This window comes from Podarcis raffonei, chromosome 6, assembly GCF_027172205.1.
Source record: "Podarcis raffonei isolate rPodRaf1 chromosome 6, rPodRaf1.pri, whole genome shotgun sequence".
In the NCBI taxonomy this organism is placed as follows: domain Eukaryota; kingdom Metazoa; phylum Chordata; class Lepidosauria; order Squamata; family Lacertidae; genus Podarcis; species Podarcis raffonei.
In genome coordinates, this window is record NC_070607.1 from 74,717,166 (window position 1) to 74,861,344 (window position 144,179).

Genomic DNA, 144,179 nt, shown 5'->3' on the forward strand with positions numbered 1-144,179 from the left:
CTCGTTTGCCAGCAATCACTGCTCTGTGAGATGGCTAAAAATAAGCAGATAGGCCTGTGTATGCAATGCAGACTCTGTGGTTGCAGAGCAAAGGTCTCAGGGTCCTGCAAAGAGCAGTGATACTGTCAGATCACGCTCACCCAAGCTGTCGAAGACAGCCCCTAATGGTATTGGAAGTGCTTCACCACCAGCTTCTTTTCTGTCCACCATGGACAGCAAAGGAAGATCTTTCTAAGATCTCCACAAACACAAGATCATCCCCAAGCATCCTGCTGGAGCTGCCCCGAAACCTCTAAGTATAGGGCGGTATTTCAAGAAACAATAAAAAAATAAAACAAGAAACAATAAAAAATAATGTTTATAGCAATGACCCACCCACCAACAGCATCCTGGTACACAAGGAGAAGCTAAAGTCAATTCCTAGTTCCTTCTCAGGAGTTCCTCCTATATTCATTCACAGAGGCAGTTTTAAAATAGATTTATTCCATCAATAAATGAATGAATGTAACTTGGGTTTGAATGGTGGACCACCATAAAGCAGAGGCCCAGAGCACCAGTAATTGTAGCCCGTCAGCTGCTATTGATTGATGCCCCATCCAGAAGTCAACTTGTGTGCAGCATACATCCATGTGATGCGCCGGTCCCTATCAGCCAGACTGGAAACTAGAACAGACAATATACTTCAGAAATAAATAAATAAAATTGACAATCTTGCACGCAAAAAGAATTAAGGCAAAGCAAAGTTGTAGAGCATTTGCTTTGCATGCAAAAGGCCCCCAGATCAATCCCTATTTTCTCCTGGCAGAGCTGGAAGAGAACCCTGGAGAACCCAGCTGTTGGTCAGTGTTGGGCAGGTGTGGGGAACCTTTGCCCCTCCGAAGGGCTATGCTTGCTAGGACTGATGGGAGTTGTAGTTCAGCAAAGGTTCTCCTCTGCTGGACTGAGCTAGATGGACAAATGGCCTGACTACTGTATGAAGTAGCCTCCTGTTTCTAAAGCTGGGGGAAGTAAATCAGAACCTCCAGATTAAAACACACAAATACATAATAACCATCACATCTTGAAAAGGATAGGGGGTAGGGTTGTGGCACCTTAAAGATATATTGTGGCATAATGCCACAAAAGTAAGTCCTGCTACCTTCAGAGGTCTTTAAAAGGTAAAGGTACCCCTGACCATTAGGTCCAGTCGTGACCAACTCTGGGGTTGCGGCGCTCATCTCACTTTATTGGCCAAGGGAGCCGGTGTACAGCTTCCAGGTCATGTGGCCAGCATGACTAAGCCGCTTCTGGCGAACCAGAGCAGCGCACGGAAACGCCGTTTACCTTCCCGCTGGAGCGGTACCTATTTATCTACTTCCACTTTGATGTGCTTTCAAACTGCTAGGTTGGCAGGAGCAGGGACGGAGCAACGGGAGCTCTTTAGTCCCTGGTAAATTCATTGCCGGCCAAGGTAGGAATCCTACACATACTTACCAGGCGGTAAACCACACTGAAGGCAGGGGGGCTTACTTGTGAGTAAACATATACAGGATTGCGCTGTAATATGTTCGTCTCCAAGTTGTCCAAAACCTCTTTCAGTGTGAATTTGCCGCAGCCCTGACCCTACTTACCTGGGAGTAAACCCCATAGAATTAAACAGGGCTTAGGTCAAAGTAAACATCGGCTGCAACTCGGCTGGCGGTCTACTTGCTTTGCCGATAGAGAAAAGCGCTCAAGCAAGGACGCAGCCTCAAAGCTTGAGATTATTATTATTATTATCAGCCTCCATCTCCGGCGGGATCCAGGTGACGCCGCAGTTTGCCTTATACCTACCTGATCGAAGTGCAGGAGCGGTTACCCGTCTGAGCTCAGTTCCCACCGCGCCCAAGCTCCGGGCGAAATGAATGGATACATGTTGCGCCTAAGAACTTACGGGAGGCAGAAACTGCTACAGCCGCCGAAATCCTCCCCCTCTTCGCCATGCGATTGGCGAAAGGTCTTCAAACGCAGCCAACCAGAGACTCGCTTTCGCACCTGCAGCCAATAGCAGAGGCGCGGGGACGAGTTTAGTTTCAAACTCCGTATAAAAGGCGCCGTCGTGTTTTGCATCCACTTAGTCCCCCGGGAGCGCGTCGTGGTTTTTGTTTAAAGAGGCACCGGCTGCCCGCATGGCGAACCAGTCGCAGTGCCTGGACGATGCGCCCTTTCGGGGCTTCCGCTCCCTGTGGGACCCCAGCCCGCCGCAGGTCTACAGCGAGGCGCAGCGCCTAGCGCTGGAGGAGCTCATCGCCGCTGGCCGGCCGGCCTTCCACGCCTTCCTGCGCCGGGAGAAGCTGCGCGCGTTCCTCTCCGAGCCCGAGATCCGAGCGGTGCTGCGCGCCGCCGTGCCTCCGCCGGGCGCGGACGAGAGTTCGGATCAGTCCCCCAACTCCTCTCTGGATTGCTCGTCTCTCACTTACTTCCCGGTGCAGTCCGACGTGGAGCCGCCTGTGCTGGAGCTGGGCTGGCCGGCCTTCGTCGGCGGCTCTTTCCGGGGGCTCACCCGGGTAGAGGCGCACTTCCAGCCCAGCTTTGGCGAGACCATTTACCCCTGCAAGGAGGTGGTGCGCAGGCAGATCCGGTCGGCCAGGGAGGTGAGTCAGAGCCGTCCAGGGGAAGCAGCGGCAGCTCCGTTTCGAGGCTTGACTGGATTAGCCGCGGCTGCATGGGAATCCAGTTTTTTATCTGATTCCCGAGGAACGACCTATTGCCCCCGATCCTATTCCCTCGGAGATTCTCCAACATTTCCCAGCTGTTCCTTAGACCATGTCAGGGCGCCGGAATGTGGATATGAAGCCTTCGCGCGGTATCTGGAAGCTTTAATCAGCCTTTCATCCAAGGAGCTCAGGCCTGACAAATCTGAGTTTCTTCCTTCCCATTCAGTTCTCACAACAGCCTTTTGAAGTAGGTTAGACTGAGAGACAAGGCCTGCCTGAGTGGGGATTTGAACTTGGATCTCTCGAGCGATAGAGCAGCGCTTTTAACCATTATACCACAGTGAGGCTCTCTATAACAGGGGACCCTTGCTTATGGTCCAACCAGTGGGTTTCTCCCATTCAGGCTAGGGGCTGCCACATAAATGTCTCCCTGTGGAACTGTTTGTTCCCCCACAGTGGCATCTATTTTGAGTATTTAACGTTTTGTTACATTGGATTGCATATTTATTGAGCGAAGTAAGTTTGTTTGGTTTCTATTTGGTTGCTTGATCTTTTGGGCTGAGGGGGGGTCTGTGATAACACAAAGACCCCTGCCCCAATGGATGGACCCAATGCCCTAGAATGGTGGTTCTCAGTCTTCATTTGCTCTTGTCTATATATATATATATATATATATATATATATATATATATATATATGCTGTGTAGCCTGCATAAGAGATGGTCAGCAGCGTAGTTTGAATAGAACAGGTGTCTTGGAATGGTCCTTTTATGCAGCATGGGCAGGGGTAGTAGCTCTTGAGTCATGAAATGATTATATGTCACCTTTTTAGTTGAGACTGCCATAGATGAATGAGTACCATAGAACTGCTGCATAACTGACAGTTGAAGGTGCCCATGCCGGCCGTTGGAACTGGATGACTCTGATGCACTTGGATTTTTTTCACACTTTGTTCTAGTTTTAGTAATGCACATTAAAAATAAATAAATTACCAGCATGAGCTGTACCGCCAGAGAAAAGCTATGACAGAATGATGTTGCACGACCTTAATACCACCTCAGACTAGGTGTAACCATTATGCAGTGTTCTCTTTCATTCCTCATCCATGTGCATTTCAGTATTGCAGCTGAATTTAGGAGGAATAAGTTAGAAATCCAACAAAATTATTTGTAAAATACATGCTTTGGGATATATGTGATCAAGTCAATCATTATATATCTCACATCCATTTTGTAAAGTGGAATGAGGTGGAGTATTTGGCCAATACCAGTTAGTGTACTGCGCTAGATGGAAGGCAAAGATGGAAGAGAGAAGTTATTTGGAATTGATGTATGACGTCCAGTCTTCCTTGGAGTTCTTGGTGTTTTTCTGTCCATGCATGCACAGCACTTCAGATGCATTGATATTTATTACCTTGACTACAACCCAGTAAACTAGTCCAGTTATGAGCTGAGGTTGCTTGCCTTAAGGTGAGAGCTTATGCTTGAGCTGAGGCTTTAAGCTGGAAATTGGGAAGGCCTGCTTCAACTGCTCCTTTATAACAGAGGTGTGGAACCTCTGACCTGCAGGCCATTCGTGGGGCACAATGCCATCAGCTGAAATCACTAGGTGATGGATGCAACTCAGTCCTGCTGGGATCTGCTTTGCTACCACATTTCCTGTGGGGACCATGTTGTCGATGCAGACCCCTGCAACCAGCAGAATTCAACCCTCCACTCACCAGCTGGTTCAGTCCTGCTCAGTTTGCTCTTTACACTTATTCCCCTCCAGAGAACAAACACATGCAGCCAAAGCACAGTGTGGGGCTATTTGAAAGCCCTTTTGCAAACAACCCTGTGCTGTTCTTTAAACTTTTTTTCAGAAAAAGGTTTGAAGAGCAGTGTGGAGTCTGTTTGCAAAAGGGCTTTCAAGCACCCCCACCTTGTGCTTTAAAGCTCTTACCGTTGGAACTTCAAAGCTCAGCATCACATGATTGACAGTAGTTGGCTCTGCCCACCAGTTGAATTTGGCCCTACAGGGTGAGGAAACAAGGATCTTGCCTACTGGTTTCCCATCCCTCCCTCTTGTGATTCCCAGCAACTGGTATTACTACCTCCAACAGTGGAATTAAGAACATGGACATTTGGTTAGTTGTCATTGAGATTCTTATCTTCCATTAATTTCTCTGATCTTTTTACAGTCATCCAAGCTGGTGGCCATCAGTGCACTTTGTGGGAGCAAGCTACATAGTTTGACTATGGAAGAAGTACTTTCTTTTTTCTGTTCTGAATCATCCAATATTCAGCTTCATTTAATGTCCTTGAGAGCTAGTACTACGAAAGAGGGAGAAATCAGTCTCTCTATCAAGTCTCTCCACCTTGTGCATAATTGTATACACTTCTATCAGGTCCCCTCTTGACTTTAAAAAATCTCAGTTGCTGTAATCTTTCCTTAAGAGAGGAGTTGCTCCAACTCCTCATAGCAACTACTCTGGCTTTCCCCCCCTTCATCATCCCGTGACTTCCCTTTCATGACAATAGCTTTGTGATTTGAAGGGGAGTCTTTTGTTGTTGTTTAGTTGTGTCCGACTCTTTGTGACCCCATGGATCAAAGCATGCCAGACACTCCTGTCTTCCACTGCCTCCTGCAGTTTGGTCAAACTCATGCTGGTAGCTTCAAGAACACTGTCCAACCATTTCGTCCTCTGCCGTCCCCTTCTCCTTGTGCCCTCAACCTTTCCCAACAGCAGGGAGTCTTTTAACCTATATTAAAACAGGGTTCTGGATCAAGACTCTTTGCAAATAAGCGACACCTGGCAATGTTGTCCTGCATCATACAGCAAGGCTATATTTGACATGGGAGAGGTCTAGTGATCTAATTTTGAAGTACTGGGTGGCAATCCGAGCTAAGAATACTGAAGCAGAGGTACCTGTAGTATTGTGTAGAGCCAATAATTAGCAGTGAATTTTCTCATGTTGGGTATGTTCCCATGATTTATGACTGCAGTGTGATGCAAACCAGCGAGCTGTTAGGTGGATGATTGCTTCTTTTCCTGCACACTGCTGACATACCTACTCTGAGAAAGAGCCATATAGTAGGTGAGCAGAAACGGGGAAAGAGTGGTGGGACGAGCAGATGTTTTGAATATGTACTTACACTCTTGGAGACTGACAAAGTCTGTATAAAAGGAGGATAAGCAAAAGTGAAGGGGTCTGAAGCCACTATGGAAGACGCCATCACCTAGTTCCATCTTTGTACATGACCATTTTTTATAAAGGGTAGATATAGTGTAATTCAAATGCCATGGATATTTGCATGATTATAATTGTGGCAATTTGTAGCGGCAATAACTCACAACATTCTTGTAATCAGATTGACTAGATTTTCATTCCCCATGACACATTGTGTCATCTTCCTTATTGATTCCACCTGGTGGCATATGCCATGGAAGCCTACCTGGCCACACTGTGTTTCCATCTAGCTACCATTGCTCAGTCTTGGGGCACTGCTAGACTGTCACTATTTTGCAGGTAGGATTCAGTTGCATACTGGCCAGCTCCAGTTGTGCAATTAAAGTTAGAGGGTTTTTTGAGCTCTTGTGCAAAGAAGCAACTTTCCACCCTACAAAAAAGGCACTGGGAAGTGTGGAATAACATTTGCTTGACCCAGCATGGGACAACCTCCCTGCAAATAAATTGGAAAGAATGTTCAGTAAATAACAGATGTAGTCTAACCTCCCTGCTAGGGGTGGGCAATATTAAGTTTTCAACATTGCGATAGATCGCCAGCAAAACATTGCAGTTTGGCAATAAACCGCTATGTTGAAACAAGCTACATTGGTCCCAGCTGGCGAGGCGTTGGGAGAAACTGCCTCAGCTCTAACGGTGGGAGCCGAGGTGCTGCTCAGCTGTGGGGAGGAAAGACTCCTGCAACCAACTGAGCGAGCCCTGATTCCCCGCTTCTTAGCTGAGAGATGTCGGAACCATGGGATAGAAAGCCAGCTGGCTTGGCCCAGCCGGAGCGGCTCCCTTCTCACCCTTGCTGCTGCAGAGATCCATCAGTCATCCTCCTCTGACGGTCGTCTGCAACTCAAGCTGCTGTGCATGCAAGAGCACACATTACTCAGCAGAGTAAACACACAACAGATCAGGCTTGAGGCATGGATACTATACTAAACTACACATTTATTATACATAAATCAGGACAAAGAAAAACATGGATTCTCTCCTTGTCATTCTTCTCAGAGAGAGAGCGAACAAAAGCAATACAGAGTGGATGTTCCGCTCATGGGACTCCAGAAATCTGTGCTGGAATGTAAACAGACATGTGACATGTAACAATCCCACATATCTGCAGCAAGGGTGGAATGGAATTCCCAACATCAGATCCTTGACCCTGCTCTTGCTTGCACACAAGTCTGAGCGGGATGGCTGCTCAGCTGGGGAGTGCAAGCCCCTCCTCTCCAGCTGGGAGAGCCAGGACCTCGCTCCTGTTTGCATGGAGCTGGATTGGGGCTGCTCAGCTGGGGATGTGTAGGCTCCATCACACTTTTCCATTGAGGGGTTCGGGGCTGCGCTCCCCTCAAGGGAGAAGTTCAAAGGAGCCTCCTGCACCCCCTGAAGGCAGCCAGGTGGAAACTGGGGACAGGGAAGGTGGAAGCAGCCTGGCAGCTGCATCTGAGACCCCTGCACTGCCTCTGAGGCATCTGGTGGGCTCTCTCTGCCTTACCAGGCGGTGCTCTGGCCTGGCTATCAGTTGTCTGCCAGTTAAGTTTGCTAACTTGTGTAGCATGTTCTTCCCATTGCTGTGGCCTTCTGCAACATTGATGGCGGCTCCACCTAGAAATGGGTGGATTGAAATTGGTACATACCAGGATGTGCACACTTCACTAGTATTTCCAGCTGCTGGGCTCTGTGACATCATTGCCTTAAAACTGACGGCCTGCCACTTTGAGAGGTACGCTAGCACTACAGATTTCAAGGCTCTAGTTGCTTTGCTAATTCTGTTCAGAATGAATCATTCAGAGAGGGTGACTACTAAATTGCTTCTCACCAGGGTGTTCAGCTAAGATTGTTCCTTGTATAAGAAGCCTGAATAGGTGCTTGATGACATTTATAAGTTGTCCAATACTAGGTTTAGAAGAAATTAATTTTCTCGGTCAAGTCCAGCCACTGGAGATATCTTTGGCATTGTAAGATAAGGCTTCTAAGCTTCGCTTGAAACTTCTTTGGCTGTGATACGTGTGATTCTACATCAATTACAGGTGACTGCTAAGAGGTTTCTGCTTTTTGTGTGCAATTAAATATCCATAATACACAACTTGGTTTGTGGAAATGTATCCATTGTAACTGATAGTTATAGTATCTTGTGCAAGGCTATTTGGCCCTTAGGGGTTCTGAGAAAAAATTGGTTTAACCTCTGCTCTGCTAGCCTCTTAAATATGGTGGATTACACAGAATATGACCCAGGTTTCTAGAATCTCTGCCCATAAAGAGGGTGCTGTGGCAATGACAACTTGTGAAGGCACGTGACATGGTTTAGCCATGAGAGAAGCAACACCCACTAATTTGCCGTGTAATGCACACTGTACTTTGGGAAATCAAATCCAAACTCTTCAAACTTTGTCCTAAATTGATCAGAAGCAGCACCCCACTGTTTAAAAGTAGAAATAGTCTCTGTACTGCTTGATCATTTGATCTCCTGTGTTCCTCTTGGTAAAGCCACAAAGTAGCATCACTTCCCCCTCTCTTGTAACTAGAACAGGCCTTCCCAGTCTTGGGTTTCCAGCTGTTTTCTTTAGACTACAATTCTCATCATCCCTGCCCACTGATCCTGCTAACTAGGGATGATAAGAGTTGTAGTCCAAAACCAGCTGGAGACCTAAGTTTGGGAAACCCTGCTGTAGAACATTTCGGAACCTACGACCCTCCAGATGTGGCTGACCTATAAATCCCATCAGCCCTAACAAGCATGACCAACGACAACTTTTGGAGGGCCAGAGGTTCCTCACACCTGCTCTAGAACTTCGGCTCATCCAAAGAAACTGAATGGCAAGGAATTGGGAATTGACCAAAGGAAGTACAACTAGTGCATAGTTTAACTACAGCATTCGCTACCACAAGATGGTGATGGCTGCCAACTTGGGTGTCTTTAAAGAGGGACTTGACAAGTCAATGCAGGATAAGGCTGTTGATCACAATAGTGATATGCTGGCTCTGCAATTGGAGGCAGCGTGCCCCTGAATTCCAGTCGCTAGCGAACAATGGTGACAGGGTGGTTCTTGCACTTGTCTCCTGCTTGTGGACTTCCTGTAGGTGTTTCACTTGTCACTGTGGGAAACAGGGTACTAGGCTAGAGAGGTCTCCGGTATGAACAAGTGGGGCTGTTCTGTTAATTTCGCTGCTTGCAGTTGCATGGCTTGGAGGGTGGCCAGAGAATTAGGTGTTAAACACGTTTTTCCTGGAAAACCTCTGCTTTGTTCAAAACCCGATATACCTACAGCTAGGCAGAATGGCACCCCCATGCATGTACAAGAAGGTGGTATCAGCAGACTTTTGGGAATATTGGCAGAATCACGAAAACCTTAAGGAGACCCCCCACCCACCCAATAAGGACTAAACATGCTTAGCGGTCTTGCAGTGCTAAGTGATTTTTTTTTGGGGGGGGAGGGGTTGGAGGTGGGGTGGAGAACCTGGCCCTGTCTAACTGGAATTCTGAATAGCAGCATTCCATGCTGCAACTTTTAGTTGCATTCTACATTTGTGCACTGTTAAATATGAAATATGTGGCTGCAGCTATCATACACTGAAGAGGCACAGTATAAACTGCTCTAGGGTTTTTTAATTCTTTTAAAATGTAAAATAAATGTCTAGTTCAGATGCTGGCTCCATGCCTGTTCTGCAGTGCCTCCAGGTGACCTTTTTAATCCAGCTGTCTTTAAACAGGATCAGATGCTGATCTTGTTTTCCTTTTTTCCTTTGCCATGAGAAGAGTGCAATGATTTTTCAAAAGGGTGATGCACCCTCAGATAAAGAGAAATAAACAAGTGATTAAAGTTCCTGAAATGCCAGGCAAGAAAGAGCTATTAAGTGACACTCTTGTGATGCATACACAGGAGATGGGAGGAAACTATAATTGCCATTTGATTTCTGTGTGTGCTCTCTCAGCCTTTTTTGGGGGGTGGGACATGTTGTCTACACAGAGTGGATGTGTGTTGAAGGATGGGATTATGCCTTTGAAATGCAGTAAATAAAGTACTTACCAAAATGCTATATAAATGAGTCAGAGAAATTGATTATCCATGTAATTCAATTATACTTGATCCCTATGGTTAATACATACAGTGGTACCTCGGGTTAAGACCTTAATTCGTTCTGGAGGTCAGTTCTTAACTTGAAACTGTTCTTAACCTGAAGTACCACTTTAGCTAATGGGGCCTCCCCCTGCCGCCGTGTGATTTCTGTTCTCGTCCTGAAGCAAAGTTCTTAACCCGAAGTACTATTTCTGGGTTAGTGGAGTCTGTAACCTGAAGCATCTGTAATCCAAGGTACCACTGTAATTGGCTTTGGGGTATTGCCAGCTCAAAGATCACATGACTAAATCCCAAATCCAGTCCTACATTATTAACTCAGTGCAGAGTGACTGAAACCTTTGAGTGGAGGGAGATCAGAATGGATTAGCTGGAAGAGGAAGACAGAGAAACAGATATGTTAGGAGAACTGCAAGTTGAACGGATGGTGTGCACAGCCATTGACCATTGTGCACATTCACCAGGCATCATGGAGAATGTGCACATCATCCATCCATGAAGAAGGAAGTATGCACATTCTCTGGCCATGATGCACAATTGCCAAACCGGCCTTGCAGAATGATGCATATCTCAACGGCATTTTGTACATACTCCAGGCAATATACACATTATCTGATCAGTATTCATAGCCTCCCAGAAACGTGTATTCCCCCGCTGCGGTTCAGACATGTGCAATCTGCATCCCTGCGAGCTGCTTCTAGCACATTGCCTAATGTTATGTGGCCCACAACATTTCCCCCTATTGATCAGCAGAGCAATGGGAAGAAGGGATGGGGCTCCAGGAAAAAAAATGGTATCTTAGTCAGCTGAGCAACACAATGGGTATCACTGGATGAGTAAATATTTAAATCTTCCCCCCTTCTCTCACCATCCTAATGGAAATTCCACACACACTCTTTCTGCTATTAAGCTTAGAAAAAGCTCAATAGCAGCATGAGGCTTATCATAATTGAAATTACAGGGTTGGGAAGAGTTAACCAGCCGAGGAAGAGAAAACAGGAGAAAGAGCCCTGAGACTGAGGAGAGAGTGTTCGTGAAGGTCATATTTTTTCTGGACCTCCACTGCTTCTTCCCATTGTTCAGGTGATCAGTGAAGCTCCATCCCAAATTTGGCCTGGCACGTGTCTCAATGACACCAGGTGATTGACAGGTGAGTTGCCCCACCTGCTTGCCAAAATTGGCCCGTAGGGTGAGGACAGAGGATGATCTGGTCCACTGGGCCCAAACGATTCTCCACCCCTGCTGTAGAATGTTGGTATTTGATGCTTTGATTAGAACCTGACATGTAGTGGAGTGAAACTTGAGGTATTGAGAGTAGATTGAGCCACCTATTTTGTGTATCTTATTAACCACTCCATTAACACGTGTCCTCATGGTGGGTCTTACAAAAATTCAAAGAAAGTAAAAAATTAGAATTATCTTGTTCCAAGTACTAAAGCATGGTTCTAAAAGGCACGAGAAATGAAAAAGTTATTCCCCTCGTTCTGAAAATGTCTTATGTACAGTAAATACCACGTGAGCCTCTTGGAGGAGGGCATTCCATAATAGGGGTGCCACCACCAAAAAGGCATCTCTTTAGGCAGGGGCACCTCAAGAAGAGCTTTTGACAAAGACCTTATGGTCCAGGCAGATGTAAGTGGGAGGAGGTGAACTTTCAAGTAGCTTGGTCACAAGTGTTTCAGATAGTAGGTGGGAGATAGCATTCCTGAATGTTTCCGGCACTTAAAACTAAACACGAATGAATCGATTTATTTCAGTCACTGACTAGAGTGGAAAACTAAACAACATTTCCCTGCAAGTAGAACACTTGCAGAACAGAAGATCAGCAGAACAAAAGATCCCTTCAACCTTTCAGCAGGGAGTTCTGTTTTTATTGTGGGATATTTTTTTTAAAAAGGTTCTTCTGTTTGCAGTCTGCTTGTCTATCACCTCTGGACTTCATTCTTCTGTCTGTGCAGATCAGACATTTTTCTTTCTAGTACCTAACAGTGGAAAGTGGGCAGCCTTTTTCCTTTTAGAGCTCTGAATCCGGAATAACTCATTCCCATAAACGGAGACTCGATATCCTTTCCTCAAGAAATGGGACAGCTTGTGGGTTTCCCCCCATAGTCCTGAAGTTGAGTTTTGTGGAAAATGACATGGCGAGGAGCAGTTTGGGGAGGATGAAACTGTGTGGTTTCGGTGACTGGAGGAGGGTGTGAGGTCTTTGCTGATCAAGAACACGTTACAGGTCAGGCAACTAGTATGGCGGAAACTCTATAGAAGCTTCTGTTTGATGACATTAATTGAAAGGAGTGAGGTGTGTGGAATAGAGGACCATGCAATCTTAACTCATGTAGAGAGGCTTTTATCTTGAGGTCATTCACGGTCCAACCAGAGGGAAGGGTTTAAAGTAATCAAATGAAATATAATTAAAGAGTGAGGGAGATGACACTAATTAAATAGAAACAGTTTTATATTGCTTGGTGACAGGTGAGTCAACATTTGCGCTTTTGATTTAGCCTTGGGACTTCCATTCAGTGACTGCGCTGTCAGAAACACCCCAAAGCCACAAATTTCCTCCTGTCTTGGCAATGGACTTAGCTGCCACTAGTTCTTGAGTCAATGTGAACAGGAGATGGCTGTACAGTATGTACATTCCTGAGTAAGGCAAGAAGACAAGACTCCTGTGTCTTTTAATAGCTGCATAGATCTTGCCCCCCAAATAAAGTTTTCTGGTGTTGGGCATTTAAGGAAATGGAGGCAATAGTCAGACAGAATATTGTGCCATCCTTGCAACTGCAATTGTTGAACCTGTGGTCAGATGGCAACAAAGTTTTGAAAAATAAAGAATTAATCAGTCTTTTGCTGACAGCTGCAAGGCTCTGGAAAGATTTGTGTGAGGCTAACGCAGAATATCAACATCATGTGGTCTGAGAAATAGCACTCCTAGGAAATACAAAATCAGAGTCACAAGAGGTCACAGTAAAAGAAATGTTAGTTGCAGTGTGGTTTGGTTCCATAGATTATACCAACAAGACGGAACATGGGCAAGCGCCACCAGTAGCATTCAAGAGGATTTGGTTATGATACTAGGTTTTCTCATATGTTGTAATAGCTTTCTCTAGGAAGAGACAGATCCTTTCTCAACTCTGCAAGCACATAGATTATTAAATGCTTTGTCCCTTGGCTTTTTTTTACTTGGTAACATCTTAAAGGTGTGGCATTGTATTAAGTTTCCCCTCACTGATAGTTTTGTTATAACCTGCATATTTTGTTTTTATATTGGGTTCATTTGTTTAGTTATTTTCTTTGTGTTGTGACTTGTACATGTTTTGGTATGTATGAGTTTAAACTTACGTGAAAATAAAAAAGTCAACTAACCAAAAATATGGCACATAAGTCTTGTTTCATGCCCAAAGGCTAACACTGAAAAACTGTCCTCTGATCATTCACCTGTGTTTGACCCTGAAGAGGCAGAACATCTAGAATTCATTAACTAATTTTGCCTATTTTTGTCTAGTAACCCAAAGAGTAAGGTCTTGTCTCACTGGCAAATTTGTCATATGGTTCCATAGATAAAGAAGCTTAATGAAGATGATCTTATTACAGTTTTTAGACTGAATGTGTGATTACTCGAAATCACACATGATTGTTTTCTAACAGCCAGTCATATTTCAAAGCTAAACCCACACATTCATAGGAATCCTAGTTATCTCCATGTGTCATCAAATACTACTGTTTCTTTGTGAAAAAAACAAGCAATGTGAAAAATATATATACATTAGTTTGTGAGATGTATATACATTAGTTTGTGAGATGTATACGTATTTCATAATTCATATCCATTATCCTTGAGCCATTTGGTGCCAGTGTTCAAAAATTGCCAGGTGTCGGGCACATTTTGCTCCTGGGTTATTAGGCACTTGTAACCAATGAAGATGCCTGGGGGACAGGGCATTCTTTGTGGTGGCCCCTAAGCTACTCCCTCCCTACAGAGGTATGTCTGGCACCATCACTGTACAGCTTCTGGTAAATGCTGAATATGCACCTCTTACCCTGGCTTTTGACACAGGTGTACATTTTTTACTTTCCTTATTTCTGTGACTGTAGATTGTTTTAAACTGTGCTTAACATTGTGCTTTGATGTTGTAACCCAGGCATAGGCAAACTTGGCCCTCCAGATGTTTTGGGACTACAACTCCCATCATCCCTGACCACTGGTCCTGTTAGCTAGGGATGTTGGGAGTTGTAGTCCCGAGTTTGCCTATGCCTGTTGTAACCCACCCTGAGACTTTGGGGTGAAGGGCGGGTTAATACAAAATAATGACAATAGTTATTTTGGTAGGGCTAGCATTGCGGGCTACAATTTAATAGGTTTCAATTAGAACTTTGAAAGTGTTGCCTCTTTGTCCTTGCAACACCCCTATAGGCAAGTCCTGATTTCTGTTTTACAAGTGGGCTCTCCAGTTCAAGAGGAAGAATGTTATTTTTCTTCCTTCCTAACGCAGTGCTTGAAAAATCTCTGGCACACTTCACTGTTTCCTCCCAGCACCTGACAATACCTGAGATTCCTATGCAATGCTAACACAAGGTTTTGCCTGTTTTTGGCCCTTCCTCAACGCTTATGAAGCGTTTAGAGAGAAAAAAAACATGGTAGAAGTCACGTGTACCTTGTAGACTTGGCTTTGCTATCTGAAACGCCAAATCCTTTTAATAAGCTGTGTTGGCCTTCCTAACAAACACCTGCAGCAAGCCAGTACATGGCCCAGCCTCTGCCTGGGAGGAAGGGAGGGGAGGAAAATGTTGACTGATAGTTGACTCTGCCACAGTTTCTCTTCAGGCCATGGCATGAGATTAACAGCAGAACGCCTTGATTCAGGGGAAACCACAGAAATGCAGGCTCCTCAGTAGACGTGATGGTGGTGCTGGTGATAGAGGGATCATTGTATACCCCCTGGGTTATGAGAACAGATACCTATGCCAGGAGTGGTGCCCCTCCAGATGTTGCTTATTTCATGCCCCCCATTTGTTATATTTCCATGCAGATTTTCACTCACACAAGTCACAAAGCAGCTTAAGTATCTCTAAAACCCTGATCCCGCCCCACCCCACCGTGACATATAATTCTTATTATTCAAAAAGTGAACTCCTATTCACGTGGAGGAAGCCTAAAAGGCCATTCGCTGCTAATAACTCATTCTCAAATTGCCCACCTTAAAAATCAAATTGCCCCACATTGGGAACCACAGATATAAAATAATTAACAAATCCTCAGTAAAAGAATTACAAATCACCAGTAAAACAACCACCTTCTATAAAACACTATTAACAAAAAAACTAAAAGGAAAAAAGCTAAACAACAGAACCACAACGGAAGTCCTATTCTAAGATTCACAAAGCGTTATAGCACCCGTGATGCACAAAATAACATTAACAAACCAAAAACCAACTAAGCATGGTTGAATTCGTAGAAACACTCCCCCCACCCCCATGACTCATAGTCTTCCACTCAGTTGATCAAAAGACACATGAACATAAGGCCCGTGGCAGCAACTCCATTCTGAAGGCTTCTAAGGCTGGATGGTGGGGCAAGGCAGGTGGAAAAAAACCATTGCATGATGAGACAAGGTCTCATTTCCCTATAGCTCCTATGATGTCTGACATTGGCTAGAGCCAATGGGAGTTGGAATAGGAAAACACTGGGGGTGGGGTCACAGGTTTCCCACCCTTGTTCTAACGCTATGCAAGAAAATTTAAATGTAGCAAGTTGCTAGGTCTGCCTGGCATGCACCGGGGTGCCCTCCAGATGCTGTTAGACAACAACGCCCATCGACAGACCATTGGCCACACTAGTTGGGGCTGATGGGAGTTGGAGTCCAACAACATCCCCTCCCTTGACCAAAAGCGTGCTACAAGATAAGTTTCTGTACATAACTTCTTATAATTCATTTTTTCTTACTTCAAAATATTCCAGGTTATCGCTATAGTTATGGACTCCTTCACAGACATGGACATATTCAGTGATCTCCGGGAAGCCTGTAGAAAGAGGCTAGTTCCTGTCTACATCCTCCTGGATCAGGCCTGCCTTTGTCATTTTATGGAGATGTGCAAAAACCTGGATTTTTCTCCTGAACAGGAGCCTGTAAGTTGTGGGGCGCTTCTGATTTTACAAGTGGAAAACAGATTGATCTTGGATTTACCTCAGCCCATTATTCAAGAGAGGGGGAAAGTCTCACGCTCAAAGCTGCTTTTCCCTTTCCTTGTCTAATACATTTGGATGCTAAACCCTTTACCCAGAAGTGAGGTTCCCTTGATACATCCCAGTTAAGAGACCAATCCAAACTGTGGCTGGAGACCTTGTGCCAGCCAGGATGGGAACTATGCATGGGGTGGTGGTAAATCTCAACTAGTTTGCTGCAGCAGCTCTATCAGGCCCATCACTGGGATACAGTTCTGGCTTGAAGGGAGCTTGGCATTTTGGCCTAAACTGTGTGCCATTTTTTAACAGCTGATGAGAGTCCGAACTATTACTGGAAACACTTATTATGCAAGATCAGGAGCCAAGATAATTGGGAGTGTCCATGAGAAGTTCATGTTGGTTGATGGTGTAAGAGTGACTACAGGCTCTTACAGGTAAGCTACCTGATACCTTTTGTATTTCTTTAACAAACCCGAGAGTCTTCTGTAGAGTGTAGTCTGATGGGAAGTCTGCGATAGCCTCAACAGACAAATACCCATCGCCTGTGCTTGAAGCATCATTTCCCTGGTACAAACATGCCCCCTTGACTAGCAGACCCTTTAAGAAACTGACAAAGGCTTTATCTCATTTGAAGCGGGGCAGAAGGAAGGGCCAGGGGGAGATTGATTAGTCTTCTTGAGCTGCTTTTAGTTCCTTTCACTCCTGATTTGTATCTATATGCAGACACGGCAGTATAGAATGTAGTGTATGTATATTCATTATGCAGAAGTGACATATGGCCTTTCAGACTGTCCAAGCAGCAGCTGTTGAATTTCTGCTAGACAAGCTGTAAAAAGGCACTGAAGTTCTACTGAGGGGATGGGGGTTGTGGAGAAAAAGAAGAAGTAGCAAATGTGTATTTAAATGGGAATGAATTCTTGTTCTGTCTCACAAGGGGGAGCAGTTCGGTCTTACCTACTTCATACCAACAAGAAGAGGCCATGAAAAAATGTTTTAAATAATATTTTCAGTGCTTTTTTCCTGGGGGGATGCAGGGGTATGCATACCCCTAAACATTTTGTGAATCTAGGTCTGGCCTAGTTGAGTATTTCTATATGAGTAGGAAAATGAGAGTACCGCTGAACATTTTTTTAAGAAAAAAGCACTGAATATTTTTATTGGGATTTTATCAGAGAAAACCCAGAAACATGTAAATGCTACAGAATGTAAATAAATAAAAAGGTTGAAACAAACATAGAACATGTGTCCCATGTTGAAAGAACAAGCCCTCCCACAGGCAAAAACACATGTACATTGCAAAAGGCTGGACTCAGAAGTAATCGCTAAGTAGGGACTGAGTACCAGAACAGATACCACAACCAGATTGATGCTGTGAGAGAATGTGAGGGGTAGGTGGTCTAGTTTCCCCTGAGTTGGAGTTAATGAAGAAAAGAAAAGGTAACCAGTCATCAGAGAACTTCACATTGGATTCCAACCCCCCAGTCAAGTTGCATTGCTATGTCCATTTATCAGCCATAAAACATTTTTTTTAAAGGAATGGTTATGCATAGCATAATACTCTTCTTCTCTTCCTCCTCCCCCAACCCCTGGTAGCTTCACGTGGACTGATGGGAAACTAAACAGCAGCAATGTATTGCTACTCTCTGGCCAAGTGGTTGAACACTTTGATCTGGAGTTCCGCATCTTGTACGCACGATCAAAACCTCTTGACCCGAAGCAGCCATCCAGCTACAGGAACAGCGATGCCTCTGAGCACATGAACAGTAAAGCAACACCGTGCAAAGACTTCACTGTGCATAACCTCCTGAGAGCGGAGTTTGCCAGGCTCTCAAGCAGCCCAAAGAAGCTTGAGAGAGAACTGGAGCTGGCGAGGGAACTCCAAAGTGGAAGGGTGACTGCGAAGCGCCCTCACCTGAGTGGCGATGAGTGGCACAATGGCCCAGAGGTCCTAGCGAACCCTAAGGGGACAAATAGCCAGTCAACTCAGACCGAGCCATTGGAAGAGAAGCCCACCACCACCCTCTTTAACTGTGCCACACAAACCAGCATTTCAGTGGCAACAGCCACCACCCAGACCACTACTCGATCCAGGATGGTGGGCACTCAGACGACCGTTTTGTACAAGACCGCCACAACGCAGACCGAGCAGAGGGAGGCTGCAGAAGTGGTCCAGAATCAAAGGGTGCCTGATCAAAGGCTGCCCGAACAGAGAGTGGTCTTCAAAGAAGCATCTCCTGATCAGAGGGTGCCATCTAAAGAAGTATCTCCCATTACTAGGAAGGCCACTTCAACTTCATCCAGCGCTCGGTCGCTTTCTTCGCTTTCTTCCCAGTGCTCTCGGGCAAGCTCTACGGGCTCGCTGACATCCCTGAGGTCCATAGACTATGCCGCCAACCACAGGGCCGACTATTTCCGCAAGCTGAACAAGGAGAGGGAATTCCACTACTCCGTCATCCGGTCCAAGCTGAATCACATGGTTTCTATGCTGTCTAGGAGGGGCAACGTGGCAGAAAACTACATAGGCTGCCGCCCAATGAGGTGCAACTTAAAGCCTAGGCAGCGAATCAGCACGAGCCTCATAAACCTCAGAGACTTTGCACTGTATTCATCAAATGACTGCTTCTGAGAAATGGGATTGTGAGAGCTGGCACACATAATTGCCATACAGGGCATGCTGCTGGGTTGGTTGTTGTTGTTTTAACTTGGCTGCCCAGCCATCTTTGTGATACTGCAAGCCTTTTTCAGGCTTTGCCGTGCCGTGGAGAAAAACGGTTTGGAACGCCAAGCCAAAATGCACATTATACCTTGCGGCACAAAGGTAGCAATCACATGGAAACTACTTCACGTTGCTCTTTGTGGCTTACTTGTAAGTGCTCCAGCCTTCACACTTGGTCAATTCTGTATTGCCGTTAGAAATGTTGCTTTCTAGTGCTTTTTTTGGTCTAAGAAATCATAGGGTAACTTTGTTTTATCAAGGGACAAAAATATTAGCTGTTTTGATTGTTTAAAAACCATAGTAGTGCCTTTTTTTTGTCCCAGTATAGGAGCATGTAAAAATATTTTAAGTGTATGACCCTGTAGTTGATGGCCTGATGGCTAACAAAAGACAATGTTCAGTGACTCATAACTTTTCCAACAACTGTGGCCATATCTTAGGGCAAATTTCCCAGTTGTTGTTCGTTATTTTCATTGTCTTCTACTTTTATGTATATAACTCTTATTTGACTCTGAAAAATAAAACATTTCCAAAAAAGAAAACACATCTTTCCCAAGTTAGAGGATTTTTTAAAGGTAATACAGTGTCAAACCAAACATGAGTTTATATTCTACTTGAACGTAAGTGTGCTTAAGGATTGCAACTTTGACTCCAAAATGTCTTCATGTTTCATTTCCCCCCTAACAACCATTTGAGGTGGGTCGATTCAGGACCAAGTGACTTGAACAACTTAAATGCAGATCCAAGCTTATTATTCAGTCCACAAGGGTAATTAATTCAGAATAAAGAAGAAAGCAAAGTCTGATGTGGCTCAATTTAATATTACTTTGTGCAGATTTTACTTTGTTCAAAAATGCACTGAACAAGGCCATCCAGATAATGCAAAGAGACAACTTTGAAATCCGTATGTCCTTTGTTTCTAAGGGGATCTGCTCACATCTGTATGTATTTCCAGTACATCCAGCTTCTTTGATGAGTAAGTATAACATCTATTCTGCACTTGTCAGAAATCGATCTTTTTGTGTGGCAGCACCTGCACTTTGGAAGAGAACAGCTACGGGTAGTAGAGGCTTGAAAGCTATCTCTGGTGAAAGCAGCTTTTGGGTCTCTGACAGTTTTGCCTTCCTTACAATATAGGACACAATAGGGACTGTTTACACTCTATATTTCCAAAAGAATAAGGCTGCAATCCTAAACTTGCTTACCTGGTGGTAAGTTCCACTGCATTCAGTAAGATTTCCTTCTGTGTAAACATGATTGGGATTGCAGACTCAGTCACCAAAATAACCCCCAACATAATCTCTGCCAAGAGACTACAAATTCTCAGCTCAGAATTTAGTGTTACTTTTATTTAAAGTACGCCAATTGACACATTTTCTTACTGTGTTTTCTCACATGCTGGCCTGAGCTTCTTTGGAGAAAGGGTGGGATATATGTTTTATTAATAATAACAATAAATTGGGCACTGCTTGTTAAGGAGAAGACCTTAAACTCTCATGGGACACTGATCCCCTGGAAATCTTATTCTATAATAATAAGAGTAATAATAATAATAATAATAATAATAATTAATTAATTTATTATTTATTACTTATACTCCGCCCATCTGGCCGGGCCTTCCCAGCCACCCTGGGCGGCTTCCAACAGGATATTAAAAACACAATAAAACTTCAAACATTAAAAACTTCCCTAAACAGGGCTGCCTCCAGATGTCTTCTGAAAGCCAGATAGTTGTTTATTTCCTTGACATCTGATGGGAGGGCGTTCCACAGTGCAGGCACCACTACCGAAAAGGCCCTGTGCCTGGTTTTTTAGTTTAAGCCTGTAGTTTGAGATCTCAGCAGGCAGTGTACACATGCTGCAAACATATTTCTACATGCACAAGGGCTAGAAGCTTGCAATTCTCAACAAGGTGAATTATCCACTGCCCCCAACACATTTTGCAGGATTCTGTACTGCTGTGGTACTGCAGCACACAGAATGCAGTTTCTCTCTCAAAAGTGGTGCTTATTCTACCGCATCAGTATTCCTCCACTGGATCTAGGGCCATTTTTCCCAGCTCTTACAAGCAACGCATAACAAACAGAAAATTAAGACTGCTGGATAGTACTGTGTGGTAACTAGTTCTGAGAGACATGATACATCTTGTTTGCCTTTCAAATGCCAATAACTTAGAACATTCTTTTCCATTAGCCTTCGGCTGTAATCCTATTCATGCCTGCAATCCTATACATACATAAACGCTTGAGACGAAGTCTCATTGACCTAGTATGACTTCTGAGTCACGAGCATAGGATCGCACTGTTTTATTTCTTGTCTATAAGTGAACACTATTGATTGATGACAGTGCATTTCCTAAATGGAGCCTAGTGCAATTGACTGAATGAAAAACCAGCTGAACATTGCAACACATTTATTTGACTGGAATGGAATGCAGAGGGTTTGGCAGCAAAATTCTAGCTTTTAGATAATAAATAAGGAAAAATGAATTGCATTTTTAGTAACAGGAGTTGTTGCAAACTAAGCACATTCTGGTTTATTATTAGTGTGAAGTGTTGCTTGGGAATTCTAAGAAAGCAAAAAAACAGTTCATGTTTGAAAGGTTGTCTGCTATCTTGATTCAAAATGGCATTCAACTGTATCTAAACATAGATAAATCTCCTTGATCTCAGGAAGCATTATGCAAAATTTGGCTATGATATATTGAGGTGAACAAATTCTTAGAGAACAGGCAACCCCAAAATATAGTAAGTGATGAATGGAGGCTACTTCCAAATCTGCATGTCATATTCCGGTTGCTCTTTCTACCTGCTCTTCTCAAATGAAATTTCAGTGTTGAAAGCTGCAGAGCTGAGTGGATGTTGGTCAATGCCCTTTTTAACTACCCTTTCATTTTGCAGTGAGTTTATGCCTGATTCACAGCGGAAGTAACCAGAGGTGTGGGAAACTGTTTGAAACCACTCCCCCATATACATAGTTGGAGCAATCCTGTTGCACTTTATTTTTTTATGAAGCCCTACTTTAGTTTGGTGATAACAGAATGCTGAATTTAATGGCCCTTTGGCCTGATGCAGTAAGGCTCTTATGTTATTAAGCTTAGATATTATGGTGAACTGTTAAGTTGTGGGTGAACATATCAGACGACACAGCGATTCTTCAAACAGCTCTTGTTTATTCACAGGCCAGGACAGAACTGAACTGAAGGGTTCAGTCAGCCTGCTTATATAGAGCTCCAGTACCACTTTCTAAAACTATCCAATCACTGAACGTCACTTTCGAGCCTTCATTTGCATAACTATCTACAGTATCCATCCAATCACTGAACGTCACTTTCAATCCTTCATTTGCATAACTATCTACAGTATCCCCCTGCTGGCCCAGGGTGAGAACTTCAGTACATAACATGAACAATTCTAGAGAGGCCTCTGCTATGTTTGCTTGCTTTACACATGCTGGGAGATGTTCTCTTATGAGAAAAGTACAGTTATCCCCTTTGTGTTGTCTAAACAGCTGCATCCAGGAACAAGTTGCACCCAGTGGTTTTTTTTTCTAGAAAAAGAGGTGCTGGAGCTCACTGTGAACTTGGTGCTGGAGCTGAGCTCCAGCTGAAAAAAAGAAGCCCTGATTGAACGTCACCTTGTGCGAACTTGGCCACACAGGCCCAGTTGTAGCGGCACCATTTCTGATTCCCACAACTGCAAGAAGGACCTCTTATTGAGCGCATCTGCCTGGGGGAAGGGCCATACTGCAGTAGCATCCACCATTCCTGCAGAAAGCCCCAGGTTCGAATCTTTGCATCTTCTGGTAGGACAAGACATGTCCCTGGCTGAAACCCTAGAGTAAGGTTACCAGACGTCCCTATTTCCCAGGGACAGTCCCCGGATTTACACATCAGTCCCCATACAAAATCCACTGAAGTTGAAAAGTGTCCCTGGATTCATTGAAAAAAATCTGGTAACCTTAGCCTAGAGGGCTGCTGCCAGCCAGGGTTGGTGATACTAATCTTGATGGATCAATGGACTTGACTGCAGATAAAGTGCTTTCCCTGAACAGTGAGCTTGTGTTGCCCAACCCCTCTGTCTTGTCCAGTGTCAGATTTACATATAAGCTAAACAAGCTGTAGCTTAGGGCCCCACCCTCTTGCCCCCCAAAAAATTTATAAAGGAATAAAATACTGGATGTACATTTCCAAGATGTAAGATAAAAAGCAAACTTTGATAAAATACATACTTTGTTACATGCAAATGGCTTTAGATACCTATTAGGTCCATAAATTACCATGTAGCATATATTCAACACAAAAAACAGCAACAATTTGTTGTTGACAAAGGACAGCTGGACATACAAAGCGCCCCATTACCTTTAGTAGCTTAGGGCCTCATCAAACCTAAATCCTGCCCTGGTCTTGTCTGAAGCTGGTGGCGTGGCTCGGCCAGCACAGCCTGACTCAGTTCCTCTCCACCTCCGGGTGCCAGCGAGGGAAGGCGCCTCGGGCTGCGACCCAAGGGACCTGTCAAACGGGACGCAGCTTCCAGTTCAGACGTGCCGGATGAGGAGAGACTTGAACTCAGCGCTCCCAGATTGATGCAGAGGACGCCCGTCCATCCCTCCATCCTTAGCCAACGTGGGAAACTTGGGAGAAGCCTCTAGCGAGGGAAGCGGGTTCAGGGCTCTAAAAATTCCCTGTTTAGGGCAGTTTTTAATGTTTGATCGTGCTTTGAATATTCTGTTGGGAGCCGCCCAGAGTGGCTGGGGAAACCCAGCCAGATGGGCGGGGTATAAATAATAAAATTATTATTATAATTATAAATAAGAAGGGCAAGCTTCTTGGGTGCCTCGCTCATGGCGTGCCAGTCTCACTGCCTGCCACGGGACTCCTGCGCTGCAAATGGTGCTGAAAAGGACAAAATAAAGCGGCTCCTGCTCCTTATGGGATGCAGAGAGCCCGTTTGGAATTCGCCAGGTTTCCCAACGGAGTAAAAGACAGAATGCAACCAAAGCAATGTGAAGCAAAGCGGCAGAGACGCCTGAGCCATTATTTTGGATACAGAACTGCACAACAGGAGAGGGCTTTTATTAGGAGCGACTGCAAATAGCACGCAAGGCTTTGCATTTGTTCATGAGGCAGCACCGTACAAAAAAAGCAAAGCTCCCGCTCTTCCCCTCGCAGCCAGCCTAGCTGGGAAGGAGGCAGCGGTGGCTGGAGCCTGAGAGTTAAAGCAACCATGGCAACCCCGCACCCAATAGCAAAGCCCTCCCCGGCCACGTGACGCGCACTCCGGGGCCGCGCTGTTGCGGAGCGGGCTCCTTCGCTTCCTTTTGACCTTTCACCCCAAGATGGCGGCGCCCGTCGGTCCGCTGAAGTTTTGGAAGCCGGGTAAGGGCTGAACCTCTTGGGGAAGGGGGGTGGGAGTGCAAGAAGCTGAGGTGGGGGGGGGGTGCCGGGGGAAGCTTTGGCGGAAGCGCCTCTTCGCGCGGCTGAAGGGCTCGAAGGGACGGTGGGCGGGGTCCGGGATGCTGCGAGGCGCTTTCCTTGCGGAGGACGGAGAGGAGAAGAAGCCTGTTTCTCTTTCTCCTGGCGCTGCAAAGGCTGCATTGTCTGGGGGGTGGATAACCATCTCCCCACCCCAGGCCGTGTATTCGTGGAACAAACCAAAATAAAAACTGCAGGCGTGTGAGGCTCCTTGGACTTAACGGTCCTTCCTCGGGAACGTGGCGGCGTGAGAGGGGGTACTCTGCACGTGCTCGAGAGCACCTTCACCCACGCCATCCTTACGCTGTTGCTGCTGGTTTGAAAAAACGGGTGGTCGAGTGAGCTCTGCTGTAACGGAGCTTATAGCGCTACTCCCAGCTTCCTGGTGGGATATAGATAGATATAGGTGATAGACAGACAGACAGATAGATAGATAGATAGAGTGCTTTTTTCTAGGGGGACGCATACCCCTAAACATTTTGTGAATCTAAGTTTGGCCTCATTGAGGGGCATTATTTCAATATGAGTAAGAAAAGAAAAGGACGCGGGTGGCGCTGTGGGTAAAACCTCAGCACCTAGGACTTGCCGATCGCATGGTCGGCGGTTCGAATCCCCACAGCGGGGTGCGCTCCTGTCGTTCGGTCCCAGCGCCTGCCAACCTAGCAGTTCAAAAGCACCTCCGGGTGTAAGTAGATAAATAGGGACCGCTTACCAGCGGGAAGGTAAATGGCGTTCCGTGTGCTGCGCTGGCTCGCCAGATGCAGCTTGTCACGCTGGCCACATGACCTGGAAGTGTCTGCGGACAGCGCTGGCTCCCGACCTATAGAGTGAGATGAGCCCACAACCCTAGAGTCTGGCAAGACTGGCCTGAACGGGCAGGGGTACCTTTACCTTTTAAGAAAATGAGAGTATCCCTAAACATTTCTTTTAGAAAAAAACAAAAAGCACTGGATAGATAACTAGATAGGTATAGTATATTGCAGTGAGGGGGAGGGTCTGTGTTGGAGTCCTCTTTCAGTTTCCCTGCTTCCTGTTAATAGGTACTCAAAACCGCTTTGAACCCCCCCCCCCAATCGTATGGTATATAAGGCAAAAACATTCCTCTTCTCCTATGCTAAATAAACAATCTATGGCCTTTTAAACTCTGTGGGGGTGGATATCGTGTTTATTACTATGTAGTATATTTTTGTGTTAACTGCCCTGTGATCCTCAGATGAAGCATGGTATAGAAATTTAATATGAATGAATGAATGAAGCATAATGAGCCTACACTCAGCTTAATAGGCAAAGAACCTCATTCTGGGTTCCCATTCCGAACCAGGCTCATTAGGCACTCTGTTCCGCTCAGTGGAATTTACTAGGGTTAAATGTACATATGGCAAGACTGCGATCCTTATATTTAATTGTCATACTTCTACCCTGCCACTTGGAAGAAAGCTGTATTATAAACCATGGGACTTTTTCAGTTTAAACCTAGCAGTGATCGGATTTGCATCTTTTCTGCCTGCAGTTTATCAAACGAAAGAATGCTTGTTTCAACAGATGTTAACGCAATGGTTCAAACAAATGGGAGAAGTTTAAACCATATATGTAATTTGTTGCACAGAGCTGTAATAATAATATAGAATGTTTCCATATTGATCTCTGCACAATATTAAAAAGGCAAAATTTGAAAACAAGGGACATCTGTGAACTATTAGGAAAAGCTTGTGTGTGACTGAAAAAGCAACAAGGTCAACATTTTCATCTGGTGAAATTAGATCCTGTCCTCATTGGCTCATGGCTTATGAAACAATACAAACTTAGCAGTAAAGGGTTTCTGCAGTGCTAAGCAATCTGCATGCTACCTCTTTGATATATGCATGATGCTCTTGAGATGATTGCCCTGGCGTGAAGGATAATTAGCAGACAGTGTTTCACTGCGTGGATGAAATTTTATAGGCCTATTAATATTTATTTAAATTAGAGTATTGCTCACTTTGGGGTCTGGAGCTAACCTGCCTAAAAATTCAAGAACAGTGTTTGTAGTAATAGTTTCTTTTAGTGTATATTTCTTTGTGCCTAGTCAGAAGTTAGTACACGTTTTTGTTTGCACTGTTTCTATCATAAAGAAAGTGCTGCACAGGAGTGTAAGTAATTGGGAGAGTTATGCTTCCACTTTGGTAGAACAAATATAAATAATAGCCTTTAGGCTGCAATCCTATACACACTTACATGGGAGTAAGGCCAACTGAACACATTTAAATTTACTGCTGAGTAAAAATGCATATGATTGATTGCACTGTTATTGTTATGTAAATGTTTGTTTTGGGTATATGTGAAATTGTTGAAGTCATTGCAATCTTATTTATACTCACCTGAGAGGGAGCTCAATTGAACTTAGTGGGTCTCTTTTCTGAATCAACATGCAGAGGATCAGTGGTGGACTTTGGGCTCTCAAATTTCAGTGGCGTCCTCTGTGATGCTAAAATTTAGTGCCTTCACTTGCGCTCAGTTCTACAGCATTGTTGTGGCGCCGCACCCTAAAACTGCCTCCGATAGGATTGATCTTCGAGCTAGGCTAGGAAACTTAATCAGGCAACTACTGTCCTATGACTGTCCTAAATCAACATTCAGCTTCATTGGATGTCCCCAAATTCTAGTATTATGGAAGAGGCAGAAAACCTTCACCAGACCTTGCCTAATTTTATCATGACCTTTACTCACCTTCTGTCTAACCTTAAAAAAAAATCTGTCTTTATCCGGGAGTTGTTCCAGCACTGTTTTTTTTTACTCTTTTCAGCACCCTTTTCTGTTTAATATCCTTTTTTTGGCATAGCAACCGGAAATGTGAATACAGTGGTACCTCGGGTTACAGACGCTTCAGGTTACAGACTCCGCTAACCCAGAAATAGTACCTTGGGTTAAGAACTTTGCTTCAGGATAAGAAAAGAAATTGTGTGTCGGCGGCGCAGCTGCTGTGGGAGGCCCCATTAGCTAAAGTGGTGCTTCAGGTTAAGAACAGTTTCAGGTTAAGAACGGACCTCCGGAATGAATTAAGTTCTTAACCCGAGGTACCACTGTAATATTTCTAGGGCAGTCAACCATATATCTGTATGAAGGCATTATGATACTAACAGATTTATTTTCAGTTCCTTTCCTAAAGATCCCTAGCATGAGAATTGGATGTTTGTTCCTATTCTTGTTTTCTGTTCTCTAACCTGTTGCTGATTCATAAAGCGGATTTCTTGCCTCATATTACATGATTGCAAATTTATTCAGGAGTCATTGGTGAGGGACTTCATCAAAAGTTTTTTGAAAGTTGAAGTACACAATGTTTTTCCAGATTTTCCCCTATCTACATGCTCACTGACACACTCAAAAAGGTTAGTCAGATGCTAGTCAGTCTTGCTCCAGCAAGACCTGCTCTTCGATATGCTTGGTAATTTTATCTACACATATTGATTGGCATTGAGGAAATTATTGCTGCTTTTTGAAACTGGTTCTTTTGAGCATACTGGATGGTAAATTTAATCTGAAACTATTTTTTGTTAAGTATTATACTGCCGTTTATTTACCACAGGCAATGTTGCAAATTAAACCTTCCAACTCTTATGACCTTGACTGCCATAGAAACTATAATTTGATTGGATTTTAGGTTCTACCAATTCTTTTGTTAGCTTCTGACAAGAACATTGCATTTGCAGAAGTGATGTACATGATTCATGCCATATATATTTATGATACATCTTTGGACATTGTGTTGCTTCTATTGATCACCAGCATGAGCCAAGTTTTAACAAAGATTGTGCTTGAACTCTCAGATATTTTTAATTGGAACTGACGAGAAACAGGCTGGGAAGTAATGGCTCTTATTGCCTCTGCAGGAATAATTTGGAAGTGACCAATTACTTCATTATTGCCTGAATTCATTTTTTGTGCACCTGTAGAATATGGTGGCAGATGTATAATGAATGTGAAACATTAGCTATCAATTATGAGTTGTATACAATTAAGCCCTCCTCAGCGACCCATTGAAATTGATAAAACCAAAGGTAGTCACGTTTATTAACTTCAATGGGTCTGTTAGCAGGACAAGTATTGAATTCTGCATTATGCCTGTATTGTCCCCATGCTGATACCTTTCCCAAGTAAGATCTAGTTTGTTTGAGGCGTGCTGGTTTCTTTGGGACCATTTAGTGCTGCACAGTTGCATCAACAACAAGTCATGGCAATGATTTGTCCTTGAATAAGAAATCACCCAGAGATGATCTCCAGTTTGTCCAATATCAAGAAGAACATCCAATTGAAGCATATTGGCTACCAAATGTGTTGGGATGCTGATGCATAGTGAGGAAAGTTTCATGCTTGTCATTATGGCTATGCAGTTCTGAACTACTTTTGACAAATCGACGAAATCTTTGAAGTTTCCTAGAACTAAAAGTCACCATCACATCTGAGCTTAATGAAGTAGAAGGTTGGGCTGTAAACTAACCAACTACTGAGAAGCTCGTGAATGATAAACAGTGCTACTCTACAAAATAACAACTTGACCATCATGACATATATAACCAGACATACATGTTTATACTAACAGAAAACACACTGTTAAGTTTTACTCAGAGAAGACCCATTGAAATTAATTGACCTAATTTAGTCATGTTCTGCGGGAGGCAGTGGAAGACAGGAGTGCCTGGTGTGCTCTGGTCCATGGGGTCACGAAGAGTCAGACACGACTAAACAACTAAACGACAACAAGTCATGTTCATTAATTCAGTAGGAGTACTATGAATAAACCAAATACCACCCCATGCATATGGACAAATATGTAAATGTGTCAGGAAAACCAAGTTTTGGAAAAACTGGGTGCATGGGGATCTTCAAAATTGTGATTGCAAGGATATATACACACACATGCTACTTGAGTGCTGCTCATACTCTCCTGGAAATGTATCCTGACTGGGCCTAAGTCAGCCTGGCATAATTAGAGGTTTTCATTTATTGTGTTCTGCAACCATATGGCATAGCTCCTACAAACTGAAGGGCATCTCAATGAACTTGCGTAGGGAAAACTGCAAATTATGCATATCCATAATGATGGGGGTGTTGTTGTTTTCTCCTTGGAACATCAGTTGCATGATTCAGCACTTACAGCTGTCAGTAGCTCTTTAGTAATCTGCAGCAAATCCACAAGGATTAATGATATGGTTTTGAAAGGTAAATTTATTTCTGACTAAATGTTTGCTTGTAGTTTGTTTGTAGTTGTTGCGGGCATTATTAAGTGAGCCTTCGAAAAGATAAAACATCTTGAAACATGCATCCTATATGCGTGATAAGTCCTTCTGAGTTGAGCAGGCTCTGTCATCATCGGCACACTTCTTATGGAGCTAAGCCATACTGGATTCAGTGAAATTATTTCTTAATAAATGTACATAGAATTGCTGTCTTCAGGTCCCTATTCAATGAATGCATTTAGGATTGGGCCTTGCAGTTGGCTTCTGTGCATGCCTACTCAAAAGTAATCATTAGTGATATCAGTAGGGCATACTCATAAATAAATGCATAATTTGTTAGAGTGTGGTGAACTGCATTCCATCATTAATAAAGAGAAATGAGGGAGTGGGGAAGTTCTGTGTCTTGTAGTTAGAAAATGGCATGTGCTAAATATGCTGAATTTTCTCCTTTTTTATTTTGCAAGCTTTTAAATAAAGGTTTGCCAACTTACCTAGAAAACCCCCAGTCACTCCTGCTTCTGAGATTTTAACAGCCATAGAAATTAGCTGGGTTGATTGTACACTATGAGAACCAGCATGACCCCCTGCTAATGTCACTGAATACACTAGTTGTTACAGACAAACAGTGGCAGCCCCATTAAAGACACGGGAGCATGATTAGGAAAATGTAGGAACACGTTTTTCTAACCTTATTTCAATTATTAAATTGGTCCCAATAGGCAATCCTGCTGTTCTAAATGGTGTCTCGCTTCTTTTTAATGTGTCCAGCGAAGTTTTCTACAGAAAATAAATTTAAAACTTTATGGAGGATTCTACATTACAAGTACCCAGCTGACAGCCAATACCATCCACATAGAGTGACAGTGTTGGAAGGCTCTATTTAACTCGGTAAAACCTGTTTACATAAAAATGGGGACAAGGTTTTATAGGCCTTGCATTGCCCACACAGACACACACTGGTTATGTATAGATACTCAATCCTCCCCATGGAGGATCAGCTGGGCAGTGGGGAAAGGTGGGTGGGACTTCCTGGGGCTTGGTGTGCTGGCTAAGGGCAAGCTATGTCTAGTGGTTTAAACAAACAAATTTTGAATATCTTAGCATTCACACTGGTTTGTAATTCTCCCTTGCATGATAGCCTTGGATGTTACAAAAGCTACAGAGGTTAATTCTGATAAACTTATCTTTCCACTTTCTTTGCATTTGTCTAAAAGTCTTGTCATCCTATTAGTAGTGACATTTATTTATTTGGTCATACAGGGACAGAAGGGCCTGGTGTCAGCCTTTCAGAGGAGAGACAGAGCGCTGGTGAAAGCTCTAGTGTTTCAGTGATCTATAATCCGTATGTTTCCCTTTCTATTGAACAACAGAGGCAAAAACTACCAGTTTTTAAGGTATCAATTTCTTTAAGTACTTTGCATCATCGTGCACATTATCTTCTGGGTATTTTGCCATTTCTTCTACATTTTCTTTGCAGTATGAAAAATGAGAGTGCATTTGCAACATAGAAAGTGCATTTCTCTGCAAAACAATTTTTTAGAACATTCAGTTATTTTGTACAGTAACTCTGAGTGGATGAAAATGCACACGTCCCGCTATCAGTTTAGGCACATGTTGGATTCAGTGGGCTTTAAGGAGTTTGTGCTAGGTTGTAATCTATGCTGTTTTTGTGCAAACACTTCTCTCAGTTGATGTTTTGAACTTGTTTTCTTCAGCCATTCTAAATCACATTTGAATATCTATTTTTCTTTCAGCTTAGAAATCACATCCTTTATCTGGTAGAAAATTATCAGACATTGGTGATTGTTGGAGAAACAGGATGTGGGAAAAGCACTCAGATTCCTCAAGTGAGTATGAAATGATTCATTTTTCTTCATCTGTAGGAATTTATACTCTTACCCTTCAACCCAGTACAGAGGGTAGTTTGCAAGTACAATAAAAGCCGAAGAATATATAAAAGCAGCATAAATGCAAAGAACAGAGTCCAACATTGTATAAATGGACTTCTGCTCTAACAATGGGACTTCACCTTTCTTTCTCCTGCATGTAGTCCACATTTTCTCTGGAGGGCCCCTTAGCATTAAAGCAGATTTTGAGGGCGTCTAGAAGGCTACAAAGGTGAGATGAAGAAGTTGGAAGTCCTTTTGCATGAGCATCTTAGCATGGACAGCGTTGGGTGCAATACAGCATCTACAAAATGGATCAAATTAAATAAAAAAGTTAAGAGATAATATGACATCTTTGTTAGGTGCCTGAAAAGTCTTTCTGAGGAAGGCATGGGGAACCACCACTGACCGCTCCCTCCCCCTTTAAACCCCTCACAATTCCCCAGATAGTAGGAGAACTTGTGAAACTCTTATGAGGATCACAACAGGAACATGTGGAGACAGATGATCCTTCAGGTACCCTGGCCCCAGGCTGTGAACTTAGATAGATAGGAGAGGCAGGAAGGTTCCTTGTGCTAACAGAAATTGTTGCACTGGCTTCCGCTAGTGCAACTATTTAACTTAGAATTTTTATACCATCTATGTTAATAACTTTGTTTCCTGATTACAGTATCTAACAGAAGCTGGCTGGACTGCCGAAGGGAGAGTGGTGGGAGTAACACAACCCCGGAGAGTTGCTTGTGTTTCAGTGAGTGCCTCCAGTTCAAACTATTTGTCTGCGTATTATTCTTTTGGGGAATGATAATATGTTCTAACCTTTTGTATAGCACTGTTCATATCAACTTTTGATACAACCCAGTGCATAGCTAAGCATTCCTGAATCTCATTAAAATCCATGTAGTAATGGGACCTTAACTGGGCTCCGTAACTGATTGTCTTCTGACACAGAGTCCGACAGATGCTGACTTGCTCAAGGCCCTATGTTTTCAGTGAAAATCTTTGCAATAGGGTGTTAGCCCAGTTTCCCCTCCTCCCTAATGATGTGTGTAGTAAGAACAAAGTAATTTGTTTCTTTCCCCCATCACAATTGAGCATGAATTCTGGTGAAGAATTCCTTCTTGTTTTGACTGAAACATTGAGCAAGTATTGGTGAAAGCATCTTTCTCAGGGTTTGCTGTCCTGCTTCCAGTTTTTTGTCGATGGGTTTAAACTGCCACATCCTGTGGGTCTCTCAATGGAAGCCATTTGCTGGAATAACATCATGGTCAAGCAAAAGATTTTACTTCGAGGAGATGCAGTGCATAGCAGTTTAAAACTCATCAGCTTAAAAGTAGGAACAAAATAAAAAAAAATCCTTCCAGTAGCACCTTAGAGACCAGCTAAGTTTGTTATTGGTATGAGCTGAGTATCTGAAGAAGTGTGCATGCACACAGAAGCTCGTACCAATAACAATCTTAGTTGGTCTCTAAGGTGCTACTGGAAGGAATTTTTAAATTTTGTTTTGACTATGGCAGACCAACACGGCTATCTACCTGTAATTAAAAGTAGGAAGTTAGGGTGGTGAGAACAGCTTTGTACAGGATCCAAAGAAGCATGTAACCATTAAAACATGGTTCATATTTTTTTATTACAAGGGCTTGAAGTAGGGTGCAGAAAATATTTAACATTTTTGCAGCCCTTGTTCATTTATTGTGTGATTGTTCTTTGCCAGAAGGGTAGTTATCATTGTTATTTTACAAAATTTTGAACTAGCAGTTATGATGTGCAGGGCTTACACACACACACACACACATATATATATGCATGCTATATTACAGGCATTCTGTTTAGAGAGAATTTTTGCGTCTTCTAAAATGTGCTCCAGGCTGTGTATTTACACACAATTTGGATTTGCATTTTTATGCTTGTTTTTAGTTTGTTTCAAGGCTGCATAGCTTTACCATATGGCCCATTTTGATGAACAAATGTGAAACGTGCCTGGATATTTAAGCCTTTGGCACAAAAGCCTTTCATGGATCCAGTTTGTGCTTTCATTTGTAGCACTATAACTAATTGAAATTGATTTTTAGAGTGGGCTGCTTATTGCTGATAAGAACATTGTTAGAGAAAGCAGTCTTGAAGAAACATAAGCACGACATGGGGAGGAAGCAGAGGATTCAATTTTCAGTTTCAAGTGGCTACTGCAGATTCAATTTTCAGCCTGCCATCTCCAGTTAAGGGAGTTCAGGTAGCTGAGCTAGGAATTTCCTCAGTAGGAAAGTTGTTGCCAAACAGAGCAGACAGTACTGGGCTAGTGGACAAGTGGTTTGGCTTTGTACAATGCAGTTTTTCTATTCATATGAAGTGTGAGGGGTTTTAAGCTTGTTAGTCTCTGTCTCTTCAGTAAGCTGGAAATATTGGGAGTGCAGGAGATGAAAATATATTGCCTGAAAACATGGAGTCAAGAAGAAAGGGACAATGGGAAGATGATGTACAAAGAAAAGGCTTCAGTGCTTTTGTGCAACTTATGCTTTGGAAATAGCCAAGCATTCTAAAAATAGGTCTGTAGAAGTAGTTATATTAGTCTCCTGTTCCAAAACAGGAAAGTTCTGCAACACTAAAAAAATGGCAGGAATGTATTGTGGCATAAAATTTGGTGGCTAGACCTCACTCTTTTCGGTGCTAGAAACTGGTGGTGTGTTTTAGACCCTTATCCTTGAGCAATGGCCTTCTGGGTTGAAAAACCTAGTTGTTCAGGCGTTTTAATGTTGAGACTTTTGCCATTCAAAATTTTGTCTTTTGAATTAGGAAAGTATGAAAATTGAGAGGGCGGAAAGCTAGCTGTTAATCCATATATCCAGGAATTAAGCTGACTGTATGATTCCACCTTCCTATTTCTAACCATTCATCAATCCTATTTTTTAATTCACATAGGCTGACAGTAAGCCAGCACTGTATAGGTGGTTCCTGAGAGGAGATGTTTTTATCTGTGACCATTTGAGAAGTCTTGCAATGCATGCAAGGCACTGAGGGATTCTATGGAAAGTGTTAATACATCATGAAGCGCCAGCCTAACTGCTAATACAATTGTAGGCCGTTATATCCTGGGGCTACAGCTGGCACAACTAGAATTCATCCAGAGTCAAGTGGTTGATTGTAATTGAGGGAATACATGCATTATAAATAGCCTGCCTGCTGTATAAATGGATTCTAGCTACATTGATGTTCCAGTCTCAGCTTTCTGAGTTTGATGTTTATAAACAATTTTATATAATAATAAGTTTGGTGTTTATAAATAATAATAAAAAAATTATTTGTTTATTATTATTATTGTTTGGGCAATCAAAACCTTGTGTTGAGTGACTAATATGAGTAGAGTTTTCAAATATAGGTTGTGCTAAACCTGTAGGTCGTGCAGTCCCTGTAGAAGCACAGTAATTGCAACTCCACTGATCCTAAAAGATCCCTGTCATACGAGGGATGCTTGTGCAGAAGTTATATAATTGTCCAACAGGATTAGCTCAGTTTAGCCAAATTAGCTGAATTCAATTTCTAACTACGTACACATGTCAATTATTATTAATGGCACCTAGTTCAAGAATTAAGTTTTGTTTGATGTCTACAGTTTTAAACCTCCTCCTCATCTTCCTTCTATTAGATCGCAGGCCGGGTAGCTGAGGAAAGGGGTGCCTTGCTGGGTCATGAAGTTGGGTACTGCATACGATTTGATGATTGTACTGATCCACAAGCTACAAGGATTAAGGTAACATCTTTGAACAAATGCCTGTGACCCATAGGTGCAGAAATTAGTGTCCCTTGCTTTATCTTCCTAATCCAGTGAAATGTATACCCATTTCTTTATTCCATACATAGCACTAAAACACTATTCCATACTCAGCACTATACATAGCACCATACATAGCCAGTAGAGATTCATAGGCTGAGAAAACGCAGTAGACGCAAGAGAAACCTGCAAAAATGTACATGTTGCAGCACCTGTTCAGTATTCCAGACAGGTAGGCGTGCCCTTCTCCAGGGGACTCCATTTCCCCTCACCCCCACCTAGCTTTCTGTTGTTAGATAAAGTTGCTTGTCACTTCTACACAATTTGGAGTTCCCACAATCACGCTGGTACCTTCTTGTATGTCGATATTGCTTTCCTGGCTTCATAAGGATGCATTCTGGGCTCTGAACTTTGGAAATGCAGAGAATTGTGTATCTGTTGCCTAGAGTTTTGTGCTGCTGAAGTTGCTGAACAAGTCGTTGATTGTTCTTGTATCTGTGTTTTAGTTCCTGACTGATGGAATGCTGGTGAGAGAAATGATGGCTGATCCATTGCTAACAAGATACAGGTTAGGCTAACAACCCTTTTAACTGCTGTATACATTAATGATGTAAGGCTTCCCCCACCTTTTCCTTTTGCTCACATTTATCTTTAGTTTGGCAGCAGTGATTAACTTTTCATTTTGCTTATTGTTCTGTAATTTGCCATGGATACTTATGGAACTTAATAAAACAATAAATTCTGAGCACCACCTTCTGTAATTGTGCATCGAGTTAGGAGCAGCGCCAATGAAGTACAGTGCCCTTGATCCCAGAGGAATACCACAATTTGTCAGGGTTGAAGAACCTCTGTCCCAGGGGCTGAATGCAGCTGTCTAGGCTTCTGCATCCAGCTCTTGAGCCTCTTCTCTCAGGCCACACACCCTTGCCCCAGCTGTACCCTTCACCAGTCCTGTTCTGTGCTGTCCTTGACTACATTTGCCAGGCGCAGATGTGTCATTGAACTGTGTTAATGCCTTCTTCTTGTCCGGATGGAAGATGGAGGGGTGTCTGTGTAGAAACCCCTGACTTTTGTGTGGTTGGAATGTACAGTGGTACCTCGGGTTAAGAACTTAATTTGTTCTGGAGGTCCGTTCTTAACCTGAAACTGTTCTTAACCTGAGGTACCACTTTAGCTAATGGGGCACGATTTTTGTTCTGTTCTCAGTAATGCGCTGAACTGAGGAAAGAGTCACATTTGTTGCTCCACCCACTGTTATTACCCAGTACTGTAGTCACACCCAGTTTTACCTCTGTCCCCACCTGTACTGACTGTTGGGATACTGCTGGGAAGACGGGGGCATCAGGCAGTCCCCCAGCTGGCTCCAGCCACCGGCCGGCAGCCGGTCTCCCTTGGAACAGTATCAATTAGCGACACGAGCCTCAGATACGTTTAGAAACCCGTGCATGCTCTATCAGCAGAGTGTGTAAGTCTTTTCACAGCAGAAGAGGTGGACAGAGAAATGTGTAAGCATAATGTACAACATTTTATTAAGCATAGTTCAGGAACAAAGTAAAGCATGTCTGCTTCCCTTCCTCTCCAGCAAAACAGCAGTAATGCAAAAGCTATATACAAACGGAAGTTCCCAGCAAGTGCTGGAAGTAAACAGGCATTCAACATATAATAGTCATGCCTGTTCCCTTTTAAGGAGGAACGGAACTATATCCTAAGACTGACGTGCGGCCTCCCAAAGGTTGCTCATAAGGAAATGTGGCCCTTAAGCTGAAACTGGTTCCCTGTCCCTGGTATAAATGAACTTGCACGCACAATCTTCAGGCCTCACATTTTGTACTTTTACCGTAAGGAGTTATTGGCTTAAGAAAAACTATCCCTAGCGTTTCATTACCCATTCCATTTTCCCCCCACAGTCGTGTTTAATTTATGGTTATTGCAGCTCTGCTGGAGTTTTAAATTCAGCTGAGTCATAAATGTGTGACTTTCAAGATCAGCTTGCATACTACTTCCATAATTATTTGAATTCTGCCTATTATATAATGTGTTACACTTGGTAAATTGGAATTTTTAAGGGGAACGTAATTTCAGCTTTCATATCTCATAATTGGAACTCTGCTCTTTTCTCTTTGATTCAGTGTCATCATGTTGGATGAAGCCCACGAGAGGACCTTATATACAGATATTGCCATTGGCTTATTAAAAAAGGTTAGAGCTCTCTTTGTGCATCCTGCCCCCATTCCCCCACAGTTATTTAATTTCTGAATTGAGCAAAAGGTTATAGTGTTTCTAGAATTATAACCTGCTCAGAGTGTCTATTCAGTTGCCTGTGTTTGTGAGCTGATTACCTATGTCCTACTATCAAAGAGTTTGCTGCTCTGTTAAGCTTGCAATGGTGCTAATTTTGAGTTGATTTTCATAATGGATGCTATTCTAGAAGGAACAGTTCTGATGGAAACAGCAAGATGAATCCTACCATACTTGTTAATAGTTTACAGGGCTTTAAGACATTTTCCTAAGGTTTGTAAGCATGATACACCGGTGGTGGGGATTGTTTTAGTGGTAGCATATTACTTAAGCTCATACACCTACATGATTTTCAAACGTGGGAATATCTGGCTTGGTTTGCAATGCATAGACTCTGAACAGGATAAGTCATTTCCTGAAAAACAGAGATACTTGATTTTGCTATTGTTTTTGTATGCATATGAGACCAATGTCTTTCATAAATTATACAAACAGTTCTGGGGTTCTGTGGTGATTAACCATAATTGAGCATTAAAAAACCCCTGCTGTGTCTCACAGGTTCAGAAGAAACGAGGAGACCTTCGCCTGATTGTTGCATCAGCTACACTGGATGCAGAGGTAGAACTAACATGTTAGATTCAAATAATTTTCCCATTTTATTTTTGATAGAAAATGAAACACTTATCATCTTGTATTTCATTCTGTAGAAGAGTAACGGGGAGCCTGTGGCCCCCCCAGATGTTGACATCTCCCATCATATTGTATCACTGGCTATACTGACTGGGTCTGATGAGAGTTAGAGGTTAACAACATCTGGAGGTTCTCTTCAGTAGAGTATGGGACATGGTAGCCTAATCAACACATTCATGCAGAGGCAGACCAAACCCCATCAGAATAGTTGGCAGTTGAACAAAATCACTGTTAAGTTTTTATGTTAACTCCCTTTAATTTAGCAGGTCTCTCTCCCTACCCCAATTCAGTTTGGGCAGGGGAGCTAATTTCTTAACAATGAAAATTTTGGAGGTGGTGGAAGGGGGAAAGGGTTTTCAGCTTTCATTTTAATCTCACCCAGATAACTTTCACAGCTGAAATGCTTGCCTTTCATTGAGGTGAACATTTATGAAGCCACTAAGATTTGTATTTCCAATCCAAGTAAAATAAAATTTGGATGGTATTGCCTACACTTAATCTGCTGGTACTAATGTGCATAAAGCTTAAGCTTAATTGCTATTAGTTTTGGGTTACACTACATGCTATTTCCCTGAACTCTGTGAAATGAATCGTTTTTAGAAGGTTCTAGAGCAGATAATACCCAATTTGTGAAATTGTGTGGTCAGTTTATTTTAAAAGGGATTAGATTTATTCATATTTATGAAATAGTTATTGCAAAAATTGCAACTTTTGCATTCTTTCTGTTTGATCTGTTTTTTTTCCCTGTTTTTGGTTAAAAATCAAAAGGCTGCACCCTTTACATTGGTAACATGACTTAAAACTTCTGATGTCAGCCATATTTTCTCCAAAATATCTGATATTACTAGATTAAGCAAATTAGGAAGAAATTACAAAACCAAGGATACCTAGACTGGTTGCTACTTTGAAAAACATTTCAGCACTAGTTATGGAGAAATGTACCGTATTTTTCGCCCTATAGGATGCACTTTTCCCCCTCCAAAAATGAAGGGGAAATCTGTGTGTGTCCTATGGGGCGAATACAGGCTTTCGCTGAAGCTTGGAGAGCGAGAGGCGTCGGTGCGCACTTTATCACCGCACTTCACTTTATCAGCACTTTATTCCCGCGGGGCTCCCCAGGCTGCGGATAGCAGCCTGCTGCACGGAGCGCGGGGCGCGCTGAAGCAGAGCACCCCGCGCTTTGGGCAGACATCGGCCAGCCCCACAAGCTTGGGGGACAGTGGGGAGGCGTAGCGCTGCCATCCCACTGTTCCCCGACCTGGTTTGGTTTCCCCGACCTGGTTTTGGGGGGGAAATAAAGGAAATTTCCCCCCCTTTATTCCCCCCCCAAAAAACTAGGTGCGTCCTATGGGACGAAAAATACGGTACTTGTTAATGTTATTAGGTTATATATTGAAGTATGTTTTGTAGCAGCATAAAATATCAGAAGTTCACAGAGATGGATTAAATTATATTGCTCGACCTCCATAGGGCTGGGGTGGCAAATCTGAGCCTGCAAGCTGGGTCAGACCTGCCCAAGTAATTCTAAGTAGCCTAGCAGGAACTAACTTTAATTTACCACCACCAGCAAAATCTGTGTCAGAAGTCGTTTCCCTCTTTGAGCATCCTGTCACCATCTGCTTGCAGGGATACATGAGGGATTATAGGTGTCTTTGCCAGGTTACCTGGGATGTTTTTTCCTCCCAATCACAACACAGCACTAGGAGGAAAAGTTCTTCTAAAATCCCAGGACCTATGTATGCTCTTCCATAGATATGCAGATAAGTAATGAAGTCACCTGGAGCATAAGTTGCTCACAGTAATGTCTTGCTTTCCTGAAAATAACAGGTGATATCCAACTAATCTGTTCTGTCAGTGCAAGGATTTCCACTTAAGCAGCCGAACTCGCCATGTATCTCTTAAATTTGATCTGGGGGTTTCCCCAGTCCTCCCGAGCAGATGTGAGGAGGGCAAGGAACACCCACAGGGAGATGAATGGGGGAAGGTCCATTGCTCAAGCAGAAATCCTTGCCAGTGACAGAATGAGTTAGTTAGGTCCCTCCCTATGCTTATATTTTGAAAGAGAAAAGTAGCAACACCCTACTTTTGGCTCCTGAGTTAGGAACTGGACTCGTTTAAACAACGCACTGATTTTCAAAAAATTGTTTGCTATCTTTGCCCTAGAAATTTAGGGATTTCTTTAACCAAAATGAGACCAGTGACCCAAGCAAAGATACCAGCATGATCCTTACAGTGGAAGGGCGAACATTTCCAGTGGATGTCTTCTACATTCAGAGGTCTGTTCCTGTTTAATACTCGTAAGTGGTGACTAGAGGAGCGTGCATCTTGTGACACCCGCTTGTCGTCCAAAAGTCTGGGCGGGAAAGGGAAGCATTAAACGGACCTTAGGTATTATTTTAAAGAGTTGTCTTTACATGGGTACCGGCACGTTGAGGATGTAAACCTGAAATCTTGCTTTCCAATTGAATGTGTCTTTCTCCTATTTTGTGAGCAACAGGCGCAGACTTCAGTGGAGGAGGGCTTCGGGAACCTTCCCCCGTCCCCTTCTGCACCGGCCAGCTGGAGCAGACTTCAGACGAGTGCTACGGGGACTCGGTGGAATCTTCATGCTTTTCCTCCCCTGGAATCTTAGTCCTTCCCTTCCCCCTCCACAGAAGGGATATGGGCAAACCTGGCAGCACCTTCATGCCCTCTCTCCTCCTCCTCCACAGAAGGAGATGGACAGGTCCGGTGGCAGAAGTGGGCTCGTTTTTTTACCCCTGCACACACAGTGCTTGCTTTTGTGCTTGCGCTGGGCAAGGAAATGTGGGTGTCATAGGCGGATAATCGTGTGCTTTGTGAATCGTGTCCCTTTTATGTTCTTGCGACCTTACTATGTTTGTGTCAGGCATCTTTGAGGAATGTTCGAGTAACAGTGGCAAAGCATTCTGGGAGAGTAGCCATGTTAGTCTAGGGTAGCTGAACCAGCAGACAGTCTTCAGGGTTTATCATTAGATGCATGAAGCAGTGCATATATATGGATGTAGTAATTTAGTCCTTTGTTTTTCATTCCTTAAACACTGTATGAGGTGATGGCGTATTATGCAAATATTAGAGGCTTGAGTTTCCAATCTCTCCAATTTTTATTTTAATATTTTTAAATATACAAATTTCCATTCCTTTCTGAGGAAAACTAGGACAGCTATTTGATTTAAAACAACAACAACATGTGGCTACTTACTAGTGCATATAGGGCTGCCTCATATGTGCATGTACATAACTTGATTCCGATATGCTTGGTCCTACCAGCTGAATGGGTGCACTGATTTCACTGGAAAGCTTTTGTATGATGTGGTATGGAAATTCTGTGGATGGCGTTGTATCTGTGATGACCCTCTTGCATATGCAAGATCACATGATGCAGGCATTGAGTATTAAGCTTCCATGTGTGATCCAGTCCATAGTTAGATGTAAATGTTCATATAGGGCATTGCCATATTGAACGCCTTCTCTGCATGTTAGAGGCTCTTACAAAATTTGCTTGTTGTGTTAAATTGGATATTGCAGGCCCTTATAATAGATGCATAGAATTTATTCAGGTAGTAAGAAGCAATTTTGTGTGTTTTTACAATGCTGAGTGCTTTGTAGGCAAATATAAGTACAACTGAACTGTTTAAAAAAGTAACTTGTTTAGATGTCAAAGCAACATATTGATTGAACTGTTTTTCTGCAATTGTGAAATAAATTCTTGTGCGTGTATGTGATATAGAGATGGAGGACTCTCTAGATACAGATATTCAGGATTTGTGATAATGTCAAAGAAACAAGTGAAGTTATTTTAAGTGACTTGTGAAGAATTCAGAAAGGTCCAGCTAGCGCCAGGATTAATTTTTAGGTCATGTATCAAGCATACTTCAAGTATGTGAGCTGTCTGTATTACTTATGAAAATCTAACTATATATTCCCTTCTTTATCCTGGTGATAAGAGCATGTTTTGCCTTCCTTACTTGAAACTCATGTCTATGCTTTTTCCAACAGTCCTGTTCCAGATTATGTGAAATCAACTGTGGAAACTGTTATGAAAATTCATCAGACAGAAGGTGATGGGGATATACTGGCATTTTTAACTGGCCAGGTAGACACAAAAGAAATGTTTGTCCTGTTGAAATTGTTACTTTGGTATAAGATATGTTCACTTTGTGCTGTGCAATAATTCTGAAAACATTTTTTTTATGCAGAATGTGTGTGAGAGGGAGCAAGGATGTAAAATGATAGTTTCAATAATTCTAGAATTTAGGGTTGCTGCATACACCTGTTTGGGGTTATACTAAACTGTGAAATACCACTGTGGTTCTAATCTGATTTGGGAAGCTTCTAAGTCGCCTGCTTCCACCTGCTTACTATGGTTTTGCTTCATCAGCCATATTTCAGTTCGTTCAATCAGTTGTATTTCAGTACAGCTTGAGCTTCCCACTTACTCCGCCGGGACCATATAACACCGGTCCTGAGAGATCTGCATTGGCTCCCAGTACGTTTCCGAACACAATTCGAAGTGTTGGTGCTGACCTTTAAAGCCCTAAATGGCCTTGGTCCTGTATACCTGAAGGAACGTCTCCACCCCCATCGTTCTATCTGGACATTGAGATCCAGCGCCAAGGGCCTTCTGGCAGTTCCCTCATTGCGAGAAGTTAAGTTACAGGGAACCAGACAAAGAGCCTTCTCGGTAGTGGCACCCGCCCTGTGGAACGCCCTCCCATCAAATGTCAAGGAAATAAGCAGCTATCCTATTTTTAAACGACATCTGAAGGCAGCCTTGTTTAGGGAAGTTTTTACTATTTAATGCTGTATTGTTTTTAACACTTGATTGGGAGCTGCCCAGAGTGGCTGGGGAAACTCAGCCAGATTTGGGGGGGGGGTATAAATAATAAATTATTATTATTACTCCGCAAGCTACTCCTATTGTACAACAATACCATGCAAATTTAGCATTCGTTTCTGTTAAGAGCCTCAGATGTGGTCCTTTCCATTTGCTTTTCCAGCCTAGGACGTGTCTGAACTGGTGCCTGTGTTCTTTGGCTTTAATTGATCATAGCAGCAACTTGTGAAAGTAGTAATGATGATGTACAGGAGAGAACTACACCAGCATTATGCTTCCTCCTCTGCAAACTGTGTCCACGGTTGTAGCACCATGTATATTTCTGTCTCTAACACAGAATGCCTTCCTTGTAGCACACATACAATGTAGGTTGTAGTGACAGGAGATGCAGTGGAGCGCACTTGACTTGGCAAATCCCAAGGGTTAAAAATTCCCTGAAATAATTTTGACAATATAGAAGGAATTTGGCCTGTGTGTTTCAGATGTTTGGAAGCTACAATCTCAAACAGAGATGCCATTAAAACATGTAGATTCTGAAGACTGTCACTTGTACTGCTAGTATGAACTGTTCTACTACCCGGGTAGAAAGAAAATTTATTACAGTACCTCTAAATTAATCAAAACAACTGTATTACCAGTATGGAATAATTATGTTCAAATACCTTTTTGGAGTTCCAGAAATGGAGAAATCATAGCTATTTTGGTCAATTGAAAGGCTGAGCTATTTCTTACAGCGCTTAAACGAAAGTATTTGCAGCTCAGAAGTTCTCTTTCCCTGCTACAGCTTGTAATGTGGAAGGGGGGTTTCCTGGAACTATCCCACTGTGTGGTCCAGCTAGCTGCTGAAGCTTGCAGTTCTCATCACAAGAAAATCTTAGTTCAGTCAAGAGAGAGAGAGAAAGCAGAAATCACTTGTGCATCCTCTTGTCATTGTTTGTTGTATACAAAGCAGACCTCTTGATAGCTTGTGATTCGGAAGTTGTGCAGTATTTAAGCATGAACTGCAAAGTCGGATTCTCATTCTTGTGTGTCTGCTGGAATGGAACGATAAGACACAGTAATTGCAGGGGTCAGCAAACTTTTCCAGCAGGGGGCCGGTTCACTGTCCCTCAGACCTTGTGGGGGGCCGGTCTAGATTTTGAAAAAAACCAATGAACGAATTCCTATGCCCCACAAATAACCTATGCCCCATTTTAAATCCCTATGCCCCATTTTAAATAAAAGCACACATTGTACTCATGTAAAAACACCAGGCAGGCTCCACAAATAACCCAGAGATGCATTTTTAATAAAAGGACACATTCTACTCATGTAAAAACACGCTGATTCCCAGACTGTCCACGGGCTGGATTTACAAGGCGATTGGGCTGGATCCGGTCCCTGGGCCTTAGTTTGCCTACCCATGGAGTATTGGATAAAGATCGCCGGTCATCTGGCAACTTTTAAATAACACGTGAGAAGAAATTCTAGCGAGACACTACAGTATTTTGTTTTTTAAATTCTCTAAATCTGCTTCAGTCTCCGTGATATGATATTGGAGCTTAAATTCATTTTGATCTGCTTATATTGATGTTTTTCTAGGAGGAAGTGGAAACAGTTGTTTCTATGCTGATAGAGCAGGCCCGGGTCCTTGCTCGCTCAGGGATGAAAAGACACCTGCGAGTTCTTCCAATGTATGCAGGATTACCTGCTACTGAGCAGATGAAAGTGTTTGAGAGGGTATCTCCCAACGTTAGAAAGGTAAAGTTGCTTCCATTGTCATAAATGAATAGTGCACTGTGCTTGCGAATTGGTGGCATTGCCCACCATCAATTAATGTTTCGCCACATTGCATTTGGTAACCACATGGTAACAATGCGTTTCCCCACGTTGCATTTGGTAACCAATGCTGTAGGGTTTTCTGTAAGTCTCCCTCTTGGGATCAACTCCATGTACCCTTCTTGCTAAATAAGAATTTTTACTCATTTTTATATTGCTTAGAGCAGCCTTTCTCAACCTTGGGCTCCCTGATGTTGTTGGACTACCACTCTCATCATCTCTGACTGCTGCCCCTGCTAGTTATGGATGATGGGGGTTGTAGTCCAATAGCATATGGTGATCCAAGGTTGAGAAAGGCTGGCTTAGAGGTTAATCATCTCTATGCTTTGCTGCTGCAGTTCATGGTAGCTAGTTTACTTCCCTCAAAATGCTGAATGCAAGACTACAACCCCTGCCCTGCAACAATGCCCACCCAGGTTGTTTGTAATGAATATGTTGCTTTATTTTATCTTATTTAATTCTTTGAAGACTTTGTGCTTTTCTTCTCAGCTGCAGGGTACATATCTGCCCTTATACAAATCAATGGCTCTCTTTTTTGCAGCACCTTCAGAGTTTTGTGTGTGCGTGCTTAGTTCTTTTCTTTAATGCAGCTTTTCAGACAAGCATTATTGCTGCTAGGCTAACCACTCCTAGAAAACTTTCTGAATTAGAGTCCCATTATTGTGATTCCCCCCTTATAGCAAACTTTTTCTGCTTTTATTTTCTTAAACTTAGCAAGTCAGGAATCAGCAAGCATAATAAATCCCAAAGAAACTGGCTTTCTTTATTCTTTCAGGTGATAGTGGCCACTAATATTGCAGAAACGTCCATCACAATCAATGGAATTTCATTTGTGATTGACTGTGGCTTTGTGAAACTCCGTGCGTATAACCCCAAAACAGCTATTGAATGCCTTGTGGTTGTCCCAGTATCAAAGGCCTCTGCCAATCAGAGAGCAGGTCGTGCAGGCCGGAACCGCTCAGGAAAATGCTACAGACTTTACACAGGTGAAGTGTGTGTAACACTTAAAGCTTTGCTCTTTTGTTTGTGGCTTGGGTGGCACTGTACTTAAAAATCTTTCCTCTCCTCTTCAGTGGGGTCCCCTGACCCACCAGCTTGCTGTATTTGGGGTTGGGTGTGGGCACCAGGGATTGCATTTCTCAGTTTACATTTCTCAGAAACATTCACTTTGCAGGCCTTTTTCACCTGATTCAAACCCTTCCATCTCTGATTCTACATGCTTGACATGTTCAGTACTCGCTTTTGCATTTAGATAAAAATTCTCAGGCACCAGATACTGCAAAATTACCTTCTTCAAAAACCTTTTGCCAACATCATCTTGTTTAGTTAAGTTGTCTTGTTTATCTCAATTCCTTACTAAGCATAATGGTTAACATTAGGAATGTCTTGTTTATTCTTGTTTTTTCTTAAGTTCTGGAATGTTGTAGAGGTTTTTGACTTGAAAGATTTGCATTTTGAAACGTGTGCCCTCTTCACAGAGGAAGACTTTGAGAAGTTGCCACAGTCCACCATTCCCGAGATGCAGCGCAGTAACCTGGCACCAGTCATCTTGCAGCTCAAGGCTTTAGGAATTGACAATGTGCTTAGATTTCCTTTCCTCTCAGTAAGTATGGGATTCTTGTTTAATTTTTCCGTGTTCTGTGGTTTGTCAACTTTGTCTACACGGTATAAGCCATTTTACAAGGACTGCAAGGTCTGCTGTCCTGTTGTGTTTATGTGGACCATATGCATATCTTCCTGTTAAATGCCAGATTAAGAAGTATTCCTTCGCTTTTATGTTTGTTTCTGCATGTCTCATGGCTCTTTTGGAATAAAGGTTCTAAATGCCTGCAGGCTATAAGGAGAGAGGTTAAAAAGAGCTTGAAAGTCTCTAATGTTCTCTGAACATTACTAGTAGGTAGCAGACCATCAGAGGTCAATGGTTCATAGCCTTGTAACTATTGCTCTGACACTCAGGCAGTAGGATAGGGTGGACCTAACACCAAGGTCGAGTGTTTGCCTAACTGCTTCTGAAGAGCCCTGTGTTTTTAGTAAAGAAAGCAAGAACCTCGGGAACCTCCACAGAAAAAAAAAAGCATCCATTTTCAGATGGCTTTCCAATCCAGTGCTGCTGTTTTGTTAATTTACGCAGTGGAACTTACCCTACCTTTGCTCTGCCCTGCAGCCCCTCTGGTGAAGACACTGTTGGTGTTATTGGCAATAGACTGCTTGGTGGTTGTGATTTTAATTGTAAACTACTTTGAGATGTTGAATAGCCGAGAAAGTGGTATATAACGATAAATATATAGATCTGTTAACTAGATTTCGCAATCTCTTCCCATGTTTAGCTTGTGATTGAACGTTATTTGCTGAATGGGGACATCTAGGGGTCTTCATGGCTAATAACATGCTGCAGCATGCAGAATATAGAGTAACCTGGGACTGAACAGCTTTTGGTCACAGCAGCACTGGTCAGGTTCCACATGCCCAGAACACCCTGTCTTTGAGCAGCACAGCACCCTGGACTTGTTCTGACCAGGATCCATTGAAATTGCACTGAACAAATATAGTCAGTTCCAACAGAGAGAGTTTTTGGTGATGTAGCATGGAAAGATGTTGCATCAGTCTAGCACACTTGAGTTGTCCATTGTTCCCTTGTGGGCAGCTTTGGCAGATGATTCACTAAAATTTAATTTTACTCTGATTCCGTCTCATACAAGTCCAGTGTCTCTTTGCTTCCTGATTCTTTTCATCCCAGCCTTCAATACCAGTCTCTGGCCAAAATATTGGAGCACATGGTTCTAGGTTTTGCAGTGTTCCCCCTGTCATCCCTTCAACACACTCCAGCTGTCACGAGCAATTTAATAAAACATATATATTAAATGCAAGCATACTTGTACTGTTCAAATAATTTCCCCCACTAGCAGGATTTTGATGTAGCTTTCTAAATCTTTGGATTTATTAGATCCTATATATAACTTCCGTTTCCAGTGCCACCTTACCCTTGCAGTTCTGGAATATTTAAAGTTTCTGGTTTAGTACTTAATATTTGGACTTCAGTGCTTTAGGTGCCTCCACAAGGCAGTTCTGAAACTCTGTTCATGTTAATCAGGGGTCACCAGCTTTTTTTTAATGTAGTGGGCAACGGTCACAAAATGTGGGCATGGCATAACACAAAATGTCTGCCACAATTAAAAGAGCAAAAAAGAAAGAAAAGGGACCACAAAATGGTGCAGCCATTCTTCCTCCTATCAGCTGCCCCATCAATAGTGGGGAAATGAACCCACATCAGAGAGAAGCTGTTTGTATCTTGCATTGAATAAAATGTAGATATGTTTAAGGGAGCTTATTTAATTAAAAGAGGCTGAGGCACTGTGGACAAGAACTAAGCAGGAAAGCCAAACAGTCTATTGTGGATTTTTACTGAGAACGTTTATGGGTGCCATGAAAGGTACTGGCACTTGGCAGGCATTGAGTTGAAGACACCTGAGCTAACCATTTGAGTGCAAGGCTCTAGTTTGCTGAGATGTTATCCAGCATGACTGCTAGAGAAATTTGTCTCAAGTAGCTAGCAAAACCAGAAGATTTCGAAGTCTTGATGTTCACAGCCTGTACAAGGCTATGAAGCAGTGTTGACCTGCATGGCTCACAACTCTTTTCAGGAAATATCTAAAAAAGTTTTCGACTGTGAAATACCTGCAGGCATAAGCGGGACCTGGGTGAGCGATCACATGGGAGCCCTTATTTGTGTCCCTTGAGTTCATTGTAATGTAATAAATGTCCTTACAGTAGGCAGAACAAATGGTATGTATGTGTTTTCCCCCCAGCCTCCACCTGCTCAGTCAATGGTGCAAGCTTTGGAGCTGCTCTATGCATTAGGAGGTAAGGTTCCTCTGCTGATTTCCGTCTAAGGCCCTGCACTTTAGACTTAACTCCAAAATGTTAAAAGGAAAACTGAAATGTAATAGTGGACTTTTATTGTTAGCATCTCATGAGGAGCACGTCAGGCTTTTGAGATGCTGGGAGATAATGTGTTTTCTTTAAACAGGGTATTGTGGTTTCAAGATAGTCATTTATCTCTACAATCACTGTCTGAGTCGGGTTTCCATGCTCAGATTTTCTGCAGTTGCTTTCCCATTGTGTTCCCATAATAATTCTGTTTGGTTTGTATGGAGACGCATGTGCAAGGCAAGCCGCTGATGGATTTTCATGGGTGGTTTGCAAGTACAGACATGTGAACAAGCCTTTCTCATTATATAGTCCGTTGGAGTAATTGAGAATTATAATAAGTAAAGCAGTCCTTCAAGGTGTGGGGTTTTCATTAGAACCCTCTCGCTTTCCTATTCTCAGCCTATATGGATATTGACTATGTAGTTTTTATATAAAAGAAGGCACTAACTTATATAGCCAAGTTTGGGAGTGATAGCTAGGACCCAGTCTCCTAGTAGCAGCTTTGGCTAGATGCTCCAGGAGCCCTCTTTGCCCTCTGTGATAATACCTATAATCTGAGGTTGCTATCAGATCTATTTGCAAAGCACGCATAATTAAATCCTACAGTAAAAGAAGTAAGGGTGTGTTATATATGTGCCGCTACAAGATCAGAGACCATGTGAGGCAGCTACCTTGCGGCAGCTGGGAAGATATGGATCTGGTCAGTAGCTGAATGGGAGACAGCATGGGAGTACCGTGTTTACCACCTTTAGCTCCATGGTAGAAGAAGAGTGGGCTTAAATGTAGTAAAATAAAAATGCATCTGCTTTGCCTCATGGATGAAGTCAGTACAGTGGTACCTTGGGTTAAGTACTTAATTCATTCCGAACCTGAAACTGAATTAAGTACTTAATTCATTCTGAACCTGAAACTGTTCTCAACCTGAAGCACCACTTTAGCTAATGGGGCCTCCTGCTGCCGCTGCACAGATGCTGCACAATTTCTGTTCTCATCCTGAAGAAAAGTTCTTAACCCGAGGTACTATTTCTGGGTTAGCGGAGTTTGTAACCTGAAGTGTACTACAGGTACCACTGTAGTGGTATTCAGGCTGCTTCTTTTGGCTTACTGGTAGAGGTAATAAAGAGCAGCTTGTTTATAATTCGATGGAGTGCCCAAGAAACCCATCTTGCATGCTGCAGAATGGCTTGTCTCTGATTCTCCCAGCAGCTCACAGTTTCTGCTTTTTAGGTGCAGGAATAAATTTTAGCTAGAATTTTAGTTCCTCAGAATAGTACATGCAGTATCACAATACTTCTCTGTGGAGAGAGTCATGCCTATAATTAATTTGTTTTGAAATACTTTATAACCCTGTGTTGAGTCATCAGTATGTATTTGCATTTTATATTGCTGCTGTTTTTCCTGCAGGGCTTGATAAATATTGTCGCCTCACGGAACCTCTTGGAATCAGGATAGCTGAGTTTCCTTTGAACCCGATGTTTGCAAAGATGCTCCTAGAATCAGGTAATGCCAGTGTCATGCAACTGTAAATCAGCTTGTGTATCGTTAGTCCAGCTTAATTAATATGCTGTAGGTCTCCCAGTGACTTCTATGTTGTGGTACGTGGCATACAAGTGCCATAAATAAATCCACCTCTATTGTATTTGTTTTTGTTGCTGTAAACTGATTATTTGTTGTTTGAGCTGGATACCATAATGTGAACAAATGAGTCTTTGAATGCCGGATGCAACAGAGAATAGTGAAGAAAGTAGTTTACATACCTAGGTTTTACATTGAGCTGGAAGCCTTTAATCCACTGCATGGCTCTGGAGATGCAACAGGCAACGCCACAGTAGATGGTATTAGATTGCTGCCAGAATCTCAAGCAATATGGGATTTTAGTTGGATTATCTTCTGTGTGGTTCCTAGTGATGAGCAGACATCCTGCGCTCCCTGCCTCAACTTGCTTGAGAACTAAACATGTGTGTTAAATAAATGTAATCCATCAACAGCTGCTGTTCTGGTATTTGGCCTGCTATCATTATGTTATTGTTATTATTATTTAATTAAATTTATATTTATCCGAAGATCACAGGGCTGTTTACAGCATGTTCTATCCTAGAAAATAGCTGTTTCAACAAGCATTTTGAAATGACATTTAGAGTTTCTGTTCTCCACTACATTGCAGAAGCAAAATATTAGGATTGTATCCAGGGATAGCATCCTGCTAGCGAAAGTTTTTCTGCTTGCACAAAGTGAGGCAACCCATTTCCATCAATCCCTCGAACCCATTGCGGCCCTCTATGCTATATCCCATACAGTTCCAGGGGGTCACCTAGCCTTTAGGGAAGCTTTTTTTTGGTGGGAAGAGGGACTGTATTAAGTTAGAGGGATTGGTGAAAACTGGGTGCCCTGCCCTGCAGAAGCACTTCTCTTAGATGGAGCCACCACTTTATATAACCCATAGTGTTTCCTGTCATATAGTTCTTTGAGAGCTGCTATAGCTATTTTTAATATAGCACGTGTGAGGAATATAAAATTTTCTCAATGTGCTTTGTGTTGTCAGTGTAAAAGTAAAGTTCCTTCTCCCCTAAACTCATTTTGCAGGGAATTTTGGCTGCTCACAGGAGATCCTGAGCATTGCAGCCATGATGCAGATCCAGAATATCTTTATGATTCCTCCAAACCAAAAGACACAAGCTGTAAGTGCCATTTCTGAACTCAGCTCTGTTACACTGGAAAGAGCCACTGGAACTCACTGCCCAGGAAATCTGTTTGCTGTCACTGCTTAACTGGTGTTGCAATGCAAACTGAAAAAATGTTGTTCCAGCAGTTCTGTTGCCTTGGCTCTCATTATTTCTGGCTCTTTCAGTTCTGTTGTTTTCATATGATGCTTCTTGCTTTGCATTTTAATTGTGATTGCTATTTAATCTTTGTTGCTGTTAACCACCTTGGGCATATTTTGCAAGAAGTGGAAAGGTGCAATATAATATTTTTTGAGTGAGCTACTTGCTTTCAGGATGTGGGGAAAGGAATGAAATACTCATTTAAACTTTTTCTGAGAGGTTGGAAAATGAATGATTCCGTAGCTAAAGAGATTATTCCACTAAAAAAATGTTGGACAGACATACAAATTACGTCTAAGTTGAAAACATTGTATTACATTTATTTGTGCATACCTTCTAGTGGCAAATGGTGAGCATGAGAAAATTACAGTATGTTTAACTTTCCCCCAAAGATTTATTAGAAATACATAGTAGTTTTAAATACTGGGTATGTGTACAATTTCCCTTAAAAATGCTTTTAACAAAATAATGTTATTCATAGAAGAAATTGTAAGTACTAAATGCGGAAAGGAATAAGCAGTGACGGTAGATGCACTGAAAATTGTAAAGGTTGAGGATTCTGTTCTCAAATTCGTTCACAAATGGAGTCCTATTGATATTGCTGAATATGGTTCCTGTCTAAAGGGTGTCTGTGGGGTTTTGTTGTTGCTGCTTTACCAAAATGTTCCTCCTTTTCAGATCAGAGAACACAGAAAATTTGCTGTGGAGGAAGGTGACCATCTCACTATGCTTAATGCATATGAAGCCTTTATAAAAGTAAGTAAGCTCAAAAGGAGGTACGAGATTTTTGCCGGCCTTGAATCCAGTTGTTGTGGATGTTAGAAGTTTGGGGACATCCAACATAGCAATTAATAGGATCAGATGTGTGTTGTGAGCGAAGCAAAGTCAGTTCTGGTTTTGATGTAGGCAGGGAGTTGTGCAGAGCCCTAAAGCTCCACTTAGTTTGATCAGAGAATATATTCATCTAAATCAAGCTAGGTTTGTCCTGGGGTGTAAAATCACAGCCCCACTGGTGTGTTTATTGTTAGGTGTATTTAAAGCATTAGAGTACGTTACCAAAAGCCCCATTCAGCCATTCTTGGAATTCAGAGAATGGATATTATGACAATCCATTCTGAAGTTTATTTGGCAGTGAAGACTAGGAACTTGTGTGTATGTTGTGATATTTAAAACAAATGATGAGGCTCTCAAGTTTCACACACACACCAGGTCCTCTGCTAACCCATGACCTTGTAAAATATTTGTTTACCATCATGTTTGCTTACACTTGGAGTGTAAAATAATAATAATAATGCTTTGACTGTAGAATTCCCTCATCTATAATGGCTTTGTCAACTAAAATTTAGATTCAGAATGAAAAGAAATTTGATAGTGGCACACATAATTCCTCACAACATTATTATTCAGTGAAACTGAATATTAGTTAACTTTTGTCTGTCCTGAATCTTCTATGTCTATACAGAACATATTTAAACTCCGGAATTTGCTACCACCAGATATGGTAATGGCCACTAAATTGAATGACTTTGAATGTGGTTAAGACAAATTCACAGAGGACAAGGCTCTCAATGGCTACAAGCCATTATGATGGTGCTGCCTCTGATATTGGACGCAGTTTGCTCCTGAACACCAGTTGTTGCAGATCATAAGTGGGAAAAGTTCTTTTCAGCTCCTATTTCTGGCCTTCCCATAGGCATCTTGTTGGTCACAGTGAGAATAATCTACTGGCCTAGATGTGTCTCTTCTTAACATTCCTAACATGAGATTTTCCCAGGATCAACTGATATGTTTGAAATGCAGGAGTAGCTAAGTACCAGAGTCTCCTTTCCAGATTCCGTCCTTCAGCATGACCTGTTCTTGCCAGGAGAGTTGTAGGATTTTAGACTGATCTGTTGCAAACTGATTTTTGGCTGGTGCATGCATCCCCACTCACATAATATTAGGAAAAGAAACCTGGAGATAAAGTCAGAGCTAAAACACCTTTATAAAGCAAGATTTTTAAGGTCGTTCAGCTGTTCCTTTTTCTTTGCAGCACAACAAGAGTTCCCAGTGGTGTCAAGATCACTTTCTGAATTATAAAGGTCTTGTCCGAGCCACAACTGTGAGAGAGCAGCTGAAAAAACTTCTTGTCAAGTTCAAAGTACCAAAAAAGTCCAGTGAAGGTATGAGCAAGAGAGAAGAGATCTTGGCAATTTCTTATTTATTGCCTATACTCTGTTTAGTACAAAAAAACCCCCAGAATTGCCAACTGTGAGCTGCATGGGAGCTTCACAACATTTGTAGCATTGGTTTCTTTCTATTGTGCGTTAATCCAGTGGTGGCTGTCTGTTGTTGGAAGAGAATGCATTAACAGAATGTGGCAATTTGTGGTGGTCTCCCAATCTTCCTTTAGCCCATTCCCACTCTAAATCTGCTCCAGATAGTTGAGGGACCTTCCAGAGCAGATTTAGTGTGGCATAGGGGACTGCAGTAATGGGTAGGGGTGCCACCAAAAATTACCGCCTCCTGTTTTTCTGAATGAAAGCCTTCCGTCAGTGAACAGTCACCGTTGGATTCCACCGTTGGATTTTTTTAGCATGATCTTTTTTATCCATTTGCTTTACACTGCTTCAGCGATGTATATTGTGTTTTTACTACTGTAAAAGCTTTCTAATGTACTAAGTGTAGAGCACCTATTCCTCACTTTTACATTCATTTCAGTCTTTGTATAACAAGCTTGAATATTTATTTAAACCCATGAGTTCTGGAAACTGGAATAGACTTTATTAGCTTTGCAGACAGCCCTTTTGGCATCTGAAACTTCCCTCTTCCTTGCAAAGTCTGTTTATGTTTGACTAGATTATATGTTGCATTGTCGGCGGGGGGGCGGGGGGAGCCAGGCAACAGTATAGTGTATTGTGGAAACAGAAGTGAACACACCTAACCAGAAAAATTGCTTAAGCAGGAAGGTGCTTATTAAAGAGAACACGATAATCAGAAGCATGCTCGGCATAAGTTAAACGTGTGCATACCTTGGTTCCAGGTGATTGTAAACATAAAGGGCATACATGATAAATGTAATCACAGGGATATTGTTATTAAGATTTATTCTTCACCCTTCAATTAAGTTATCAGGATAGCTAACAAAAACCCAGTTCTGTAGTACAATACTATAAAATATAACCCGCCATAGTACTTGAAGTTCAGTGTATGTTAAAACTACTGAAATTGTAGGTGATATTCAACGTAAGTTTTACTCAGAGGAAACTCATTAAAATTAATTAACATGACTTAGTGTGCTCTGAGTAAAACTTGCATACCGCCCTATGTATGTAAAAACAAAAAACAAACCCCCCCGAAACAGGTCTGGAAGAATGCTTCCCTCCTCCTCTTTTTGTTAAACAGTTGCCACAGTAAGGAAAAGCTTAGGGCAGATGCATGTAGTGATTTTTGTTGTTTTAATGGAAAGCAGATGTCGATTTCAGCAGATGAATTGTGTGTGTGTGCATGCGTGCGCACACACACACACGCACGCACACACACACACACACACACGAAGGGATAGGAGCTTAGCGACTTTTCATCTGGCTCCCCCCCCCCGCCCCTTCACTCCCTCAGCTCCTTTTTCACCTAGGTAGAAAGGATATGTGCCTGTATTATTTCCCTTTGCAAGTGGAAGAGCAGCTGGGGGGGGGGGAGTGGTGTTGAACAGAAAACCAGCAGTAGAGAAAGGTTAAGCATCCCCTACCATTCTATTCTCAAAATGTCAGCCTCCCACAGCTGGTTTTTGTTCAAACTTTTTTTAAAAAAACCCCAGACAATGTGTTACATGTGTTTGCCATGCAAAATTTAGTTTGGTCCTTCCAAAAGATGTCCGAGATCTGTCACATCTCAGAAAGTGATTTCCACAGATAAATGATCAGCTCCACCTATTTTATCTGGTTGTGATAACAATTCAATCATCTATTGAGCTTCAAAAGAGATAAAACAGCTATGTGATGCTTAATATCCCAAATAATGAGCACTAAACTAATTTAAAAATTCCTTCAGAGTTCCACTTTCCCCCCTGCTCGTTTGCGATCATTTGACTAGGCACTTAATTTGCTCTTGACCATTGGCCACACTGGCTGAAGTTGATGTGAGTTGTAGTCCAAAACATTTGAAGCACACAATGTTGGAGAAAGCTGGTGTTATCTGATGAGCTTTGTGGAATGACTGGTCCATTTCCTCCTTTTAGGAGATCCAGACCCTGTTCTAAGGTGTATAGTTTCTGGATTCTTTGCTAATGCAGCCAGATTTCACTCTACCGGAGCATACAGGTAAATGTGAGGTTTGTTGTGATAAGCATCCCAAAATGAAAAAAAACACTGTCCTGGCTTTACTAGTGATAATTACTGTAGTTCAGGCCTCTGAGAGTAAGGGGAAGATAAAAGGGAACATAGTGGGGCCATATAGACCAGAATTGTCTTTAAATCCTTACAAAGGGTTCATTGGAAAGCCAGTAGCCATAAAAAAATAATGATGCTTCCTTGTCAGTACCATCAGCTGGTAATACGTCAGGTTGAAACAAATTAGCATTCTGTCTCCTGGCTTAGTTGAGCTTCAACAGCTTAGAAGAGACTGGAAAAAAACTTGAAGCAGTCCACTAAGTGGACTGAGCAATATTTCAGGCGAATAAGAGGTAAAGAAAGGTATTTCAAAGGCACCAATAAATAAACAAGCTTCCAGGTCAGTTTTCAGCATCCTTTGATAGTTTTGCTTATCTACGATCAGGCTTATAACTGAGGGGGAAAAGGTGTATTTTTAGGCACAGTCCCATTGCTGTGTAATGAATAAATATTATAAGTCTAAAATAATTGTTGTTCTTTCAAGGACTATTCGCGATGACCATGAACTTTATATACACCCCACCTCAGTGCTGTATGCAGAGAAGCCTCCTCGTTGGTACGTTGAAAAGGTTTTCATTAGCGTGCTGGTTGAGCTTAACACTCTACATCGTTGAGAGTTGCTTCTTTCACAGAACACATCCCATCTGGTAGATTGTGGCTTCAGAATACGTGCTGTACTCTTCATTCCACACTATACTTACATCGAGAAAAAGCGATAAAGGTAGATGGAGCACTACCAGCAACAAGTTGTAGAAGTTGTTGCATGACTGGGAAGCCAAGTAGCTGGTTTCCCCCTCCCAAACAGCAGGATCAAGGAGCTTGTGATCTGAGAAGGTGTAAACATTTGCTTCCATGACAGTGGGGAGGTTTGTAATGCCTTTACAAAGGCATGCATGTGAAATTCAGCATATCTTGTGCATATCCTCCAATTTTGAAGGATGATGCAATGAGCAGTAACTGGTAGTGCTGCCTTTGTGTTTTGATTGCGGTATAAAAACGTACACTTGCATTAGATGGTTTTCCAACCATTGGGAATGACATTCCAGGCTCGCTAGTAACCCAATCCACATCAAGTCATAAGGAGAAGGTAGGCAACATAGAGAAGGATCTTTTATATAGGGAATTCAGGTGGGAACATGCATAAAGATGGTGGTATTCATATTTTATACATAGTAAACCCATTGAAATTAATGGACCTGGCTAAGTCAGGTCTGCTCTCAGTGAAACTTAGTTGAATACCACCCAGTGACTTTTGAATTAAGGCTAGGTGTCTAGATCTTGAAACCTTTCCAATGCAATATTAAGTGGGAATGTATCCAAATGTTCTCTTAGTGGATGTGCCTTTTCTTGCTGTATTTTTAGGGTTGTCTACAATGAAGTCATGCAGACCTCAAAGTATTACATGCGAGACGTGACAGCAATTGAATCTGCTTGGCTATTGGAACTGGCCCCTCACTTTTACCAGCAAGGAACGGTACGGACTCGGCATAGCCTCCAAACGGTACCATTGCCGTATTGGCAGCTCTTGTTATTCTTCTATGCTTTTACCTGTGCTTGCAAAATGGGTTTGCATAAGTATATCCCCTCTCCCCACCACCCCAGCTTTTGCTTCTATTTATTTAATTGTTTGAAAGTTACCAATAATTAATAAAACCCTGTTCCAGATAAAGATTACTTTATATCACAATATTATGCAGATAAATTAACTTGAAAAGCACAATATTTCTTCTAGCAGTGCCTCATGGGATAAGTAGTCCAAGTTGTAGTGTAGCTTGTTGCCCAAAGCTCCGACCAGTTTGTACACCACAACTATCGCAACACAGTGCCTCCAACTGGTCTGGAAGAGTTTGATGATCAATTGTATCAAAGGCTTTGAGAGGTCTAGCAGTATGAAAAGGATTGTGCTCCCTCAGTTGAGTTCTCGGTACAAATAATCCACCAGAGCAGTTTCTGTTGAGAACGGTGGTCTGAAAGCTAAGTGATAATGGATCTAGAAAAATCAGTTTCACACGAATATCTGCTCCTTGCATTTTCAATGTTATACGGCACTACAGTAACCATATGCAACCTGGTACACAAAACCTGTATGCTTGGGCAGTGTGTGAACCCATCCTGAAATTATTGATATTGTCTGCTTTGTGTCCTGTAATGCATTCAAATTGATTGTGCTGCAGAACATAAAAAAGTTCTGGAAGTGGTTTTGGCCACTTAGCAAAAGTGTTTCAGGTATGGTTTGAGAAGGAAATGAGCCAACACCACAATTATATTAAATCTTCTAGGAATCCGGTATCTGTAATTAAGTGAGTTGATAGCACTAAAATATTCCAATATTGTGCCTCCCTGTGTCACATATAAAGTGGTTCCTTTAACTACACAGCAGTTATGCAAATCATTATTCCATTACTTAATCAAAAGTAACTGGCAATTGCTATAGTAATTGCTCATAATTATCATAGCTTCATATTATATGACTCCATAGGCATGTTGTACCTCCTTGTATGACTAGAAATTCTGGCAGAGACTTCTCAGTGAAAAGGCTGGCACAATTTAAAAATAATATCAGTTATGTGTGATTGGTCAGAATTACACAAATATAAGGAAATTTGTTAAATTGAGTATTTGTTCAATGTTAGTTATATACAGAGTAGATTCATTTAAGTTAATGGAAATGATTAACCTAAGTCTGTTGTTTTCACTGTGTCTACTCTAAATATCACTTGATGGATGCAACCCAGGGTTTTGGGAGATGGGGGCAATCTATTTTTGACTGCTTTTGTCCAGATTGGAAAATAATAGTCGTATCAGCAGGAAAACTTCTTCTTTTAAAAATGCTTCCATCTTTGGACATAACACAGTCAACAGAAGAAACTAGGAGGCTGTTCTACAATGCAGGAACTAAGGATATCTGGCTCTGTGAACCATTTGATGCAAAGTCTTTAAATTGTGAGACTTAGTGGCATCTCCAGATACGAGAGCTCAGGTAGAAATTGTTGCGTGGAGGTGTTCCCTAAGGTATCCTGAGTTCCTACCATATTGGGATGCAACTTCCTATTTTGAAGCTTGAAAAGTAGAAATGTGAGTAACTCACATACTTACTTTTTACCACTTCTAAGAATGTGCAAAGTGACTTTAAAGCTGTCTTTACCTGTTACCTGCAGCAGTGTGATTGGTGCCACATTGTTGTTGTATCCCACACTACTCTGGTAGTATAAGGGTTTTTTTGCAGAAGTGATTTGGGCACAATATCAAGGCAGTTACTACTGCCATGTTGTGTAAATGCACTCAGATCTGTGTAACAGGCCTGATCCAGCATTTTATACCTTATGGAATAGTGTTGGAGCAGCCATAAGATGGCAGAAGTCACATTTCTCCATGTAAAATTCAAAGTAACCCTAAGGCGTACCTGCTAGTGCTAAATGCTGGAGGTTGGGTAATAGTATGCTTCTGGAGACAAAGAGAGAAGAGAAGGAATAAGACAGGCATAGGCAAACTCGGCCCTCCAGATGTTTGGGGACTACAATTCCCATCATCTCTGACCACTGGTCCTGTTAGCTAGGGATGATGGGAGTTGTAGTCCCAAACATCTGGAGGGCTGAGTTTGCCTATGCCTTGAATAAGAGAACTCCTGTAAATAGCTTGATCCCACACCACAAGCATGCACTGGAAGGCAGAAACCCTCTTCTTGGAAAGACTGGTTGGGTGCCTCTATAATGCTAGAGTTGCTGTTGGTGTGATAACCTGTTGTCTTTGCAATAAATAAAGGCATTACCCAGACAGCATTAATACTGTTATGGTAGATAACAATATAGCAGATGTTTTCCTTAAGACAAAACTCAGCAATATTGCAGGTGAGCAGGGGTGTTTTTGTTTAAGCACCAGGCAGCGAAGTCGTCTATGGCTTTTTAAATAGCACTGATTCCTATACTGGCAATGCTGGCATGCTTGATGTGTTTTCTCAGCTATTGCAAAATGAAATGACATTTTAGTTGGCGTAGAGTTCCTAATGCAGGACGGAATTTGTTGCTAACATGGAGACTGATGTAATTTGGAATAGAAAAGTATATCGCTTGGAGCATTTATGAATTTTATGAAAACCAAAAACGATGCTTTCATTTCGTTGCAGCACCTTTCCCTGAAAGCCAAAAGAACTAAAGTGGACGATCACTGACTCGCCGCGGCTGTCAAACTTTTCAGCGCGTGACGCAGAACCTGCCGCCAATTTGAAACTGTGCTACTGTCCATCCAACAATTAGTTGATTAGCAACCTGACCCCACATCAACTATAACTGTTGAAATGCCTGCCTGCCAGGATCCTGTAGGGATTTTTGCATGACGAATACATTGTAACACTTAAGTAGAGCTTGCATTGTGGATATTTTTTTATCCTACAGTCTTAAATGTGATGACCGCTCCTGTTCCCCAGGGCAATTTTGCTCCTTTTAAACTAGGTAGTTTGAAACTAACAATACAAAAGAAGACATAACAAAATTGTAGGGAATTTCGCAATATGTGGATAGCAACACTTGAACCCCTTGGGAAGGAAGGGGGTGTGTGTGGGGGAAACGACACCCTCAGAATGAGGAGGTGGCGCTCAGGATCCTTTAGACCACTGTGAAAGCTGTTGGTCATCCTAGACCTGCTTGCAAATTGTAGGCAGATTTGGGACCACAAGCAAAGCCTTGAAATACCTTAATGGGTTGCAATGAAAACCTTGAAACTGTGATTGTGCCTAACTGCTGTGATTTTCCTTTTTTTGCTGTCAAGCAATAGGTTTCTAATACTTTATTGACTTTCCCTTCTTTTCTCCTTCACATTTTTTTTCATGACTTGCTTACAAGCCGAACCTGTTTCCATAAACATGATGTGTTAACGTGCACCAAAGTTTCCCACCCACCTCAAAGTTTAAGCACTTTTAGAGAGGAGTTTAATTGGGCAGGATGTACATTACGTTCGCAAGCAAGGTTGGATGCAAGATGCTTGCTTTTTTGTTTCAGAATGAAAAATAACTTGAGGGGCAGCCTCTTGCAGAAATAATCTGATTGTATTACTAACATTTTTTGATCCTGTGGATGTTGAAAAACTGCCGTGCTGGATCCGTGGTATTGCAAAACTTGCTTTGGAGTGAGAGTCAAGATTGCCACCACCAATCAGACAGTTGGCAGTTATATATTTTACAAAAGTATAAACCTCTTTGCAGCCTGGAAGCCATCTAAGTAACATATAACAAGATAAACGGGATGGTGGGTGGGGGAACCTGCAGAAAAAAAATGTTGACTGCACACCACTGAGGAGTGCCATCATTAGATAGACACAGGAGGACCATCTTAGAGGAAGTTCTCCTTTGTTCTCCAGATTGCGGAGGAGGAAGTTGAAGAGGAGCCTTTCATCAGAAAGTCGGACAGAGGCAGGGCCACTTAGACCTTCACTGAGTGTCCTGAAGATACTGTTATTTCCAGACCAAAAAACCACACCATTCCTTATTCTGCTTCTGATGTCACTACAGTATAAGATTGAAAGATGATCTATGAGGAGAAGTTGGGTCTTCTCATCTCCTTATGCTTCTTAATCCCTTTCCTTGTGTGCAAATTTTCCTTGCTTCCATCCTGAATAGAGGTAATATCTGATTAGAACGAGTGCAATAAGTTTTAAGTTCCCAGCTTGCAATTTGTGGAACTGACCCGTTTTCAGGAAAAGTTCCTGTTGCTATGTGAGCTAGTGAAATCTATCTGATGGTGCTGTCAGTGAACGCCATTGTGCTTCCATGAACCCTGGAGAAAAAAATGCGTATAGGATACATGGTGAACTTAGCAGCTGTTATGACTACCTTCCTCAAGGACGAAGCGTGGTCTTTGTAGCATGCACTGGTTAAACTGCAGTTGCTGCCTTTCCACAAAAAAACCCTTTGTTGCATCAGCAATATAGTTTCAGATAAGTAAATATTTATTTTCACATAACATTTATTTTACAGTGATGTGGTTTCAATGTGTGGGTTTGGTTTTAGAACATTGGCTTGTTGTTGTTTTTTGAATGTCTTGTTCCTTCGCCTCTTTTTAAAACATATGTAAATGACAGCATTTTATTTTTTTTACACAGAATAAGGGTCTTCCTTGCCCTGGATGTGCATTAAGAGCCACTTTTTCAGACCTTCCCTCCCCTTCTGCTCCCCACAAACCTGCAAAGAAGCTTGTTCTGTCAGAATGTGGTCCACTCAGTGTCTTTGTGCTGTATATATTAGCTTAACAAAATTTCATTCCCACCCCTGGAATTCTGATGCAACTGGGTTTGTCCCTCTCTTTCTCTCTCTCTCTGTATGTGAACTCTGTAGAGCCGGGGTTGTCTTTTTATTTTTATGTACTGTGTGGTGTCCAGAATATTGTTGACACCCCATTATGGGCATCTGAACTTGTATCTAAAAGGTGTTTTCCCTTTCAAGGAGCTTACAAAGACCCAGATACAAAGTGTGTAAATTTCCATGTTGCTTTGTCCTCTGGTATCATACTTTATAGAGAAAAAATAAAGCTGTGGAATTAAGAAATATTGGATTGTTGTGCCTATTAATGCTTACTAAGTTGTGGAACCTCTTAAGTTAATTATCTGCATCACTTATTAAGACTTTGTTTTATTATGGACCGGTGGGAAGCTGTTTTGGAGAATGAATTTGTTGTAAATACATCCACTGGCATTGTCATGTGTATCCTGCAACTTACCGTATTTTTCGCACCATAGGACGCACTTTTTCCCTCCTAAAAAGCAAGGGAAAATGTGTGTGCGTCCTATGGAGTGAATGCAGGCTTTCGCTGAAGCCTGGAGAGCGAGAGGGGTCGGTGCGCACCGACCCCTCTCGCTCTCCAGGCTTCAGGAAGCTATCCGCTAGCCGTGGGAGACCCAGCTCTCCCACGGCTAGCGGAGTGCTGCATTAATCCCGAAGCTTGGGGCGTGCGGAGCTCAGCGCGCCCCAAGCTTCTGGGTGCCGGCAAGGTCTCCGCTAGCGGAAGCAGAGCGCCCCGCGCGCCAGGCAGACATCAGCCAGCCCCACAAGCTCGGGGGACAGCAGGGAGGCGCAGCTCCACCATCCCGCTGTTCTTGACCTGGTTCGGTTTCCCTGACCTGCTTTTGGGGGGGAAATAAAGGGAAAATTTTATTCCTTTATTTTCCCCCCAAAAAACTATGTGCGTCCTATGGGACGGAGCATCCTATGGTGCGAAAAATACGGTAATCAAAATCTGTCAAGAAAAGCTGTGAAGTAAATACATTTATTTATTAGACTTACTTATTAAACTACTTTAACTTTGCCATTGTGTTGCCCCCCCCACCTATACATGCAGCTGTAATTTCTTTAAAAACAAATTTAAAAACCACACACACATACACAGGCTCTACAAGCAAAAACAAACATACAATTACCAACAGTTCAACAGCCACAAAGTCACTGAGTCACCAAGAGATGAGGCCCAAAGGTTTGTCGAAAGAAGCCAAATATAGTCATACCTCAGGTTACAGCCGCTTCAGGTTGCGTTTTTTCCGGTTATGGACCTCCAAAACCCGGAAGTACCGGAACGGGTTACTTCCGGGTTTCTGCGGTCGTGCATGTGCCGATGCGCCGAATCGCAACCCGCGCATACGCAGACACACTGCTGCGTGTTGCGAGCGTGCATCCCGTACGGATCACATTCGCAACCTGAGCGTCCACTGTACTCGTTGGAAAATGGGTTGGTGAAGGTGCAAAGCAGGATACTTTGTGGACCACGTTTCTTGGTACAAGCCAAGCCTAATAAGATTTGGGGAGATCTTGCTGGTCATTCCACCGCCAGCAAGTTTGTCACTTAATGGGCCTTAACCAGACGTCCCTGTTTCCCGGGGACAGTCCCCGGATTTACACATCAGTCCCCATACAAACGGGACGCGGGTGGCGCTGTGGGTAAAAGCCTCAGCGCCTAGGGCTTGCCGATCGAAAGGTCGGCGGTTCGAATCCCCGTGGCGGGGTGCGCTCCCGCTGCTCGGTCCCAGCGCCTGCCAACCTAGCAGTTCGAAAGCACCCCCGGGTGCAAGTAGATAAATAGGGACCACTTACTGGCGGGAAGGTAAACGGCGTTTCCGTGTGCTGTGCTGGCTCGCCAGATGCAGCTTTGTCACGCTGGCCACGTGACCCGGAAGTGTCTCCGGACAGCGCTGGCCCCCGGCCTCTTGAGTGAGATGGGCGCACAACCCCAGAGTCTGTCAAGACTGGCCCGTACGGGCAGGGGTACCTTTACCTTTACCCCATACAAAATCCATTGAAGTTGAAAAGTGTCCCCGGATTCTTTGAAAAAAATCTGGTAACCTTACCTTAACAGCATGCACTCTCTGGAATGCCTTCCCTCAGGTCGTTCATAAGGTGGAGACAGTTATTCTCTGTAAATGCCTTTTAAAAGCTCTTTCCAGGTCTCTTTTTTTAATTTATACATTGCTCAGTCTCTTTTTTATTTGAGATATGCACTTCTGTTTTCTTTTTATCCAGTTGCTAGATAATTTTTTGAATGTTGGGATTTTTTATTATAAACTGCTTAAGAGGTTTCATTGTTTTAATAATATGTTTATAATTTTTTTTACATTTAAAAAAAGAATTAATGAAGCAGGCTTCCCAAAGGAAACCGTTCCAAATTATGTACTTCCAAGATTTGTACATTTTTCTTTCTTTCCTTTGTGCTATTCTTTCATTCGTAATACAAAGAGGAGAAATAATATGAATCAAATAAATAATAACGCACCCTACAACAGCAATACTCAGGGTGACTATCAAGCCTATCACTTCCCTCTTTTAATAATAGGTGAGATTATTTTTCTAAAGGCTACGTACTCAGAAAGCTGGGTGCTATGCCCATTAGCCGCATTATGTGCTTTTTTTGTACTTAATGTTGAATCATGGGAAGACAATCAATAGTTCTGAATATTGGCTGCTTTGAACTTCCAGGCACTTAAACAGAATTATACAGATAAGCAGAAAGACAAAAGGCTAACAAGTGTGGGGCACTTTCTGAAGTTGGATATATTATTTAACATTGTCGCCTTGTTCTGTACTCTTTGATTAAATTTAAGCTTGCAGAGGGATGAATGGCTTCCTGAATTGGATTACAAGACTGAATACTTCACTGGGAGCAGTGGCGTAGCGTGGGTTGTCAGCACCCGGGGCAACGCAAGTAATTTGCGCCCCCTAACCTGTGGATTTGCGCCCCCTCACCCGTGGATTTGCGCCCCCTAACCCTAACCCCCAGATGTTGCGCCTGGTGCGGCCGGCCCCCCCTGCACCCCCTACGCTACGCCACTGACTGGGAGAATCTTCAGAAGTTGCTAGTTTTGGTTGACATGCCAGTGGAAATACCTGTGGTTATCTTCTAAAAAAACCCCCACTATGTGAAAGGGCCTCTTCTACACTATAACTTCCAAAATCCCATCACAAGCTCCAGCTCTCTGCAGTTCAGACCCAAGCAACAACATTTTACTCAAGAGTAGACCCATTGAAATTAATGAACCTAAGTCATGTTCAGTAATAGAAATGGCTCTGAGCAGGACTAGTGTTTCAGTCTTCAAAGTTTAAAGCAGGGGTCGGCAAGGTTTATCTCGCCTGGGCTGGTTCACTCCCGTGGAGATCGCTTCGTGGGCCGGGTTGCGTCTGTGCAGATGCGGTGTCCAGCGCTGCAGAAGCGAGTCCCTGTTCCGCAATGTGCTGGTTTAGCACAGCGTGCAGGGACTCATCGAGCGGGCGGCTTGGTTTTGGAGCAGCTTGTGGGCCGTTTAAACAATGCCTGTGGGCTGCTTGTGGCCCATGGGCCGCAGGTTGCCAACCTCTGGTTTAAAGCAACTTGTGGTCCTGTTCTATTGCAGCTTAGGTGACAGGTTTATCACTTCAGAAAGCACAAGGCCAAAATGGCCTGTAGTCAACCTCTCCTGCCCCTATATTGACAAACCTGAGGCCAGATGGCACTTCTTGATGTGCTAGAATGGGCCTTGGGGCACCCACATTTCATGAATCCTCTCTTGAATTAGCCGTTCTGTGTAATGCAAAGAATTAATTGGCTCTTCCAAGAGCTGCAGAAACCAGGAGTGTGTACCAAGCACAAGATTCAGTTCAGGCCCTGATTCAGCACGTCAAAAAGCAGCCTGATTGGGTCCAAGGCGCTTCAGAGGCTGCTGATTCAGGTCAGTCCAGAAGTGCATTTTGAAAAAAAATATGAAACTTGGTGTCTCATTTACTATTATGAGGCAATTCTTAAAATGGCTACAGCTTTTTGACAGAAGCAGATGAATTTTGCAGGCATAGTAGGCCCTCCTGAGTGGACATGTCATGCCAAATTACAGACGTATTAAGCCTAGGGTTTTTGTTGTTGTGATGCCGGCCACCTTTTAAAAAAGGAAGGGTTATGCACATTTTTTTGGCAGAACTGAATGAAATTTGCAAGCAAGATGTATCACATTTCACAAGGATAGTTACAGTAGTTTTCATGTAACTGCAGTTTTGCTGTGGGTAAAAATTGGATTTGCTTAATCTCTATTATTTTGTGGACCATTTGTATGAAAATAGCATGATGAGAAGCTAGACAATGATGAGAAGCTAGACTTGTCAGACAAAAAAGAGCTCTCCTCCACCCCCTGGAATTTTCCTTATATGGCAAGGAACATTTCAATTTTTGCAGACATGCTGTTTGTTGTTTCTTAACATCTGATTTGATTTGGAAGTCCCTGCTTCAGTTCAGAGCTCTCAACTTCAACTTTCAACAAGCCCTGCTTTGGTTCTTTGATATGGGATTCATCCAGACCCAACACACACCCCAAACAGAAATGCACACAGGTTGCTGAAGGCCTCTGTCTACTGAGAAGAGCCTCATCATTGTCTCTGGTGATGACAGTACAGTGGAACCTCAGGTGAAGAACTTAATTCGTTCTGGAGGTCCGTTCTTAACCTGAAAGTGTTCTTAACCTGAGGTACCACTTTAGCTAATGGGGCCTCCTGCTGCCGCTGCGCCACTGCCGCACAATTTCTGTTCTCATCCTGAAGCAAAACTCTTAACCCGAGGTACTATTTCTGGGTTAGCAGAATCTGTAACCTGAAGCGTCTGTAACCTGAAGTGTCTATAACCCGAGATACCACTGTATTATTATTTTTTCCCGGGGGGGGGGGGAAATAATTAAAATGAAACATGGCCATACACTTTCAAAGGTAAAGGAGGGAGTCTGGGAAATCAAGTAGGGTGTAGTGGTTAGGGCGTGGGACTAGGACCTGGGAGACCAGGGTTCAAATCCTCACTCAGCCATGAAGCTCAATGAGTGATCCTGGACCAGTCACTCACTCTCAAGCTTAATCTACCTCACAAGGTTGTTGTGGAGATAAAATGGGGAGGGAGAGAACTATGCATGCCACCTTAAGTTCTTTGAGGAAAAGATGGGATATATATGTAAAAACAGGGATGATGAATGGTAACATTCCCCTTTCAGCCACCTGTCCAAATTTAAGAGCCGGAATTTCTTTGGACAGAAAACTTGGCTCCATTCCAAGATCCAATTCAAGTTGCTCATGTTGGTGTTTAAAGCCCTGAATGACTTGGGTTCCAAATAGCTGAAAGACTGCATCCTTCCCTATGAATTCTTTCAGGTGTTAGAAATGAGCACAGGGGACTCTCTTGGTAGTTCCACCACCCTCCAGATCACAGGGAGCAGGTGGCCTGAGATCTCTGGGGCAGCCCCTAAATTTTGGAGTTCGCTCCCTGCAGAGTTGCTGTAAGTTGGAGAGACTGGTCTTTGGCACTTGAGACGTATGTTTTGAGACCCACCCTATTCTTGTGATTGCAATTTATTTTAAACTTTTAAAATGTTTTAATGATGTGTTGCTGTATAAAGTTCTAATGTTGTAGCCAACCTTAGAGTGAAAGGTAGACTGATGGTGGTGATATACTCTGGGATAATTTGGGTTGGGGTGCCAGCTTCTTGTTTTTATATCTTTGGTGGCCTTGTCGGACCATCTCTGAGGATGGCTCCAGCCCTTTGTCTTGCCAAACCAAGTGAGAATCCAGGCTAGCTTGGCGAAAGTGGAAATTGGACGCTGGGATTCTGACGGGAGACAGCCGAGCTTGTAGGCGCTCAAGTAACAAATTGAACAGTGAATATCTTAAGACGGCTCTGGTTTATTGTCCAGATCAGGTCAGCGGAAAAAAATATTGGGAGGCTGAACAAAGAGATGGGCTCCTTTAGCAGATAAATGGGCTGATCATTTCATATTGAGGAACAATCTCTAAAACATAGTTTACTGCGCAGCTGAGGGCTGAAGCATTTGCTGATGCCAAGAGCTCCTGCTCTGACCCTAGGCGCGAGCGGAATTAAATGGTGCGCTGTTTTTTGATGGTTAAACTCCCTGAAGAAGACACACCATTTGTTACCGGGGCTCTGATGAAGTAAAGTGTGGTTTATATGTACAAGGCCGGCCTTCAACTCATCTCAGAATGAATGGAGAGGTAAAATTGAATTTTACACTCCTGCTGCTATGATTAATGTTCGGGCTGTCAGGTGCCGCTTTGGACCACAAGGGGGCGCTGTGGTCTCACGGGCTCGGATCTTTTGCCCACTTATGCAGAGAGACGCCAAATGGAAGGGAGTCTGCATAAATGAATAAAAGGTTGCAAGAATAAACCTGTTACAGCAATAAATTCCCTGCACGCCCACCTCGGTAAAAATCCTTTGATACGAGGCAGTACCTGACAAAGGAATAAACTTGTTAGATGAATAAAAGAGACTGTGTATGTTAAATCACAGCTTTTAACACCACAGCCCACAGCGACAGAGCTGTGGTCCAAAAGCAGAATCTCCACAACAATCACATTGCATCTGGTGAGGGAGGATGAAACCCAATAAAACTGGGCAGGATAAAATATTAAATATTATTAGCCCAGTGTATGTTGCACTGTCTGGTAATTTCACACACAAACGCACATATTCAAATTTATATCACAATATATTAAATCATCCAATTACAACCTATCATAAATATACCCCCGAAAAGAATAATTATAACCATAGTTTGGCTTGAATTAAACCCCTGAGTCCTACAAGATTCCTAATAATTTATTATCTTACCCTACCTCCAAGTACCTCAGGGTGGTATATCTACCTTCCCAGTTCATCCTCACAAGGCTCCTGTGAGGTGTGTTACAGGACGTGGGTGGCGCTGTGGTCTAAACCACTGAGCCTCTTGGGTTTGCTGATTGGAAGGTCATCAGTTTGAATCCCCGCAATGGGGTGAGTTCTCATTGTTCTGCCCCAGCTCCTGCCAACCTAGGAGTTCGAAAGTATGCCAGTGCAAGTAGATAAATAGGTACTGCTGTAGCGGGAAGGTAAACGGTGTTTCTGTTCCATTGCGCCAGAAGCAGTTTGGTCATGCTGGCCACATGACCTGTAAAGCTGTCTGTGGACCAATGCTGGCTCCCTCAGCCTGAAAGCGAGATGAGCATTGCAACCCCGTAGTTGCCTTTGACTAGACTTAACCATCCAGGGGTCCTTTACCTTTATCATTAGAGGGAGAAATCATGACTGGACCATAGTTACTGAGTGAGCTTCATTGTTGAAAGAGGGCAGGGGGGATTTCAATTCAGTTTCTAGCCACTATACCACACTGTGTCTCTTATGTACTCCTTCTTGCATGGTAGCTGAGTAAATTCAGTATTTGCCTACTGGAAGACTTCATCTCTGCACTTGCAATGATTTTGCTATCCGAGTTGAAGGACAGGATGTAGCCCCGCTCCCCAGAAGCTCACTGGGGACAGGGCACGACACCCAAGGTCAATAGGTGGCATAGGGCGAGCTGTGTTTTCTAACACCTTGCCACCATTGTCTGCTCCACCCAAGGCAGCTTCTTCCCTCTGCCTAATAGTAGGGCTTGTTTCATCATAGCTTCGGTTTCTTTCCAACTTGCAGAATAGAACAGAATCATTTGTTTTGGGAGCTGCTACCTTCTGTCAGAGAAGCCCGGGGAAATGCTTGCTGTGCTTCTGGCTAACATAATGGAAGAGCAGGGGTCAGCAACCTAACGTCGATGGGCCACAAGTGGCCCACAGGTCATTTAACCGGCCCCCGAGCCACCCGCTCGGCAAGTCCCCAGGTGCTGTGCTAAACCAGCGCAGCTCGGTGCGGGGACTCGCTTTCGGGGTGTTAGAAATCGCTTCTGCGCATGCGCTAGAAATCGCATCTGCGCAGACGCGTGTGCAATCTGGCCCACAGAGGGATCTCCGCTGGAGTGAACTGGCCCAGGCGAGGTAAACCTTGCCAACCTCTGTGGAAGAGGGTTTGCACATCTCCCCTGGGGCAAGATGTGAGAATCCTTCCCTCATAATTAATTAATTAATTAATTAATTAATTAATGACCCTCCCTTCACCCTCAGGTCCCAGGGCAGGTTACAGCATTAAAAACAACATTACACTGGCTGTATACACAACTATAGCATTAAAGCACATTCGAAGCACACATTTCCCTCAAAGAATTCTGAGCTGTAATGATTCTTTTTAATTTAGTTATATTTTATTGAAAATTTTCTGTGGAGAAAGAAAGCGAAGGAAAGGAAAACAAGGCAAAACAAAAAGAAAAAGGGTGCTTGAAACAGTGATAACAATACGATATATGGGTCTATAAGTAGGTAGTATGATTGTTCCAATAAGTGTAAAATTATTCACAAGTCATTGTTGCTTTTTATACATGCATTCCATTCTGTGCTATAACAATGTTCAGTGTTGAAGATACATTTGAGAAATGTCTGTGCAGCAATAGGGCTGATGGGCTGAGTGGAACTGTAGTCAGAAGCATCTGTAGGGCAGAATTTGGGGGAAGCTAATACAGGGACCCCTGACAATTAAATTAAGTCCAGTCACGAATGACTCTGGGGTTGCAGCGCTCATCTCGCTTTACAGGCCGAGGGAGCTGGCGTTTGTCTGCTTCTGCAGACAGTTTTTCTGGGTCATGTGGCCAGCATGACTAAGTTGCTTCTGGTGAAACCAGAGCAGCGCATGGAGATGCTATTTACCTTCCCGCTGGAGCAGTACCTATTTATCTTCTTGTACTTTTTAGCATGTTTTTGAACTGCTAGGTTGGCAGGAGCTGGGACCGAAAAACGGTAGCTCACTCCGTCACGGGGATTCGAACCATGACTTTTCAATCGGCAAGCCCAAGCGGCACAGTGGTTTAACCCACAGCGCCGCCTGCGTCCCGTTAATATAGGCTACCTTGTTTTATATCACAGATTTGAAGCAAAGATCACAGTGTAGACATTGAAATGCCTGGCTTTTCCTCCTCACTGTATTGTATTGACCTAAATGACTACCCAGTAAGTTCCCAGACAACTAAAGCTGAGTGCAGTACATTTCTAACCCCTTCTGTCCCCAGGGACAACTTTTTTTTTACAAGTTAATAGAATTGTGCATAATTGGATCAAAGAAATGGAAAGATGTAGTCCAGTTTAGGTCACAGGGCTCCTTCCTCTTCATCCAGGCCTATCAAGATCTCTTTGCATCTCTGGCGTTTTTAATCTATATCTCTTTTTCACACTTTGAATAATGATGGTGCGCTACTCCCTCTGCAAAGACAAATGTGTATTTCCAAACCTCTCCATTTAACCCTGCCCCCAGCTTCCCATTTATAAATATTGCATCCAAGGATGAGCTGTATTCTTGTACACAAAGTTTAGTTTGTTAGTTTCTGAGCTGAGTGTGAGCTTTTCTAGGCTCAACCAGTCCATGAAACAGTTTAGCCCTGAGAGGAGGAAGATGTGATCTGAGAAATCAGTAGTTAAGTATGGTGTGGGGAAAGTAGATGGAGAATTTTTGTCTCCTTCTCTTATAACATTGGAACTTGAGACCATACAATGAAGCGGATTGCTGGAGGATTCCAGATAGACAAAAGAAAGTACTCATCCAGCTCATGCCTGATTGGTTTAGAAATTACATTGATTTGGTTCATTTCCAAATTATTTTTTTCTGGGTGGGGGGGGGGCTGGAGAGGCAGAAGGTAAAGCCCACCACCTAAGAAAATAATATTTGGAAGAATATTTCCAGTGGCTTCTGTAGCAACAATTATTATACAAGCCTCAAAAACAACTGGTGGGAGAGAAACAGTGACGTGCTGCTAAATAATCTCTTGCTCCAGTGGTTCTCAGTGGTGGGTCCTGACATGGGCGTAGCCAAGGGGGGCAGCTGTCCCCCATCAAGTAAAACAATAGAAATACTTAACTAACTGACCAATCATGTCAGTTCTGCCCCCCTGTCAAGTTCATGGGTCCTGAATGGATGTGTGGTAAACTAGGAAGTCTTCTGTGACTGAACTGGAGAAGAATTTGGGGGGTTCTAATGCTCTCCTCAAGGGATGTGGGTGGCGCTGTGGGTTAAACCACAGAGCCTAGGACTTGCTGATCAGAAGGTCGGCGGTTCGAATCCCCGCGACGGGGTGAGCTCCCGTTGCTCGGTCCCTGCTCCTGCCAACCTAGCAGTTTGAAACACGTCAAAGTGCAAGTAGATAAACAGGTACCGCTCCAGCGGGAAGGTAAATGGTGTTTCCGTGCGCTGCTCTGGTTCATCAGAAGCGGCTTAGTCATGCTGGCCACATGACCCGGAAGCTGTACGCCGGCTCCCTTGGCCAATGAAGCGAGATGAGCGCCGCAACCCCAGAGTCGGTCATGATTAGACCTAATGGTCAGGGGTCCCTTTACCTTTACCTTTAATGCTCTCCTCTCCATTGGGGCAGGCATGGCCAAGTCCTCAAAGCTAGTTTCTAGGGCTGAACTAGGGAGTTTGTCATCAGTATGCTTACGAAGTAGCAGTATGACCCAACTGTATTCCTCCTGGGGACTTCAAATCCATCAGCAACCCAGTTTATTACCCACTCTGTATCCTAAGGTCCCAGTGTGGGTTACAATAATTAAAACACAGTATTAATATTAATATTTCAATATCACAAATATTTAAAACAGTTTAAAACAACTTAAAATGAAGTCCATTAGCCACTTCCAGCTCCATCAGCCTCCATCAGGAATTACCCAGTAGGCAACAAGTTGGGGAAAGTTGTCCTAGTCAATTTCCCTGAATGACTGATGTGTGTGTCGGTGTGTGCCTGAGCACAACCACACACACAATCTCTTTTTATTCCATGGGTGGCTAATCTGTGAACCTCCTGAAATTGTTGAACTGCAGTTCCCACCATCCCTGCCCATTGCCCATGTTGGATGGAGATGATGGGATTTGACGTTCAACTTCGGGAGAGCCACACAGGTGAGTAGCCCCTGTTTCATTCTGATTTCATCCAATTTATATGATTGTACTTCCCCTGCCCCGTCTCTGCTGCTGTAAGCTCCTTTGAACAAGAGCTGGCAAAGTGGGGCTATATATATTTTGAATAAATATGTCTGAGGATGGGCTCCATCTGCTCTTGCACTCTGGCACAAGGCCCCTTTAATCAAGTGGCTTATCAGGGGATGGAGCAACGAAAATACAGAACAGAAACTTCAATTTACAGTGTTCCTCTCCCTTTTGAAATTGCAGTGATCATCATCATGGGGGCAAAGAGAGAAAGCAAGAATCCCTGTGACAGACAATAAATGGCTGAAGGCTATCAATGAGTCAGTTCCCCTCCAAAAGGAGGAAATTGTTTTTTTGACAATCTGCTGTTGTGGTGGAGGGAGGGGGAGAAAAAAGGATCCCTGCAAGAACAAGGAGTTTGTGTAGAAGGGGATAAGTTAACATTAAATGGGCATCCGGTGACAGGAGAGGAAATGGTGAGACAGTTGGAAATGCAGAAAGAGAGCTGAGAAAATCGATACAAGATAAGCGTTCAAGGGGTAGCGCTGTTCATCAGGTGACAAAGTTAAAGGCAGCAAGACACTAAAAGGGAGAAAATATCACTGACCCCCTGCAATATTGATCAAACAGCTGAGACACCCAAGGCCAAACTCACCAATAAAGTGAGACGTATCAGCAAGAAGGCTATGAGATCAGATTGAGCTGGTTTGCGAAGGTCTTAAAAAATAAGGGGAGGGGGGAAAAAAGGCTTAGCTGTGAGAGTTCTTGTTAACCGTCTCCTTTGTCTTGTGAAGTGCAAGGGCTGGGCAAGGTGGAGGTTTAATCATTCCTTGCACATCAAAACTAAAAGTGAGCAGGTACCTACGTTGAAAAGGAGCCCCATTACCTATTGGAGCTCTTAAGTGGGCAGAGTGGGCATGCAATGCAAGCGTATGGCTTGTGAATTGGGTGAGAGAGTAGCATTTCCCTTTTGTGATCACATCCAGAGAGATGCTCGAGGTGTAAGAAAATTAACAACATAGTTGATGATAGGAAGTGCACAAATTGGATGGAAACAGGTTTCTAGTTCTAATCTCACTAACTAATTTAGGGAAGACAAAGACATGCTTGTACCTTTCCCCCCTCAGAGGATAGACTCAAGGTGACCTCTCGTTTTGAGGTCCAAAAGAGAAGTGTGAGGAGGTTGTAAACAGGATGCAACCTAAGATGTATCAGTCTAAACTTCAAGGGGATAGGGAGGTCAGTAAAGAGGTCAAAGGCACAGGGAATCTGGAGGTTTCTTATTCTATTTGTTTTAACCCCATGCAACCCCCTCTCAGCACCCAAACTTCCAACTATTGTACAGTGGTACCTCTAGTTGTGGACTGATTTCGTTTCGGGGTGCCGTTTGCATGCCGAAAAGTCCGCAACTAGAGTGCCTCTTCTGTGCATGTGAGCGGCGCGATTGAGTGCTTCTGCGTGTGCGTGAAGTGCGCAGATCGCTTCTGCGCATGCGTGGGTGGCAAACCCTTCTGGGTTTGCAGCGTTCGTAAGCTGAAAGTCTGTAACGAGCGGACACGCAACACGACTGTATGACTGTATATGGATGATACTTGCACTAACAACAAAGACTCTAGCAGCATCTTAAATATGAAAATGTTAGTTTCAGTAAATATTTTTGTAGGCTAGAGAGCTCTTGCTCCACTTGCTGTTGACCAGTGCTCTACCCTACTTGTCCCAAGAGGCACCTGCTACCTCTGTTTTGCATGCTGTATCTTCTCCTGAATTTGGTGGTCCAGTTTCCAGCATCTCCCTTTCAAGCCCATTAACTGAAAGCAAGTTGGTCTTATCACTCACGTTTTTTGGGCTGGGCTGCCTTATAGCTGGCCTTTTACATAGTCATTATAAATAGAGGCAAGTGTCTCTGTGTGAGAGCTATTTCTCTCTCTTTATCACAGTTGAGATTGCCTGACTCGACAGACAGGAAGAGTGGAAACACAATCCGCAAGCTCAGGCTTAATCTTCTATTAATAGTGCAATTGTATCCTCTGCCAAAGCTGCTTGAGTGAATAGGATAGAATAGCACTGCATTTAAGTGCCGGTGTACCATTTTGCACTCACACGGTTACACTGGACGCTGCATCCTGCCATTTGTGATGCAGAGAAAGTGCAGTGTAAGTGCAGCTGCGACATGAGCATAGTGGAGAGGATTTATTTATTTATGTATTTATAACCCGCACCTTCAGAAAAATATGCATTCAGGTGGTATGCAACATATCAGAATAAAATCAGCAAAGAAACCCCATAAACACCCTTATTATAAACATCAACAAAACCAATATTGTTTGGTTAAAATGAGAACAATTATATTGCAAAGGCCTGTCTGAACAACATCACTTTCAAAATATGCCTGGGAAAAAAAGGGGGAAATGGAAGGTTCCTTCCAAACCTCTCCTGGCAGGGAGTTCCACAGGAGCCACACCAAACTTCAGGGGCACCAAAAGTGCTCCCTGAGAAGGTGTCAGTATCCTTAAGGTAGTTTGGGCCTGAGGAGTTTCGGGCTTCGGCCTAGTAGCAAATCGGCAACCAACGTACCTCCCTCAGCAGCAGACTATCCTGTGTTTTTATGAAAAGAATTTATATATAGTAAGAGGAATGCTTGATAATTGGTGCTCCTGATGTAAGGTGTGGAGACTAAGAGATGATGACCTGGCCAATGTTGTGTTCAGGAGTCAGAACATGAGGGGATTATAAATAGGATGGCCTTAGCGGGATTGAACCTTTTTGAAGGGTGTTGGTGCTTTGACCTGTGGGGAGGCAATGGTTGCAGAATGAGCAGCTTTAGAGCCTAAGGTAGAGATGGAAATAGTACAACAAGAATCAGTTTATGAGCATGGGGCAGCCTCAAGGTTATGGTAATAGGTTACTGAGGGTGGCGAGAGCTTTTGACCTGCCAGATGTTGCTGAACTACAAATCCCATCAGCCCCAGCAAGCATGACCAATGGCCAGGGATGATGGGAGTTGTAGCTGAGCAGCATTTAGAGGGGGAAAGGTTCTCCACACCTGGGTTACTGCTTGGTCCTGAAGTCTCAGTAGAGAAGACTTACAGGAGAGAAAGAGGGGGAGAGTGTCCTGATACGAAGGAAAATTGTCCCCTCTGTGACATTTGGGTCCCAAGAGCCAATTGCCAAAATGAGGTGATTAAAAACTCTGAACTGCCTCACTTCAGATGGTGGGAGAGAGCAATTCTGACTGCTCCCACATTTTTTAAAAAAATTGACTGCATGTAAAAGTAACATATAAGGCTACTATTTTCTCTCTGTGTATTTGTTTGCTACATGCAGGAAATGGCTCAAGCTTGTTTATGTGGGAGAGCATTAAAAATATGGTCTTCCTACCTGGAGTCTGAAATGGTTTAGTTCAGAATTCTACCTGCACCCCACACCATCCCAATCACAAAATCTACTGCTTCATTTTGTATAAAGTGTACATTGATTCTTACTGATCTGTGTTGGGTTGAATATTGCCTGCATGTTTCCTGTTATATCTCTAAAGACAAACAGGTGTTTTGTTTCAAGATTCAAAAGATGCACAGTGGCGTTGCTGTCTTTTTGCTCACTCATATTATACAGAGCATTCGGATGAGATCATTTCCAAATAGTTGGCTTTCAACTCCTTGTCTTTTCTGTATACCCCTCCTATTTTCCCCCCTTCCCAGATGTAAATTTTTGATCGATTGATTGAGCTCACTTATATACACCTTTTCCACCATGAGTTGTGCTCAAGGCAGCTTACAGCAAACACTCAAAACATCAAAACACAATAAACAAAATACAGAGCTCATCGATAATTTTTTTAAAAAATGATGAATCAACAATTTAACATACACAGAATAAAGTCAATGCTACAAATAACCATCCCATCTACAGGTTTAAGTACATAAATATAAAGCAAAACAAGAGTTAAGTGACAACAAAGTTTATGGTACTAGTCATAGAATCATAGAATCATAGAGTTGGAAGAGACCACAAGGGCCATCGAGTCCAACCCCCTGCCAAGCAGGAAACACCATCAGAGCACTCCTGACATGTGGTTGTCAAGCCTCTGCTTAAAGACCTCCAAAGAAGGAGACTCCACCACACTCCTTGGCAGCAAATTCCACTGTTGAACAGCTCTTACTGTCAGGAAGTTCTTCCTAATGTTTAGGTGGAATCTTCTTTCTTGTAGTTTGGATCCATTCTTCTGGTGTGTCTTAAATACAGTACAGAAGGGGGGGGGGGTGCTCTCACCAGGCTAGATGACATACCGCTGGCTCCCATATCCTTATTGCAGGGGAGGCTTATAAGCAGCAAAAGCCCCCCCCCCGTTTTTGCTCTACATTGTAAGCTGCTTAGTGAACCTTTATCATGAATTGATCTAAACATAACCTATATAAATACTTTTTAAAAAGTATTTTGTTACTATGGCCTGTATCTAACATAGCTCTAAGCTGGTGCAATGGAACCTTCACCATCTTCCCCCCCTCCCGCAATGTCCCCTAAATCTTTTCTGGGATTTTCCCCAAGCCCCTGGAGCAGATTTGGGGCAATGTGATGGGAGCCATGCCATTGCAGAAGCATATATCCTTGCAGTAGCGGAACAAGTGTGTTGGATACCACCCAATCTATTGAACAATTAACTTTTACATCTGACTGCTCTTTAGCTTCTTTGTGTCTACCCTCCCCCCCCCCCATGGACAGTAAGAGGGCATTCTTAACTCAAATCAACTCTTCCCTGCTGCAAATCTCTGAACTAGACAGACCTTGTAGTTGATCCAGGAGGGCTGTTCCTGTGCTGCCGCTGCTACCAACAATATTTATTTATTTAGCACTTAATGAAAAGCAGTAGTTTCCCTTGACTTACACTGAAGGGGCACATAGTCCCGGGCAACGTTTTGTGTTTTTGAGAGGCCAGACCCAAGTTGTCGGATAACGGATGATGTGCCACTGCTTGAGCGCCTCCAAGCACTGTTAGATCAGCACTCTGCCCGCCTGTTGGTATGGTAACGGCCCTTTATTTAGTGGGACACGCCATCCATATCGCTGTCTGGCTATTTGTACTTGTCTAATTATTATTACTCTTTGCATTTTCTTCCAGTGGATGAGTAATGGAGGAGGGTTAGAAGGAAGGGAAGGTGCGGAGGGAAGGGAGCAGTGATTTGTGGAATAGGTATCTTGTCTCTGAGAGGGGAACATTTATCTTGTTGAGCTTCAGCTACGAGCAGAAAGCTGCAGATAGGAATATGTTGTATACACACACACACACACACACACACACACACAGGCTGCATGTGTGTACTGTACTTGCATGCATGCACCTTGCAACTCTATGGTTGACAACCTGTTGGGATTAAGGAATTACTTTTTTCTGATAGTACAGATCATGCTCTGATACAAGTCCTGTTCATTTCAACTGTCTTGTACAAAACAACATCCCAGTTCAAGCTGATAGTTCAAGCTGTAGGTGTGGATCTAAAGAAGACTATGGCTAGTTCAGTTTCAACATGTGCTTTTCAAACAGAAGCCTTCTCCATGTCACATGGAAAGCATCTTTTGAAATTGAGGCTGTGATGTGGTGCATGATCCACTTTATGTTTTGGGAAGTTGCTTGTTCACTATGCATTTGAATACCCAACCAAATTTTGCACTCCTGAATCAAGAGCAGGTTTTTGTCTATGTTCACTTACAATTAGACACCATTTGTCATGGGGCCAGGAGTCAGCTTCGTCTGCTGAACAGCAACCTGAAAGGGGAGAAAGCAGAGTGACTCCACCAGCAGCTGATCAGCCTTCAAGGACACAGAGGAGAAGGCGCTGATGCGAACCAGCTGGCTTCAGCCTTCCTAAGCAGAGATTCCAGAAGCAGTCAGATGTTGGTAACAATGCTTGTCCTTCCTGGTCCTACCTTGCTGCTTTCTGTTTGTCTTGACCGTTGACCCCATGATCATCAGATTCCCTGATCCCTGGACCATCTGACCACACAGATTGCTGTTCTCTTGACCCTAGGACTGGACCTGACTTTGGATACTTACTCTGCCTCCAAGCAAGTATGCCTCAGAGACTCTACTGGTTAGCTGGCCTCCCCTCCACTGAGCTCTTCTCATTGTTGCTCAGCAACGAGACTACAACACCATTTTGATTCAAGATGGCCAACTGAACCTTTCTAAGCTGCATTGGTTTTAATCAACTTTTGTACAATGGTTCCTGAGATCAAGGAGTAAAAAGGTAATGGGACCCCTGACCGTTAGGTCCTGTTGCGGACTACTCTGGGGTTGCGGCAACAGGAATGATATGATAGCCATCTTCAAACATCTTAAGAGCTGTCGCATGGAAGATGCAGCAAGTTTATTTTCTCCTGCTCTGGAGGGTAGGACTTGAAGCAATGGCTTCAAGTTACAAGAAAGGAGATTCTGACTAAACATGAGGAAGAACTTTCTGATGGTAAGAGCTATTTGACAGTAGAACGGACTCGCACAAAAGGTGGTGGACTCTCCTTCGTTGGAGATCTTTAAGCAGAGGTTGGTTGGTCATCTGCCATGGATACTTTAGTTATTATTGTTATTTTATTGCCCACCCTTCAGCAGCAAGTCCTAACAATTGAAAATTCAGAATTACAAACAGTAAAACAGATTACAGTCAAAGGAATAGGGTGGGCCCTATCTCTCTATCTCTGCCCTTTTCCCGAGATCAGTATTTAAGTGTGACAACAGCCATGTGAGGTGGTCAGGCTCGGAGATAAGAGTGATCTTCATTGCAGAGCCAGGGCCAAAACTGTAGTCACTGTCTCACAATGACTCTCCTCAGCTACATAGGTACAGTTTCAGCTTTAAATTGCTGTGGCTGCTTCCAAGCAGTAAAAAAAAAAAATGATTTGACTGGCTGTATTAGTGGAATCCAGAGACTATGGAATTCCTTTCCCATATGGGAGATCTGCTTGCCTCCATTGCTTGCTGCTGATTGCTGGACAGTTAATGACTTGCCAACAAATATAATCCCCAACATATTATTATTATTATTGTTGCTGTTGTTTAGTCATTTAGTCGTGTCCAACACTTCATGACCCCGTGGACCAGAGCATGCCAGGCACTCCTGTCTTCCACTGCCTCCTGCAGTTTGGTCAAACATTATTATTATTAATTAATTAAAATTGGTATACTGTTCTTCATCTGAAGATTGCAGGGTGGTTCAAAACATAAAAATACAAAACGAAAACACGAAATACATCATAAAACAAAAGCTATTTGCTTAATACTCCTGGTGTGTGTGTGTTGGTTATGTGTTGTTAAAAAACAACAATGCTGTTTTTTTATGCTGTTTAATGAATTAAACACATCATCTGCTTTGATTATTCCCAATAGGAAAATGGATAAAAATGCTTTGAAATGAATTAACTAAGCCACACTTCTACAAGTGATGTGGTGACAAAAAGCTCTCCTGTGTGGTGAGCTGCTCCAGATGATTGACTCACCCCATGGAAGCAGCCATCATGGAGAAGGTGGAGAGAGAGAGAGATTGAGATTTAGGAATGACCAGCAGAAGCAGCTCTCCTGAACCAAGGTAGCCATTTCCATAGCCTTCCTGCTAAGTGTCCCATCCACTATGTGCATGTTTCTTTTTGCTTTTTTAAAAAAGATGTTCCAGTAAATATATTTAGAATGAAAATAATACAGATTAGTGGCCTTTGCAAAGCAGCTTTCAGCTAAAATAATTCTGTAGGCTGCATGTTTTGGCACCGAGCAGAGGATGCTTGCCAAGGAAGTGGGAATGGTTTCTGCGAGTTGGCTTTGGTCAAGCTTGTAAGTTCATCTGTTCAGGATGCAGGGGGAGGAATTGCACTGGCCCATCTCTTTCTGCACAAATGAAATGATGGATGATGCATGGCTACTTGACTCTTAGCCTGCTTTTATATGCCTGGAAAAACAGACTGCAGTATGTTTTGCATCTTATTGATTCTGGAGGGCCATTATTTCCTATTATGTAAGTGTGACAATTATTGAGTGAGAGAGAACTGGATGTGTGGAAGAAGGAAGGCTTGTGCTGATGTGTGTGTATTTTCGTCATGCCACAATGACACCAAACAGACCTAGAAGTCAGGGTCTGTCCAATACCAGAAACTGGTATTAGGCACATTACACAGCAGTCGTGGGTGCTGTATATTTGTATGAACTAGTGTAGAATAATGCCGAAAGACTGAGTTGTGATTTAGCACCTCTCTGGTTTGGGTTTGAATAGCACCAGCCAAGTTAATCTCACAAGTTAAAGGCTTTGGCAATCCCACTTGCTATTGAACACATTGTGTTTTGACTATACTCAATTTTAGCTTTAGGTGTGATCCCTGGAATGGTAACCCCTGCACAAGTTGTGGGCTTAGTGTGGACTCAACCACATTACAGGGTGGTCAAAATACAGGGTTATAAATGTGTTATAACAGTGTGACACCAGATGGTGCTGTATAGCTGAAATCACATCTCAATGGTATTTTCAATTGTGAGCTTTACAATGGGGTTTTTTTTGCAGAGCGTATTCAGAGCGGTTTTTTTATAGCCGTGTAGATCTAGCCTGTATATGCAGAAACTGATTGCATGGGTTTAGATAGCAAGATAGCTTTCCAATCATTATCACCTATAGAAGGTTCCATATCAGATACCTTTGTGATCTTTAAACCAGCCATGGTACCTGTTGCGCTCTTAATTAGTTCATCGTATAGTTTAAATTCTAGAGCAGACCCTGTTCAGAGATATTGGTTGCTTGTAACAAATGCATTCATATTTCACTGTATGGATGCCAAGTACTTATTCTGCTATGATAAAGTTCTGCAAGGTCTGCTAGTAAAATGGGACTGGGAGAGATAATTTCCATGGAATTCTGTTTTAAGCCAGTAGTTCCAAGTTCTGAAAGATGTGTACTAATGAGGTGGTGGAAGAGCCTGTTTTAGTGTTTGGTGTGCTTTAGCAAACTCACAATTTACAAAGCTTATCTTGACAATTATCTTGCTTAGGAAGAAATGGGACTGAATATGAAATGAGGTAAGTCACTAAATATCAGGAGAGGGAGCTAGGAGATCAGCTTGATCCAGGTGTTTCCCATTTAGAGCTGGTGAGTCTGCAGTGAAGTTGCCCCATTGCCCTAGTGGACCATGGTTGTAGATGAAGTATCCATAGATATATATTCCACTTCTGAGAATCCCAGCAGCAAAGACAGGTAGTGGGCAAAAGGTTGCAAATCTATATCTAGGCTGTACCACTTGCAGGCAGGTGCTCAAATTTTTAAATATTCCACCACAGGGGGAAAAAATCTCTTCACATACAAAATGAAATCCCAAGGGGAAATATTCCAACATAGCCCTCACACTGACATGCTAATTGTCTATGTGAATGTGTTCTTTATATTGGAAGAATATTCAATCATGTGAGCCTCAACGTTCAGTCTGAAGTGCCATAGTTTAGATTGGCTCTTTCACTGAAAACTAAGCTATTAAGTTGGACTAAAAGACTTCTGTGCTTTTTATTTCTCTAGCTTTTTAATTCTTCAGTCACAGTCCACTCTGACCAAAAGAATTATTTTCTTATTACGAAATCTGTTTTAACAGTACAGTGGTACCTCAGGTTACAGACGCTTCAGGTTACAGACTCCGCTAACCCAGAAATAGTACCTTGGGTTAAGAACTTTGCTTCAGGATGAGAACAGAAATCGCGCTCTGGCAGTGCGACAGCAGTGGGAGGCCCCATTAGCTAAAGTGGTACCTCAGGTTAAGAACAGTTTCAGGTTAAGAACAGACCTCCAGAATGAATTAAGTTCTTAACCCAAGGTACCACTGTATCCAGTCCCTGTGCGAAGAAACCTCTTGTTTTTAGCTGGGCCAGGAGGAATATTCTGTATAGCAAACTGATACTGCTTTTTGCAACAAAAAAATTACCAATGCATTGGATCATCATATATGCTTATACATGTATATCATTTGGTAAATGAATCAGAGTGCACTTGTTGGCTGAGTTAGACAGCAATTGCAACATATGTAACTGTGGGCAGAGAGTGTGGAGTTTTTAGAATGATATAGGATGCATTTAATTTTGCCTCCTCTTTGCCCCTAGCAAACTTCCGAATAGTATGAGGAAGGGTATGTGATGAGGACAAAAGACCTGAAACGAAAAGGCCTTAGTATAAGTTCATTGTAGGGCAAAGTGTGTGAACAGCCAATTATGATGTTATTATGAAAGATGGCATTACAGCACTGAGAATATTGATTGGGCCTATGGCTATGGTGAAGCACTGAAAGAGATAAAGAATGAGGGCGAGATCAATATATGCATCTTTAGACCTATTTATTGCTGGGTGATTTCTCCATTCCCCTTTCCTGTTCAATCTGGCATAATTTACCTTCATAAAGTGTTCAGCGTCAGGGGTCCATTATCAGAGTAATCAGTTTTGATTAGTAGAGAAAAGGGTACAAAATTGTTTAGCCTCTAGATAGAACTGTGAAAAGTGAGTAAACTATGCTTGACAGCACCTAATGCAGTTAGAATGTAGACTTAATTTGATTCCAATTCTTTATGGCTTTCCGTGATTTCAAGCATCTATTGGTTTGTTAGGGGGGAAAATATAATAGGAAATGGGCCATGGCAGGTGGGAGGAGAGAGATAATTTAGATTTGCAGGATGCAATTTTCCTCAATATAAACATTCTAATGCAATTTGATGCCCGCTGTGTTTTGGTGTGCTCGGGCAGGAGCATTTAGCCTTCAGATTTATTTTTAGAGAAGCTGAAATGTGTACACAGGATGACCAAGGAAGCAGTCTTTGGCTCCACATTCTCACACTTCTTGCCAAGCTTTTAGGAATTCTCTTCTTTAAAAACAATATTTATGCACAGATGGAGCCAAAGGGTTCCGAGATCCAATGTGATGTGGCAGAAAGAGAATTGGCTTTGGATGTGGGAAAAAGAGAAGAGGTGGAGGCAGCATCAAAAGGCAAAGCAGAAGAGAAGGCAGAGCCTGGAGAGGGTGCTGAAAAATCCATCTCGGATGTTGCCTTGATAGGAGAACCTCAGTGTTGTTGTGCCCTTGAGGAAGGTAGTTTCAGCACTCCTTGCTGCTGCTTTTGCTTCTGTACAATGTAGGAAACTCAAATTCCCAGCTATAGAAAGGGAGTGGGAATGGCAGACTTGGGTTGCTTTGCATTCTTGTTTGGATATAAAGCTCTTGGGACGCGGGTGGTGCTGTGGTCTAAACCACTGAGCCTCTTGGGCTTGCTGATCAGAAGGTCGGTGGTTCAAATCCCCATGACGGGGTGAGCTTCTGTTGCTCTGTCACAGCTCCTGCCAACCTAGCAGTTTGAAAGCATGCCAGTGCAAGTAGATAAATAGGTACCGTTGTGGCAGGAAGGTAAACAGTGTATTCATGCGCTCTGGTTTCCATCATGGTGTCCTGTTGCAGCAGAAATGGTTTAGTCATGCTGGCCACATGACCTGGAAAGCTGTCTTTGGACAAATGCAGGCTCCCTTGACCTCAAAGCGAGATGAGCACCGCAACCCCATAGTCACCTTTGACTTAACCATCCAGGGGTCCTTTACCTTTACAAAGAGAATTGTGTCTTCTCCATCCTTCTCTTGGTATTGTCCAGTTATGAAGGCCTGTTCCAAATGGCAGCCTCTGAAGCTCTTATAGTCACTGGATTTATGCTTCCGTAATCATTTGCTGGAGGAGACTCTTGAGAGTCCCACGGACTGCAAGAAGACCAAACCTATGCATTCTTAAGAAAATCAGCCCTGAGTGCTCACTGGAAGGACAGATCGTGAAGCTGAGGCTCCAATAATTTGGCCACCTCATGAGAAGAGAAGACTCCCTGGAAAAGACCCTGATGCTGGGAAAGATGGAGGGCACAAGGAGAAGGGGACGACAGAGGACGAGATGGTTGGACAGTGTTCTCAAACCTACCAGCATGAGTTTGACCAAACTGCGGGAGGCAGTGGAAGACAGGAGTGCCTGGCGTGCTCTGGTCCATGGGGTCACGAAGAGTCGGACACGACTAAATGACTAAACAACAACAATCATAATGTGGCTCATATTACTAGAACTTGGGGCCGTCCAATGGAGCTGAAAGTTGGGAGTTTCAGGACAGACAAGTACTTCTACACATGACACATAGAATTCATTCCCATAAGAGCTGGTGATGACTACTAACTTGGTTGCCTTAAAAAGATCAGTCAAATTCATGGAAGGTATCAATGGAAAACAGATATTCTGGACATGTTCCACTTCCTCTGCTGATGATAGGATGCCTCTCAATTCTAGTTGCTGGGAATCACAAGTGGGGAGAGTGCCATACATTTAGGTCCTGCTCCTACAGGAATCTGGATGGTTCTTCTTTTTTATGCTCCTTTACATGATAGCCTTCAGTGCTGATAATTGAGCAGACCCACCAATCCTAGTGATGTCTGTGCAGTGTGATCTGAAGCACATTTAATATGATATATCCCAGAGCAAATATACTTAGGACCTCAGCCATAATGAAGAACTCCCATGATCCAACCCAGAAGTGCTGCACCAATCAATAACCTGACATGAGATAGGGAGTACGTAAGTTATACCAACTTTTCCCGGGGGGGGGGGCGGAACTTGCTGTGATTATGCCACCCACTATGAACCCTTGGGACAGGGTGTGGAGACAACTGAATGCATACACCTCAGCATAAATATTTGGAGTAAGAATTCCTGTAACCTATTCTGAACTTCTCCACTGAGTAAAGCGTATGATCCTCTGTGGTGCTTTTATCCATCTGTAAACTGCTGGGCTACTAAACGGAAGTCAGCAACACAGCTTAAAGTACAGAATTTCAATGTGGGTTATTGGCAGGATAGCGTTTTGGAACAGAGAATTTCTGTACCAACAAACTGCACACCCCTTTGCAAAATTTTCTCTTTATTTTTATGGCCAGCCAATGTTTGCAAGGAATTCCTACTGACTGATCAAATGTATTTATTACACCCTGTCTCTTGAGTCCTCAGAAATCGCCAATTGCATTGGTGTAGTAAAGGCTGATCCAAAGAACTGAGCTGCCTGTTTCTTTGCTTAATTTACAGTGAATGACTGATTTACACATCTGCATATAGAATCTTCCCTGTAACATACTTGACATATGATAAACAGCAAAATGTAATCAGTATAATGGAATGACTAGCCTATAATTGTCAGAGGAAGCTGCAAGATGGGTAGATGGGGACTATTAAAAGAGCTTTCATATTATCAACTGTATTGTGAGTGTGGTGCGGGAAGGTTGGGAGCAGAATCTCCTTTTGGTGTTTTGCCTCTTCTGATACCATCTTCCCCTTAAATAGGAGGAATTTCCAGTGAATGGAATTGGAAGTCAAGAGCTGGTTAGTTGATTGCCTTTGTGTGCAGAATCTTTTCCTTCTGTGGCTTTGGATTCTTGGTACAACTTGATGCAAAGCAGGGCAGTCAGTAACATTTTCTGATAAGGGTGTAATAGCATTGCTAGTTCTTGGGCTGACCATTCCATCTGCTCTAATGCTTAGCTGAGGAGAGGCGCTTTCTTTGCTGAAATTGATAAGACGTGTAGCTATCATTTCAGGATTCAAAGATTAGGTCTATAAAGCTGTACAGAGGCTCAGGAAATCCATACCTTATTAGATGAGTTCCAGCCTCATCCATCCCGTTCCCTCCTTCTTACTGTAATCTGACATGAGGATTTAATTTCAGCCTTGCTTTAGATAAATAATCAATTATGGAGAGAGGTAGCGAGGAACGCCAGAGCAGCTGGCAGGTCAGTTTGAACATGCTTGCTGTGTGAGCAGTGGCAATGTTCTCAGAGGTGTACAGGGTCACCTGCAGCTGTAAAGTTTTATGCCATTATAAAATTGACAGTAAAATCTGGGCACACAGGACTTTCCCTATATTTAATCAAAGCTTTAAAGCTCTGGTTCCTGACACCCACACCCTCTTCCCTTAAAAGCATTCGGTAGCCCAGTGCTAGGGACGAACGCAAGCTGTCAAGGTACAAATGGCAGTTTTAAACATGATCTGTTATTTGGTGCATGGAGCTGAGACACCCAGCTTTGTGGCAGCCGCCATTGAAATATACCACTGCACCCTTCATCTTGGCTCTTGGGTAAATAAACAGCCAAGATAGAGGCATATCAACGGAGCAACCCACTTACTTCTTCTCTATGTGCTCCCCCCCCAAAAATTATCCTTGTAGATGGGGCTAGATGACCATTTGGGTCCCTTCCAACTCTACAATTCTATGATTCTAAGCACAAGTCTGCAGTTTTCAGCCCCCCACCCCACCACTCAAGAAAGGATTGTGTTCAGTGTGGTGATTTGTGACCATCCCGGATTTTTCCTCAGCTGTGCTTTCTAGAGAGAAGCAAGTGCTTCGCTTATGGTAGGCATGCGGCCTCTACACACCACAAACGACATAACAGCTTGTTCACACCTGTTTCGTGTTGTTACAAAGGTTGTCTATATTTCCCAGGGGTTGCCAATGCCTTCTCTGACTGGTGTCAGCACTTGCATCCTTATTAGCAACTTGCCATTAGACATGTAGACATCAGTAGATAATGGTACTTACGTCCCTGCTTTCCCTGCTAATTTCTACAAATCCCCTAGGTCACATCCAAACCATACATTTAAAGCCCTCTTACACTTCTTTAACAGTCATAGAGATTCCTGAGAACTACAATTTCTTCAGGGTGTTGGGAATGGTATGTCTGTGAGGTCAGCACCCTTAACAAACAGCAGTTCATTGGATTCTCCATGACTGTTAACACAATATAAGATTGCTTTAAAGGTGTTGGTGTGGCTGTGACCTTAAGAACCAAAGTAATATGTAATGATTGGCAAGTAGTTGATACTGATAGCTGATACATAAGGGGAAACTGGATCAGGACCCTGGCATGAGGGGAGTAGGGTGTCTCCTTGCCACGGTCCCAATTCAGATCAGTCCTCCCCTCTTGCTATTTGCAACAGGAGGAAACTGGTGTCAATAGGAATTTTCTTTCCTTTGCAAATAGGAGGTGTGTGTGTATAGGGCCACGAGAAGGGAAATGAATTAACGCATCCTTCCCTCATACCGTGGTCCTGAACAGCACTCCATACAATGACTAGTTTTTTAAAAGGTCAGCTTTATGAGTGCAAACAACATGGCAACCATCATGCTTAGTCTGGACCCAAAAGGAACATCTCTGGTCTGTTGGCAATCCTATTATCAATCCATTGATACATTGTGGAAAAAGACAGGGTGGGTACACCCTATGGAGTACACCAGCAGCACTCCATAACTTTAATTTTTGCTGAACCAATGAAAGCAAGCCAAAGAGTCCTGAATAACAAGAGCCTCATAGTTTGCTTCTATTTAATCTCAGAATAAATGACCATGCAAACAACAGTGTTGCTTTTAGTTCAGGAATGAATTGTGTGGGTGCAGGCCAGAAGAAATTGCAAACAGGCATTGATGTGACTTACTGTATTTATTTTTTATGAAATTATACCCCATTTATACTGCACAATGGTGTTGCTCAAAGCAGCTTAGGAACAAAAAGCAAACCTAGGAGAAGCAACACAAGTGCAATACAACAAACTCAAAACAAGAGAAAAAGCAAAAACACAAGTTTTGTTACAGCAGTGCTAACAACCCATATATAGATATCAAGTTCTAATGGTCCAATTGCATCACAGCTTTTAATCAGATGACTTTCCGGTGACCTCATTCCCATTGCTTGCCCCTCCTTCCCCCCAAAATGAGTTATGAGCTCCAACTTTACGCGGATATTACACTCTACACAAAGAGTACAAGCAAGGAAATGTATTTTTTATATAAAAAATAAAGAAATAAAAAATACCAGAAGACCATATGCATCTTTCATTAGTTCATCCAACTTTTATAATAAGACTTGTGGCATTTGGATAATAAATCCATGATCTTAAAGACCTTGTAATCAAGTTCAAGAATTCAAGGGAAAGCACTAATGATGTAAATACAACAACCTTGGGGAAGAAAAACATTTTTCATGCAACATTTTTCATATACAAAAGAGCAGCCATCTGCAAGGGCAAAATGACTTAAAATTAATTACCCTGAGCTCTTCTGGATTGAACAGACATATAAACCCTCCACTAGTTAGAACTCAAAAGAGTTTTTGCTGGAGGCAGCCAATCTTCAGCCTGTGCCTGCCCTGGTTTATGAGTCCAGAGGAACTGAGGTCATTGAATACTGGAGAGGAAGAATGGAGGCTTCATGTGCATGTATGTGCAAGGCGGAGAGGGAATGCAACTTTGAATTCTTCCCCAGGTAAAAACACTGCCTGCAACTAGAAAAGCAACACAGCAGGAAAGAAGGTCCCTGGATAGCTCAATTGGTTAGAGTGTGGTGCTGATAACGCCCAGGTTGCAGGTTTGATCCTTATATGGGACAGCTGGAAATTCTTGTATTACAGGGGGTTGGACTAAATGATTCTCAGGGTCCCTTCCAGCTCTACAGTTCTATATTCTAAGGCAGGCATAGGCAACCTTCGGCCCTCCAGATGTTTTGGACTACAATTCCCATCATCCCTGACAACTGGTCCTGTTAGCTAGGGATCATGGAAGTTGTAGGCCAAAACATCTGGAGGGCCGCAGGTTGCCTATGCCTGTTCTAAGGGCTTGTGTGTTGTTGTTTTTAACACGCAAATGGAGCATTCTCAATAATGGCATTCTCCACCTGCTGGCTAAAATCAACAGTTCTAGCACCTCATTTTCCTACAACACTGTCCCTACATTCTGCAAAATAAATAAAAAAATTAAATAAATGTCCAGTAGCACCTTAAAAGGTAAAGGTAAAGGGACCCCTGACCATTAGGTCCAGTCATGGTCGACTCTGGGGTTGCGGCGCTCATCTCGCTTTATTGGCCGAGGGAGCCGGCGTACAGCTTCTGGGTCATGTGGCCAGCATGACTAAGCTGCTTCTGGCGAACCAGAGCAGCACACGGAAACACCGTTTACCTTCCCACCAGAGCGGTATCTATTTATCTATTTGCACTTTGACATGCTTTCGAACTGCTAGGTTGGCAGGAGCAGGGACCGAGCAACGGGAGCTCACCCCGTCGCGGGGATTCGAACTGCCGACCTTCTGATTGGCAAGTCCTAGGCTCTGTGGTTTAACCCACAGCGCCTTAGAGGCCAACTAAGTTTGTTCTGGGTATAAGCTTTCCAGAAGAAACTTAGTTGGTCTCTAAGGTGCTACTGGACAATTTTTTAAAAAATTATTTTGACTGTGTCAGACCAACACGGCTACCCACCTGAACCTACATTCTGCAGTTGGCAGATACATTTTTTTAAAAAAAATGCCTGGGATAGCTTGACCGTGGTAATGCAGGCACTGGAAGCTTCAATGTTGGATTACTGCAACATTGGGGTCCCCTTGTATTTTGGTCCAGAAGTGCAGAACGCTGCAGGACAATTGAACACCCCTGCTGGGAGATCTTCATTGGCTCCTGATTTGTTACTGGGCCAAATTCAAGGTGTCGTAAGCATTTAAAGGCCTAAACATCTCAGTGCAAGTTTATTCCCAGGATCACCTACCCTGTAAGTGTCCACTTGACTGTTTAAATTTTTTTGGAGCCCTTTGATCTTAGGCAGGCTCCTTCACTGTTTTGTTTTAAGCACCTGCTAAAAGATTTCCCCCCTCTAAGGAACCCTACCTAGGCATGTAAAGTTATTGTGCAATTTTAGCATGTGATTCTAGTTAGTATAATTGTTTTAAAATAACTGATTTCATTCGTATTTTACTTTTCATGTAACTTGTTTTTAATTAGTATTTTTATGAAGGTTTCAGATTGTCTTTTGTAAATGGCTTAGAGGTATCTTTGATATATATTGCTAAATAATACAAAGAATGACACAAATAAATTCTTTGCCTAGTGACAAGAACTAGGGCTACCATATGTCTGGATTTTCCCAGACATTACTGGGATTTCTAAGGCGGAATTGACGTCCCGGGGGGAATTTCCGAAAGGCGGTGCTTTGTCCTGGATCTTAGGCAAGTCAAGCAAAAATTTGCGGGCTTTTTTTTGGGTTTTTGTAAAAAAAAAAAAGGCTCAACAACTTTGGCATTTGTCTTTAAAAAGCTTAACAATTTTGGGGGTTTCCTTAAAAAAGCTGCCAACTTTCAGGGTGTCCTGGTTTCTACTTTTTGAAATATGGCAACCCTACAAGAATGGACCCTGCCAAATCAAAATTCTATCTCAGAGTCCTCTTGGCTTTGCTTGTTTTTCAGCTGCAGGAGTTTTGTGTGTGTGCATGTGTGTTTTTTTCAGGGAAGCATTTTAAAACTCAGCTGCACTCTGATCTACTCTATCATAGAATTGTAGGGTTGGTAGGGATCATCTAAGGGACATGGGTGGTGCTGTGGGTTAAACCACAGAGCCTAGGACTTGCCGATCAGAAGGTCGGCGGTTCGAATCCCCGTGACGGGGTGAGCTCCCGTTGCTCGGTCCCTGCTCCTGCCAACCTAGCAGTTCGAAAGCACGTCAAGTGCAAGTAGATAAATAGGTACCGCTCCAGCAGGAAGGTAAACGGCGTTTCCGTGCCCTGCTCTGGTTCGCCAGAAGCGGCTTAGTTATGCTGGCCACATGACCCGGAAGCTGTACGCCGGCTCCCTCGGCCAATAAAGCGAGATGAGCGCCGCAACCCCAGAGTCGGTCACGACTGGACCTAATGGTCCCTTTACTTAGGGATCATCTAGTAGTCCAACCCCCTGCAATGCAGGAATCACAACCAAGGAATCCCTGATGGATGGCCATCAAACTTCAGAATAAAAACCTGCAACGAAGGAAGGTTCGCTGTCTTTCAGGGGAACCCATTTTGAACTCTTGTCATCTCTTTTCTGCTACATGTACCAGTCCTGCTTGGTTTCACTGCTGCTCCTGGAAGCAGCAGTCCTGCCTGAGGTTGGCCAGGGATTGGAAGGCTGTGACCTGCCAGATTGTACGCAGTGACTCTGAAGGGAACAGGATGCTTCCTTTCCAACTGGAGCATTGCTGGACGGGGCTGGAAGTGAGAGGGCATCCTCTGTTAAGCTCTTTGAGTGAACAGGAAGCACACACAACATATTCTTCCAAAATTGTAAAAGTACTTAAGGTATTTTGGGGGGTGATTGTAAGCAATTAAGATGTCTTTCATCTGATCAGTGATCAGTTGGCATTTCACGCTGCTCCTTTATAGTTCTTACACCATTTTTATGTTGATTTATTGTGTTTTAGTGTTTTATAACTCACGTTGAATGCCCGTCTGAAAGCAGGAGGTATAAACCATGCAAATAAAATTGTAACGCAGAAACTATTTTTTCCTGTATGCTAGGGGAGCTTACTAAAAAAATGTGACATGCAGATTGCCAAATATTGCCAGTTATTATTATTGATAGGGATGGATGACTCGGTCAGTTCTGGTTTCTCTCCATTTGTCTTCCCCCCCAATATTAACTTCATGTTAACCACATTTCTGTATCAGTTTACAATTTAAAAAATAAAATAAAAAAGTCCCTGCTAAAATTTATCAGTATTTAACTGTGCAGTTCTTCTTATATAGATGTGTTTGTCTGCCATTTTGCCTCATATTCACATTTTTGCCAGTAGTTTTCCCAAATATAATGCATTTTTTAATATGTCATTTTCATGAATTGGTGCATATTTGTGCACCTTTTGCCCTAATATGCACATAATTTGCACACGTTATTTGGTTAAATTGATCTGTTAGGCAATTCTTTATCTCAGCAGGCATTGCAGCTGTTACCCTGCTGTGGTTTTTTCTTCTTCTAAGGGTGTGAGTCTTGGCACAGATCCTCTTCTCGAACAGATCCTGGGAGCTGTGATAGTGTTGGCCCTCGGAGTAGCATTGCCCATCTGCTTGGGCGGCAGGAAGAGATATCTGCTTCTTTTCCCCTTCCACTTGACGTTGTATATTGGCATTGCAGTAATTCTCCAGGGCCATCACATGAGAGCGGTGATGACCTGCTCTCTCCGGAAGAGGATCCTATTATCAATACAGCACAAAGGCCTCCTTGCAATGATGAAATTTCAGAGCTGTGGGTAATCCAGGAATGTGCCTTGTTAATTTTGGAATGGAAGGGAATGGCTATTTTCTAATATCTCATTCACTGTTTGCACAGCAGCTGAAAGGCCATTAGCTTCACTTGGCTAAATTTCCTGATGGTAATATGCAGTTTCCTGACTCCTTGTGGACGATAGGAGGCGATGAACTGATAAAATCAAGGGTTTTCCTCTCAAGATTTCAAGACAGGTTTTAATTAGCCATGGGAAGTTAAACCTTATGTGGTAATAATAAACACACTCTGCTTATCATCTCTAGAGTTCAATGCTGCCATGAAGAATAGACTTCTCAGCCCCAAAATATGAGTGTAGGGAGAAGGGAATGAAAGAAGGAACTATAAACTTATGATGGGTGCATTAAATTGGAATTCGGAAACTTATTTAAAGCTGAAATGAGTTTGCTTCCATAATTCTTATTCAAAAGTCTCCTCTGTGACTTTTAAAAAACCATTTTAAGATTTGCAGATATGGTATATGATGATGGCCTCAATTCAGCTAAATTTAATCTTGACAGTCCCATTGAAAGCAACAGCACAGAAAATAATCACAACTAACTTGATCTGTTGGTTTCAATGGATCTTGGTTTCTCAGTGGCCTTCGATCCCATCATTCATTTATTTTATTTGTACGCTGGTTTTCCACAAAAAAACCAACAATTTTTTCCCCAACCAAACGCTACAAAAACACGATGGACCAGACTTGTTTTCTCCTACTCCAGAGAGTAGGACTGGAACCAAGAGCTTCTAACTACAAGAAGGAGATTCCAACTAAATATCAGGAAGAACTTTCTGACTGTAAGTGAAGTGCTCTTTGGCAGTGGAATGGGCTTCCTTGGGAGTAGTGGACTCTCTTTCCTTGGAGGTTTTCAAGCAGAGGTTGGATGGCCATCTGTCATGGATGTTTTGCTGAGATCCCTGCATTGCAGGAGGTTGGACTAGATGACCCTCAGGGTCCCTTCCAACTCTACATTTCTGTGATTCTAGGCAGGAAGTGGAAATGATCCTGCTCCACATCTTCCTCATGTTTCTGGTTTGTGGATGTGGCAAGTAGTTAAAATAGGATTGCTAACTTTTTGTTCCTGTCAAAATTTATTTGCTGTTTACTTTTTGGTGTGCCCAGAAATGCAGCGGGTGAAACTCCACTTGCTATCTCTGTATGGCATTCTTTGGAAAAGCTTCCTGCTAAATTTCTGCCAGTTTTTGCAGAATATTGAAAGGACAGAAGCCCAACCAGAAAAAACCCCAATAACCCTGATAAGGACCCTATGAGTGGGATTCAGCTAACAAACCCCACCAGTCGAAAACCTCCGCTAGGGTTTCTGCTTGCACAGCAGGGCGTCCTCCCTCTCCTCTCCCTCTGTGCCCCCCATGTCCCCAAATGTAATGAACACTGTGAGGGTTTGCAGGGACCAGGCTCTGGCCATGCTTGCCGTGGGGGAATCAGGTGCAGGCCGGCAGGCATACTCAGATGATGTGATGAGCTGCAGCTGGGGGCAAGCTCAGGAGGACTCATATAAGGCCTGCATTTCACCCTTGGTTTTTGTCACAGCAACGTGGCCTTATGCCAAGCTGTAGTCTGCTTCGGGTTCCTGTGTTCCTGCTATCCTGCATCCTGGCCTCCTTCGGTCCCTGACCTCTGTTGGACTTGCGTCTGACTGTGGACCCACCAGTTTGACTGCTACCAGCGCTACTGCTCATACACTGGTTCCGGCGTGCTGGTCCTGGACTCTTGCCACCTATGCCCCAGATCACGACACCAAAATTGTCCCAGGGTGGTCTGGAGAACCCCCAGAATAGCAGATGGAACATTTGTTTGTTTTTTAAAAAAAATTAATTTACTTTTAATTATTAAAATAATTCAACATTAATACATACATATTACAAATATGCAAACAAACATACATTTCATACAATCCTTAAAAATATTCATACATACCCACACTCAATCCTACAGATACTTCCTTTTCCCACCACCATCCCTCACCCCTCACCCCACCCTTGTGTTAGACTTCCAATCTACTCAATTGCAATTTCTTTCCACTTCTATTACTTTCTTTCACACACTTTTAAACCAACTTTTCTACTTCTTTTTCTGTTACACATTGTTATCCATCCTATTTAGTATTTCAGTATTTATAACGGAACTTGTTTATTCTAATAGGAGTTCTGATTTTTCAATATGATTTTGCAAGTGTCATTTAAACACCTTCCAGTCCTTGTCTATCTTTTCTTTTGAGATCCTTCCAATTTTTCCCATTGTTTTGGATATATTGTAATACTCCAATAATTTGGCAAGCCACTCTGTTTTTGTCGATATTACTTACCTGGCAGGGGAGATACCATAATCACAGCAGATGGAACATTTGTAATAGCACAGTGTTTAACTTCACCATATAAGTTCTGCTTAATGTAGGCTAACAGGTCCTTCAAGAAGTCTATAATCAAACTCTTTCTGCATTGATTTGTCTGCTGAGAACTCTGGTGAGAACCCTGGGGACATGTTTCTAGGATGCCTACTCAGCTTACACAGGCCAGTGACCTAGCTTGTTGGGATTGCCTATAGCCCTGTGTGACTTGAGTGTGCAGCCTAAAACAGGTGTCAGCAGACTTCAGGCTTGTGGGATTTTTACTAGAACCTGATGTCAACCAACCAGAGCCAGATGCAAAATGGTGGCTCACAGGGTGGAGTCAATGACCTAACTACACGCCACACACTAGAATGACCTGCATGTACAAGCGCAATTCTACACCTGAGTTATTTTTATGGAGGCTTTTTGTGGAGCTACAAGAAGTCAACCTGCAATCTACCAGTAGATTTTAATCTACCTTCTGTCAACCACTGCCTTGAAACATGCACAACACTCCCCGGCAGCTCCAAAATGCAGAGACAGAGCAGTCCTGGGTAGGCAAACTGTTTTTCAGGAGAGCTTGTCCACCTTTCCGATAAAAGGACTTCTGAGGTGCCCAGAAACAGTGTTTGCAAACTGCTGATTTAGTGTAAAATATGAAGACACCATTACTGGTTCCACTATACTTTGGAACAGTGTGAACACTGCACTGTTCTCTTGCTCTGAAGGAAGTGCATTGCCAGGGAGCAACAAACCTTAAGAAAAGAGGACCTGCAACTTCTCAAGCCGCACTATGCCTCAGCTGAAACGAAGAGGGGGGGGGGAATCGGAATTCTATCCCTGTCTGAAAAGTAAAAGGGACAAATTAGTTTCTTGTCACTGCGCTGCAATAAATACATTGTCATTTTTATACCCCAGTGAATCATATTCTCCATTTCCCCCGTAACTATTATACAGTCTGCTGGCAGTACATCATTTTTTGGTAATTTTATTTTCGCCAATTGTTTTATGAAATTTTTGAGTTTTATGGACACTAAAACAAATCTAGCCTGCAAGTGTTATAGCCCCTTAAATCACCAGCAGGAAATCTCAAGGTTCCTCCAGACTGTGAGGGAAGGAAGCTTTAAGAAAGAAAGATTGCCCCTAGCTTATAAACTGAGCAAAAACCCAGAGATAAGTTTGTAAAAGGGACATACATCACTGGTGGCAAAAAACTGGAACATAAAACAACATCGCTCCACTCAGCTCCCTTAAGAATAAAAATGGATTTTTATTTAGCAGAAGCACTAAAGGAGTTAGGAGAAAGGAACACACAAGCTTCTCCATGCTTTCTTAGCCATAACAATCCTTATTTCCTGCTGAGCAAAATTGTCAGGCAGTATTATGGGGCGACTTTGGAAGGTAATAGCCCCAGCACCAAGAAAATAGACTAGCGGAAAACATTCTTTTGCTCATAAATATAATGGTTCAGCTTGGTTCTTCAGAAAGTGAATTGATGCTACATTCATGAAATGGACAATGTGTGCCCTTATTCCTCAATTCTCCTGGTATGTTTTAAGTTTTAAAAGCAACTTTTAAGATTTCAGGTTATCTTTTTCAACTTACGTACACACTTTCAAGCTCTTGGCTGATCTCTTCTCTTATTTACTAGTTGCTAAGACCTATTGCTATTGGAGTTAATTAGCGGCATTACCTATTAATATGTAGTTTGATAATTATGGTCATGTAACTTAATAGACAGTGCTGCTTTATCAGACATACTTCATTTCCAAAATGATTTTCTGAAACCATGTTTTCTGTAGATTTTGATGGTGAAAACTGATTTAAGAAAGTGTTTTTTTTTTTACTTTCTATGCATTTCCTTCTGTTAGTGGTTTGTTGTAGTGGTTTTTTGTTTGTTTGTTTTTTAAAAATGCCCTTTGATTCCTCTCCAGCTCTTAGTTCTTAGAAGATATTTGGGTATAATTTGCCAGCATTTTTTGCAAACTTTGCACCCAAACTACAGCATCTAAGGTGAGATGGCAAATACTTGGTTATTTGTTTTAAAGTCGAACTTTCCTTATTCTTTTCACATTAAAAATACTTGGAACATCAGCCTGTTTAGAAGCTCTTAGGTATGCATCAGAACGTCATGTATCAAAGGGTTTCCACTTCTTCTCTACCAGGCTCTGCACCCAGAATTCTTAGTGATGTGCAAATATTAGTGCAAGAAATTGTGTTGCATAAAACTGTTAAGCCACACGACCTAATTTCTACAAGAGGAGGACCCAGGGCATAAGTTAAGTATGGGAATCTGGAACATATTCTTGTGAGTTGCGATATAGGGTCACTCATGATAACTGAAAAATTGATTTGTTATATTCAAATAAACCATCACAAATATAGCACTGCAGGTGAAGTTGTCACTCTTTCTTTTTCTTTTTTAGTGGTGTCTTATCTACCCACCAACTAGCCACTGCATATAGGAAAAAACCACCCAAGTGATATACATGGCAAACATGTATGTGTGAGTCATAGCTGGTTATATCCTAGTTAAGGTATGAAACTGGAACCTTGGAATTGGACTGCAAGATTGCATATATCCTCTCATGTGCGAATTCTGCCCCGCTCAGGTAAAAGGTGGACTTTTGCTAACCTAGTATAATGTCCAAGGTATGTTTCCCTAAACTCACTTTGAAAATCTTGATTAAAATTCAACCCTATGCATGGAAATTTGGGTAGGTTCCACATGTACAAATATATTCTCTGTGTGCATGGTGCATTTGCAAGGAAGTAAACTATGTATGCAGAATGCATGTGAGCAAGGCTAGGTGCATGTAGGAACAATTAATGTATAGAAGTTGCTGGCAAGACAGCAGGAATAATCCCACTTCTTCCTCCATGTGTTCATTGTACACACTTTGTGAATGGGTGAAAAAAGCTTGTCTTGCTCGCCATGGAAAAATGTAGAAGGCCCTAGTGGTTCACCTCCAGTACCAAAGAAGTTGGGATGAAGAAGTCTCTCTTCCATATCTAAGTGTGTCTTCTCTTCTTCTCAGAGGTGGGTTTAGGGAGCATGACTAGTTCAGTCATACTGGGCACACAGCCTTGGGGGCACCGCATAGACACCACAACTATGATGTAGACTGGAAGGTGAGAGGTGGGGAAGAGGCACTGAAATTTGAGACCCCAAGGTCTGTCACTGCTCCTCTTCATTCAACTTCCGTGTGACTGTGTTGTATTTTGAGCTATTCTTTTCTAGAACTAGGGATCCAACAGAGACATGTACAACAGTGAGAGGAATACCATGGATGCAAATGTTAGGATTCTCCACTGGGAATGTCTCTTGTACAAGCCCCATAGAAATGAATGGGAGCTGTGCAAGAGCAGTGCCATGCTCTCGTTCAAGTTCTATTTGTTTAAATGTGGCAGAGAATATTTCCACTGAAAAGTAACCATTAATTGTGCCTACCTTAGGCTGTCCCAACCTGGTGCTCTGTAGAACTTCCACCATACCTGACCTTTGGTCAAGCTGGCTGAGGCTGATGGATGTTGCAGTCCAAGCTAATGGGAGGCTCCAGGTTGGGGAGGGATACCTTAGCTTGATCACCACAACATTGAGTACACAAGCCTTTAGAGCTGGGATGGGGAACATGTGAGTCTGCAGATGTTCTTGAACTACAGCTCCTATCATCCATGATCATTGGCCATGCAGGCTGGAGCTGATGGTATCCAACAGTATCTGGTGGGCCACAGTTTATCCATCTCTTCTTTGAAGGATCTTTACACATTGCATTTTCAGATGTACCCCTAAATTACTTTGGTAGTAAAACCAATTTGGGAGACAGATAGACAGCATGCATTATACAGGTGCATTTGTCAGATAGCAGACTGGCGCACCAAGGTTTGTTGTGGAGTCACGTGTAAAACCACCTTTGGGGTCATTTAGCTGAGCCAATCTACTAGCTGCTCTGCAACACAGAACTTATTCAGTTTCAATGCCATTTTTCTTTATTGTAAGCCAATGAAAACTTTTAAAGGGTTTCTGCAAATGCTAATTGCCCATCGTGCTGAAGACCTGGAAGGTTTTATGTCTTCCCAAGCACTATTACGTACATCTTTACTCTTCTTGTCGCCGTTGCCCGCCAGCCCCGTGTAACATTTAATCTCTAACTTGGAGCCCCAGAGCTGGTGTGGTTTTACAACAGTTTTGTCATGTTTGCTGTCACACTCCTGACAGCTTCGTGACAGGTGGCAGATGTGCTGATGATGGATGGTTTCTCCCCTGTGCAAGGACGATGGGATAAAAGGGCAAACAAACTGGGTAATAGATGGGAAAAGCAGAGAGGTGTTGATAAGGCCCGGTCCAGACTCAGTGATGTATGGGAAAGCAAGCTGTGGGCAATTTGTTTTGGTGGAATGAGAGAATTTCAGCTGAAAGAGAGGAAAGGGAAGCAAGCAAAATCAAGAGAGACTGTAAAGGAATTGCACAAGAAAGCAAGACACGGGCCTTCTCAATATATCAGGAGTTGAGCCGCTTCGTGCTGAAATCAAACTCACTGTAAGAGCACCCCAGCTCTTGAACGGGTCTTGTGTCTAGAGCTGAGCGTGTAACTCAACTTCCATGCCCACTGGCTTCATTGGTTACAGACTTTGGGGGCGAAGTCCAGGATTTGGGGGGAAGAGCCAGAGCCCAAAATGATGCTAGAGTGTGTGTGGCAACAAGCTGCGGCATGCACAATGAAGTAAAATACAGTCATACCTCGGAAGTCGAATGGAATCTGTTCTGGGAGTCCATTCGACTTCCAAAATGTTTGGAAACCAAGGTGCGATTTCTGGTTGGCTGCAGGAAGCTCCTGCAGCCAATCAGAAGCCACAGAACCCACGCCAGATGTTCAGGTTCCAAAAGAACATTTGCAAACCGGAACACTCCCGGGTTTGCGGTGTTCAGGAGCCAAAATGTTCAACTCGCAAGGTATTCGACGTTTGAGGTACAACTGTACTGTGCCAGCCAGGCTCCAGCCATCTACCATCTTCATCTCCTGAGAAACACCTTGGGGATTGTGTGGGAAACCAACATGGTGGGTAGTTGGGAGTTTTGGTTCGTTTCGCAAAACATGTCACTTAAGCAAGCAGAGAAGCAGCATTGTCGGAGGCAGGGAGAGCAGCCCAGCTGTGCAAAAAGTTACAAAGTTGAGAACAAAGATTTTAAAAAGAAAAGAAAAAGAAATCTTGGGGCAGTGGTAGGTAGGAGAAGAACAGAACAGCCAGAGCAGTAGGGGCAGGAGAAAATGGGGGCAGTCAGGTTGAATCAGGAGCAGGTAGAAGGGCACAGCTTGGAGCTGGTGGTGGAGGGGCAAAGGTACTTTGCTTGCAGCTCTTGCAAACCTGGTGCGGACCTCTGTCCATGAGAATATACAGAATTTGGCATTATGCTAGTACAGATGCAGTCTATAGCCCTCCTCTGGTAGTCAGTTTGAATGCATGAAGGAGCGAGTGGGAGTGTGTGCAGTGAGCCTGGCCTCCTCGATGACCTTGCACATGCTGAAGCACTCTCTGGTCAGTCTGAATTGATCTGAAGCGGACTGCCTCACTCAATTAAATTCAGGTCGAACTCAAAGGCAAACATACCTAATTTGCACTTTCGAAAACAATATGCTTACTGAAGTTCGAAAACAATATGCTTACTCTTGAAGTTTGCACTTATCTGAATTTTGCAATGCAGTTCTTGTGCCAAATAATGCATACTAGGGTATAATGTGCATATAGTGCATTTTATTGCACACTTCTGTGCACATTTTTGTATCTGATTTTGCCTAATGGACACATTTTTGCAATTTCCCTCAATGCAATACAATTTTGTATGTTATTTTCACTGATGTATGCATTTGATCCGGCCACATGACTCAGAAGCTGTCTGCGGACAAACACTGGTTCCCTCGGCCAATAGAGCGAGATGAGCACCGCAACCCCAGAGTCATCCACGACTGGACCTAACGGTCAGGGTTCACTTTACCTTTTATGAGTGTAGAGAACCTTTGACCAGAGGTTGCTGGACTACCAACTTCCATCATCCCCAGCAAGCATGCCAAATGGCCAGGGATGATGATGATGATGATAAATTATTTATACCCCACCCATCCAGCTGAGTTTCCCCAGCCACTCTTGGTGGCTCCCAACCAAGTGTTAAAACCAATACAGCATTAAATATTAAAAACTTGTTGTAGTTCAGCAACACCTGGAGGCCCAAAGATTCACCACACCTACTCTACTGAGTGCCTTTTTGTACACATTACTTGGCTGCAGAACGGCAATCTGAAGAAATGCGAATTTTGCAAAAGGATAGCTGTATTTCGGGCCGCATGCTGCTTTGGAATGTGCGAATTACGTAGATTCACCTTTAAATGTGCACTGAAGCAAATTACTCCTCCATCTTTATTATGCTGAGATTCTCAGATTTCTTTCCTGGGTGGTGCCAGCCAATTTCAATCACCAATGTAGATGTGACTTTGTGTGTATTTCATCAGGGCCAGAGTGGTTGGTGGGAAGGGAAAGTGTAGAGCTAAAATTACATGCTCTGTCACTTTCCCCTTTAGAAATGCTTCAGCCCTAAGTGGCCATCATTTTGAAATGCAGAAAATGTCTTACAGGTATTGTGGATGGACACCTTGGTGTTCCTCTTATCAACACACAGAGATACATGAGCTCAACCACCCATTTACTGGCATGTAAATTTCCAGGACTTCGTCTTCCTTCCCAGCCTGTTCTGTCGATGTCAGGGACTTATTTAGGCCCATAATAGTGATAATTTATTGCAGCACACTTCCTACTGTGAGTAAATAAGTCTGTCTCCTTTAAATTCCCTGGGCAATTAGAAGAATGAAAGACTGGTGGTGGTGCATATTAGCATTCATTTCCTCCTGGCGTTTTATACAAGGCCATTTTCCCGCTGACAAATTGTGGGGCAAATTGTTCTCGAAAAAGTCTGTCAGATGAAAAGGTGTTATGATTAAACTGCTGGTGTAAATTTGGGCGACAATAAATCCTTTTATTGCATTAGCTGGATTTATTTGCTCGCAACTGCCATTAAGGAGGCAAGGAAATAATAATAAACAGAATGGGGAGGGAGCCATGTGGTGAAATTTGCACCTGCTTAGGGGTAATTAATATGCCTTCTAAAAATAGACGAGCTTTCTTAAAACTAAATCAGCAGTTCAGGAAGCTGGTGATGTAGCAAAAGATTCCAAGGTCTGATTTGCCAATAGTACAACAAACAATTTAATACATTATGAATAAACCTCTGAGCATGGGGACAAATGAATTCAGGGAAGGGAGAGCATCGTGTGCATGTCAATCTCTGGTCTAGGCACTTGAGGCCAGTCCTCAGGTTACCACCCTCGCTGGCCCTGCTTTGCACCCTGAATATTTTTGCCAGGCTGGAATGTATCTATGAGTTCTGATAATGCCTCGTGCTAACCTAGGTGGAGGCTAGAAGTGTGTGTGTGTGGACACTAGTTTACTGTAGAAGGTAAAATTTACATGTGGCTCCACCAATTTCATACTCTCCAACATTTCTCCGACAAAAACAGGGACATCCAATTCCATAATAGCAGTTTTATTATTTATACCCCGCCCAGCTGACTTGGTTGCCCCAGACACTTTGGGCGGCTTCCAACATATATAAAAACATAATAAAACATTAAACATTTAAAAAACTTCCCTATAAAGGGCTGCCTTCAGATATCTTCTAAAGGTTGCACAGTTACTTATCTCCTTGGATCGCTGGTCACATAACTCCATACCCTCCAACATTTCTCTGATGAAAATAGGGATGTCCTAAGGAAAATCAAGACATTCTGGGATCAAATCAGAAACCGGGATGGCTTCTGTAAATCTGGGATTGTCCCTGGAAAACAGGGACACTTGGAGGGTCTGCCAATTTTGGTCTTTGGCCTTGTCTACCACTAACACATGGCCTAGAAGGGGCCCTGGACTGAAAAAGGTTCCCCACCACTGGAACAGTCCATTGATTACAACTAATTAATGATGCAAATATGGTGGGTTTTTTGGGTTCTTTAATTCCTGAATGATCGTGCTTGTTCCTTAGCCCTGCTCAGTCTGTGATCTGCCAAGCCAAACTCTCCACCAATCTTGCTTGCCAATGCAGGTAGCGGCACGTCACAAGAGAATGTGGAGTAGGAATGGGATGCTAGGCCTCTGCAGAGCCTGAGAAGGGTAGTCATGCCTAGAGGGAATGAAGGTTGAGATGGAGCTCTTGTCTGAGCAAGCTGTGGGCTTTCTGGGCTCCGTCTGGTATCCTGAAAGACCTGCCTCTGACTGCCCTTGTTTTCTGGAAGCCTAAGCTTGCTTAAACCCCTCCTGCCTGTTTCCTGCCTGTCCTCTCACTTTATCCCAGATTGTTTGTGGGACCTGCATCATCCCAAGCAATCAATGGATTCACTTTACCAAGACTGGGCAGTATTGCATTCTCCCTGACATTTCTATAATTCTGCATAAAATGTTATTGGCAGCAACCCAACTCTATTAGGCTTAGGGAACATTTGTGCCAAGTATCAGTTAACCACCAAGAGTGTCCAGGTGGCTTCTTAGGGTAGGTTCCAGTTGACGTTTTTGGTTCAGATCCTGGAATTCCTGTCAGTACATGCCCAGCCTTTCAAAAGAGTCCAGCCATTTCTGGCATAACTTCACCTGCTACGAGGGTAAATGAGATGACGCAGTTTGCACTGACATGCTCTATAAACATTATAAATAATCAAAGATGTAACTTTCCATTCATTAAAATAATCCAGCCATGGTTAAGAGCTCTTAAGTCCTGCTGGTGGGAGAAAGTTAAGCATCTGCATAGCCTGATCTCTCCCATTTCAGGGCCCCAACCCCAAACTGGCGTTTCATTCTGGATGGATTTTGCCACATGGACTTGGGATTAGTGGTGGATTTATTCTGCCTTAGTTGATTCTGCCAGGCTGCCCCAATGCTTTCACAATGCTGCTTTTCAGATGGGCTACGGAGCAACAAATATGGGACAAAAAAACGTTTGCAGGATAAGAAGTTACAGGATTTCCACAGGAAGTTGTGGAACAGGCACTGAATGGAAATGAAGCAGTGTGACTGCCCCAATATTTCTGCAGGCACAAACCGCAATAAAAACGAGAATGGTTGGGAGCACAAACATACTGAATATGCAACAGGGGCCCTAAATTTATGGCAGGATTGCTGTGAATTAAGTAATTGGAGGTGGGGGTGGGGAATTCACACAGTGGGATTGCAGAACAGCTGATATTTAAACTCACCACAAAATCTGCTCAATTTGGGGCTTGTGAAGTTAGTTTCTTTTATTAAACACCAGTGAAAATCATTCTGGAAATATCTGGAGTATACACCATTTGCCTTCCTGCCCTCCTCCCTTCTGCTCCCATACACTGACACTGTTTTGATCATATTTTATTTCCTGTCTTCAAATTTTGATGTAAAGTTTGCAAAGCGTGTTCTCCTTCATGGAGAGCACGTGTTGCGGTTAGGGCTGCCAGAACACTCCAAAGTTGTAGGGCGGGCTAATTGATCGTTGGCCACTGATCCGATTGGGCTTCCCTTGTTGTTGGGACGAAGTTAATGTTGCCATTTGTTGATTGACAGCCAGAAATGCTAAAACTCTTTGCACGGGGCTAGGGCTTCCTCTTTTCGCCCGTGCATTGGATTACTCATCCCCCCCTCCCTAGAATTAGGGTTGTTTGCTTGACCTTGCTATGCCTGTCATGGGGTCGTCTGCTCTTGAGGCCTGGTAGGAATTTTGTCCATCTGGCAGATTGGCTGGGCCAGTTGGTTTTTTGCCTACTGCGTAGCAAATCGTCACAACTTGTAAGGTTGCGGTTAGGCATTGGTTTATGGTTTGGTTGGTTGAGGGGCATGGATTGGCTGTGCCTGCCCCTCTAATGCTGCTGCTGCAAGGGATTCCGTTAAAGGAATCGGGGGCTAACTATTGCTTGTCCACCCTGTCAAGGGGGCTCGGGCCACTGCAAGAGCTCCTGGCTGCATTTGGGGAGGGCTGAGGGCAGGTTCCCTGCTCCGTCGCTAGCCCCAAGTGTATTCCCCTTTTCTGACTTTCGTATGCGTGCGGAATGTCAGATTGTCCCCCATGGTGGGGGCAGCTAGTCGCAACCAATGCCTAAGCAACCACTCACATGTTTATATTTTAATAAAGTTGTGGCCAAAATTATGCCAAAACCTTAAACTAAAATTTTGGTGTGATGTGTGAGTTATTTGGGGTTACCCTGGGGACCTCGACATGCAAAGAACTGTGAGCCAGGCAGAGGAGTTTGCGCAGATAGTGTGATGTTGCAGCACATTTAAAAAATGTGGGCCAGAAGTCATTTTCTGAAGACCCGTAATTACTTAACATTGCATCTGTGGAGTCTCATAATATTAGACTGAATCTTGGCGTTTCCCCTGAGCGGATAGCAATGCAATTGACAAGCCCAAACTATAACCAGACGTACATTGCTTAAACATTTATTTTTGCCTGATTAAAAGTCAAAAGTTTTGCATGCACGTTTCCTCCCCATTTCCTTTGATTTATCAGCTTTTTCCTTCCAATGGAAGGGGCACGTTGCGTTTATAACGAAAAAGAACGAAGCAAAAGAGCAATGTGATCTATGGCTGTTTAGAACCAATGCTACATTAAATGGGAAGACCCTCCAGCAATGAGACTATATAGTTCAATGGAACTTGTATATATTTAATTAAGAAACGCCACTCATATAGAACTGAAATGTGCTAACCTAATTTACTGCCATGTCTGTCTCTGTCTAGCCTTTGTCTCTCTTCGCCCTGTATACTGGCCTACCATCCTATTATAACAAGGTAGGTAGATTCTTGCTTGGCTGAGCCGAGATCAAAAAGTAATTTTTCTTTTTGCAACAGCCGATTAGAAATTCATTTATTTTCACATTACAGACATTTGGCAACAAGAACAGCAGCAGCAACAAAAAAACACACCCCCACCCACTCTTTGGCAATTTAGCTCTATTTGTATAGTCTGCATAATGGGAGACAGTATAGTATGGCTGTTGGAGAGAGAGAAAAAACATGGCCTAGGGCAAAAATTAAATGCAGAATCATGTATCAGAAATGAGATGTATTTACTATTGTTTTTGAAAATTAATGGTGCATTTTTAGTTTTTATAATGTAATTTAATGATGCAATTCATCTAATAAAAAAATCATTTTAGCATAGTTATAGAGACCTACTGGGGCAGGGCAAAATGTACCTTTCAGATGTAATACTCTCCCCCCTCCACTTTTCTTTTGCAAAAATAAATAAATAAGTGCTTAGGGCTTTTTTTGTATAAAAATGAGAGAGAGAGAGAGAGAGAGAGAGAGAGAGAGAGAGAGAGAGAGAGGAACTATGCATGCGCCAGCTAACAGCTGGGATATCAGCAGGAGTCCAATAAAAAGGACATTTTTCTTCCTAAATATTGGTGTTTGTGCTGCATACAATAATATTATAAATGCAGTGCTGAGCTTGAAGTAGAACTTTGCCGTTGATTATGGAATGCCATATGGCGGTAACATGTTCAACTGATCAGAAGGAGGAAGGATTGTCACTTCAAATGCAGTGGGTGAGCGGTTTTTGCTTAACTAGTACAAATATACTGTATGGTATAAATGCATTGATTCTGTCAACTCTTTGAAAGGAACTGGTAGCAAAAGCAGGAAGGAGGAGACCACCTCTATTCACAGTGAGTTGCGTAAGAACGTCCCTTTGTTCATAGCAGTTGTGTAGGTGCAGAATTATTGAAAAAGGAACTGGAGAGTCCATGAGTGATATTATTATTATTATTATTATTATTATTATTATTATTATTATTATTATTATTATTATTTTCCTACTCACGCATCACAGGGTGGCTGGTTTTTATGTCTGATGACAGCCCTTTGTAACCTTCTGGAATACTTCTCTGGATGACCCTGATTTTTTGGTGGGTGGGTGGGTGGGGATTTTCTGGGAGTTATGGGGTTATGTCATTTCATAGAATGCCACAAACTTGGGGGAAGGCTGCAGCTCAGCGGTAGAGTGTCTGCTTTGCATGCAGAAGTTCCCAGGTTCTATCCCCAACGTCTCCAGGTAATAATAATAATTTAATAATAATAATTTATTATTTATACCCCGCCCATCTGGCTGGGTTCCCCAGCCACTCTGGGCAGCTCCCAACAGAACATTAAAAACACAATACAAGATCAAACATTAAAAACTTCCCTAAACAGGGCTCCCTTCAGACGTCTTCTAAAAGTCAGATAGTTGTTTATTTCCTTGACATCTGACGGGAGGGCGTTTCACAGGGTGGGTGCCACTACTGAGAAGGCCCTCTGCCTGGTTCCCTGTAGCTTCACTTCTCACAGTGAGAGAATTGCCAGAAGGCCCTCGGAGCTGGACCTCAGTGTCTGAATGACAGAGGTGGAGACGCTCCTTCAGGTATACTGGGCTAAGGCCGTTTAGGGCTTTAAAGGTCAGCACCAACACTTTGAATTGTGCCCAGAAACGTACTGGGAGCCCATGTAGATCGTTCAGGACTGGTCTTATATGGTCTCGGTGGCTACTCCCAGTCACCAGTTTAGCTGCCTCATTCTTGTTTAGTTGTAGTTTCTGGGTCAACTTCAAAGGTAGCCCCATATAGAGCACATTGCAGTAGTCCAAGCGGGAGATAACTAGAGCATACATCACCGGGAGATCACAGTGTCTGAAATTCATGAGAGCTGCTGCCTGTCACTAGGCTACAATCTACATTCTAATCACATTTGTATACCACCCATATATTGTACAGTGTAAATTATAGCGTAGACTAAAGCTTTCCAACCTTTTCGAGTTGATGACACACTTTTTGGACATGCGTCATTTTGTGACACAGTAATTCAGCTTTATTAGCAAACCAGAGGTTAAATCAACCCTTTCCAGCCCCAGGAAGAGTATGGGGAGCGTACATGCGACACACCTACACACTGCAGCCAACACACTACTGTGTTGTGACACACAGTTTGGAAAGTTCTGGTGTAGACAGTGCTCATGTAGATGTACCAATGGTCTGGCTTCCTATTGCATTGGATTTATTAGTCCAAGTGTACAGAGAAATTGGGACATGGGTGGCACTGTGGGTTAAACCACAGAGCCTAGGACTTGCCGATCAGAAGGTTGGTGGTTCGAATCCCCGCAATGGGGTGTGTTCCCATTGCTCGGTCCCAGTTTCTGCCCACCTAGCAGTTCGAAAGCACGTCAAAGTGCAAGTAGATAAATAGGTACCACTCCAGCGGGAAGGTAAACAGCGTTTCCGTGCGCTGCTCTGGTTCGCCAGAAGCGGCTTAGTCCTCCTGGCCACATGACCCGAAAGCTGTACGCCAGCTCCCTTGGTCAATAAAGCGAGATGAGCACCGCAACCCCAGAGCCGGTCACGACTGGACCTAATGGTCAGGGGTCCCTTTACCTTTGCCTTTACAGTGAAATTAAGTAATTTATCTACATACATGAACAAGCTCTAAGACATGACTTGATTTGATTTTGTAGTCTGCTTCATTTATCAATGCACATGGAGCTGAACAAAGATTGACAAAATCTCCTCTTACTTTCTTACCGCTCTCCACTAAATGCAAGCTGAAATAGACCCTTTCCCCAACCTTATGATATCTGTCAGATGTTTAGGACAATCCGTGTGTTATATACCCCTTCAGTTTCTTGCACTTTCAACAGTACAAGTGTGGTTTATGAGCAGTGTAATGTATGGGTGGGGAACTGTCCTCATTCTATAGGTCAACTCTTGCAGAGGCATGTTATTTGAAGTTGATCTGCAGGACTTGAATGGGCCACCTGAATTGTCCTCACTTGCATGGGAGGGAACATGTGTGTGGATCTTATGTATGAACCAGCCTTTCATGTGTTGATCCTCTGGGCAATGGGAAACACTTAGTACAGAGGCTGTGGAACATTCCCTGCTCTTGCTATGCCTTGGTTTGCACCTGGCCCTGGAAATCTACAAAGTGGCACCAATAATGAGGCAATTAGTAACAGGTCAATGGACTGTCTCAGTCACACACATCCAACCCTGGGGAAGATTGTCAGATTCCCTTTCACTCCCATGGATTCCACTTATCAAGCAGTGGCCAGCATTAGAAGGTTACTGAGTGGAAGTGGAGAGACAGCAGCAGTAATGGCAGTAATTCAGGAAGGTTTTAGATTTGAACCAGTAGTGTGGAAGTAGAAAGCTCTGTCTTTTCCTCTCCTCTGAACCATGCAGCCCTCTGCTCCACACTGCAACATATATAAGAAAAGTGGCTTTTGGATCGAAACCCAGTAAATGGCCTGAAGAAATAATTTCTTATAGAACTTCCTATATGTAGTCCTTTATTGCTTATGGTTGTGGCCATATCTAGCTGAAAGTGTCATCTGTCTGGAAATTTTATATAGCCCTTCCTTCCTTCCTTCCTTCCTTCCTTCCTTCCTTCCTTCCTTCCTTCCTTCCTTCCTTCCTTCCTCTCTTTCTTTCTTTCTTTCTTTCTTTCTTTCTTTCTTCTTCTTCCTCTTCCTCTTCCTCTTCCTCTTCTTCTTCTTCCTCTTCTTCTTCTTCTTGCCGCTTCTTATCTATGAAAGGAGCCTGGCAGAACTGGACTAACCAGTATGTTAAGTATGCTGCAGTCACTGGTGGGGAACCTTTGCAGCCTGTGGGTTGCATTCCTTCATGAGCAATCTTCTGTGGGTGCCAGTGGTGGGTGGCGCCGGAGGAAAAAGTGGATGGAGCAATGTACCTGGCTTGTACCTTTGTACATCTCTCCATGTGGGCAAGCAAGGGCCATTATCACAGTTCAAAGACACATTCCAGCCAGGCACTTGAGGAAGATGCAGAGCTGGGATGGTAAGGGATATGGCCTAGTGCTTGAAAAGACAAGACCGAAGTATTCTGTTTTTCGCTGAACCTGTAAAAGGATCCAGCCTGTTTCATAACGCTAGAGGTGGTTCAAGACGGGTGGCTTTTTTGTGTCATGTGTAATTGGTTCCCTGCATGCATGCAAGTTTTGGATGGTCTTAGACTGTGTTTGGGTTCTGAGGGTGAGAGTTGGAAAATGGATGTCACACAGCAGACAAAGCAGATAATATTGGTCCCCAGGCAAATTCCCAGATGGACTTGGAAACCTTTGTGGACATAGTCCCTCTGGAGCCTATATACAGCCCAGTTTAAAATCCTAGCAAGCACTCCAGCCTGCAGTCACAGTAGCTCATTGCATAGAGCCACTGCTCTACGGATCTGCAGGTACCTGGTTCTAAACCCAGCAAATCCAGATGTGGCAAGAAATTAGCCCATGCACTGATATTGTTAAGTGGTAGGCCAGGGGGCTCCAATTCTTTTCTGTTGGGCTCCAGATTTCCTTTTCATCCCTTCCCCCACCCCATAAAACTTTTTAACCCAAACAAACACTTTCCTTATAGGGTGACTGGACACACTGCAAAGTATAGTGCGAATGAGGACTAGCCACCATCTTAATTTTCCCAGAGGCTCATGCAATAGCTGGATGGAGTGGGAAAGGAGATGCATATGTGAAAGGGTGTGTAAGAGCAAAGTCATGTTAGATGTTTGACAAGACCTCTTTTGCGTGTTCAGACCCAGAAACCTCCCCCTAAATAAATTCACACTTGACTCAAATTTAGGTTTTTTGGCAGAATTTAGGCCACAACTTTATTGATTACAGAAAGTGAATGGTTGCATAGGCTCTGGTTTGACTAGCTCCCTGCCATGCAGGTAGCGCTGACCCAGGGTTCCAGCCTAGGTCAGCCGAGGGTGAACACCTGGATAAGTGGAGAGCTGGGAACAGGCTATCTCCGCCACCCAACTGTCCCCCTGGACTCAGGCACGGGCACAACCCCCTCACAAGGGTTGACCAAACCATCAAGGGCATCAAATGGACTCAAGGGCATCCTGATCAAATTTGCAGATGACACCAAACTGGGAGGGGTGGCTAACACCCCAGAGGACAGGATCACACTTCAAAACGACCTTGACAGATTGGAGAACTGAGCCAAAACAAACAAGATGAATTTTAACAGGGAGAAATGTAAAGTATTGCACTTGGGCAAAAAAAATGAGAGGCACAAATACAAGATGGGTGACACCTGGCTTGAAAGCAGTACATGTGAAAAGGATCCAGGAGTCTTGGTTGACCACAAACTAGACATGAGCCAACAGTGTGACGCGGCAGCTAAAAAAGCCAATGCAATTCTGGGCTGCATCAATAGGAGTATAGCATCTAGATCAAGGGAAGTAATAGTGCCACTGTATTCTGCTCTGGTCAGACCTCACCTGGAGTACTGTGTCCAGTTCTGGGCACCACAGTTCAAGAAGGACACTGACAAACTGGAACGTGTCCAGAGGAGGGCAACCAAAATGGTCAAAGGCCTGGAAACGATGCCTTATGAGGAACGGCTAAGGGAGCTGGGCATGTTTAGCCTGAAGAAGAGGAGGTTAAGGGGTGATATGATAGCCATGTTCAAATATATAAAAGGATGTCACATAGAGGGAGAAAGGTTGTTTTCTGCTGCTCCAGAGAAGCAGACACGGAGCAATGGATCCAAACTACAAGAAAGAAGATTCCACCTAAACATTAGGAAGAACTTCCTGACAGTAAGAGCTGTTCGACAGTGGAATTTGCTGCCAAGGAGTGTGGTGGAGTCTCCTTCTTTGGAGGTCTTTAAGCAAAGGCTTGACAACCATATGTCAGGAGTGTTCTGATGGTGTTTCCTGCTTGGCAGGGGGTTGGACTCGATGGCCCTTGTGGTCTCTTCCAACTCTATGATTCTATGATCAAGTCCCTGAATTCCTTTAACGAAATACCCTTCACATAGGGATGACGAGAGCTTTCTCCCATCCCTGTCACCTGAACCAGAGCCTATCCGCAACCAGCCAATCAGCCAAGTGGGGAAAATTCCTGCCGTGCCCCTGTCCCAATGACAGATGACGGCATAGCAAGGTCAAGCACAAAACCCTAAAAGTAGGGAGAGGTGGGCAGGTGTTCCGAATGCACGTACCGAAAGAGGAAGCTCTGGGTCACATGCATTGGTATAAATAGGTCCCTTGAACCGTTTGGACTGCGTCCCATTGGCCAGATTGCACCCAGCTACAAGGGTGCTAATCAGGTGTTGTGGCTGACCAATCGTACCCACCCACAACACAGGGTGTCAGTTTCCAGGTCTCACTGCAATACGTGCCCACTTTAAGGGAGGACCCGATTTAGCTTTAATATTTACATAAGCATGCAGAAGGTCCCCGGTTTGATCCCCAGCATCTCCATGTAGGGCTTCAAATGTCTCCTGCTTGAATCCCCAGAAACCTGCTGCCACTCAGTGTTGATAGTATCAAGCTAGATGGATAGGCAGTATTCTGTGTTCCTGTGTTGGAGTGGAGAGCTTTAATCTACATTTCCTGCACTGGGCTCAGAGAATCCTGTTAGCTCAGAGTAAGCTGTGACATCGAGAGCCAGTGTTTGTTTTGTTCCTCTGAAAGTAGGCCTAAATTGGCATTGATACATGCAAATTAGCAGATGTGGCATTATGCAGAAGATAGTCTCATAGGTTTTTTTTTAAGGTTCCAGCAACACCTCTGAAGTGATGCAACAGAAAATGAGACTCTGCCTAATAGATGCATTGTGTTGTATTGAAAATATATAGCGCAGAGCACCAGTGTGCGATCAATAGATCAATAAATCATCCATTCTTCCTTTAGCCACAATGCATGTTAATTTCTTCTATATACCAAAACTAATGAATCTGAAATCATTTTACGCAGAGCTATGACCAAGTCAAGCCACTGGATTTACTGGTTGGATAAGGATCTTTCTTGTTGTATTATGCTTGATATTATGCTCAATAATGAATTGGGGGAGGCAGGGAAGACATATGCCATTTTTTTTTAAAAAAAATGGTTTCTAGAAACCCCATCCTAAAGGAAGAGAATCAAATTTATTTGCTAACTGGAAAAAAACACACAAAAACCCAGTCCTCCAAGGGAGGTGTACGGAAGGTGGAATTGTTCAAGGCTGCTCCTAAGTGGCTGCTTGTGTAAACACCCATGAGAGAAATTAAGAAGGGATTAAACAGCCTGTAATAGAGAGAAAGTTAGATACAGCAGCTTACCCAGATGTTGAAGCAATAGAATGCCTGTAATGAAACACACGTGTTTCCTAAACTCAAACTGCTGTTGAGGGGGAGGTGAGAGAGAGAGACTGAAAAAAAAATCAAGCACATTTGTTTGGAGCTCGTAGCTAATTTGCTGGAAGTTGGGGGAGTGTTTCCTCTCTTCCTCTCCCTCTCTCTCTCTCTGCGCAAGTGTGCATGTATTGCTGCATATCAATAAGTCAGTTTTGAGTTTCTAAAGAAAGGAAGAAAGAAAGAAAAATCACATAATTTTTCAATGAGAAATCCAGGAGGCTGGGAGATGATGTTATGGTGTGAATTACATTGCAGAATGGCTGTCAGCTGTCCCAGTCAGCACTTTCTCAGATGCCATAATGTGCAGTAAATGCTGGGGCTGCAGCTATTAGGATTATTGTGGTGCTGTGTTTTTTGGGAGGGAGAAAGAGAGCCACAAATTAACAGCCAGTGAAACATGCTTCTCTTTCTTTTTTTAATTGCTCGACTCCCCGAAATGACTCCAGCGCCTCAAGCTTTAATTTCTTTATTCCTTTTCTTTTTTAAAAAAAAAGAGAGAAAGAGAAAGTAGTTTTAGTCTTTACTGTGTGTATTGAAAAAGAACTGTGCTTGGTCATTTATTTGTCTTTTGCTTCTTGTTGCTATTACTTTTAAGGACACTGATCCTAAATAGTATGTCTGGGCACATTAGTGCACTATGAGAAGGGGTGAAATGTGCTTGGAAAACCGCTGTAGGATACATCAACTGCTCTATACCCATCAGAGCAGAAAGGCCTTGCCGAATGGATCCTGCCGGGGTGGTGGAGAAATCTGGTTTAATTGGCATTTTAATGCAAACCTGTATAATTTGGACCTTGCAAAATAATTTGCAGACTGAAGTGCAGATGTCTCTTGAAATCTGTGTTTCTCCGAATTTGGTGATGCAGTTCCCTAATCTCAGATGAATGTGAACATAAAAAGGAAAGTGTGAATAAAAATGTATATGTTAGTGTAAGGTTACCAGACGTCCCCGTTTCCCAGGAACAGTCCCCGGATTTACAAATCAGTCCCCATACAAAACCCATTGAAGTTGAAAAGTGTCCCTGGATTCATTGAAAATTTTTTTGTAAGCTTATATTAGTGAAAATAACATACAAAAGGTACATTATATTAGGGAAATTTGCTTGCAAAAATGTGTATTTTTGAAGGTATGCACACTAAAATTTGAAGATATGCACACTAACTTTTTGGGGGAGGATTTTTTAAATTAAAAAATATATGGAAATATGATGAACCAAGCTTATTTTTGCGTAAATGAGAAATGGAGAGCAGCCCAGTTCCTTTTTTAAATTTTCAATCTTATATTCAGTTCTCCACATTTCCACAACAGTTTGTGATTAAAAAAATAAAATTAAGCTCATCGTGAAAATCCATTAAGATGTTAGTACAATACACATTTTTAAGGCATTTTTGCCCAATTTACACATATTTTTTTTTGCAAAGCAGCTTTTCCACTAGTTTATACATTTCTGCAATATTTTATAACAGTATATGCATTTTTTATTCAATTTTGTTAGTACTCATTGTACTTGGCTGGGGAAGTGCATTCCAAAAGTGTGAATTTTGAGGGATGGCTGTGTTTCAGCTTATTTTGGAAAGCACAAATTAGGTAGGTTCACCTTTAAATGTGAACTGAAACAAAATTCTCCCCCATCCCTAGCCCAGGTTATTGGCAGCAACATCATCCTGTGGAATGAGTAAGGACACACTGGAAACCCCTGACCTGCAAAGGGGAATCCCATAAGCATTGCTGTTGCCCACAAAGCATATGGCTCTTTCTGAAACACCACTGACTCAACTATCCTTCTGAGACTATTTTTTGCCAGACCCTCTTTCCCTGCAAAGAGGATACCTGCCTGTTATTCTGGCAGCTGACTGAGGAACTAAACATTTATCCTTTTCAGTTTAATACTGAGCAATGGCTCCACTTCTTTAACCTTATAAAAATGACACAACCACTCTGTTCCCCTGGTAGCAAAGGTCTGCACTTACATGTCAGCCTGTGGTGCTAACACAGGTGATGAAATAGATAACTTTACTATAGCTGTTAGACTTTATTTTTATTCTTTATTCTTCCAGAGTATGACAGTGCAGGGACTCTGATAGATATCCTTTATTGAAGGATAAGTCCACACTGTCAACATTTGTGTGATTTATTCCATTATATAATGCTATAGAGGTCCATGGCCTCCATCTTGATTTGCACTCTACTCATGGTTTTTAATACAGTAATTGGTACAATACATAATAGCATCAAATCTTCCCATGAGGTTCTTTGGCCACTGCAAATGCAGTCAGGACAATTTGGCGATTTCCTTTCAACTTTCCCCAGGCTGCATGCTATCTAGCTTTAAATTTGCAGAGATCCGGGGGCAGTGATTCTAGACCTCAAAGAGTTTTTATTTATGTATTATTTTTCCACCTCGCCCTTTCCTCCCAAATGAGCCTATGGGGACAAACCCCAAAGTAGGGCGAGAAGAGTCCTGAGGGCCACGTTTGAAAGGTTTGAAGAAGAAGAAGAAGAAGAGTTTGGATTTGATATCCCGCTTTATCACTACCCTAGGGAGTCTCAAAGCGGCTAACATTCTCTTTTCCCTTCCTTCCCCACAACGAACACTCTGTGAGGTGAGTGGGGCTGAGAGACTTCAGAGAAGTGTGACTGGCCCAAGGTCACCCAGCAGCTGCATGCAGAGGAGCGGAGACGCGAACCCGGTTCACCAGATTACGAGACTACCACTCTTAACCACTACACCACACTGGCTCTCAAAAGAGGCTTGAAGAGGCTTGAAGACATTGGCCCCTGAGCCTCAACTCACAGGACAATATAGAATGTTTGTCTGATCCTTTTCTGAGCTCAAACAGCACCCCAAATAGTTCATGTAGTTTGAAAGAAGGATTGCTGTCCATTACAAGTGTTATTGCTAATGTTTTTGTCTGCTTACAGTGATTTCTCAAGTAAATTATAATTTCCCCCCATTCTTTATTAACGTTTTGGTCCTCTTGGTTCCTGAACTTTCCAGTCAGTTTTGCCATTTCAACATAGTCCAACAACTTAGTTTGCCATTCTTCTCTGGTAGGGACTTTGTCTTCTTTCCATCTCTGGGCTAGTAACACCTACACAGCTGTTGTTGCATGCATGAAAAGTCTTTTCTGCTCCTTTGGGATCTTGGTACCTACAATTCCTAATAAAAAAGCTTCTGTTTTTTTTGTTAAAGAATATTTTAAACATTTCATTATATATCATTTCCCAGAATGCTTTTGTTACCTTACACGTCCACCACATATGATAAAAGGCGCCTTCTTTTTCTTTACATTTCCAGCAGATATTTGTACCTGTCGTATACATTTTTGCTAGCTTACTAGGAGTCAAATACCACAGGTACATAATTTACATATACAGTGGTAACTCGGGTTAAGTACTTAATTCGTTCTGGAGGTCCGTTCTTAACCTCAAACTGTTCTTAACCTGAAGCACCACTTTAGCTAATGGGGCCTCCTGCTGCCACCACACCACCAGAGCATGATTTCTGTTCTCATCCCGAAGCAAAGTTCTTAACCTGAGGTACTATTTCTGGGTTAGCGGAGTCTGTAACCTGAAGCGTATGTAACCTGAAGCATATGTAACCCGAGGTACCACTATAATTTTCTTTCAGCATTGCAACATGACAAGAAAATACTATGGACAAAATGGAGAGACATAAAATTTGGATGATGAAATAATATGCAGTTGAAAAGGTTGATAATAGGACCCACAGAGGGGAAAGTGGGAAGTCTAGAGATTCTGAGAAGTCTCTAAATATGGATATGTATTTTGTGTTGTTATAATTCTACACTTGTAAAATCAAATAAAAATTATTTTGGGGGGAAAAAGAAAGAAAGAAGGATTGCTCCACATGGTGTGGCCACTTCCCACTTTTGCCAATGGTCTGGCAGCTTTTGTATTTGCTTCCAAGTCTACCAAGCCTGCTTGTCTCAAGGCAGACATGGGGGAAGGAGGCAGGAGAGAAAGAAACTACACTACATGGACCGAAGCACCACTTTCAGCTCTTTTAGAAATATTGTTTGTCCATCTGTCTCCAGCCTAAAGCAACTCAAGCCATTTCCTACTGAGATGTGCAACTTCCTTTCCACCCTGTAGATGACACTCTTGGACTGCTCTGCAGATTCTTCAGGTCTGTAACAGGCATTCTTTCAGCCCTGTAGTGAACAGAGCACATTTATTCACAGCTTTGGTAGATCTCTCCTATCATTTGAAGAGATCTGGTGAAAATGTTTTATTTGTCCTCCAGGCTCTCTCTCTCTGCCCCCACCCAGTGCTGTATTATTTTAAAGCACATTAATGGAAATAATTAAAAGCATGTGTTTAGTATGTGCACTGGTGGAGAGAGAGAGAGGCATTGTGTGCCCATCTTCTGCCCCCTTCCCCTCCAATTGTTCAGCTCCAGATATGCAAAGAGGCCTTTTGTATGTGTGTAGGCTCTGCCTATGTGAATGGGTTCCTGTAAAAAGCAGCATTCCTAATCAGATGTGCAGAGTTTGTGCATGCAAGTATCCCTGCCCTAACTACTGTGGTTGTTGGGGGGGAAGTCCCTCTTTGCCACCAACGTACATGGGGAGAAAACTATGTTCAAGGGAGAACAGAGCCTCTAAGTGTCCCTATTTTCCAGGGACAGTCCCAGATTTACAGAAGCTGTTCCAGTTTCTAATTTGATCCAGGAATGTCCTGCTTTTCCTTAGGACATCCCTAATTTCATCACAGAAATGTTTGGGGGGGTATGGAGTTAAGTGACCCCCCTCAAGCCAATAAGATAAGTTACTATACAACCTTTAGAATACATCTGAAAGCAGCCCTGTATAGGGAAGCTTTTTAATGTTTAATATGTGGGGTATAAATAAAATAATAATAATAATAATAATAATAATAATAATAATAATAATAATAATAATAATAATAATGTAAGATGTCCCTGTTTTCATTGCAGAAATGTTGGAGGGCATGTGAAAATGGGTACGGGAGGTGGCGGCAGTCACAGGTATTTTTGAACTGCGTCCTAAATTAGTCTGAAAATTCAGACTCCTGAAATTACCACATTAAAAATAAATGGACAGACTTGGAAATGGAATGCTTTATAGGTGCATTGCACAAAAGGCATCACTTTGCCCTACACGTTTAAGGGGGAAGGAGCTGCTTCTCCTTTGTACTGCCCACACAAACCTTGCTTCCCTCTGATGAGATGACTGCTGTCTGCCTTGGGAGTCATATGAGACTGGAAAGGGGCATAAAATATAAGTAATGATACTTTGGCCTACATGCTTGAGCAAAGTGTCTTACCACTGTAGAAGGTCTTCTGGTGTTTGTTTTTGCATCTCACCCCATTTGCTTGGCTCTCAGATGATTCATCATTCTACTTTTTTCCGAAGAAGCATGGAATGTTTTTTTCCCTCCCCATCTGGATGTGTGTGGGAGGAGAAGGAAAGGTAATGGTAGCTGACTTTTTGGAGCCAGAAGCTAATGTTTAGAAGATTATATATATGCTGTAAAACATGTTTCAGAGTGCAGGGAAGTATAGTAAGTGGTTGCCTGCGGATAAATCTTTAACTATGATCTAACATATTTAACTACTAATAGTCTGCTCCGATTTATTACAGATACTTGTCACACTTTGGTATCAGAGATGAGTTCTTTAATGAAACTGAATCAGGAGCTTGGAAACATCACAGACAGGGATGGGCAAGTCTGCCAATTTTGGTTTCTCTCAATTTCTCATCTTTCCAGTCTCAAGTTCAGTTCTTCCCATTTCTACATCAGTTTTCAATATTTTTTAAAAAAGTTTTAATGCAAATTCATCAGCATTTTGGTGCAAATTTCTTTGAATGTAACATGTTTGTTTGCAATTTCACTCAATATACACATTTTTGTAAAGCAATTTCCCCGAATAGAATGCAATTTTGTGTGCTGCTTTCACGAATATATGTATTTTTTTTGCACACACTTTATTTCAACACATGCATTTTTGTACACATTAGAGTGGTACCTCAGGTTAAGTACTTAATTTGTTCTGGAGGTCCGTTCTTAACCTGAAACTGTTCTTAACCTGAAGCACCACTTTAGCTAATGGGGCCTCCAGCTGCTGCCGCGCCGCGGGAGCACGATTTCTGTTCTCATTCTGAAGCAAAGTTCTTAACCCGAGGTACTATTTCTGGGTTAGTGGAGTCTGTAACCTGAAGCGTATGTAACCTGAGGTACCACTGTACTTGACTGGAAAACTGCCTTGAAAAGTTCAGAGTGAATTTCCAAGGATGGCTCTGTTTCAGATCTTGTATTGTTTTGCACACTGTGCATTCTGTAGATTCAGCTTTAAATGCAAACGAAATTGAGCTACTCTCTCATCCCAAATTATGGCAAGTATTTCAGATATTGTAGGGGTGATTGGCCATTTACATGAAATGTGGATCACTTTCTAGGCTGTGTCTTGAAAGGTCTGGCCTGGCCTGGCCTGGCACCAGAAGGTGGCAGCTTAGCTTGTTTAGAAGGGATGGAGCTAGTATATTTTGCAGATTGACAGGCACCAAGACCCTGGGGGTGGGGGTAGGGTTAAATTAAACATTTGTAATGTACTTGATGCTAAAAAATAAACCCTCTGTGTAGATGAAAGTATATTTTAGGCAAGCCTCACTCCAAGTGCCAATGGAATATTGGGAATCTAGAGAGGGACAGGAAGTTATGTTCTTCACAGCACACAACCTTTTCAAAGTATCTTTCTAGCTTCAAAGGCCTCTTAGGATAGGACTTATTTTCGGGTCAGTATTATAATTATTTATGGTTTTTAGATTTCTTACCATCCGTTCACCATAATATCCCAGGGTGAGTTACGACAACGTAAATACGGAACATTAAAATCAATTGAAACGGTTTACAATCAGAACAATGGAATGGGTCTTAAGTATATCAAGTGTCAAAGTGTCTTTCTAAAGAGGAGCATTAGAACTTAAGAAGAGCCTGCTGGATCAGACCAGTGACCCATCTGGTCCAGCATCCTTTCTCACAGCGGCCAACCAGATGTCCATGGGAAGCCCACAAGCCTGACACAAATATTCTCGACTGCTGTGGTTACTGGCAACTGGTATTCAGATAGCATACTCTGATGGTATGCTGACCATGTGTATCTTCAGCAGGCAACAAAAACTGTAACAGGACAGTACCAGGCACACCTCTGTGGGGAGCAAATTCCACAACTTAGGGGCTGCCATGGAAAATGCCTTCTTCTGGGACACCCCCACCCCCAAACCTCAGAGGGCAGTGGAACTACCAAGAGGGCCTCTCTATTGATCTCAACACCCAAGAGCGTCGGTTGGAAAGGAGGTTGAGTGAGATCTCAAGCAGTTGATGCTAAGAGGTAGGGAGAAGGAGTGATAGTTGGACGATGGCACTGTTTGTGTCATGTGGCATGCCGTATGGTAGCCAAATGCCCCCTATGCCAGGCATCCCCAACCTTCGGCCCTCTAGATGTTTTGGACTACAATTCACATCATCCCTGACCACTGGTCCTGTTAGCTAGGGATCATGGGAGTTGTAGGCCAAAACACCTGGAAGGCTGCAGGTTGGGGATGCCTGCCCTATGCTAACCTGCTCTCTGCAGGAGAGATGGAGGATTCTGTGTGTCATCATCAATGTTGAAATATAATTTACCTACCAGTCTGGTCAGCTTTTGTGTGTGAAATTGGGGGGTGGGGGACCTCTTTTCCTTCATCTTAGGTATCAAAATGTCTTGGGCCAGCCCTGGTCTCCCTCTGGCAGGCTTTTTGTTATATAGCACAAATTTTGGGCATGCCTTAAACAAAAGGCCTTCACTCATTATAACAACTTTTCATTCCTCCCCACCGATTACTTATTTCCCCATCCAAACTCCCAGCAGAACAAAGCAGTTCAAAAAAGAGAAGGCACTAGATTAATCATTCCTCTTATCCCAAATGGCGAAAATATATTTATTCAAAAAAAAGAAAAGAAAAAGGAAGAAGACATAAGGGGGGTGGGGAAGAGCAAGGCAGAAGAGGAGGAGAGTTGGGAAGTAGAAAGCGAGATGCACAAAGCAAAAGAGAGGTTTAGGCAGCAAGCCACAAATACACACCATCAATCACACTGCAGTCAAAAATGTTCATGTGTTTGGTACCTGCTAGTTATTGGCAGGACTCAGGAAGTCTCTAGAGTGCAATCTTTGAGAGTCTCTCTCTCTCTCCCTCTCTCTCTTTTTTAATGTTCCATTTTCATCTGAAAAACTGTTTGTCAGCACCAGAATGGCAGGTGCATTAACTCCCTCAGAACCAGATTATAGGAAAAATTGCAAACACAGGGAAATAAGACATTAGTAAACTCCAGGGTCCCTTTTCCTCTCTCTCTCTCTTTTTCCTTTTGAAAACTATTTTCAGAAACTCATATGCACATTAATGGTCCTGGGTTAGGAAGAGGGCGATATTTCACTTTGGTTGCCAGTCTCTTGGTTCCAATGTAGAAGAGACGGGTGGATATCTGGTCACTTTCGTTCTGGAAATAGACCTCTGTTTGTGTTTTTAAGAAATGTGTTTTTCTGTGTTTTCCCAAATGAGAGAACTGTGTATTAAGGCTAGTGCTCTGTTCAAAATTTCTGCCACCCCTTTCCCCAATTTCCCATCAATTAATGAGAAAATAAACTGCATTCCAAAAGTATCAAAGGGGAGAGAAAATTTTGGTAAAATTCTCAGAGTTGGTGTGCAAGGTTATTGATGCACTAACCTTACTTTGCAGGTAGCCAAGGAGTGTTTGTGAGTCGTCTCTTTTATTGCACAAATCATTTAGCCAGTCTTTTCAGGTGCCCACACCAGTTAAGGCCCAGGGGAAGACATTGTATCTTTAATTCCTCCCAGGGGGCTTTTAAAATACCACACAGTGTTGATAGCTGGGGAGACAACAGAGTGCTGTAGAAAGATATCCTGGAAAGAGAGCCACACAGGCAGAAAACTGGAAGCCACTTTGGAAAGCAAAAACAACCTTCAAGAAATGAAGGTCAGATTTTGGAACAGCCGTAATCAGGACCCCAAGGGCCCTTGCAACAAGGGAAGAATTGGACAAATGATTACTTCAGACAGTTTTTTTATTATTTCTGGCCAATGGCCATTGCTTAACAAACAAATGCCTTGACTTTAAAGTTAATGCCTGATAGTTTGTTTCCCAAACCAAAATTATTTCCTCCAGTCTTGGCAGTTTGCTCCCTATGCTTCCTTTGTCTGATTAGGGCAGATTTTGCAGTATTTTGGCAAATGTGTGTTCCCAAATCCCTGGTTGTTGAAGGAATGGGGAGGTGAGGGGAACTTACAAGGGGAGGCCCAGCAGATGGGCTGGGCGTGTGAGTACTTGACCCTCCTGCTCCTGCTGATTCTCATTTGAAGGAGGAGACTGCTCCCCCCTGGCAGTTTTTCCTAGTCAACCTTCCTATTTCAGAGTCTGAGGAGAAAAGTGACTTAAAATAGTATCAGCACCCATTGGCAGGGGACATTCAGTAGGTGAGAGAGAGGGTGAAGCACCCTCCTTCCCCCTCTTATTTGCATTTTTTTCATATACAATTGGTTTTGGCCTTAGGTTTTATAACAAGGGTTTAACTTACGCTTGCAAAAATTTTGAATGGATTTGTGTAGGTTGTTGTTGTTATTATTGGTAGCCCCTCATCATGTGCCTTTACTAATTAGTGCTTTTCTGAAGTGGAGCGCAAATGGCATACTCCTTCCCTGAACTAGGGCCAACACTTTCTAAAAAGTCTTGCTGCAGACACCAGTTCTTGCATTCATCTATCCCTGCCTTATAGTCAACCAGGTCACTTCACACTGTTGCATGGCAGGGCCCAGTCCTGTTAAGAGCAATTTAATCTGCAATCACTAGCAGGCAAGAACACTGACTATGACTTGTCCTTGTAATGCTAATCCATGGCTTTGCATTAAGTGTGATTGAAGCCAGTGCATGCCTTGGATATCTGCATATGATGCTGCTAACTCAGGGACAGCCTTAGGGATTGTTTTCTTGCACTTTAGGCTAAATACTAAAAACTCCATGGAGTCTTCCATGCCAGCTCACAGTCCTGATGCTCAAACTTTTCAAAGCCCACTCTGATCCCATTGATCACCCTAAGTCAGGGGTCAGCAAACTTTTTCCGCAGGGGGCCGGTCCAGTGTCCCTCAGACCTTGTGGGGGACCGGACTATATTTTGAACCCCCCGATTCTCCCCTCCCTTCTCCACAGCACCGGACGAGCCCTGGTGGCTGATTACCTGTGCCTTGCGAGCGGCAGGGGGTGGTGGCGGTGGTGGCAGAGGGACAATGAGCGGAGCGAAAGTGCTGGCTCCGGAGAGGGGCTGCTTAAAATGGCACTTAGCCAACCATGGCTCAACAAAGCCCAGCCCCCTTCCTCCGCTAGGCAGGGTGGGGAGAAGCCAGGAGGAGGGAGGGAGGAGGCGCCACTGCGGGTTGTGTGTGTGTTTGTGTGTGTGTGGAAATGGCACAGCTGAAACGATCAGAATCCCCACACCGATCCACGTGGAGATTCCCGGACTGTCTGTGGGCCGGATCCAGAAGACAATTGGGCCGTATCCAGCCCCCGGGCCTTAGTTTGCTGACCCATGCCCTAAGTGCTCTTTCTGAGCACTCTGTTACTCCTTCTTCCTATGTCAACCAGCTCTTTAACAAGATTCCTTTTTTATCTATGCTACCCACCTAGGAATGGATGAAAGTAAATTTAGATTTCTCTCAGTTTCTCACTTTTCCACTCTCAAGTAGGCTATTTATTTATTTTATTTTATTTAAATATCATGAACATTCACCAGCATTTTCATGTGAATTTCTCCAGATAAACACATCTTTTTCCAAGCGAATTTCCATAACATAATTTTGGATTGTTATTTTCACCAATATAAACATTTCAATGCATGCTTTTCACTAATATTCACATTTGGATTGAGAACTGCAGAAAAGTGGGAATTTCAAAGCTTAGCTGCATTTTTGGGCAAAGTTATTGAACGTTTAAAGATAATTTGCGCCCCCCCCCAAATCAACACTTCTGACATGGGTTACCATACACCCGGGTTTCCCTGGACATTTTTACCATTTCTCGGCAGTTCCACCCAGATACTATTTCCGATAGACAAATCCCAGATATGTCCCAGAAATCCTGAAAGTATGGCAGACCTATCTGAGGTGAACCATAGAATGAAGCAGGGAGTCAAGGCCTACAGAGTGAAGTCAGGACTGAAGGTCAACCAAAGGACACAGGAAGCTGAGAAACAGCACAAGGATCTGGCTTCCCCTGCAGACATTGAAATAATGTTTAAGCAACCAAGGCTAAAATTATTCACAACAACAACCAGATGCTCTACTACTGAACTACAGCCCTTCTTCCCACCTGGTCCACTTAGCCCTGTATCGGTTACATTGGCAGCAAGGCTTTCTCCAGGATTTCAGACATGTCTCAGCTCTACTTGGAGATGCTGAAGATTGAACATGGAACCTTCTGTTGGTCAAAGCAGATACTCTGCCTTTGAGCGATGGCTGTTCCCCTTGCTATAGCCTTCCTCTTATTTGAGTACCGTGGGCCCATCACATTTGTGAGGGTTCGATTCCAGGGGTCTGTGCGCAACAGCAAATCATATGAAGACCCCCTGGAATTGCACCCCCATCGTGAGGCATGAATGCTGCTTAGCACGCTTTGGGGTGACACATTGAGGTGTCTGGAATGCTGCCAGAGTTACCTCACTTATCTGGCTTTGGAGAGGCGGCGCCAGGGTTCTGGCAGCATCTCACAGCCTTTGCGTCACCTTCTCATAGCCCAGTAAACAAGGATGACAGGCTGGATGTGGGTGGGTGGGATAGGGAAATAGAGAAATGGAGTGTGGAGAAGTTGGTTTTCTCTGCTCTGTTTATTTGTTTATTCCCCCCTCACCTGCGTAAGGTTGTGATTGTCTCCATAAAGTGGGCACAAGCTGTGGGTTTACTGTACATGAAACTAATGTAGGCATCACTCAGAGGACAGCAGAAGGATGCCACATTTGTGATGGACTAGCAAACCAAGTTGACTCCCTTTTGCCTTAGGTCCACACAGTCATTTGGACTCGGAAAGAACCCTAGATCTTTTGCATATGCCTTTTATATCTATTGACCTCTTAGTTTGTCTGCCAATGGAAACAGTTAAATTATTTACCAGCTTTAACATTTCTCTTGTAGGTTGGAACAGCCAGAAGGTGGCACTCTGGGGCTTTGAACTTTGGTTATCCTGGTACCTACCAGAAGAAACATAGAAAACAAGTTTGATTTTTTTTAAAGGGGGGGTCATATTGTTAATTGGTTCACATCTGACTATCAGTTAACATGAATCGAAACTACCTAGGTACAGAAGCCTGAATCATGCCCACTGTTTCTTTCGGTATCATTTCCCCAGTGAAATGAACTTTCTGCTTTCAGGGTGAGTTTATTCTTTTCTCTTGTATCTAAATTTCTAAGAGAATTAAACTGTTCAATCTTTTTGATACCTGATGCATTTCAGCTACCAATACCTCTTTCATAGGCACTGATCTGACTTCTGTAAGCTGGAAAACTATGTCTAGAGTGTTTCAGGCATGTATTTCTCCAATGCTGGAGCACCTTCAAGCACATCAATTTGAATGTCACCGTTTCAGTGCTGCTCACACAACATACAGTTTTGAAAGTGCCTTTTCAAACTTCTGAGTATTTTTGCAGTGATCTTGAAGATGAAACTACTGAAAACAAAGAGGTATCTACTTTTTTCTTTTAAAAAATATGGCCTATGTTGTAACGATATATCAATTTTGAAGTAACCATGTTTCAGAACTTCTTTGCAAGGGATATAGGGTTATGCTGTTTTAAATGTTGAAGTCCAACTTTTGTGTTATGCATTCCTCACTCACATTTAATTTTATTTATTTGTTACACTTACAGAGTTTGAAGCAGAATACATATGATTCTTATGGGAGCTGACAATCCAGGCAATTTAGAGGGCTGGAGTTGTTCTTTTTCTGCATCATTTTTCTTCAGACCATTCCCTGAATTTACAGCAGCATATAATACAAAATCAGTATACACACATTTGATAAATATTGAGTGGCTTATCTGAAGTCCAATCATTATATAGATAGTACTTTCCTAAGCTAAGCCTGGCTATCGGTAAGCAAGTTTGCTTATAGGCCTACAACCCATAGCCTTGTGTGTGTTGTGTGTGCGTAAGAGAGAGGAAGAAAGAAATATGAGATCAATGGACCTTTGGAATTCAGTTTTTTTTTATATAACCAGCTTACATTTTCTTAGCAGGATATTAGAGCCCACTAGCAGCAAGTAAGCCTACTAATATTGAAATGAGAGTTTACACAGCTTAATAATTTGCTCATGTATGATCAACTGAACGTGTCGTTCCTATATTCCTGCAATGTTTGCTCAAAGACTCAGCTGTTAGTTTGTTTTTTCAAGGGATGCCCTCCCCTTTGTAGTGCACTTTTCAAAGCCAAGGAGTGCAAAGCATGTCAGATCTCTTCAGCTTTGACTGGCTGTTGTGACAGATCTTGAGCATTTAATTATGATCCTTTCCACTGCCAGAATTAGGGGGATCTGTTTGGGGAGTTTGGTTACTTGCAGTTCTGCCCATATTTTAAAAACACAAACAGAAAATATAATCAGAAGTGGAAATGAATGGGATCCTTATTGACACAGACTTGTAAATAAAAATAAAGTACAGAGTGCAAAATTTGGATAAGGGGGTTTAGATAAAAGCAGAGATACCAAGGTGTTATACTGCTGAGTCAATAGACAGAGAAGTAGATGAAAGTTTTAATTATTAAATATCTGACAGTTAAACTGTCACTAGTTTAGAAGAGGCATTTGAAATCAAAACAGTTCAATGAAATCTGGACAAAAGCATTTTTCAGATCTCTGAGTGGCCAAACAGACTAATAGAGATGTGATATGTTGCTCTTTTCTTGTGGTGGGAAAAATAGAGTTGTATTTTCAAAATTAATGAAATGTGACTATCTAATATATACTAAGGTTTAAGAACTGTAACATACTGGTTGTCTGGTGCAAATGTAAAACTAGCTGGAAAACAATAAAAGTGCAAAAAACAACCCAGTGATAATCTTTGGAATGTTACCAGCCCATTTCTGGTATTATATAATCAAAGCAGGAGGGTATGCAGGGCAGAATCAATCCATCAATCACTGAAACTTAGCAGAGAACACATTTGTGTGCTTGTGCATGATGCCAAAATGTTATGGTGCACTCACTGCTCATTAAATTGGCAGTTTTAAAAGTATGGAGATTTTAATTCCACCCCACACTTAGTGATTTCAGAAAAGATAGAAGGAGAGAAGGGGAGAAGGGGAGAATCTTTTTGACACGTTAAACTTTTTCTTTTGTCAAAAATTGTCAGCTGTTTCAGACTAACGTAGATGAAATTGTTTTTGCCATGAACATATATAATTTACTTGTGCAGCTGAAATCTAATTTGTTACAGCTTGTGCAGAATGCAAACCCATTGCTTGTGCACTGAAAAAATGACGACAAACCTTACCAGATTATCTGAATGCTCCCTTAATGGGCTGACTGCTCTCATTTGTAATGAGACACCAATTTCCCACTGTACTTTCTTTTCTCAGAAGAAAAATAGCTGCACTCACTATACGGAGGTGAATCTACATTACATTCAGAAAACACATACCTTCCTTTTGAGTTACTTGCTTATAAATTAATGGTTTTTGACCTTCTGTTATTCCCTTTCTGGTGGTCCACATCTTTTCTTAAAAAGCTCTGCTTATATGAAGGTTATCCTTTTAAAATATTTAGGTGCTGAAGATGCTAGTTCATCTATCAAAGATCCTGCCTGAAATTACATATTGTTATCATCTGGTCATTTCTTTCACTCATTATTTTTGTTGTTGTTGTTGTTATTGTTAAAAACACACACAAAACCATGCTTTTTTATTTTTTTACATTTATTAAAAATAATTGCAGCTTTCTTGAAATGTAGCAAGGAAATCCGATTGCAATCCAAATGCACATTTACACACAAGTAAGTCCCACCGAAATGAGTGGGTTTTAGTTTGACTACACATTCTTGGGATCACACTACAAGTTAACTGAAATGTGTTTATTAGGTTGAATATGAGAGAAAATGGGGGGAAATGGAGCGAGAGTTGTTTTGGTAGAGTTTGTTTTCTTTAAAATTTTGAGCTAGTGTCTTCTGGAAGGGGGATAGATGTGCCTTAACATTTAAAGGGTGAGTTCTCTCTTGCAAATAACTTATTTTCAAATGCTTTGTTGATTTACAAAAGTACAATACGTTGCTTTGTTAAAATGTCTCTGATGTTAATAAAAGGGAAACTCTGAACACTGTTTCCTTACTGGATAATAAACCCCCGGAGGATCCAATTATTTTTTATTTTAAAATGTTAAGTTATGAAAATCCAGCCCAAGACGTCCTTTGAATGTTAGAATTAGAAAGATGAGTATTCCTTTTAATTGGCTCTTAGAAACATTTTATCTCTCTCCTTTTGTGTTCACCAGTTCAAAGTTCTTGTGATGGGTTTTCTAATGTACATTACAATACTGTAACAATGAAATCTGCTACTCCCTTTTAAACAGCAAGAGAATTAATTATTGTAGCCTCATTCAGAAGATGTGGCGATGCTTTAAGTTAACATTCTCTAATAGGCATTTAATTCTCATTTAATAAGACTATTATTGCATGATAAACAAATGCCAATTGATTATTAAACACATTTATTTCGGATTAATAGAAATGCCAGATTTAGATTCAGTCATTAAGCATTAGTGAAGAGACTTTTCATTAATAAACTGCTATTTATTTGCCATAGCAAGTGTCATGTTCAATCTAAATTAAATATCTATTTGGGGTCTTTAGCTTGCAGTATTATCAAAGGCGTCTAAGTGTTTGTTTCATAAAAAAGCATTTTCAGTTCAGATGTGCAAGATGCAATCTCCAAAAAAGTGTGTGTGTGTGTGTGTGTGTGTGTGTGTGTGTGTGAAATCAATCCATATAAGAGAAGATTTGTTTGCTACTATATAAGTAATTATACAGGCAGATCTTTTGTGCAATTCTATATTAGCTATTCCCCCCGCTTTGAACTTTCAAAATAAATTTAATTACTCATTGATTACTTACAAACCAGTTTCTTCTGTAATTTCATTCTGATTGTAAAATAGAAAAATAGGAAAGGGATGCCAACATAATTTCTGAGGAGAAATATTAGTTCATTGCATCAAATTCTGAAGCAGTGTCATGTTGGGTGGGCATGCATGCTTTGAATGCATGTTGTAGATGAGTAAATATTGTCATGTTGGGAAAAATAGATCCCCAAAACACAGTATTTGGCTTTCCACGTAAGTTAACATTTTAGCAGCTACTTGTGTGCTGAGGAGAAGCTCGCAAAGTGTTCCATGCACTTGGCTTTTCAGAAGAACTGTATGTGAATATGCAAAGAGAGCCATTTTTATAAATCTGCCGGGTTTGCTTCTTTAGCCATCGTAAAGCTTCTTTATTTGAAATAAAAGGTCAGATTCATTATTGAAGGAGAAAGCAGAGTTGCACAAACTATTTTGAAACCTAAGACTTTTTCCTGAAAGTGCATCTAATCGCCTTGAAGCACTATTTAAAGAAAATATGCTTTGTTCAACAGTAAACAAGTGAGCCCTTGCTATTGGTAATACGTAGTGGTAGATGAACCGGGGGACATCACTAGAAATTGACGATAAGCAAATAAAAGGAAATGCTCCATGTCATTGCATACTAAAGTGGAATGAGGTGCGGGGGCAGGGTGTTGTTGTTTTAGCAATTTGTTAGAGGGTGGCGCATTAGTACTTGGATTTAAAATTAGTGTATTCCGATGTGACTGGGAGCTGGCTGAGAGTTAGTGTGGGTGAATGTGTAGGCAACAGGATGCTTGAGCCAAGCTTTAGAAAACAAGGAGAGAGCCAGTGCAGTATACTGGCAGTGGCTGAAATGTAAAACAAGCATTTCCCCAGTTCAAATCTCATCTCTATCACAACCGACAAGGAGACCTCAGGCAAGACTTCAACACCCCCCCCCCAGCTCTGCAGCACAGTGAATTAGTGCCTCTGTCTGCTAACCAGAGGGTCGGTGCTTCGAGCCCACCCAGGGATGGATGTGGGCAGGATTCCTGCATCGCAGGGGGTTGGACTAGAGCAGAGAACGGGTGGAGGCATGGCTGGCATGTGTCCCAGGGGGCTTGGCGTACGTCCCGGGGGTGTGGTGCACCACCCGCACGGTGTGGCCTAGTGGGGGAGTGTGTGGCACGTGCCATGGGCGGCTGAGATGGTACCCCCTCCCCGATGGTGCTGGGGGCGGTGCGTGTTGGGATGCGTTCGGGGAGACGGGGGCATTTGGCAGGCCCCCAGCTGGCTCCAGCCACCAGCCAGCAGCCGGGCGAACTCCGGTTCTCAGAACAGCATCAATCAGCAACGCAAGCCTCAGAGACCTTTAGAGACTTGGCATGCTCTAATCAGCAAAGAGGAGACTCTTGAGAGTCCCATGGACTGCAAGAAGATCAAACCTCTCCATTCTTAAGGAAATCAGCCCTGAGTGCTCACTAGAAGGACAGATCCTGAAGCTGAGACTCCAATACTTTGGACACCTCATGAGAAGAGAAGACTCCCTGGAAAAGACCCTGATGTTGGGGGAGATTGAGGGCACAAGGAGAAGGGGACGATAGAGGATGAGATGGTGGACAGTGTTCTCGAAGCTATCAGCATGAGTTTGACTAAACTGTGGGAGGCGGTGGAAGACAGGAGTGCCTGGCATGCTCTTGTCCATGGGGTCACGAAGAGTCGGACACGACTAAACGACTAAACAACAACAATCAGCAAAGTGAATAACTTCTTACAATGGAAGAGGCGGACAGAGACACGTGTAAGCATTATTTACAGGTGTTTATTCAGCATAGTTCAGGAACAAAGGAAAAAACATGTCTGCTTCCCTTCGTGTCCAAGCAAAAAGCAGTATGGCATAGCAAAAGCAATATACAAACGGAAGTTCCCAGCAAGCTGTGCTGAAATGTAAACAGGCATGTGACACACAACAGTCATGCCTGTTCCTTTTAAGGTGGAACGGAACTATATCCTAACAGTGCGCTCCCCCCGCCCTCCTTTCCTCCATCAGTGACTAGATGACCCTCGGAGTCCTTCTCAACTCTAGAATTCTATGGTTTTATGATTCTGTCTGTGGAAGTATTGACATCAGCCTACCTTGCAGGGGTCACACACCCTCTGCCCTTCTCTCGATGAAGGCCCAGGGTTGTTCCCATCAACTCCAGTCAGCATGTAGAGCACAGAGTAATATGATGGGAGTTTTATTTATTTATTAATTAAGTTTATACCCCACCCTATCTCCCGAAGGAGCCTAGGAGAGCAAGCAAGGTGGGATATAACAATGAAAACATATGAAAAATAATTCTGATGCGGATCTAGAGTGGAATAAAGAATTCAACTGTGAAATGGTTGTGAGGTTCACGCGAATTATATGGGCATCAATTTTGTGTTGACTCTGGTATCTGTTTCCTAATTAGGAGAGCTGAAGATTTCAGTCCTCATTTCTAGTTTTCATGGATGTTGAGATTGCTTATACACTTTGACACAATGTTCAGAGCATGGACCAAATGGCCCAATTCAGATATATAGTCTTGGCTTCATAATTAATGTTTTTTGAAGCTGGGAATGAGCAGCAGGACCTTCTCTCCTGCACCTTCTTTAGTCCAGACATCCCGGTTTATTTTAAAACCAGACTTCTCCATTATGGGTACAATACAATACAATACAATACAATACAATACAATACAATACAATAATGTGAAATGACACAACACAACAACACAACATAGTTGTACCTTGGTTTTCAAACAGCTTAGTTCTTGAATGTTTTGGCTCCTGAACGTTGCAAACCCAGAAGTGACTGTTCAAACTGTTTTTGGAAGCCGAACGTCCAACAGGGCTTCCATGGCTTCTGATTGGCTGCAGGACCTTCCTGCAGCCAATCAGAGGCCACACTTTGGTTTCCGAATGTTTTGGAAGTCGAACGGACTTCTGGAACGGATTCTGTTCGACTTCCAAGATACAACTGTAGTATAACAATCAGGGCTTATTATCTTGGTTAGTTAACCAACACTGAACCAGAGTTTAATGGACCGTTTGAGAAATTCTGGTTTAAAACAAGCTGGGAACTCCAAGCCAGCTCTAGCACAAAAACGGGAGGGAAGAGTGCACAGCACTGACTCTCATTTCTGACTTCATAAACCATGGTTTGTGAAGCCAGGAACTTACAACCAAACTGGGTCAACAGGGTCCCCTCTCAGACCATTCAGGTATGTTTCGTTACATCCTAAGTTGCTTCCCAGTTGCTCATAGCTATTCTTGTTATGAACCATCCTGTGCCAAAAGGAAGGGGGATCACATCCTGAAACAGGCCAGATACCAGACTGAGAATAAAGCATGCAAACTTATCCCGTTTATGAAAAACAAGCAGCTTTGCAAGTTAAGTGGTTTGTTCTCACATAATCAAATGCAGTGTTTGAATTTTCTGGAGCTCAAGTGGTGCAAAGGCTGCTATTGTATCTGGGGTGGAATCCTTTTTCTGGCAGCAGAACATAATGAACACTGATCCCAGTGACGCAAAGGCTGCTGATGCCTTTGCCACACCGAAACCTTGACCCACATTCTCAGAACACATTCTTTATGCAGGGGCGGAAATGACACAAATGCACTCGAAATATCCTGATGAAACTGTGCCCTGATAAACCTGCTAGATAGTTTCTGCAAGAAGCTCCCCTGGGAGAACTTTTGATTCCCAAAGAAGACTGCAGCATTGCTGAATACTCAAAGCTCTGCATCTCTGCTGATTGTTTTGTTGTGCAATAGACACAAAGGACAATGCCTGCCTATGGAATTGTTGCTGCTTCATTGACTGTGCAGCTCCCCTGGAGTGCTTGTGTGCAGATCCTGGGTGGCATCCAACTAAGTTTTACTCACAGTAGACCCATTTAAATTAATGGACATAACAAAATTTGGACTCATCCACACTTGTTCTTAGAAACCAAGGTTTTTCCCACTTGTCCCTTGCTTCCCGGGCATGGATCTGAGCAGTTTTGTGTTTCTCCCACAGGTTGTTCCACTGAATTGGAACAATCAACAGTCTGCAGAAAACTCAGTTGCCAATTGGTCCAATTCAGTAGTGAACCATGAGTTTTTCCAGGGGAAAATGCGGGGCAAATGGAGGTTTGGACAAGGCCTTAGGTAAATTCATTTCACTGGGCTTACTCCAGGGAAAACAGTTGGATAGCATCCCTTGAGAACCAGCCCTGCTTTGCGCGTCAAGGCTCCGCACCCCCTCCTTTGATGAATAAAAACACATGGACACCAGTATTTTAGGTTAATGGGCTAATAAAGGCCACAACTTTATTGGTTACAGAATGTGAGTAGTATTGGCTTTAGGAATTGGACCCGAACCGACTACATCTGACTCCTGCCCACCATGCAGGAAGGGTTAACCACCAGTAGGGGGAGCCCTGTTGATGTACATCAACTCGGCGCTCCCCCCAGGGTCACCGGAAAGGTCGTGTCATGGTCCTATCCTCCATCCGGGCTTCGGATAGGAACCACAACCCAGACTAGAACCTTTCTCATGGCTGTGCTGCTTTTCTCCTTGCAAGGATTCCATCCCTTCATGATGTAGCAGGACATTCAAAAATGATATTCCATTTCATCTTTCTTGAGCGGTGCTGTACCCTGTGCTGTCCACAGACTCTTAATGGGTGTGTAGACCCAGCTTAAAACCATTTGAGTCTGTTCTGTATGATGGGAAGACAAATGGTACACACATTAAGGATGTTTCATACTTGTTAGGAGCTGATTTACAAAATCCTGATTTCAGGCCAAGCTACACATTACACTGCGGCTGCTTCAACATTAGTTTGATGACCATTCATGATCTTGTCCTGACCCTGGTGAGATCCTGCTAGACCAAAAAAAAAAAAAAAAGCAGCTATATCCCTTGCTTCTAATGTGAAACGAACAATCTCCGCTAAAAAATAATAAATAGCTCTAGAACAGAATCAACCCACAGAAGCACAAAAGGCAATCAATAACTTGGTGACATTGACATGCATTTTGTAACATTGATTTCCTAACTTTATGCATATTCGCTGTCATTGCATTTGTATAGCTGCTCCTTGCTTGGATTGCCCTGGAGAAAAAAAAAAAGGAACTAATTCCTTGGCTTCCAACTTTTCACCTTAAAAATAAATAAAATATTGAAATGAAAAATGCCGACTATGATTGTAAAGGGTTTTTTTTAATAGAGAGAATCAAAACCTCCCATTTTCTTAATAAATAGGTTGAACAAAATGTTTTCTCCCAGGCTTTGGGTCTCTATTGGGGATATATGGCTCTGTTTGTTTGTTTGTTTGTTTGTTTATTCATTCATTAGATAGGCCCACAGTCGACAAGAAGGGGGAACTGTGGGGTTATTAATCTTTCCTGTCATCCATTCACAGATGTGAAGTTCACACCACAGCAAATGTGAAGTCAGCAGTACGCAACCACAAGGTAGAGATTTTCAAGCGAAACAAGCTGAGAGAGAGAGAGAGAGAGAGAGAGGGAGGGAGGGAGGGAGGGAGGGAGAGATGATGGTGTGCGGGAGGGAAAGATGGGGTGGGGGGAATTAGTGTAGAATAGAGGATGAAGATGTGAAGAAGATGAATGGAACCAAAAAGAGGGGAGGGGGAAAGATGAGGAAGACATATAAAAGAGAAAGGGACCCCCCCCCCAAAAGATAACAGAATTTGAATATGTAAGAGAGAACACAAGGAGGGGGGGGGAGAGAGGAGAGACAGATACCAAAATAGAGAGAATATTTTAACTAGAGTGTTAATGTATCCATGGCATATCTGGGTGTCCTGGAGATGTAAAGGGTAATCACTCTCACAGCATGTATATGCTATTGATATGTTAATATCACATATATTTTTCTTTATCTACAAGCAATGAAGTTTGCAAACTGACTCTGATTAACTAGGTCTAGCTGTCTCTGTGTGCATATACGTACATCAGCAAATGCATGTACATAAATATTTATGCTGTATACACAATAGTGTCTGAAAATTCCCATAGAGTAGTGGCCAACATGAAAAGTCCTCTATTAGTATTGATGTGACATCAGACAGGCATGTTTGTGCTGATATAACCCGCGGCAATATCAATACTAATGTGGCTGCTTGGGGATACAAAATATATAAGTAGATTGAGTTCTTAATGGAATCAGGGTAAAATCTGAAACACCGAATAAAATCTGCAACAGGAAAAGCAATACAAATTAATTTCATCTTGACTCGGATACCTTGAGCATAGATGGTGCACTTTTCTGGATGCCCTGGGAACCAAGACACAACAGGGGTTCAAGGAGGACCAGAGTTCAAATCTAAACACACCTCATTGTATTTACAGAGCAGGGATAATGGAGGAATTTGATCTTGGCGAATCCCTGTATGAAACAAACTGATCAATACCTCTCAGAGTAAGTGCAGATCAGAACTTAGCTATTCACTGGATTTTTGCACACCTCTGAATGTTGCAACACGATTCCAAAATGTTTAAATAAAGAAATGAATATTCTACACATCTTTTTAAAACATCATTGTTCAGACAGGTCTTAGAAATCCTTTTTTTTTAACTTGTGTTTTTGTTTTGCTTGTGTTTTTCTGTTTTACACCGTCATGCTATATTTTCTAGGAAAGTGTGGTTTATGACTATTTAAATAAAAACAGATTCGTTGAAAATATGTGTTTTGAGAAAAATAAGCATTTAAAATAACTTATAAAGAAATACTTTTAGAGGAATTGAAAAAGACCTCTGACTGCAGTGAGTGTTGTTGCGTGTGTGAGGGGGAAAAGCTTGTTGGGTCAAATTAACAATTTCGATTTGTATGCTGTCGGTGGGTTCTTGTTGTGTATGGGAAACAGCCCTACTAGAAAAGCTAACAGACAAACTGAACTAGCATGGGGACAAACAAAAGAGGATGCCTTCACCCCGGTGCGGCTCCCCTTTATTACGCACCCAGCCCAACAAGACGACAAAAAGAAAGTTCAATTCAGACTTTTTACCAAATGTTGAATTTGCTTCGACTCTCGCTTTTCTAGCGTGTGGGGTGGCCTTTTTATATAAACCTGGATATATTGGGGATGGGGGACTAGCTGAATCCTGCACCCCTGTCCCACAGTATTAAGGGTTTATATAGGACAAATGGGTAGCAGGCAATTCCTCTACCCTACTGGCAACAAATAGGGTGCCCCACACATTGGTTGCAATATAGCAGTATAACTTTTTGGTTTGTGATTTCAGGCTAAGGCAGCAGGAGACATCATAAGCCTCATCCGAAGTATTTATTAGCTGGCGCAGCATGTCTTGGGATAAGGGCATTAGGTCTTGGGCAGGTGATTTTTCCACTATATATCCCAGGGCATGCTTGCTCAGTCTCCAGTGATTCTGTAGTTGCTGCAATATAATCTAGTAATGCCAGGCAATGCAAAAGCCAAGCTCTGTCACTTTGAATTGCAAAGTCTCTATGTATTCATAATGCATAAACAGACTTCTACCATACAGCACTCAGATGCTGTCGTCTTGCAGGTCCGGAAAATTGGACAACTTCATAGCCTTTTATGAAAATGCTATGTTCCCTCCCACCCTCCTCCACGCCTCATCTTTGGGAGTAGTAAATTATGCATTTCAGAGCAGGAAACATTAAGAAGCTGCCTTTATTACTAACAAAACTCTGGGTCAGTAGGATAGGCAACGACAGAGCCTCTGACAGACTGTTAATAACTTTTGTGATTTTTGTTTCCTGGAGGTGATGTTTTATAATATGTGTCCCCCCCCCCATTCCATTTTATTGTAATACTTATTCGGAAGATCATTGTTTCGTTTGCTCATCTCTAACTTCTTCCTGAGTGAAAGGATAGCCTAGTTTGGGAACATTGTCACTGGGGGAAAGCCTGCATTGTATCTTGTCTGTGGAATCAGCTGCTGATTTTTAAGGATTGTCCTAGTAGTCCACAGAGTGACTTCAGGGACCGTTGACATCCCTCTTATTTATTTTATATAATCGTATGAGAGATACCCAGTGCTTAATTTCCAGAAGAAGACATGTCAAGGTTGAAGTCTGGCTGCAAAAACCACTCTTATAGGGCAAAGGACCCCATTTCCTACTTTGGCGAGTCATTGCAGGGTTACCTTGTGCTAGGCAATGTCCTGTGGCTGGAAGTGGCCATTTAATTTCCCCACAATGCCCTTGATGAAGCAATGTGGACAACCAGGTTAGTGAATAGAGTGTCAGACTAGGACCTGGGAGACCCGGGTTCAAATGCTCACGCAGCCATGAAGCTTACTGGGTGGTCTTTAGTTAGTCACTGTCTCTCAGCCTAACCTGCTCCGCAGGGTTGTTGTGAGGATAAAGTGGAAAGGAGGAGAGCCATATGCACCACCATGGGCTCTTTGAAGGAAAGATGGAATGTAAATACAGTGGAACCTCGTTTTGCGGCCGTGATCTGTTCCAGAGACCCAGCCGCAAGCCAAAAATGACACAGGCCAAAGCGCCACATTTGCACACATGTGCGGAGCGGTTTTGTGCCGCATGCGCAAAGCGCGATTTAACGCTTCTGTGCATGTGTGAGCGGCAAACCTGGAAGTAACCCATTCTAGTACTTCCGGATTTGCTGTGGATGTTCGCTGGAATGGATGCAAGTGGAGGTGGATGCAGGATGAGGTTTGACTGTATAACCAACCACCAATGTTATGCTACAGTCAATTCAAATAGTGACTCTCAGTTGCCTGGCACTTAAGGTGGAGGGGAGAGATGTCAGCAGTGTGTTGCACCCCAGCAACTTCCTGAAGATGATGTGTGCTCACTTTCAGAAACCTTTTCCTATAATTCCTTATTTGAAGGGTCCCCCCCCCTGCCCGCATCACTCTCAAAAGATGGCATAAGCTTGCATAACATTTGTAGATTCCAGTTTATCAATTATTGCTGTGATTTAAAAAGAGCTACAGTCTATCTAAACATAGTGGGGAAAACTGCAAAAGCGTGTCCCTTGTGCCTGCTCATTCTGTTGCTCAGGAGTTAACTGTTGACAGAAAATTTCAAGGCCCCCTCTCCTCAGAGTTCTCTATCTTTAAATGGAACTTGGACTGAAAAGCCCTTCAAGTGGGATGCCTTCAAATCGAGGGCTCTATTAAGAATGACCCATTTGAACTTGAGCACTGTGCTAGCTTAAAATAGTGGCTCCACTTAAGAAGGGAATTTCTTCCATGTGTGGTGGACATGCCCTATTTTTTTTTAAAGGGATACTATTTATGAAGAATTAAAGAAAATGTTAAAATGTTAAGACATACATTCCCCCCAAAACCCCCAGAAATGTTTTTATTGGGCCTATTAACAACAGACATCTCAAAAGAGATGAAAGGAATATTTTTTGTATGCGGTAATGGTGGCCAGGATAGTAATTGCTAAACATTGGAAAAGTAACATAACACCAAAGAAGAAGAATGGGTCCTTAAATTGTTAGAATATCTTGATCTGGCCAAACTCACAGGCTTAATAAGAAATTATTCCAATGAGAAAATAAGGAGAGAGTGGGAAGCCTTTATAAATTATATGAAGAGAACCGATTCCCAGATCCATACTTGTTTTAGCTTAGAATAAAAACCTCACAGGTTATTAGAATGTTTTTCCAAAATTTAACGATTACAGACAACCAGTGATATGAGAAATAAAGATCCACATGGAATTAGTTGGAAGTCATTTTTTCACTTTTTCTTTTTATCTTTATTTCTCATTTTTAAAGGAGAATATAATGCTCATATTTTTGATTGTAGTCTATGTAATTATTTTGTATCCTTGTATTTTTGCTTTTGTATTTTTCTTTTCTGTTTCGCTATTATTGGTTCGCTTTATTTAAATTTTGTTTGTATTATGCATAGGTATATATATAAAAAAATAGTGACTCCAAAGTGTCTGGTGCTGCTGTTTTAAGGGGGAGGAAAGAGTGTGCTATCAATGGGTTCTGCCAGGCACTTGGCAGCTGCCTGAAAATGGTGGGTTGAAGCCAACTGAGTGAGTGCACGACTTCCACTCATGCAACTTCGGCTGATGCAATGACTTCTGTTCATGCAACAGAACTTACTCTACCTCTCCTCTTTTATGTGCCCTCCTATTCCCTCCAGTTCTGCTCTGGAGGATTGGGAGCCCCCTAAACAAATTGTGTGTGTGTGTGTGTGTGTGTGTGTGTGTGTGTGTTTGTAGGAGTTAGGGGGTGTTTTGTTTGTTTGTTTTTTATAAAATTTTTATTGGTTTTTCAACATATAATATAAAACAATACAAAAGACAAACACAAACAAACAAACAAACATATAAACATGTATAATTTCATAAATTTTCTCATGTACCCAATTTCAGCGACTTCCCCATGCCCCCCTTTTCTGCATCCCTGTTTTGAACTTTTTTTCCAGCAACCCCTGATCCAAATTACTTATTAATTCCTTTCTTTAACCTCTTTCTTTCCTCTTATCCAATCATTTATCGCTGCAAATCTGTTATGCTTTACCCATGACATTTTAACACTCAGTAATTTTACAAGAATTTTTAAGATAGAGTTTAAATTTCTTCCAATCTTCTTCCGCCGTCTCTTTCCCTTGGTCACGGATTCTGCTCGTCATCTCTGCTAGTCCCATATACTCGATCACCTTCGTCTGCCACTCTTCCAGTGTGGGTAGTTCTTGTGTCTTCCAATACTTTGCTAGTAGAACTCTCGCTGCTGTTGTAGCATACATAAAAAACATCCTATCTTTCTTTGACACCAATTGGCCTACCATGCCCAGGAGAAAAGCCTCTGGTTTTCTGTGAAAGGTACACTTAAGCACCTTCTTAATTTCATTATATATCATCTCCCAGAAGGCCTTAATCCTTGGGCACGTCCACCAAAGGTGATAGAAAGTACCTTCAGTTTCATTACATTTCCAACATTTATTATTGGGCAAATGATAAATTTTTGCAAGCTTGACTGGGGTCATGTACCACCTATAAATCATTTTCATAATATTCTCTCTTAAGGCATTACATGCCGTAAATTTTATACCGGTGGTCCATAACTGTTCCCAGTCAGCAAACATAATGTCATGACCAATGTCCTGTGCCCATTTAATCATAGCTGATTTAACCATTTCATCCTGTGTATTCCATTTCAGCAGTAAGTTGTACATTCTAGACAGATTCTTCGTATTGGGTTCTAACAATTCTGTTTCTAACTTTGACTTCTCCACCTGGAAGCCGATTTTCCTGTCCTGTTTGAAGACTTCATTTATCTGGTAATAATGTAGCCAATCTCTTACTCTAAACTTCAGTTTCTCATAACTCTGTAATTTCACATTTCCACCTACTTGTTCTACAATTTCCCAATATTTTGGCCATTTAGATTCCATATTAAGTTTTTTAACTTCCTTAGCCTCCATTGGTGATAGCCACCTAGGGGTTTTATTTTCCAACAAATCTTTATAACGAATCCAAACATTATATAATGCTTTCCTAACAATATGGTTTTTAAAGCTTTTATGGATTTTTACCTTGTCATACCATATATATGCATGCCAACCAAATCTATTATTGAACCCTTCTAGGTCCAAAATGTCTGTGTTCTCAAGAAGTAGCCAGTCTTTCAACCAGCAAAAAGCTGCTGCTTCATAGTAAAGTTTTAAGTCCGGCAGGGCAAACCCCCCTCTTTCTTTTAGGGGGTGTTTTGTTTCATATTTCCTGGGAGGCTGGCAGGAACTAGTTTCACAGTTCTTTGGCTCCTGGGCATAATGCCTTGTGCAGAGTGTGACATTCACATTGAGGACAAGAAGCTTCATGAAAAAGGAGGAACAGCGTTGTGAGTTAGAATATAACTAAACAAAGCTTGTTCAATAAAAGTTGGAGGTGTTGGTAAATTCTGCATGCCACAACAAAGTAAATCATTTCCCTTATGTGTGTTTAAAAATATTGTTTCAATTGGGACAAGATTAGAAAGGAAAATATTGCATTTATTTGTCAACTTCAGCTGTCAAAAATCCTGGGATCTGATCTTAGAATGAGTTCCTCTGAACACGTGCCAAGAGCCTTTCCTCCAGAGAAAGGGAACAAATGTTGTTGTTTTGATTTTGTGTGTGTGCACACAATATGTCCGCCATGTGATGGCTGCTTTAAATCACTCCCCCCACAACAGCTGTCTCCTTCCAGTGTGCTTTTGACGCGCATCAGTTCAATGTGTGGCTGAAACAATTCCCCCTTGATGCTACAGACCTTTTTATTGGTTAGATCTGCACGACAAAGGGCCATCATCCTCATGGGAAGCCCATGAATGCAAACAGTCCACTGTGTGGAGAGAACCACCACAAGTTGTGCTTTAAAGCACACTGATATTTGCAACTGAATTCTGGGCAGTCCTATCGATTCAGCGAGAAGACTCCAGAATGCTTGTTGTCTGTTGCAGCTTGTCTCTTCTCAGAAGAAAGAGAACTTGGATGGCTTTAAAGGAGGATTAGAAAATCCACGGTCAATAAGGCTATACTTGCTATGATGGCTATGTCCTACCTCCACCACTGGGGGCAGTATCCCTCTGCATGCCAGATGCTGGGAATCACAAGAGGGGAGAGTGCTATTGCACTCAGGCACTGCTTGCAGGCTTCTCATGGGCATCTGGGATGCTGGACTAGGTCGGCTCTTCTTTGGTTCTGAACTGGGGATTCCTTTTAGTTGTGCCCTTCCTGTAAGGCGATATTAGTGGGTACTAACTGGTACTCCCTTCTATAATGAGAACAGAATTAAGGCAATATCATTCCTTACCCATCATGGTTCCTGCTACACTGGCATCCAGTCCCATACATAAAAGTTCTCTTTAGGAGTTTTTCTGAATATCAAGAGGGTGAAAAACATACATGGAGATTGAGTTCTGCCAACTATGGTCTTGTAGTCCAATCTTTCTCATCAAATAGAATCCATTTTTTCACACCATTCCTGGTGTATATGATCTACAGAAAAGTCACTGGGAATCTTTGGAGGAACAGTTTTAGGGGTAACTATAAAATGCAAATAAGATTTTCATGATGAAATATTTTAAAAACAACCATGACAATATTTACTTTCTCCCCCTTCTTCCCAAATGACTGGTTTTGCTTATATGCTGCTGGCAGATGGGATGTGGATCATTTTAATTAGATTTTATTGGACTGTTATATGGCCCATAATTGTGATCATTACTCATTTTCACTCTGATTCAGGCAGTGCCTCTGCTTAGACATGATGGCATTTTGATGAGACAAACCCCGTGTCACTTGTTGTCAAAGCAATGGAAAGAGATGTTTTTTCAAGGTAAAGTTGGACTAGATTAATGAAGGATACAGGTTACCATTTTAATTTTCAGTTGTGTCCAAATTGTACATATAATAAACAAAGCACCTGTGGTCCTGGGCCATCATCATGTCATAGAGGGGGAAATAACAGAAGAATATTGTTCACCAGTTTCTAGAAGCCAGACAATTAACTCTTGGGAAAGGGGGCTTGAATTTGCCAACCCCTGGTCTAGAGTATTGGCTATTTTTGATCATCCAATGTTGTTGGAATCTGATCAGCCCCATCTAGCATGGCCAGTAGGCTGGGATGATGGGAGATGAAGACCTGGAGATCCAGACTACCCAACCTTGGTCTAGAGTATTGGCTATTTGTGGCCCTCAAGATGTTGCTGGACTTCACCTCCCATCATCCTAGACTACTGGCCATGTTGGATGCTATTAATGGGCAATGTAGTCCACAACATCTCGAGTCCATAACTGGTTTCACCAGTTCTAGTGCTTTGAGAGGTAGCGTATCTCTCATTTGTATCCACTTTAACAAAATTAGGTGGCCTTCAAACATCAAAGAGACCAGAGAAATCTGAACATTCTAGTTTGTTCCTCCTTTCTGCCTTCTAATAGTGAACGTTTATTGTAAGTTAAGCAACTTAAATGGCTTAACTTACAATAAATTACACTAAAGCAAGGCTTGGGAATTTTACTGGGCAGTCATATTTTGGTTCATCTCTCCATTTCTGTATTGGTCCACCTTACTATCTCTGTATCCATCCTTTGATGCTCCATCTGTGAATTGATGACCTATC

General features: G+C 42.6%; 2 protein-coding genes and 1 long non-coding RNA gene across 6 annotated transcripts; 2 read left to right on the forward strand and 1 right to left on the reverse strand.

Annotated features, from left to right (window-relative positions):
- Positions 1-463: 463 nt before the first annotated feature.
- Positions 464-2,157, reverse strand: LOC128416366 (uncharacterized). Its single transcript, XR_008331196.1, has 2 exons — positions 1,913-2,157; positions 464-663 (listed from the first exon to the last, which is right to left on the reverse strand). It is a non-coding gene; the product is annotated as an uncharacterized LOC128416366 (long non-coding RNA).
- Positions 2,086-19,404, forward strand: FAM83D (family with sequence similarity 83 member D). The gene is made up of 4 exons (XM_053394060.1): positions 2,086-2,612; positions 15,920-16,087; positions 16,454-16,578; positions 17,738-19,404. The coding sequence occupies exons 1-4, from the start codon at positions 2,148-2,150 to the stop codon at positions 18,768-18,770; spliced, it is 1,791 nt and encodes a 596-aa protein (XP_053250035.1). The 5' UTR covers positions 2,086-2,147; the 3' UTR covers positions 18,771-19,404.
- A 413-nt stretch (positions 19,405-19,817) lies between these two features.
- On the forward strand, positions 19,818-62,452 carry DHX35 (DEAH-box helicase 35). 4 transcript variants are annotated; one of them, XM_053394056.1, is made up of 23 exons: positions 24,133-24,237; positions 30,807-30,940; positions 31,301-31,393; positions 32,103-32,180; positions 35,070-35,174; positions 35,702-35,763; positions 37,325-37,394; positions 37,992-38,051; positions 40,287-40,399; positions 40,621-40,848; positions 42,141-42,237; positions 44,560-44,718; positions 45,572-45,782; positions 46,275-46,399; positions 48,603-48,657; positions 50,131-50,226; positions 51,310-51,404; positions 52,227-52,304; positions 53,581-53,710; positions 55,765-55,846; positions 56,400-56,471; positions 57,278-57,416; positions 60,039-62,452. In XM_053394056.1, the coding sequence occupies exons 1-23, from the start codon at positions 24,198-24,200 to the stop codon at positions 60,081-60,083; spliced, it is 2,367 nt and encodes a 788-aa protein (XP_053250031.1). In that variant the 5' UTR covers positions 24,133-24,197; the 3' UTR covers positions 60,084-62,452. The 4 variants fall into 4 exon arrangements, with proteins under 4 accessions (XP_053250032.1, XP_053250031.1, XP_053250033.1 ...); XM_053394057.1 differs by lacking the exons at positions 24,133-24,237; positions 40,621-40,848 and adding an exon at positions 19,818-19,836 and having other exon boundaries at positions 57,278-57,389; XM_053394058.1 differs by lacking the exon at positions 40,621-40,848.
- Positions 62,453-144,179: the final 81,727 nt, after the last annotated feature.

Coding starts and splice junctions, on each gene's coding strand:
- DHX35 (XM_053394056.1), top strand. CDS start 24,198: ATGGCGGCGCCCGTCGGTCCGCTGAAGTTTTGGAAGCCGG. Junction 40,849..42,140: donor CCACAGAAGGAGATGGACAG/GTCCGGTGGCAG, acceptor TTTTTCCAACAG/TCCTGTTCCAGATTATGTGA. Junction 57,417..60,038: donor CTCGGCATAGCCTCCAAACG/GTACCATTGCCG, acceptor ATTTCGTTGCAG/CACCTTTCCCTGAAAGCCAA.
- FAM83D (XM_053394060.1), top strand. CDS start 2,148: ATGGCGAACCAGTCGCAGTGCCTGGACGATGCGCCCTTTCGGGGCTTC. Junction 16,088..16,453: donor TTTCTCCTGAACAGGAGCCT/GTAAGTTGTGGG, acceptor ATTTTTTAACAG/CTGATGAGAGTCCGAACTAT. Junction 16,579..17,737: donor GTGACTACAGGCTCTTACAG/GTAAGCTACCTG, acceptor AACCCCTGGTAG/CTTCACGTGGACTGATGGGA.